The 144,179-nt window shown below is 38.5% G+C and overlaps 2 protein-coding genes across 2 annotated transcripts; one reads left to right on the forward strand and one right to left on the reverse strand.

Moving 5' to 3' along the window:
• Positions 1 to 28,123: 28,123 nt before the first annotated feature.
• On the reverse strand, positions 28,124 to 94,145 carry PDHX (pyruvate dehydrogenase complex component X). Its single transcript, XM_011000580.3, has 11 exons — positions 93,953 to 94,145; positions 78,907 to 78,987; positions 63,170 to 63,270; positions 56,946 to 57,145; positions 54,093 to 54,191; positions 47,782 to 47,956; positions 46,028 to 46,175; positions 38,910 to 38,968; positions 35,580 to 35,738; positions 31,568 to 31,632; positions 28,124 to 29,142 (listed from the first exon to the last, which is right to left on the reverse strand). The coding sequence occupies exons 1-11, from the start codon at positions 94,143 to 94,145 to the stop codon at positions 28,884 to 28,886; spliced, it is 1,539 nt and encodes a 512-aa protein (XP_010998882.2). The 3' UTR covers positions 28,124 to 28,883.
• A 141-nt stretch (positions 94,146 to 94,286) lies between these two features.
• APIP (APAF1 interacting protein) lies at positions 94,287 to 112,515 on the forward strand. Its single transcript, XM_011000579.3, has 7 exons — positions 94,287 to 94,531; positions 101,607 to 101,707; positions 105,940 to 105,988; positions 107,119 to 107,236; positions 108,606 to 108,741; positions 111,443 to 111,610; positions 112,208 to 112,515. The coding sequence occupies exons 1-7, from the start codon at positions 94,475 to 94,477 to the stop codon at positions 112,305 to 112,307; spliced, it is 729 nt and encodes a 242-aa protein (XP_010998881.1). The 5' UTR covers positions 94,287 to 94,474; the 3' UTR covers positions 112,308 to 112,515.
• The last annotated feature ends 31,664 nt before the right edge of the window (positions 112,516 to 144,179 follow it).

Raw genomic sequence — 144,179 nt, forward strand, 5'->3', positions numbered from 1 at the left:
AACATTTGGAAGCTAAACAATATGTTACTAAACAAACAATATGTCACTGAATAAATCAAAAAGGAAATCAAAAAATACCTAGAAACAAATAAAAAATGATAAGACAATGATACAAAACATGTGCGGCACAGCAAAAACTGTTCTAGGAAGGAATTTTATAGCAAAGCAAGCCTACTTCACAAAACAAGAAAAATCTCAAATGAAAGAAATGAGTGGAAGAAGAACAAGAAGCAGGAAAAATAAATAAATGGGAAACAGTGATTTAAAACAAATCATGATCTCGACACTTCTGAGATCAAGTTGCAGGAGGTGCTACCAATACATGGAGGTCAATGAGGCTTTGCACCAGAACATGGATGACTTGGAGCAAAAAGATGAGGAGAATGGTCTAGACTACAGTTGTGCTGACACATAGAATGACCAACTGCAGGGACACTTGACTGTAGAGCATCTAAGGCTATGCTGAGAGGGTTCTGAGTTTCCTTTTTTTTCCCTAAGAAAAAATACTTTTTAGGAAAAAAGTCTTCTGATAACTTCCATCACTGAACTTAAAAAAACTGACATTAAAATTTCAAATGGAAGGAGTAATAAGGATTTCCAGGTTTGGGTAGAGAAGTCATAATGTGAACTCTCCATTATAATAACCGTGAAGAGAATAATACCCAGTGATTTCAGATTGGATGTTACTTGGGATGGGATGGAATGGGAGAGAAGCCATCTGCCCCTAAGACTTCAATTGAATTGGTTGTTATTTTTAAAGTATTTTGTAAAAGAATGATCCTTCATAATTTGTTCAGTGTTTGGAATATTTCATGATAAATTTTTGTTTTTCTTTTTTAAGGATTAATTTTCATGAAATGAGGCACAAAAATCTTAGCTGTCCAGATTGATGAATTTTTATACAAGTGTACTTCAGTGTAATCCACTCAGATCAAAGTATAGAACATTTTCAACTCCAAAAAAAGGGAGAAAAAAATCAACACACAAAAATCAGTTTAATTTCTCTATACTAACAAAGAAGAATTTCAAAGGAAGTTAAAAATAATTCCATTTACAATAGTATCAAAAAGAATAAAATACTTAGGAATAAACTTAACCAAAGAGGCAACAGACTTATACACTGAAAACTACAAAATGTTGTTGGAAGAGATTAAAGACACCAATAAGTGAAAAGTCATTCAGTGTTTATGGATTAGAAGATGTAACATTGCTAAGATGTTAATACTATCCAGAAGGATCTATAGATTCAATGCAATTCCTCTCAAAATACCAATGGTGTATTTTGAGAAATACAGAAACAGAAATATCCATCTTAAAATACATATGGAATCTCAAAGGACCTTAAGAGCCAAAACAATCTTGAAAAAGAAAAACAATGCTGGAAGCCTCACAAATCCTGATTTCAAAACTCAGTAATCAAAACAGTGTGGTTCAGGCATACAGAGAGGCATCTGACCAATGAGACAGACTAGAGAGCTCATAAACACTCATATATAAGGTCAAATAATTTTTGACAAAGGTGCCCAGACCATATAATGGGAGGACAGTGTTTTTGGAATATGGTACTGGGAAAACTGGATTTCCGCATGCAAAAGAATGAAGTTCAGCCTTATCTTACACCATCTACAAAAAAATGACTCAAAATGGATCAAAGACCTAAATATAAGAACAAAAACTATAAAAGTCTTGGAACAAAACACATAGGAAAAGCTTCATGACATGGGATTTGGCAATGATTTCTTGGATATGACACTAAAGAAAAAATTGATAAATTGGACTATATCCAAATTTTAAAATTCTGTGCATCAAAGGACACAATCAACAAACTGAGAAAGTAACCCACAGAAGAGAAGAAAATATTCCCAAGTTATATATACAAAAATGTCTACAATTCAATAATAAAGAAACAAAGGGAAACAACTAAAAGAATAGGCAGAGGACTTGAATAGACATTTCTCCAAAGAAGATACAAAAATGGCCAATAAGCACTAAAAAGATGCTCAAACTCACTAATCATTGGGGAAATGCAAATCAAAACCACAATGAGAGACTACTTCACATCCATTAGGATACTACTATAAGAAACAAGACAAAAGAGAAAATGACAACTGTTGGCAAGAATGTGGAGACATTGCAACCCTATGTGCTGTTGGTGGGAACTTAAAATGGTGCAGCCACTATAGAAAACGATATGGCAGTTCCTCAAAAAGTTAAAAATGCAATTAACATATGATCTAGCCATTTCACTTCTGGATATGTACCTAAAACAATGGAAAGTAGAGACTCAAGGAGATATTTGTACACCCATGTTCATAGCAACATTTATTATCAATCATCAAAAGGTGAAAGCAAAGTGTTTGTGGAAGAATAAATTAATAAGCAAAATGTGGTATATACATATAATGGAATATTATTCAGCCTTAAAAAGGAAGGAAATTCTAACACACATTACAATACAAATAAACCTTGAGGACATTATGCTAAGTGAAGTAAGTCATCATAAAAGGACAAATACTATATGATTCCACTTACATGAGACACATAGAGTAGTCAAAATTCAGAGACACAAAGTAGGATGATAGTTGCAAAGGGCTGGGGGAGGGGAGAATAGGGAGTTGTTTAATTGGTACAGTTTCAGTTTTGCAGGATGAAGAGCTCTGCAGATGGATGGTGGTGATAGCTGCACAACAATGTGAATGTACTTAATACCACTGAACTGTACACTTACAATGGTTGAAATGATAAGTTTTATGTTATGTGTATTTTACCATCATTTGAAAAATTACCCAAGTATGCTCCACAGAAAAATAATTCAAGAAGTGGAGATTAAGCTAAAAGGTAAAAATACAGTATTTATACCCATATGGAAAATATTTTGTTTGTTTTTATTAAAAAGCATTTAATAAAGGATGTCTTTAAAAATTTACAACATGGCACAAGAAATGTCATTGTAGAAAATTCAAAAAATATAGGCAAAAATAAGAAAATACACAAAAAAGTCACCTGTGGTTTGCCATCCAAAGATAACTATGGCTAACTTTTTAGTGTATATCCTTTAAATTTATGTGTGTGTGTGTGTGTATATACATACATATATCATGTACATACATTTATGCATACCACATATGTATGTATATGTATATATATTTATGCATATGTTACACACACACAGATAACAAAAGTTTGATTTACCATAAAAGATACTCATTTACAAAATGAAAAGATACCACAGATTTTTATCTGTCCACAGTGGTCCTGCCACTCTACTTGTAGTCATAGTAACGTGATATTATCTACATTCATACCAATGTCTACACAGATTCAAAGACAATATTACCAATGAGAATTGTAATCTGTGGGCACAGACAGAGCTGAACAGACAAGCGTGGTCCTTTCTACCCTCCTGACCACCATACCCATGAAGGCTGCTTTATTCCCCAGCATTTCATTAGGAACATTTTCAAGCAAACAGTAAAGATGAAATAATTTCATGGTGAACACTGTGTATCCACCATCTAGACTCCACCATTAACATTTTTTATTATGCTTATTTTATCCCATATGTATCTATTCTTCTCTCCATTCATCCATCCATCTTATATTGTAAACTGCAGATATCAATACTTATCACCCTAAATATTTCATTATGCGTATTTTAACTTATTTTGAGATAAAACTTACATACAATGAAATAAACAAATCTTAAGTGTGCATTCATTGAGATTTGACAAATGCATACAGTTGTTTATTGTTTAGCCCAAACCTACCAGGCTGTAGTACATTCCCGTCACCCCAGAAACTTTCCTCATGCCCCCTCCCAATCACCTCTGTCCTCACTCCCTAGAGGCAACAAGTACTGATTTTTTTCCTGCCATCAGGTAGTTTTGCATTTTGTAGAATTTCATGCAAGTGGGATCATGCTTCCAGTCAGCATAACTAACCCTCTTATTCATGAGCTCACATGGAAGAGTTTAGAAACAATTTAATTCCCTCTGGTCTCCGGTGACGGTGTGACACCTGTTTGCTGCAGCTGCCACCCCTGCTGGCCACTTGAGGTAGCAGCTAGTTGTGTGTGGTCTTGCCACAGTCTGTGAAATTAATGATAATGCCAGGAAATTAATGATAATACCAGGCCACTATTCACTGGGGTCAGAGGAAAATGGAAGTCATAGGTTAGGCATTTATGAAGTACGTGCAGGAAATAGACACTGACCAGCCCTCCCGGAGAGTACGTAGGGAGTAGTCAGAATTGTCTTGTGCAGTGGTTTTTGTCACTATCAGATAGTATAAATCTGCAAATATCTTATTGTTTGATAATACTTTTATTTTGCAATAAATCTTCTAAGCAACAATGAGCCAATTAAAAAAAAACCCAAAAATGTACATTTAGTGAAAAATTAAATACTAAGCTTCTGGGTCTCAAGATATTTAATGATAAAGTACAATCTGCAGAAAATATGTTTGGCATTTACTATTAAATTCCTCACTGCTTAAGGTCATCTCCCTATTTATTAAGGGTGTCATAGTGATATCACCACCCACTTGTAAAGCAGAAGGCACAAATCCACAGCTGAAGAAGCATCAGTATTTACTGAATCATAAATGTGTATTTAAAGAAGAATGTGCCTGCAGATAATGACTGCAGCTACACAATGCACGTTTACAAATCACTTTTACAAAGCGTGGCCTTTTCACTTAGATCAATTGAATGTTATCCTAAGTTAATTTTGCTTGTTGTCAGTTTCAGATTTCTTGTGCACATTTGAAAAGTAAAGTATTGGGAAACTGAAAAGTAGAACCATTGGGAACTTTGAAAACAGTTAAATAATTCCCATTTTACTTACCACTTGATACTTCAGATAGAAAATCAGTTTAGTTATTTTCTGCTACTAGATTGCTCTTTAAAATCCAATTTATGGAGTCCAAGGAAAGATGTGGAAGTTCATCCTGTCCAAAGTGAAACACTTGAGCTTTTTTTGAATGTTACTATAAATTCAATTAAAATGCTTAACAATAAGGATAAACTTATTTGCTTTTCATTGATAATATAAAAGTATATTTTGGTGAAGCACAGTCACATTGTCAAACCAATGTTCTTACTGAGTGAAAACAGCCCATGGAGCCAAGTTGTACTTAGAACTGGCTGGGTGCACACATAAGCCATAACTTTGTACAAACAAGCCACAATATTTTACCAATTAAAAAAAAAAGAAGCTATAGTTGTCAAATTTTATGTACATACACAAACACGCACGGCAACTAAACTACCAAATTTTTCTGACAAGGTTAATGTTGAAATTTTTAAAAACTCAAAACATTGGCATAGAAATATGAGCCTCATCTTCTTGCTGCTCATAATCAATCAGATTTAAAATATTCTAAAATCTTTGCATTTTAATTTGCACATCAAACTAAGTGCCCTACAATGTATCGAACTTTTATTTACTTAGAAATGAGAGCTCTAAATTTGACTTATTTTTAATTTAAAAATCAGTTGGAAATCTTTAAAGTATGCAATAAATGGAAAATTCCCAAAGTGCGGCTTCTGAAACTTTTGGAGAACTGCCATGAATAAAAGCAAGCTTGCAAACGAGACGACACTGAAATACAGTCTTATTAAAGCAAAGATGGAACTAGAGAAATAAAATAATGATCAAACAGTATGTAAGACTTGATTTGGAAAGTTGGTAACTGGGTTTGGAATATCTAAACATGTAGGAAGAATAATTTGAATGGGCTTGGTTTTTTTTTTATATAAATAAATTGATATTCTGTGCCAGAATGAAGTAAAAGTAAAAAAAACATGATTTTTCACTATTTACATTTGATGAAACATTAAAAATAATAAATACAGGCAATCTTTATGGTAAATTTTGTCTTTAAAAATATTTGTCAAAAAAGTAACTCTCAATGGAAGCTAAAAGATAGTACCTGAAACATTTAGGCTGAAATATTTGGTTTTTTCAATATAAAAAACACTTTTGAGAATATACTTCATCTACCATAGATTTCCCTGATGTTACCAGATACTTCAGCATCTATAAGTTATTTTCTCAATTAAAAAAATTTTAGTACAAGTAAGGGTCAATTGAATAGGTCAAGGATTTTGAATTTATTAGCCATAAATTACAGTGTGAAGATCTCAGAAATTTTATGAAAAAAAAAATCCACACAAAAGTAGAAATATACCGAAAAAAAAATCTTCAGAAAAATACTAGTGACACAATTTTGGAGTTAAAAATGGTTCAGAATGAATAGGAGGAGCACAGAGGATTTTTAGGGCAGGGAAAATACTCTGCGTGATACGATGACGGTGGATACATGTCATTAGACGTCTGCCCAAACTCACAGAGTGCACAGTACCAAGAATGAAGCCTAATGTAAACTGCAGACTCTGAGTGGTGATGCCGCGTCAACGCAGGCTCATGATTGCAATGAATGCGCCACACTGGTGAGAGAGGTTGATAATGGGGCGTGTGCATGTGTGAGGGCAGGAGGTATATGGGAACTCTCTATGCCTTCTGCTCAATCTTGCTTTGAATGCTCAGCCATAAAAAAAGAATGAAATTTTGCCATCTGCAACAACATACATGGACATGGAAGGTGTTAGGTTAAGTGAAGTCAGACAGAGAAAGACAAATACTCTGTTTTCACTTCTATGTGAAATCTAAAAAAATAAAACGAATGAATGAGTATAACAGAACAGAAACACTCATAGATACAGAGAAGAAACTAGTAGTTACGAGAAGGGAGAGGACTGGTGGGGAGGGGCAAGACAGGAGAAGGGGCTCAAGGGCACAAACTACTAGGTATAAAATAAATGAGATTCAGGGATATAATGTGCAGCACAGGGAACACAACCATATTTCGTAACAATTTTAAATGGAGTGTAATCTAAAAAAAATCAAATCACTACGTTGCACACTTGAAAGTCATATAACATTGTAAATCGACTGTCCTTCAAAAACCAAATATGTATTTCAAAGGATAAAAGTGGCTGAGAAACTGATTAATGAACAAGTACCAAGAATAACTATTCTGATTGTTATTTTTAATGGTCTTACAATCAATAGTTAGACATTTAAAGTTTTTTGCATAAATCAACATGGATATATGTTACTTTCAGTTTATTAGAAATAATTCTTGAATGAAACAGGAGTTTTTATCCCTCTATCAATATAATAAAAACCTTCTCAGTCAATAAATATTTCAAAAATATGTAACAAATTAGTTCAGCATTCCTTTTTCCTCGCCAAAGTGTGCTGTCACCCTACCTTTGAGGGCAGTTCAAAGAATGTTACGTGCTCTGAAAGCAGTTCTAAAAAGGGAGTCACAGCAAAGTTTTCAGCAAAGGCAATGGAATAACCATGGCATTTCTGCAGGAAGACACTTGACGAAGGACAGCACTCAGGTAGAATATCCCGCATAAACAAAGAAAAAGAAAAAGTTCTACTGACTCAAAAGGAAAGAGTTTGTCCTAAAGTAGATCCCACAAGCCAGAATGTGGGAATCACTTGGAACACTTTGAACAAACACTGAACCCAATCTGTGAGTGACAGCCAGGCGGCTGTATTTTCAAAGGCTCCCAGGAGATTCTGATGGGTCATCAGGCTTGATCCTGCTGAACCAGCTGCCTACTACGTCTCTTCTTTGAATGACTTTCTGTGAATCCACATACGTCCGCTCCATAGTGTCTGGAAGAGGCAGGACATCACTGTCATTCAACACTACTGAGCCTCTGCTCTGTGCGACAGAGACATCACACCAACTGCTCTTTGTCCTGCCCTCGTGCTGCTCACGGTACAGTGGTAGGATACTTGCCTGTGGACTCCTGCCCTTGCCTCCTGAAGCTACCACTCATCAAAGCCTTCCTTGGGGAGGAAGATTTGTCTGGACTCTTGCCACTGTGGAAGCTGAGCACAGCCAGAAGTCACTCCTGCCCACTGCAGTGGCCAGTCTCGGAAGTGCATTGTGTTCCTCATTTGCAAAGTGAGCAAGGAAGCTTGAGACATTCCATCACTAGGAATGGTCCAGGGGGAGCATGTAGGTGCATATTCATTGTTTTTTTTCTCTGGACCTTTAAATATTTATTGCATCTTTTTCTCCTTTTAAACTAGTTATACAAGCTTGATACAGAGAAGTTCGAAAATACAGAAAAGCAAAATCAAATAAAAATTATCCAAAATATCACCTTCAAGAGAAAGTTAGTCAGTATGAACATTCTGGCTTGTATATTTTTCTAGTCTTAATTGCACTTATACACGTTTTTTTTTTAAGCCAAAAGTGGAATTATATTGTATATACAGCTTTGATTTCATAAAAATGAGTATCGTGACCATGTACAAAGAATGTTTCTTAAATTACTCTTTCTGTTGCCACCTCCCCTGGAGATTAAATTCTCAAACTAGCTGTTTTAACTTAGCAGAGGGAGAGTTGAGATGTCTCATTAAAACTTGGATGAACTCCCTCTGTCATAGCTTATTTATATAAGTAGCTTTCTTACAATCAACGGCTCCCACTAACAAGACATGCACATTAACGCCCCACAGCCAAATACACTAGGAGATAAATGGCTACTCCTTCTTTATATTCTGCACGTACAACAAACATTGACTGAGACATGTCAGCTGCTCTGAAGGGCAAGATTAGAAAATTAAACTTCATTTATAATTTCCATGAACCCAAAGTCAAATATCAAAGCACAACTATCCGTGTCACATTGAACGTGGAAGGAAGTATAAATAAAATACGACCTGCTTTGAACAAAAGCTGCTGGAATCTGGAAGAATCTTGCCTAGCCAAAGATTGCCTTTGAGGTTCTCTCCAAAAACCAGGCAACTGCTTGGGACAGCTGGCCTCATAATTTTGAGTGTTTAAAGTGGAGCAATCCCAGCTCATGAGCACTAATATAATTTGTGAAAACAAAACACGCACAACTGGCATCATACTCCAAGCTTAACGAGATCTCTTTTCTCCTAGAGTGTATTGCTGGCTAACTGCTCTCAGTCAGTAAGTTGGAAGAGACACGCTGGGAGGATGCTTTGGAGGAGCACGGAGAACCAAGTGATTTCATTATCTCGCACATATCTCTTTTCTTGGTAGTTAATTAGCAAACATTCCTTTCTCCTTCTTATCTCTTTTTGAGGTCATATCAGCAATCATCTGCCCTCCAGTTTATCCAAAACTACTGAATAATTCTTAATGCAGAAGAGCTTATCAGGTTTCTTTCATTTCCATTTGCTCAAGAATGATCAGCAATGAAATATTTCAAACCTACAGAAAAACAGAGAGGTAAATAAAACCGCCCAGATTGAACAGAGGTTAACACTCCACTGTCGATGCTTGATATGTTTTTAATAAAGCCCCTCCGTCATCACTGCCACACTTACAAGAACGTTTGGCCTTTTGCTATAACATGTCTCATGAACACGTCTTTGTGTGGAAATCTCTGACATATTTCTCTGAAGTGGTTGCACTGCTGTCAGCTCCGTGGTCTTGATTGTTTCAGGATGGTCCAGGGAGTGAGGCAGAGTGGTGTGGTGGCTGCAGCATGGCGCTGGGACCATGCAGATCCGAGTTCCAGTCCCTGCCAACTTGCTGAGTGAATGTGGACAAATGTCTGTACCAAGTTCCTCATTCATAAAATAGAAATGGCAATACCTTCCTTGTGGAGATGTTGAGAGGTGATGCAAGAATAGCGTTAGAAGAGTACCCAGCACGTGGTAAGTGGCTGCTACCAGTTTGTGTGTCTGTATGTACCGAGCCCTTATAAAGCTTGGGTCCATCTTCAACTGAAACTGTATTTAACAGGAACCAGCCAACTTCTATCCAGATAATGAACGACTCCTTTCTCGTGGACTAATATATGCTACCTTTGTATGTGAGGCCAGATTTAGTCCAGCGAAATGGCAGTCTTTTTTTAAAACACCTAAAGGTGACTTTTCCCCCATGCTTCTGATTTCAAAAAACACAATGGAAACCTTTATAGTTTCACAGCACTTACCTTTATATAAAGCCAAAGTAGCCCATAAGGGAGCAGTTGGTTATAAAAATAAAGTGCCTTGTGACCATGGACATTGTTTGGCCATCTTTATTTTTGTAAGCATCTCCTTTTTCTGTCTTTAGGTTTATATATTGTCATCAAAGCAAATTGCCTTGAAGGAAACACACTGTTTAACTCGGTAGTTCTCAACTATGACTGAGGCTCAAACTCACCTGGGTTAAAAAAAATAAATCAGTCTATCTAGCTATCTACCCTACTGTCTGTCTATCTAACATCTATCCCAAGGCCCCCATCTAAGACATCCTGGAATCTCTGGGGCTGGGTAGAAAAGGGTGGTAGGGATTAATGATCCACTCAGATGAGGCTGTTATAGACCCAGACTGAGAATTACAATGAGTTAACCACTTGAATTGGTACCTATCTGCAGAGCAGTCTAAGATTTTGGAATTAATCAGCAAGTCCTTTTTTTCTCTCCCTCAATAACTATCCAACCCAGATGCTGCTATTCCAAGTCTTCTGTTGCAAATTATGTCTTCCACGGGAAAGAAGCATACTACGGTCCATCCAAGCACAAGGTAAATCAAGACACAGGTCCGCCTCGCAGCAAAAGCATTCGGACCATGTAACTGGGTTCCACTGAAATGAGTCTGAGCGACACCATGCTGAGGTAATTGTACAGCCCCCATGAAGAAAGCTACATGAAGGGTAACCAAGACACACAAAAAATTGCATTTAACTCCATTTTCTAAAATAATAGTAATAATAATATTAGTGCTATAATGCACACACTGTATCCTTTTGCAAACAAAACCACACCAAATGTCAGAAACGGGCCTAAGAGGACACTGTTTTCCAGAGGTGAATGCACTGCCTAGTCCTGCCAACACTCACCTTCCCTCTCCCCCTTTTTCCATTCCCAGAAGCTGCACGCTGTCTGAGGTAATCGGGCAGAGAAGCGCATCTGAAGATGGAGACCATTAAGAAATCACGCTTCTCTTTATTTATTACAGTTTCCATGGCAAAAGCAAAATAAAAGACAACTGGGTTTCAAAGCAACAACAATAAAGGAAGCAACCCCTCTCTCGGGCAGACAAACCTTAGAGTGAAAGTAAAACAGTGCGCTGTGTGAGATGATGCCGAGGGCCCTTCCCCAAACCGAGGGGCCCGGCTCTTCACGGGGCTGGCTGTGTGCAGACGCCAACTCCAGAGACCCAAAACCCACTCCTTGAAGGAGCTGACTTTCATATTTTCTTTGGGGATCCTGTCGCTAAGTTTCCCTTTCAACTGACTTTAAGATATCAGACAGTGAAATCTCTGGGGCTTTCCAGGCCACCTAATTCAAAGTAAGCAGGAACCCAAGTAGGGTCAGAATGCTGGCTGACCTCTTTTCGACAAACTGGGACCTAGAATTTGGGCTACTCAGCTATTCAGCCAGTTCGGTTCCTCTGGGCAGAGTCAGCAGGTTGAATGACCTAGACAGTTGGGTTTTCTAATGCTTGAGGAGGACAACAGCCAAGATAGACCCCTCTCCGTCTGAGAAGTCAGGGCCACCAGAATTATTCATAACAAATTAGTATACACTCCCTCCCTGCACCTTGTCCTTATTCAATTGCCATGAATCCGACTGCCTTGGTCCACGTCACCTGTAGCAAGTTGCTTTCCCTTTCTATAAAGGCTCCAAGTATCAAAATCATTAGTTTCTCCAGCCATCCAACCCACGTATTCTCCTCGATTAGCTTCCAAGAGCACCCTCTGCCCCAGAAGAGAGTAGAAAATTAGGCTTAGAGAGAATGGGGAGAGCAGTAGCTTCTAATCATTCACTTTCTTCTTTGTTTTTTTAATCCTTTGTATTTAGATCTTTAATGACGTACAACATAATACAAAACAAGGAGACTGATTTCTGTGACTCGGTGTTATCCGTTGTGTCATCCGAGAGCCGGGGACTGGAGGGAGAGGCTCTTCTCCAGGGAGAACTGAGGTGGAGTTAGTGCCCGGTGACTAAATCATGTCTTGTTTCTCCCCGACATTTTTTTTTTTCCTGTTTGTTAAGGGAGGAAATTCCCTTTGTGGATTTACTGAGAGCAAAAATGGTATCTCGGCTTTGGACTTGCCCCTACTTTCACCCATGCTGGTACTTTTAAATTTAGTTTTGATAGTGGGTAGGTTCCCCTCTGCCTAAAAACCCAGGGGAAAAAACCCAGTTCTTTAATTTACTCACATCCTGCTGGGCGTTCTCAGGCTAATCACTGCCATACCAGCTTCATACTCAAATGCAACATCTCAGTTTGAAGGAAATGGGGAGACAGGGCTGCTGGAGTTTATTCCTCGTGCTTCCTCCCAACATCAGGGCTCCCTGGGCTATTTCAAAATATCCAAAACATAAGCAGGCTCAGCGCTTGGAGAAAACACGACAGGTACTTCCCAACCTGCCAGGGCTCAGGGAGGCATAAAGAACACATTAAGTAAATTAACTGACAAAATCTGGTAACTGCCAGCTCCTGAGACCCCAGAAGATAAACAGTAAGAGCTACCATCAACCTGCAGGTAGAGGAAGAGACTATCTTGATGCAACAAAAATAAAGGAACGCCGTGCTCTGCAGATTTGGAGAGGAGCTCTCCTCCTGTCCTGAGGGTGCCTCTGTGGCCCTGGCTCTGGGAAACCACTTGACCAGCAAGGTTGACAGTTGCCCACACACGAAAAAAAGCACAGCCCTTTGTATCACTTGCGACTTGGGCCTGAGGACTAGTTTTACTCTAAGAGTGAATTTTAATTTTTTTTCCTGTCGTGGCAATTCACACTGTGCCTCATCCTGATCTTTATCCTGAGGTTTAATCACACTGAAGTGAACATTAAGGGTGGTTGAGAAGGAGCCACAAATGGGGGAAGGAAGAAGAGGGAGTAAAGAGAGACCATAATGCCTGCTTTCTGGCTGAAAAGAAGAGTCATGATCTTGGAGTGGGGGTGGTGGATGGTGAAGCTTTTGTGTAGATACTGTGTGAGACATGACAGTAAAACAAAGACAACACTTTTACTGCCTGGCTGCTGAATTGAGTATGTATATGAACTAGAGTTCTTTTGTTTGTTTGTTTGTTAAGCCTCGGCAGGCAAATCTACTCCCAGCAACTCCATGCAGCCCCTCCTGGTCACTATGCAGCCATCACTTACCGCCAAAGCAAAGGTGAGTGATCCTCCAGGTCTGGGGGCTCTGGCTGCTGGCTATTTGTAATTTCACCCTTTGAAATCCTTGTGTCTCCTTCTGAGTTCGCACACTCAGACTCTGACATTGTATTCTTAAACTATGAAGTCCCCTAGTTTCTGCCCATTCAGAAGGCCTAACCAAACAAGACTAGTTAATCTGGGAAACAGCGAACTGACTCTATGGAAATCTGATCCCCTCATTGCCCAAGGACCACGGACCACTAAAAAGTTGCCTCAGATGGCAGAGAGCTCAAATGCCAGCCCTCACTCTAGCCCTAGGGGCCGTTTGACTTTGGGAAAAGGCCTGTCTTTTCTCCGGGTTTTAGTTTTCTCCTTTTTAAAAATGAGGAGCTGTCTAGGCCATGAGCCCTACCTCTTTCAGCTATAGATTCCATGTTTTGCAACTGCAAGGTTGAAGATCTGAGAATCTGTGCATGTCAAAGGGCTTACAAATTATAGTACCTCACCCTTAAGTACTTTATGCGTATTAACTCATTTAATCCTCCCTACAGCCCCATGAGACAGGTATCATAATTACGTCCCTGACTTTTCAGATGGGCAACAGTCACAGAGAGAGGCCGAGCTGCTTGGCCTGGGTCACACAGTAGTGGTGGGCCGGGGGAAGGACCGCGAGCAGTCCGGCTCCAAGGTGAGTGCTCGTAACCACCATGGATACAGGGTAACAGGCTGAGCTGAGGATTCAGCTGCCTTCATGGTGAGGGAGCGAGTGTGAGAATCAGTTTCTCTGCCGGTCAACAGATTTACAAAGAACCAAGATCAGAGGTAGACGGGTGTCCTCTCTACCACCTGCTGGATCCCCCTGCATTATTTAGGGCACACATTGCCATAGACGAACACAAGCACTGAGTGGCAGTGGTGTAAATTAGCATGATCTGACAGCAAAGCCTAAAACTGCTAAAAAAAAAAAAAACCCAGAATTAATTGATCAGCTTGGGGCCTCTTTGCCACTTACTGACCTATCAGTGCACTGATACAGTTTGGGGGAAATAGCCAAATGATATTGGATGAGGGAACACAAGAGACCAGGCAAAGAGAGCCAGGCTCAAGATCAGTTTAGAAAAGTAAGCTGTCTCCAGGAGTCTTCCAAACACAGCCACTCGGAGGTCCTGACTGCCCTGTTCTGGACTCACGGCCTCAGCTTCCTTAAAAGCAAATGCCTTTCACTGAGCTCAGCCTTAGTCCAGAAAGATCTTTGCAGAGGAGAAAAGACAACATGCTTGTTCATTTTAAAAATAGGTCCAGTAAGAAGCCCCAAGCCCAACAAGACCCTCTGGCAGCAAAGTTCTTGCCAGTTTACTGCAGAAAGGTAGTGATGAATATTTACAATGCTATCTGGATTTTAAGTTCATAGCACCAGGGCTCAAGATCCTGAATTAAGCCTCTTTTCAATGCTTATTTACTGTAGAAAAGTTGCCTTAAAATGAGTGTTGTTTAGCTCTGTGCCCTTAGGGTTTTTTCCATCATTAATCCTTTTGGAGAAGGGCGGGGCTGCCTGGGAACAACGCAATTTAACTCTGGTTACAGCCGTTCTTATGCAACCCAGCACATCCGCAAGTTAACACCACATTTCAGGGAAAACCAACACAGAGCTGCGCTATGTACAGCTTCGGGCTGCTGGTGGTCACCACCACCAACTTGGAAAAAGTCCTACATACTGATGCTCTTTGACCTTATCAACCAATTGGCCGTGTGGCATACTCACTGTGGTACTGAGTGAGGTAAGTGTCTTCCCCTGAACTAAAAGCACACTGTATTGAGTAGCTGCAGACTCTTCACCTCCAAGTCACTGATTTACCTACTGTACTTAGCTAACCCAGGAGAGCTATGAATCAGCCTTCTCAACTTCCCAGCTAACTAAACACGTTCCTTTTGATACAATCTCTGCTTTATCTAGATTTATTTGTTCTGAATCCTGCTGTATTCTTAGGGCATTATTTCTTACCAAAGACAGTTCTCCCTCAGTGTTTGTTTAATGATAATTTTTGTTTCAAGCTGTTCCTGAGTAGTATGTTTGCCCTTTCTCAAGGCTTTATATTCTGAGGAATACCTGAGTCACATGCTGCCAGACTTCCAGCACGCATCAATCACAGGCAGGGGTCACGCCCATGGGTCACTGCACCATGTCAAATTGCTGATGTCTTTAAGAGCAGAGCTCAGAGACAATCTCTTGTATTTTTTTCTTTCTTTCTTCTCTTTCTATTCATTTACTTTAATTTCCAGGGATTCAGCAGGCCATTTATTCACTCTGCCACCAGTTGAGAAATTACCTTGTGTTGGGCACTTTGGTTGGGTGATGGAGATAAGACTGGAAGAAACATGGTCTGCTTTTAGAAGTTCACAATATGGTGAATGCGAAGGAAGGTCATGACTAGACAAAGCAGGAAGTGCGCTAAGGAAAGAGCCACAAAGCATTTATAGGTGTGCAGAGGGCTGTATGACTCCACCTGGAAGATCCCAGAAGAATACATCCAAAAGCCAAGAAGTGATGTTTGATCTGAACTTTAAAGGGCAAGTAGTGGTCATTTCAGGGGAATCCAAACAACAGATGGACCCATGCGGATGCAGCAGAGGGGCATACACACTTAAGGGAGAGGCTGGAGGGTCGTGGCCAGATCGTGAAGGACTCTGTCCCTTGGGCTAAGAAATCTGAACTTTATCTTAAAGTAGAGAGGAGGAACCAAAGGAAAGAGAAAGCAAAACTGTAATTCAGAATGGTATCATGAAAGGACAAAATCCCTGCTAAGTTCATAAACGTTAGTTAAGATTCTCTGCCACCATTTGCTTCATCTGGCTTTGCTTCTTGGCCCCAGGGACAGCATACAGAGCATGCGGAGACCAGTTCATGGCATCAGTCTACCTCTCCAAGAGACTTACAGCCCTGATCTTCTTCAGGCTCTCATGGAGAGTTATTCTGTACTCTGGTCTGCAGAGGCTTACATCCTGGAGGCCCTCCTGGAACAGGATCTCTTTGCATAAGGTCATGAAATGAGGGATCCAGATGGCAGAGAGCAGTGTAAGTGGCACTTGTAGATGGGAAGACAGTGCGTGCACAGAGGCAGGGACACAAGTCAGCAAGCCCCACGTACGACATGTCAAATGCAGCGGGGAAGGGGAGGAGGTGGGAAATGTGGTGAAGGGGATCAGGAGATCTGTTGGTTCCCTTTGTCCCATAAACACGTTGATGCAGAGAACATTACACATTTCCAAGCTGGCGAAGTTAAGGTAGAAAGAAACAGAGTTAAGTGGTCTGAGCACAAATACGAGGCACTAGCAATTTAGTAAAACAAGTCACATGGTTTGCTGGTTTCTGTTCCCAATCTCTGTTTTCCAAGAGCAGCCTGCCTGTCATATCAAGTTAGACATTCTCCCTTCGAAATTATGCATTCCCAGAGCTTAAGGAAGCTTTCAGATAGATAGAAATATCATTACTTAAAAAAAAAAACCCAAGTAATGCCCTAACCATCTTCTATTTTTTATTATATCTGTAGCATAGCTCATGCACACTAACGTACTTAAGTCCCATCAGAGGACTTAGAAACTGCTCAGGAAAACAATTTGACTCCTAATGATTCCTGAACTATTTTTAGTTATTTATTTTCTCTGCACATCCCTTTTTAAATTTTCCATGAGAAATTCTGGGTAAAGCTCATTAATAAGTAACAGAATTTTATGAGCGCATGCAACTTTAGGTGTATCTGATTTCATGCACGCTGGCCTCCCTGCTCCACAACCCATAACTTTTTCCCTCATTCACATGTTTTATAATGGATTGTTTCAGGGATTAAAAAAAAAAAAAGTTTAAAGCTTTCACTCAAGCTAAGGTTCCTTAATTTTTGTTGGGAATTTTCATTGGTCAGGATGTGTTACAGGGACAAAAGCAATTTCAACATTGCTGGCTCAGTCACGTTGCCTGCACGTGGCTCTCAGCCTGGCAGAGAAGAAGGAAACAGCTTTGGTGTTGTGACTGTCTCCAAAGATACACTTATGCTAGTATGTAATTCCCCGATTCCCGCCCCCCGCAATTAGGTCATATTTCCTATTTCACAGCAGCTATAAGAAGATAGGTTCTGGATACTGTACAATGAATATAGATTCAGTATGTTTAATGCCATAGGTGTATTTCTACAAACATATATATCAATGAAGATTTTGTAGCACCATTTACAACTATCTTAAGGGTGTTTTCTGGGTAACCGTCTATGGATCTTCTCATAAAGCAAAAGTCCTTTTGAAAAAAATGACACTATCCCCTACTTTGTGTGTTCTAACTTCAGGTTTTCTTGAATTCATTTCAAAAAAGTGATGGAGCCCACCATCCTTTTGCATTAGCTGAGCAAGCTCCACACCAACACAAGAGCCAATCATGCTTTGTCGTTAAGCTTTACTAAACAAAGACATGAAAATGTGGGCTACTGAGACAGACAGAACTTCCCCATGAGTCAGTAGCCAACCCCAGCCAAAGAGCTCATGGTTCTAACTAACTGGCCCACAGCCTTTCACATCCAGTTCTGCTTTTTCAGTCTTTTCTAAGAGTACAATTCTTGGTTAGGAACTGAGAAAGTGGGGTAGTTTCTACTTCCGGAGGATACATCGTGGTGCTACCGTGTTAACAGTGGTAGAAAAAGTGGCTGAGTCCTAGGGCCCCAAACACGAGAACTCCTTCTATTCAGCCCCTGTTCTACTCTCACCCTCATGAGGTTTCAAAAGGACACAATATATGAGCAGAGAACAAGGCCAGACAAAGAGAGACATACTGTTAATGGGTCTCTTGCCTCAAACTCTGATGTAATGGATCCTGGTGAGTTGGCCTGAACTGTAAGCACTCCTGCTGGAGGAATAGTCTTAAATATGGTCGCACATCACCATCATCTGCAGACGTCTGGTCTTGTTCTGAACTGTAGTTTCAGGTCTCATCTCAGACATATCTCCAGGGGCGAGGCCCTGGATTCTGCATTTAAAAAAGCATGGCACATTGGCATGTCTCCTCCTGTCCCTGCCACCACTAGCTTTAGGGAACCGCTGATCTGAGCTGGAAGCTGACAGGCCAGTGGTGTGCTGCAGCTGGGTTGTACCAGCTCACAAGAGCAATTGTTGAATTTTCAGGAATTTTGCAAACCCTCATCAAAAGTTAGATTATATAAGCTTACTATGAAATAAATCCTATCAAAAAAAATTAATACCCAAAGCGCATCACATCCTAACTTACTACATTTTATTATTATCTACATTCTTGAGGTTTTTACATCTGTTGTACATGCAGTGGTGGGAAATGCTGTATGACGGTGCATCTCTTCCCAACTCCGCACTCCGTGACATCGCCTTGGTAGCTTGAGATCAGAAGATTTATACCATGGAAATCAGCAAACAGTAAAAACTGAGGTTTGATTTATTGTTGTCTCTAGACTTAAGAAAATGATGGGAAAATGTAAATAATGCAGATTCAACTTAGGAATATGTCACGCCTATAGCTGCAATACTGTAAATAGCACCAAACTTGAGAAAACGTTCCTTCGGTATTTGAAAATTGTCCGACTTTAGAAAAGATGTTACTCTCTTCGTTGACAAACAAGCGAAATTGTAAAACGTCTTTGTTAACTATCATTTTACTCTTTCATGTAAAGAAAAACAACCAACATTTATCAACTGCAACCATAGCTTGGCTACAGACACAAAGGTTTCATATAATCATTGAAAGCATTCTTTGAGAATCAATGAGCTGTATATAATTTATAATATAGGGTATTGTAGGTCCTATTGTTTGTGAATTGTATATTTTATTGAATTCTTTCTATATTTGATAGTATTGTATATTCTATTAAATTTGGGAATTATATATTTTTTTGTATATCAATAAAACTTCTAATAGACTTAAATTTGATTATAAACGCATATACATGTTTTTTACAGAGAGCTGTTGTTAAAACATTTACCAGTACATCACAGCCCAAGCTAAGAATAAAACAGGTTGAACAGCTTCTTTGCCTTCTAGCCTATAGGTCCCCACCCTTATCTCAGCTCTTTAGTTCACCATTCTCCTGTCAAGAAAAACACAAAGACTTGTACAAGAACACAAAAGAAAAAGAGATTTTCCTGAAGATGCAAAGCAGATAACTGAATTTGCCTAATCCAGCCCTTCCTAAGGAGGCTGTCTTCCAAGTAGAGACAGCTTTAGGCTGATCTGACCATACCTGCCGTGTGGAAAAGATAAGAGGGTATCCTAACAGATGTCAGCCTTGGTACCATAGCCTAATAAATGTCCTTCCCCTTGAACCTACACCAGATGGCTCCTTGGGAGCAGAGGAGAGTAAGTAGAGGCATCAAAGCAGCAAACAAGGAGCCTGAATCTTCTTGTCATGGAACATGTCGGGTACCTGAGAGCCAGTGAGCATCTCCAGCTCTTACCAGGCAGAATGCACATGAAAATCATGGTTTCTTACACATTTTAATACTGTCATTGCTTGTGATTTAAAAGTATCTTTCTAAAGGTGAAATAAAACACAATTACCAAGCCAAGATGTATGGAAATTTTAAAAATTCTGTTCCTTGGTAGTCTTGTGGTTTGGTAACTTTAGGCCACTACCAATAGTCAACACTAACCATCAAGGAGTTTCCTTCAGTGCTAGGGGAAAAAAAAAAATTGAGATGAAAATTTAAAGTTTTCTTTTAACTAAATTGTGAAACCTGTCTCTAATCAAATCGGAGTTCTGGCTGTCCACGTTACTCGTATGTCCTAGTGCATGAATCTATTCAATACTACAGCCTTAACCCCCCACCCCAAACCTCCTTAACAATTCTTCTCTTAAAACACAAAAGAAGCAAAAGTCCACTAAATATGTTATTTTTATCTGAGTACCATGAGGCAGATGCCTCTGCTAAAGAATCATTCTCCAATTAAAGTGTAATTTTTCAGTTATGAAAAAACACAATTGATGCAGATAAGGAGTCTTCTGGTAAGATGTTTCTGAATATTTGCTTATGGTATTGAAAATATAAATGCACAAAAAACCTCCTCTGGCCTCCTAATAAGAGATGAGTCAGTGTTACCATGATAAAATGTTCACATATCTACCCACCATAAAAGGGAAACTGGCCTCAGAACATCTTAGAGAAAACATAATGTTATGGGTTAGTCTTGACAAATGGTAACACTTCAACTTAATTGCTTCATTCCTGAACCCTAGACACAGAACTGCTCCAACAGGATTCCCTAGGTCCTTAAAAAAGGAATGTGTGTGGTGAAGGTCAGACTGACACATTTAGAGGCTGAGAGGGAGGAAGAGTGGGAGAAACCCAATCAGTCTGGTATCTTACAAGGTATGAACCTTGTGTTATATTTTATGAATTAATAATCTCATTGGTGATAGTAAGGAGGAGGGGTGACGAGTGATATACTTCAAAGAAAAACATGTCCAAGAAACTTGCAAAACAATCTGGGAAAAACCAAAGAGATATTTCTACTTACCAAGCTCTGGCATCTGCATAGAAAGAACATGTACTTTCAATCATAAAGACATTTATTAAGCTGAACAAAATTATTAGCCATTTCTTTTTCCATAGCTTGCTATCTCAGAGCAAAACTAAAGAACTCTTTGCTCCATCAACTAATAACTTGCCCTCTAAATAGAACACTGAGGTGTTTTCCTGTTGGACCCTTAATTATTAATCCACACCAGTCACCACCCTGTTATGAATCACAAGGTTAAAGGAATATAGCATTCATTTAGAAATGAGACAATCTACAGGACACCAAGATTACTGCGGTTTTAACCAGGCTTATTTCTGTTACATTCTTATTTCTAAAGTCCTGTAGCAGGTGCTACCAAGAAGTTCAACAAAGCTGTCTTCACTACATCAACAGAGAGGCATTTCCCCAACTTGTAAGTCTTTTCAATGTGCTAAACTCCAGGATTTCCTACTAAAGTGATGTTTTTTAAAGAGGAATCTCTTGTGAGGCTCTGGGGCCAGCCTGCCTGTCTTGAATCCTGTCATTGCCAACTGTCGACTGTGTAATCTTACACAAGTGGCAAAAGACTTCACGTTTCTTTTGTAAAATACTGATAATACTAACACCTATCTTACAGGGTTGTGATGAAGACTTAGGAGTTAATAGTACATATAAAACATTCAGAACAATGCCTAAAACACAGTAAGTTAGCCATTACTATTGTATCATTATAGTTTCATGATCAGCATATGTATAGTTCGAAGAAAAGGTTTGTATCTACTCAACAGGAAAGAAGTACAACGTAACTAGAAAAATTATATTGAAATATCTACCTAGAAAATAAAAGTACCTAGAAAGTAAAAGTAAAGTATCAAATGATACTTCAAAGAACTAATTTATTTATTTTTACCAGTTTTTCCATTTTTAAGAGGAAGCCATTTTAGGAGGAAGCTATTCCTCCTAATAATGTCAAAAGTTGTGATGACTCATTCAGGAAATTGAAAAACATACAAAAGCCCTGTATCCCACTGAATGGTGAGTTTCCAGTTTTGCCCGATTCACAGGCTCATGAACTCCCATTCTTCTAAAACTGCATCAAAGCACAGATATAAAGAGGTTATCTGGAAACTGATCATGATCTTCTGATTAGTATTTAATTAACAGGTTGAGATAAAATACATTCTTATTTATCAATAATTAATAGATGATTTGGTGTCCAAATGAAAAGCCCACAAACGGCGTATCATATTCAGTGAAGTAATGAAGTCTGGTTAACCGGGGGCTCACTGGGGCTGTGTAGCGCGGGAAGAGCTGCATGGGGAGTAAAGTTGGCCTCAGCATTGCTCACATTCGTTCTGAACTAATACATTTAAACAACAAACTAATTTGCTATTTAGCGTTAAAAATACTGAACGGCAAAAATAAAACTTGATTTTCACCCGCTCCTATTGTGTTGCGCAGTCAGCTGGAGAACTCAAAGATGACCATGATGCTCTGAAAATAAACCTGACAGATGGTCCCTTGAGAAGCAAGACAATGTGGTGTGAAGATACCTAAAGAAGTAGCTGTGCGTCCGGGGTGGGGGGGGGGGTGTAGCTCAAGTGGGAGCGTGCATGCTTGACATGCGCGAGGTCCCAGGTTCAATCCCCAGCCATCTCCTCCAAACAGAAACAAATGAATAAACCTAATTACCACCCCCCTCATAAAAACAACCACCACCACAACAACAAACAAAACAAGCCAAACGTGTGCTTTGATTTAAAAAAAAAAAGCTCTCCTGGCAGATGGCCTACTCCATTAGCAATGCATTTGCACAAAAAAGACATCTTCAAAAAAGCAGAGGCTGGAGTAGAGGTAAGAGAGTGGAGGTATTAAAATGCATTTCTATTACACAAGAGCATCAGTGTTTCTTCTACATCAGCCTTTCTTCAGGCACGATGAGCTGGCAAAGAACACTTTCTTTGCGAGCAGTAGGGTGCAAAGCTCTCCACCCATGCAACTCGCCACTCAACTCGCCACTGGGTAGCTTTCCCTCCGACTAAGTTTCTAAGCTTTGTTGGGATTAAAGTTATTAGAGTGAACGGGTACAGGTACTGAGTCAAGGTCATGGAGAATGAACTGCTGAGCGTGTATAACAGGTGCTAAATATTTGGCTTCTAAAATTAGAGCAACCGGAAGCCAAAAGGAGCTGGTTATGCCCAGTAGTGTGAAAACCTCGTTCAAATGTTACCTCCTCTGTGAAGCTGTCCTCTCAATCCAGGCCCTATGCACGGACGCTGATTACAGAACTCCCTGAAGTGCATTTTATTTATCTGTAGTTGAAGCTGACCGAGGGTAAGGAAGGGCCATTAGCATGAATCTTGTGCCAACACACAGTAGATGCTCACCGTTGTTGAATGAATCATATTTCAGCATTTTGTTTCACATTTTAATAAATGTCTCACCTGACAAATAGGGGAATTTACTTGAAATAAAGGGATCATCTTCAATATTACTCCTAGCCTAGACAGATTTCACAAAGTATGTCCAATATAGACTGCTCTACCTTACTATGATGTCTTATCATTTGCCATTATTCCAAATTATGAGGTCACATTGCACTTCCCAGCCTGTCTGGTTGGGCTGCTGTGCCGGTCACTAATTTATCATTTCTCAGGTTCAGCTGCATTCTTCAATGCCTGCTCTGCACTATTGCACTTCCTATACATTTCTTAAAAAAAAAAAAAAAAAAAGACTCTTTAAAGCACTTCTCCTTTACAGCGAGCACAATGTAACATTCTCAGTAGAGGGTGCCTAGGAGACACTGCTCGTCGCAGCTGCTGCAGGGCTCTCAGCCTGGGCAGAACACCCAGAGATGGATGCTCTGTCCCTGCCATGTGCCCAGAATGGCAGTCCCAGCTCGGCCTGGTGACCACCTTCCCTACGGCTCTCCCAACACAGACACACACCCTCCAGGCCTCCCACCCGCAGTGGTACCAGGACCCCTTCAGTGCACCAGCCCAGCAGCTGAGGCTGACCTGACCCTGGAGGTTAGCTTCATTATTTCCTGGACGGCAGCAGACAGATCTGGCCTGAGCAACATAATGAACTTCTCTGCCACCCAGCGGGCTGCAAACCTTTGGATGCTGACTGATTCGGTGGTCAGTGCAGAAGACTGGACCCTGACCGATACAGTTGTCAATATATAAGAAGCCTAGAGCTTCCAAAATAAAAACTGAAGGGACTACCTTTGGTTCTGAACTTGGACCAAAGATGTTTATTTAAAGTAAGGTGTTCTATATCATGTTTTTACCCTTAGAGGAACGAAGTCCCTAATTTGAAGCTCATGTTTCTCTAAGCCTTCCATTCAGACGTAGACGTTCTAACACTTAATTAACTTTAGCATTTTAGGTTAGTAATAGTTGTCCATAATGAAATTAAAAATCCCTCAGCACTTTCTACATACAATCACCAGAAAGGCACAAAGACAAATTCTACAGAGAAAATATAAATTGATTTAAGAGTGGTCATGTGGTAGACACATCAGTGTTATTACTGAAGAGCAGGACCTTCAATTATTGCCAGTGGAACACGCTGTTAACACAGTAGCACCTCAGCAGCAATGACCCAGCCCAGAGAGCTGCACACTGCCCGCGGGAGCTAGCATTCTGGCACTGCAGAGGCCTAGTTCAAATCCCAGCCGTGTCACTTCTGAGCTGTGTCCCTCTGGCCAAATAACACACCCCTGAGTCTGTTTCCTGCCTTGCGATGACGGCTGTAAAGTAGGGTATACCTACCTCACAGAATTGAGAGGACTAAACTAAACAAGCAACCACCACTGTGATTAATTTTCCCTCCTGTTACTTCATTTTCTAGGTCAGAGAATACTGAGGCACAGAAGTAAGGTTTTTACCAAGAGCGTAGTAACTTACAGATGAAGTTGAAACTAGGCTTAAAATACCCTCGACTTAAGTATGCAAACTTGGGAAACAAAGTATGTGCTAAAGACCGGTGGCCCCACTGAGAGGGACAGTCATTTGTTAAGGACCATCCTACAGCTGCCTGATAAATGCCGTTCCTTCTCGGACGGCTGATGAGCCGCTGATAAGAAGCGTAGAACAAGGGCGATTTATGTGATTAAAACTTGAACATCTTACATTTACGTAATACTTTATGCTTTACAAAGTGCTATGACTAATTTAATTTGATCACAACAGCATTATCTTTGAAAGACCTATTTTTTTTTTTAGTGATAGGAGTAATAATTTTGTAAACTAAGAAATTTCAGAAAAAATAAATTATTTAAGGTGTGAATAAAGAGAAATCATGAATAATTAATGATTTTGCTAACAATTTCTCAATTTTTAATAAAAGCCCATGTTTCTCTTAACTGTATAGATAGATCATAGACAGAAGAGGTTAAATTTGATGTTTAAAAGTAGCCACTTTGCTAGGAAGAAAAAGGCTGCTTGGATTTGTTGCAAAAAATGTACGTAAGTAATAAAATGTGAAAGTAAACTTTATACGATCAAAGAAATAAAAGACTGCCACTAACAGAGACTAATAATTTTTCAAAATACATCTTTATACCTTATAATTTCAATTAAATGGTGTCTTCAATATTACAAGTCTAGACAAATCATACCTTCTGCCTCAGTCTTGCCTGTTTCCATCTCTTGAAATCAATAGAAACCAAATTTTAAAAATAAATTTTATTTTCCACACTAGAAAATAAATTTTAAAATACACAAAAGTATTTAACATGGTTTTATTAGAACACTGCTGCATTTTCCATTTATAAAAAGTTTAAGTGTCTTCTGAAATATACCATTTGCTGCCAATAACTTATTAGAACCTTAACCCTTTGTACACTGGTGATGGGGACTATGGGGGGCTATGTTTTGGACTGGGAAACTGCATCATTGTCACTGCACCACCTGACAGCACACCTACCCCACGTATTCATAACCTACAGCAGCAGATGGACATGTTGAATAGTCTTAATTTTTTTCCCTTTTTTAAAGCCACTTGACCTGGCACAGAATCTAATCAACTCAAGCTTTCACTATAGCAAAAGCTTCCAGCTGGCTCCTGCTGACTGCTGTCCTTTCCCTGTTTTGACTGACCTTGCATATTGTGGCCAGATCTAACCTTAAAAGTAACTCTGCACTATTACTTCCTTTTTCAAAAGTCAACAGAAATTTCCCATTAATAATATCACATTTAAAATAATGGTTAATTCTGACCTGCAATACCCTTGTTTCTTTCATTTCTTCACTTCACTTGAGACAAAGTCTACCAGGATGCAATGTGTAATGAGAATAAATTTTCCTTGGAAACAGAATTACCATTTTAACTTTTCTGCCACACTCTAGCTACAATATATTAAGTCACAGCACCACCTACCTTTCAATAAAACGTTAGGAAACTAGTTTGACTTTTAAAGAGCATAATGCCCAAATGGCTGGCCTGTACAACTTAATGTGAAATTTAGTCCAAAATACACACAAATACATACACACCACAAAATCTAAAAATAGAAGTTGCATTTGACACTGTCGAATACTTACACCAGTATATATAAATTTCTCAGTAATGTTTCAAACAAAGCAGTTTGTCTAGCAGTATAACGATTTTAATCTGCCACAAAATAGTGAACAAGCTGTGTCTGAAAATGTTATCTAGAAGCTACAGTCAGGGAGAAGCAGGACTGCTGTGACTTATAAATTCTAACATTCACTGATATTTTCATGCCCAAGTGTGAACTGGAACGAGTGCTGCCTTTTCCTTAGAAGTCTTCCCAACATTTTGGTCATTTTGGTTAAATGAGAAAAAAAAAAAAAAAAAAAAAACAGGTGTAAAATTTCATTTCATAGCCTCTCAGTACTACAAAGTAGATTTATACACACCATGTGGAAGCGAGCCTGCTCATACAGCACACACCCATTCTCCGTGACAATCCCCACCAAGGATACCAAACCCCTTTCTCAAATCTCTGACCTCAGGCTGCAAGAGAATTATTTTTAGGAATGACAATTTCCTTACATAAACCTAAGCAATACAGAAATACTAGAAAAAATACTTTCAGACAGAATGAATGGGCATTTATACCAACAGCTGAGAAGTCAAACTATGAAAGGTCAAACCAGGAGAAGCAACTGATTATATGAAAAGCCTGGTTGTGACGTTCATGAAGAATTAAAACGTCTTGAATTATAGAGCATTTCTCCCGTGCCGTTCACAACCGCTCCCTGAGGCAGGCGGGGGTGGGTATCACTGCCATTCCACCTCCAGGGAAACAGATGCATCACAGTTTACGTGTGTCAGTCCCTGGAAAAACAGAACTCCAAAAAGGGCGATTTATGGCTGTCTCACACTATTCCTCAGATACAAAAATGAGGGGAAAAAACAAGTAATTTCAGTTGAAACTGATTGAAAATGATATAACTCATGACAGTTGCTTTGAAAATAGCATTTGGTTACAATTTTCAGTATAATTGCTAATCAGACAAAAGTTTTGAAGATTATTCTTTTAAAATGGCTTGTTAAAACCGAGTGATTGGATCAAGCATCTTCTTAGCAATTGATGTACTGGGGCGCTAATTATTTCAGAAAGCTCTTTTGTTAGAGCATAAGTAGCTCATCATGTCATAGCATATGACTTGCACCCCAGCCTTCTGGTGATTCATGTCAGCAGATGCTGACACGAGTCTGTGACTGGTTAAGTAAATCACCGCCCAATTCCTGTAAAGTTACCTCGTCAGTTGTAGCAGCTGCTAAGAGAGAAATAAACTCTTCTGACCTTTACTACAGTTAGCCAAATTTTCATATTATCAATGGAATAAAAAGAACAGTTCTTACCTGTTTCACAGGCCTCCTCTTCTACCCTCTTTCCAAAGTTTTACATTCCATATCCATTATTTTCCTGATGTCATATTACAGCTGACCCTTGAACAACATGCATCTGAACTGTGCATGTCCACTTATACACGGAGTTTTTTCAATAAATACATACCACAGTACTACTCGATCCCCAGCTGGTTGAATCCCCGGATGTGGAACCATGGATATGAGAGTCAACCCTACACGTCTGTCAACTGCATGGGGTCAGCGCCCCCAAACCCCGAGTTGTTCAAGGGTCAACTGTAATTTTAAATTCCTTCTTTCCTCCCGTAGAGTCCATTTTAAGCTGTTCCAGGGAAACTACTAACCTACTTCAAGGTACTAAACTTCTGTGTCCTAACATTTAAAATACAATTGAAATGTTTATATTTTCTGACATTTTATTGCACAATATAAAAACTTGACTAAAATGCATTAAGAAACAACATCCTGATTCTTACTCATGTTTCTCTTCATATTTGTATGAAGTTTTCTCTTCTTACTAAAGAAACAACATTTTGTGTTTAACTCAACGCTAACTTAAAATGTTTGATAGGAAATAGCATAATTTATTTTAATATGTTCCAACTCAGTATGAAGGTGAGCAGTTTATTTCTGAAGGCTTAGATATTTTAACTATAGTTTATTATTGAAACAAACACTTTTTTTGGTCTCTTTCTTCACTTTTAATTTTTTTTTTAAATTATTCTTCTTTAGTTCACAGTGTCATGGAAGTGTAAAATAAGACTGATAGAAACTACTCTAAAACATATGGCTTTATATACATAAAAAAATTCAATAATGTTGCCACAACCCCTAGTACAGCGTGATTCTTATTTATTTACTACTATCCAGAATAAACGTCTGTACATATTAAATGGTTCAAGTATATCTAGAGCAGTGCTTGTAAAAGTGAGGTCCCACTGCTATGTTAACGGGCATCTCTCTGAAGACCACTTCTAATTTCAACACAATTAAGGTAGAGTTCTAACAACTTTTTGATTTTACAATTTATCATACATTCTCCAATATTGTAAAATGCTCCAATGAGCCAAACACACAATTTAATTTACATCTACTTTAACATCCCTTTTGTACAGCACCAGTGGTTAAATTAAAAATGGATCTGACTAACCAGATGTCCTCTTCTGTTAGTTACAGTTTGTTATTTATTTCTTTAACATTAAAACCAAGTTGAAAACGACGACAACTTGGGTCAAACTCTTTCACCTAAAATAAATAAACACTTCATCCACTTCACACTTAAATACCTAACTGTTTTCCTATAGTGTATGTTTCTCAGTAACAACTATACAATTCACTAAGCCAAAGACCAACTTCTTCTCTTTGACGAACTAGGCAAGTCGAATAGGATTCTCTAGGTTTGCTTTAAAACTTTCAAGAAACCTGGTAGCCAGCTCATCATCCACCACGCGGCTGTCACTCGACATCGTGACGGTGATGAGCTGGCGCTGCTGCAGCCTGTTGTTCCCCTCGTCATCCTGAGTGAGCTTCAGCACAGGTCGGAATCTCCCAACAGCCAAAATGCAGGCCTGAGGTGGGTTGATCACTGCGGTAAACTCATCGATGCCAAACATCCCCAAGTTGGAAATACTAGGGGAAAACAAAAAGCTCTGAAGGTGGCATTATCCTTAATCAAAGAAACTTTTCCCTGACTTATACATTTTTACTTTATTAAAAAATGTCACAGAACCTTACGCCAAGCTATTCAAAGACCAAAGACACAGACAAACAACACTATTTATAACAGTATTGAAAAAACAAGTACCAACACACATACAAATATTACATGTAACATAAACATTTATTCATCATTGAATTGGAAATCCCAGGCAGAGGAATATGGCAAGAAAAAGAAATATAAGGTATAAGAATTGGAAAAAAGAAAATAAAACTTTATTATTCACAGATGAATTGATTGTATACAAAGGAAATCAAAGCCTCCACAGATGAACTAGTAAGATTAGTAAATAACTTTAGCTAAGTTACTAGATAATAAATCAATATAAAACCTTACCTTATATCTCTATGTAAGTTGCTTTAACTAGGAAGTAAAATTTAACGTACCATTTACAGTAGTATAATCTAGAAATAAATCTAATGAAATTAGATAAGACCTCTAAACAAAAAATTACAAAACACAACTGAAAGAAATCACAGAACTAGGTAAACACTGTTTTATACTATGCTCATTCACGGGAAGACTCAATGCTCTAAAGATGTCAATTCTCCTTAAACTGATCAAACAATTCAATGCAATCCAAATCAAAATCCCAGCAAGGTTTGTATATCTGTGTGTGTATGGATGAAAAATGACAAATTGATTCTAAAGTTTATTTGGAAATACAAAGCCAAGAAAACAATCTTGATGGAGGACAAAATTGGAAGACTTTCATCATCAGATATCAGAAGTTATAGTTTGCTGGTAACTAAGCAATGGAAGAAGAAACAGGCCAACTGAAAAAGAGAGAGCGAACACAGAAAAAGACCAAGCACACACGGTCATCTTCTCAATGCTACAGAGAAGTAATCTTTTTTCAATAATTGAGACTGAATCAATTAATTATCCATATGGGGAAAAAAGAGAATCTTGACCTTTACCTCCATATCATAGATAAAATCTAATTTCAGATGGATTGCAATCTACATGAGAAGTTATAAAGCTTCCAGAGGATAACATAGAAAAATAACTTCATGACTCTGGTATAGACAATAATTCCTAGCAGAAAACAAAGAATACTAACTATAAAGAAAAATACTGATAAATAGGACTTTATTAAAATTCAGAACTTCTGTTCATTAAAAAACACCATCAAGAGAGTTTCAAAGGCAAGGTACAAAATGGGAAAAGGTATTTGAAATAATATATATGCTACAAAAGTCTGTGTATCTGGGGAAAAAAAACTCCTATAAATCATTTTTTTAAATATTATAAATCATTTTTTAAAATAGACATAAGACTTCAACAGGCATTTAGCCTGATGAGTTACCAGATATCCAATGGCTGACAGATAACTGAAAACAGTATTCAAGATCATTAATTTGTATTTCCCTGACCAGAAAAAGTACCACTACATACCCCATGACTCAAAATTTAAAACCTAACAATACCAAGAGTTAACAAGAATGTGGAGCAATGGGGATTCCCATCCTATGTATGGGAATTATTTCACTCAACTTGATGGAAGTAAAAAATGGTATAACCATTTAGGAAAGCTATCAGGCAGGGTCTAGCAAAGCTATAAACCCAGCAATTCTACTTTCAGGGCTATACAACAACAGTATGTACATACGTTCACCAAAGACAGAAGAAGAATGTTCATGGTACCACTATTTGTAATAGCACCAAAGTGTAGACAACACAAATGCCCAGCAACAGTGAAGTGGATATCGGCATATTTATAGCGCATATTACACAATATTATAACTGCAATAATAAATAAGTGACTGCGTCACACAGTAACATGGTTAATCTCACAGACATTAACACTGAGTGAAAGAAGTCAGACACTGAGAAATACATATTTATATAAAGATCAAAGCCAGCAAAACAAATCTTTGGTGTTAATTTTCACAACAGTGGTTACCCTGAGGGGGTGAGAATTAGGAAAGGTGAAGGGAGGCTTATGGGATGTATGCAAGTTACATTTAAACAAAAATAGAGCTGATAATAACTCGAGTCTAAGTGTTAATATTCTTCCCCAAAGTACCTTAAAATAAATCACAAGTAGAAAAAATATACAGTTGAGGTTTGTAAATCTACTGTATTTCAGACCCTGACTGTCATTCTGTGAACATCTGAATGGGTTAACTTAGCTAACCCTAATGGATTCCCACTAGCGTTGATACGAAAGCCTAACTAATCTGGGGACTATTTTCATGTATTCTATTGTCTAGATAAAAGTATGATATTTAGCTTACATTTTAAAAAATGTTTCAGAAAATAAACAGGCTGACAAGGATTTTGTAAGTCTTACATCTGTTTGATGCTACCAATAATTAAGAGATTAAATTTTACCTAAAAGAGCCTCCTTGGTATTCTTCAGGTAACAGTTTTCCATCTCTGGCTTTCTTTGATAGAGCCTAGGAAAGGACAAACAGAGAATGACCACCAGCACTACATTATACCTTTGATTTTTGTCACTTGAAATATTTGTACAGGACACACTCTCATCTCTGATATGCCTTGATTTGACTTTAAAAGAGACTTCATATATAGGTATATAATTTTCTCTAACACACTTTAAAAAATGAGTAAATTAGTGCACTGACAATCCAAGAAGCTAAACATGTAAATCAAAACTTTAGAAAAATAATTTCCCTTTAAAAAATTCTTCAAATATTGGAATTATCTTGTACAAGATGAAGACTGTTTCAGTGTTTTTATGTAAACAATGCAATTTTCTAATTTGCCTATAAAATTTTTCTTGTAAGACAGAGTATTATAAAAGTCATTCTTGTCAATCTAGTAGCTTTTATATAAATTATTCAGTGGTAACCATTTCACAACAAATATATTATTTTTTTATTTCAGTGTTTGCTTCTTTTTTACCCATACATATATATAACTTCAGAGAGTTGTAAAAAAGAAAAAAAAAACATAGAATTTTATATTTACTTCTCCATAGTATAAGCATCTTCCATGTTGTTAGTCTTTGTAAGATTTTTTTAACATCTGTTTAATATTTTAAAACTGCATCTGCCATAATTCAGTCATTTCCCTGGTGGTGTAATTTGGATCATTTGTTTCTTTTGAATTATTTCATATAAATTCTCAGAAGAGGACTTAAAAAGCCCTAGAAAAGGAACATTTTTTTCCCCTTAGTTCTTGATACTATAGTGAAAGCATTTCTGAATGAGCTAGTCTAATTTACCCTGCCACAAGGAACATTAAGAATGTAATTATTTCATACCACTCTTAAAACTGATGTCTAAAAATTTACAGTAGGAAAGACAGATAACACTCTGAGAGTGAAATGAGGAAAAGCAGTTGAATTTTCTCTACATGTACATGCAATTAACTACATTTATCTTCACTTTTATTTTTCAGTGCTTCAAAAGCAAGAGGACAGAGATAGAGTCATTACAGGTGAAAAACTAATCAAGAATTACTCTATAAGGGGAAGAGCAGAGAAGAGCAAAGCTTTTGTCTTTTGGGTAGATGATCTATATCTGGGGATTACTTAATATTCTGTATTATATAACTAACATAGATACAACTATAATCACTATTGATAACTATTTAATTTTAAACTACAGATGATTTAATTTTTGAAAAATAAAACATTCTTTAAAAACCTAAAAATGATCTCAACCTATCACTGTGACTTACTGCCAAATGATTTATATTATTTGGATATAGTTACTTATAAAAATATTTGGATCCAAAATGAAAAATTAAGAGATGAATTTCGACTTATATAGTCCTCAGAGTATCACAAGTAGACAGAACAATCTACAAATGCATTTTCCCTGCCTTAAGCAATGTAACTTCACGTGATTTGAACAGGCACATACCACATGAATTTTGAAAGGCATTTCTCTAAAAGCAGATGATCTCAACACAGCCTGATGAGTTACCAGGCTAAAACAAAAAACATATTGCAAGCACACATAATACACTTTAAAAAAAAAATCTATACGGACCCCAAAAACATCAGCAGGATATTCTTGTCAATGAACTCTGAACAGCTTGGAATAAGAATAGATTCTGATGAGGATTACTGGTTCTGAAAATAACTTAATTCTCACTGGTATTTCCTGGTAATGCGAACTTAAAAGTCAAAGCAAGTGTTCCCCGACACCCAGCTGACAGGACATAATAAAAGCTGACTAGTAAATATTTCTAAAATATACCACATGCCTTATTAATTCATTCAAAAAGTTTACTGGATACTAATGAGGTAAACTTTGCCTCTGCCTCTTGTGATTGTTATAATTAATTAAGAACAGCATGGGATCTAAGGCTTGTTACTATATTACTTTATTCAGGGAATACAAACCTGAACTTGGCTGAGGCATGCCTTTGGCCCCACATATTGACATCCTTGGGATTACTGAGGGTCAGGAAGTACTTAGAGCAGGTGTTCTTAACCTGGGGTCCATGGATAGATATTCAGGGACCCACAAAGTCCTTGAAAAATAATTTCAATAGAACAGTTTTTATTGAAAGTTTTCTTTTAAATAAATCCACTGAGCAACTACTATCTTCCAAACACCTTCTAGAATTAGATATATGGCAATGAACATAACAATCAGGAACATAAAAGGGTTGACAAATAAACAGACAAGGTAAATTCAAAGACTGATAAGCCATACGAAGACAAAAAACAGGGTGATGTAGGAAGTCACTCTAGCTATGGGAGCCACAGAAGGCCTAAGACAGGGGCACTTGAACTGATAAATGACTGCATTTAAACAAATCCTCACTTCCACTGCTTTCTAGATGCAGCACCATAGACGAATTTCTTAAAGGTGCTAAAACTCAAGTTTCCAACCGTAATACTGGGCTATTGGATTAAATGAAGTGCTTAGTGGAGTGCTGACCACAGATCGCAGAGCAAGAGAGAGAAGCAGGTGGAGTGGGAAGCTCAGATGAGCAGCCAGAGCACACACACAGCAAGCCTACGAGTCATCAGGAATTACAGAGAGTGCTCAAGGGCTACCAGTGGGACACTCCGAAGGGTTAGGATCGCCCTTCCCACTGCTGAGAGGCTGCTGACACTGCTTCCTTACCACCTCAACTTAGGTTCTTTTAAGATGCAAGGAACAGAGAATGCTAACACAGCTACTTTAAAAACTATGGATTGCAGGTAAATTGGGTAGAATCAAAGAAACCTTCTTATGATGGTTAATTTTTAACTCTACAGTTAAAGGAAATTCTAACACTACAGTTAAATCTAATCTCATTTGAACTTCACAAAAACACTGAAATATATGCATTCTTACTGCTGTTGAAAACCCTTTATGAAAAAAAGGCATGTAATATCCTAATAAACTAATCTCTTTAACTTTTGAATTTGCCAAATTATTACCACCTCTCAATTAAGAAAAACAGTTGCATTTTTATCTATAAAAACATTCTGCAAATCTTTCTAAAGAGGAGTGAAGAGAGACTTAAATATGTCAATTCCACTAAGATCACCTTTAAGATCCAACTAGATTCTAAACTAGATTAACTTGCATTCATTTATTTATTTGGGGCAAGTGAGTCTACACATTTATATACTGTCAGTTCCCCAAAGGAGTCTTATCTTCTACTTTTTATCCCCCTGGTAACTTTTTCTACCACTCAGCATATCAGAGGTCCTTGACAAATGGAAAACAAAAAAATCACTTATCTAAATGAATCTAAAATTTTCAATGCTAACACTTCAAGATCTGTGATACTTCTGCCAAAAACAAAAAAACAAAAAACAAAAAACCCTTGGAAATTCATGAGGCTCTCAAAGCTGACCTATTGCTTGTGTTCCTGCTTATTCAATGTGATACTTTTAGTGAAATCTGATTCTTCCGTACTGGAGCTACAAAACTGCTTTTAAAGGAGCCCAGGAAAAATGAAGTAATTTTGCTTCTGGAATACTAAGTACTTTTTGATGGTCTCAATTCTAGGGAGGAAATGAATAAAATAAACCTTTAAGAATAAAATGCTGTGAAAAGTGAGGTCTATCCATTACCACTTTCATAGAAATAGAGTTTCAGCTTTAACTTTAAATTCTATCAAAATATCATCTTCAGAGTTGAATTTGAGACTTTGGGATATAAAGCATTCATCTAAAACTTGATGCTGTGGGCCCTAACTTATCTGCATGTTATTTCTAAATATTTGAATGTTAAATGTTCTTAAAATGGGTTGTACCCAGATTAAAACTGAAAAACCTATATACATAATTGATAATCACTTAGAAATAACAAAAATATATATTACCACACACACGTATATCTCCCTCACAGTGTGACCATATCATACCAAGACTTTATCAGAAAGTAATTTCTAACATTCTGAAAGTACAGTATTTGTTAAGACCTACCTTTACAGAGACAGCAATTTCCTGTAGACCCTTAGCAGCAGCATCTTTTATAATTGGTGTAATTAGACCTTTATCTGTTGCCACAGCCACTGAAATGTCAATAAAGGGCAGTTGCTTTGGGCCCTCTCCATCCCAGCTTACATTAACACTCGGCATTTGCTAGAAAACAGCAATAGAAAAAACATGTTACTAAAGACCAAGGATGGTACAGAAAAATACCTAATATCACTATGCAGTTTTGAAAGTGAATATAGCTAGACTGAAGGAAAAAAAAAATTCAATTTGAAAAAACTGGCTTGGATCACTATATTAAATATTCTATGTTTGGGAAGAATAATTAAACATATCACCTGCTCTGAAGCAAGCTTGAGGAGATTCTGATGATGTACATGTTTTAATCTCTTTATAACATGGTTAAAAAAAAGGGCTCCCTTTGCTAAACCTGATATCTAGGAAGCATTTAATGACTGTTAACCTTCCTGCCTCATATGATGACCAACATGACCTTGAGGAGAAGAGAGGAGGGCAGAGGAGTAGTGACATTCCACCATATTATTCCTGTGGCATGAGGAAGCCTGGTTTTCTAGCATAGCCTTGGAAGATACTAGAAAGCTCTTAATAAATGACTTCTCTATTAAAGAGAGATTTCCTAGGCTTCATAAACACATGTTATATACTATATATGAGCATGTATATATTTAATATACATACAACTACACTGAGGACGGAAAAAACCAGACGGAATGACTAAATGCTTGGAAACAGTGTGTATGGATAATGTTGCCAAATATTCTTAGGAGACAATGATGCTGAAAAACAGAAATTACAAGCTAATTTTTCTTCTCAAAAGTTCACTGCTTTCTACAGAATAAGATCCAGGCCTCCCAGCGTGTCTTTCAAACACAGCAACCCATTTGATTTCACCCAGTCTATCTAATGTTACTCCTGACCACTCCCCTAAGGTGAACTGTCACCCTACTCAGACTTCTCACTGCTGCTGTCCTACACCCACTTCCATTTCATCACTGCTCAACTGCTCTTTTCACTTCTCCACATTTCAAGGCGCAGCTCATTCATTAAACAATGCTACTATGTCAAAGAAATAAACAATTATGTCCCAACCCCTCAGAAGATTTTAAATTCTTCATAGACAACACTGAAATAAGAGGGGGGGGGAACCTCATAATTGAAGACTATTTGACAAATCAATTAGAAAGTTGTATAACAAAAACCTCTGGGATAAAGCCTAAGTTGTATTCAAAGGAAAATTCATCTTAAACTTTCTTATTAATAAAAAATAATTATAATGAATTACACATTCATGTTTTCTAACAAAATATTTCTAGTGAGAATACAAATATGCAATAATACGCAATATGCAAAATATGCAATAAAAGTAACACAGAGTTCAGAATAAACCCAGGCACTGAGGACATTAAAATAATTGTAAGAAGCAAATTCAAATGACTCTGGGCTAATAAGTTTGGAAATCCATGAAATAAATGATTTTCTTGGAATATATAAATTTCTAAAATTGATTCAAAAATAGCTTGCTAATCGTGTGGTAAAAAAAAATGAGAAAGTTGCCAGAGCCTCCTCCTCAAAATAGAACTAGCCTCCCATATTTTCACTGGTAAACTCTATAAAACTTTGAGAAATAAAAATCTTTATAATATTGAAATAAGCACAGAAAAAGGAAAGGGAAAAATGTATCCAAATTCATTTTATGAAGGCAATGATTTAAAAAAAAAAAAGCCTGAAAAAAGCTAGCATAGAATTTACATAATTACTTATGGCTTCTGATGCAAAATCATAAAATGAAATATTAACAAACAGCTAATGATCCTGAGGGATTCACCTGAAGAAGGCAAGAATGACTCATAATCAGAAAAACCATTAATATAATTCAAAATATCATTTGGTCAAAAAAGAAAAACCATATGAACATTTAGATACCAAATGGCTGAAAAGGCATGCCTTTAAAATTCTTTATTATTGCACTGTCCAAGATGTAAAAGTGAATTCCTTATAAATGTGTTTGAAATACAGCACTTAATAAACAGTGATCCAGAAAATAGCCTAGAAAGAAGAAAGAAGGCATCACAGCAAACGGTGCTGAGTGGGACGTCAGAAGCCTGGGTCCAGAGTTTACATCTGGAGCCAGACACTGCTGAGCTGCAGGCTCGCAAGTTCGCTTGCCTTCCTGCCACCCCCCGCTGGAATGCCACTAGGTTTCCTGAACTCAATTTGTCCAAAACTCTAGATTTCTTGCCTCATACCCGCTCCTCTCCCATTTTCCCAATCTTAGGACAGGGAAAATTCCACTCCTTCCACTGGTTGGGGCAAAATCCTTGTCCCTTCTCTCACCCTCCACATCCGATCCATCAGCAAATCCTGCTGGCTCTGCTTCTGGAACATAACCGGCTGTCTCCATGTGACCCAGCTCTGCCCAAGCCGCGGTCATCCCCCAGCCTTCCAGGAGAGAGCACTGCCTCTGCCTGGCTTCCTGAGGCCATGCTCCGCACAACCCCCGCAGCAGACTCTCCTTCTTCTTTTTAAAGTTTAAGTCAGATAGTGTTAGTCCTTTGCTCAAAGCGCTCCAAAGACATCCTTCTCATTCATAATTGAATCCCTACTCCTTACCACGGCCACTAAGGACTCATGTACTTCGGGGCTCCCTCAACTCCATCTTTTTTCATGTTGAATCTCACCTCCTACCTCCCCACTCTGGCTAACTCCACTCTAGGCTCCCTTCATCCCCAGAGCCACGACGCTGAGTGACACGATCAGCTCCTCACAGCCTCTGTGTCTGCTGTCCCCTCTGCCCAGAGCACTCCTCCCCCGAGACCTACGTGGCTCTCTCCCTCTCTGCCGGCCTTGTCTCCGTTATCACCCTGCCAGAGAGGCCTTCCTTGCTGAATTTTTGAAAATAACCCCCTTCCCCTGCTTTCTTTTTCTCCTCAGCACTTTCACTACCTGATATATGTATGTTTGTCTCTCCCTACTAGACTGTAAGCCCCACGAGAGCAGAAAATATATAGGCTTTTGTTCACTGCTATACTGCTAAGGCCTAATATTTAGTACAAGCTAGGGGATCAATTAGTATTTGTGGAATAAATGGTCTTTATTCTGCTATAATTCATTGTAAGCCTTTTTGATTCTCAATTACTTCATCTGTAAAACTGAGAGTAAGATTAAACAATAGAATATTTTTAGCATTAAAATTATAAAATTGTTGTGACTTAAAAATAAGAGTTCTATTTATGATATAAAATCTCAAAACACGAGACCACTTTAGCAGCTAAAATTATTTGGGGGTTTGCTACTTACTTTAAGGGTAACAGCCGCTGCCTTGATGATGAAATCATTCACTGATACTTTAATGTCATCTGAAAGAAAAACAAGCATATTAAAATTAGCATTCATCATACAACTTTAAAATTAACCATTATGATTGCAAACTTCTAAATTATGTACTGACAAACGAAAAATTTTACAGGTTTTTGTTTGTTTGCTTAGTTATAAGGTTCTCTCGAGTAGAAAAAGTTTCATTATATGAGGTCCCAGATAAATAATACTAACCATAAATGTAAAAGTTTACTCCTGGGCCTGATTACAATTCTTTTATATTGTTCAGATATCATATGTAAGAACTTGAAGGATACACATTATAACCATAATCAGAAAGAAAAGAACCAACTCCTGGGTCTCTAAAAAGACAAATGGTCTCTCTCAGAGGCCTGTATAGCCAGGAAGTTTACAAGATGATTCATTTTTTTCCACATCCTTCTCAAATGTTTGTATCTTGTTCATGCTTTATAATAGACTGATTATATCAGAACAGTGGTGCATGTAGTCACTTTAAAGAAACAAATACATACGTAGAAAGAGAGAAAGGGAATGCTCAGAAATTTTTTTACTAATGAGCTGTATGATGAAAAAATTTAAGACCATTACATTAAATAAGGGTTGCTTTTTAACAAAACAGGATATAGCAAATGCCAAAGATGAAGCAATGCTGGCATGGATCCTAACGTAATGAATAACATGAGGTTCTCTGTCTACTTCTATGGTGAATTCATTTAAATCAATTTCCTTCCACTATACATAATGATTTTAAGATAAAGCTGGGATCCCTCCCTTCCCAAAGAGCTGATCATAACTAAAGCATTTGATTTATACCTTTGCTTTTCCCAGTGAGTATGAAACTATTAGAAAATGTAAACTACCATTTGATTCTTTATTGCAAGAACTTCAAGAAAAAGACTTGAAGATCAAAATCTAGTCGATGGAATGTGGCAGAATACACACATCCTGTTACTGCAGTATCACGGAATTTTACGTGAACAATAGCTCATTTCAAAGGCATGCTAAGATTTCAGAAAGCGATGAGATGTAGTACTACAAACCTAATACTGTCAAGCTGTCATGGTAACTGCCAGCTGCTCTTCCAATACACAGCTCTTATAATTCAGATTTCCAGAAACACAAACATTTTTGTTTATTTAAAATCCCTTTGGGAGCAGAAATAGAAACGCATTTCCAGTGCTTAGACTTTTAATGATAACCACAAACAAAAGATCTGGTCTGCATAAATTTTGATATGCAGACATCGTATTTTATGAACTCATTATGCTTACCTCTCCTGCCTCTCTCTGCCTCCTCACTTTATCTACTGTCCACCGGTATCCAGAGTGAAGACTTCTCAAAACACCTGCCAGCTGATGATTTCCAAATCTACTGCCCAAGTCCACAGTCCTCACCTAAAATTCCCTGCCCCCATCATACTCCTACATTTGATCACTTTCTTCAGCTTGAAACACTTTCTCTCTCCGACTGTGTCAGTAGACTCTCCTGGTTTTATTCCACTCTCTCTTCACTCATGTTCAAGTCCCTTCCTCTCATGCTAACGACCTGCCTGGTGAGAACTTCAGTTCCATGGTTCTGAGACCATCTATATGACAGTGATTCCTCCTGTCCCCAGTCCTGATGTATACGGAGTTTCAGACTCATATCCACTTTCTCACATGACGTTTCCACTTACATGTCTAATAGGCATCTCAAATCTAACATGTGCAAAGGAGATTTTGTTCCCAAGATCCTTTATTTTTTAAATGAAATTTAAAACACACTGAAAAAAATTTTTTATTACGGAAATTTTCAAACATGCTGGAAGGAGACCATTGGTGACATTAAGAAGACAGTATGAAACATTACGAATATAAAATATTCTTATTTGTATATTGTTACAAAATAAAGTGTGAAATACGCATACAGAATGCTATATACTATAATCTTACATAAGAAAGAAGAGTGGAGATACTTGGATAATGTGGGCTCTTTGAAGACTTGCCAGAAAATTCCTAATTGAAAGGACATACCAAAACTGGATCATGCAAAGATACTACTGTAATCCACACCCCCACTGAAATAGCACTGTTTCTGGCCTCATGAACGAAAGGAACCAGGAAAATTATTCCCATAATAATTTCTATGTCATACCTAAGCAAGTGTCATTTGAGACTAAAAGGGCAGTTTCCAGGGTTTACTTCTTGAATATTTTATTGACCATTCTCTCTGAAATAGCTTTTCATTTGGTTCCTTGAACTTTTAAAAGCTGTCAAGTTGGAAAGCCTGTACCTAAGCTGATTTATCAGTTCTGCTTTCACTTAGCATGTAAAGAAAAAACCACAAGAGAAAGCTGTGCCCATCCTAATAGGGTGGGAGGAAAAGCAAGATAGGAAGAAAGTTTTATAGTATTCTGGATAGATTAAACCAGCCATAGCATTCCCTGAAGCCAAAGCCCAATCCAGAGCAAGGCCTTAACTCTCTATAATTCTGTGAAGGCTGAGAGAGGAGAGGAAGCTACAGAAGAGAAGTGTGAAGCTAGCAGTGGTTGGTTCATGAGGTTTAAGGAAAGAAGCCATCTCCATAACATAAATGTGTAAGGAAACAGCAAGCGCTGTAGATGAAACAACCTTCTATTGAAAACAGATGCCATCTAGGACTTCCATAGCTGGAGAGGAGAAGTCAATGCCTGGCTTCAAAGGACAGGCTGACTCTCTTGTTAGACAGCTGGTGATGTTAGGTTGAAGCCAATGCTCATTTACCATTCTGAAAATCCTAGGGCCCTTAAGAACGATGCTAAATCTACTTTGCCTGTGCTCTATAAATGGAACAACAAAGCCTGGATGATAGCGTATCTCTTTAAAACATGGTATCCTGAACATTTTAAGCCCACTGTGGAGACCTACTGTTCATAAAAAAGATTTCTTTCAAAATATTATTGCTCACTGACAATGCACTTGGTCACCCAGGAGCTCTGATGGAAATCAGACAAGATTAATGTTGTTTTCATGCCTGCTAAAAATCCATCATGTAGCCCATGGATCAAGGAATAATTTCAACTTTCAAGTCTTATTAAAGAAGTACATTTCATAAGGCTATATATAGCTGCCATAGACAATGATTCCTTTGATGGATCTGGGCAAAGTCAATTGAAAAACCTTCTGGAGAGGATTCACCGTCTAGATGTCATTAAGGACATTCATAATTCATGGAAAGAGGTAGAAATATCAACATTAACAGGGGTTTGGAAGTTGATTCCAATCCTCATGGATGACTTGGAGGGGTTCAAGACTTCAATGGAGGGAGTAACTGCAGGTATGGTACAAGTAACAAGAGAATCAGAATTAGAAGTGGAGTCTGAAGATACAACTAAACTGCTATAATCTCATGATAAAACTTGAATGGATGAGGACTTGCTTCTTATGGATGAGCAAAGAAAGAGGTTTCCTGAGCTGTAATTTACTCCTGGTGAGGATGCTGTGAAGACTGTTGAAATGACAACGAAGGATTTAGAACATGACATAAACTTAGCTGACAAGGCAGCAGCAGGGTTTGAGTAGACTGACTCCACTTCTGAAAGAAGCTCTACGGTGGGTAAAATGTTACAAAGCAGCACTGCCGCTACAGAGAACCATTTGTGAAAGGAGAGTCAATTAGTGCAGCAAAATTCATCGTTGTCTTATTTTTAAAAATTGCCACAGCCACCCCAACCTTTAGCAACCACCGCCTTGATCAGTCAGCAGACATCAATATTGAGGGAAGACTCTCCACCTGCAAAAAGACTGACTCACTGAAGGCTCAGATGATGGTTAGCATTTTTAGCAATAAAGTATTTTTAGACATAATGCCATTGCACACTTAACAGACCGTAGTGTAGTGCAATGTAACTTTTATATGTACTTGGAAACAAACAAACAAAATGTGTGGCTCGCTCTATTGAAGTATTTGCTTTATTGTGGTGGTCTAGAGCCGAATCTGTGTTATGTGTGAGATATAAAGATACAGCTACATTAAGAATGAAGAAGACATAACTTGAAAACACTAATGCCCACATACACATCAGACAAAGAAGGTTTGAGGATAATGAATATTATACCAGCAACAGATAGGATATTGTATGATGAGTCTATTCATCAAGAAAATACAAAAATCCTAAATGTGTAAGTGCCTATTAACAGACCTTCAAAATACATGAAGAAAAACAGACAAAACTAAGAGGGGAAACAGACAAATCTACAGTTATAATTAAATATTTTAATGTTCTTCTTTCAAGAATTAATAAGACAAAAAAATAGGAAGTCAGTAAGGGTATACGAGACAAGAATAATTCTATCAACCAACTTCACCTAACTGACATTTATAGAATGCTCCTCAAAAGTAAACCATACATTCTTTTCAAGTACACATGAAATAAGATAGACCCTATTATAGTAACAGAGAAGAACAAACCTGACTCCACATTGGACCTATTCCTTTATCTCTAACCTTTGTGCTGTTGCCTGTGCTTAGTCATTCGTGTTGGCTCAGCACTTTTGTAAAAGAATGATGTCTATGGCATGACATATAGATAACAGCCCTTTCTCAATGCTCTACTTCCCAGGCTTGACATTTAAAAGTATAACACTTTTCCATTTATCAGGAGATAAAAGGTTGCAGAACAGAAAATAACAACTGTCTTGTTGGGAGTTTATAGGAACACTGTGATCAGACCCACACAGACACTGTAAGAACAAAGGATTCCAGCACTAAGAAGTCTGCAACACCCAGTCACATACCAACCCTTTTAGTATAAAAGAAGCCTGAATTCTAACCCAAGTAAAATGGTTCTTTGGGACACTAGTCTGCCATCTTTTTGGTCTGCTGGCTTTCTGAATAAAATCATTCTTACTTGCCCCAACACCTCATCTCTTGATTTACTGGCTGTCCTGCAATGCTAAGTATGAGCTTGGTAACATTATGACTATAAAATTAATTAGTAACATTATGACTATAAATCTCAACAAATTTATAAAGATTTAAATCATACAAAGCATGTTCTCTAAACACAACTGAGTTAAACTAGAAATCATAAAAGAAAGATAACTGAAAAGCCCCTGAGTATTTGGAAATTAAACTTATGCTTCTAAATGATGAATCAAAACAGAAATCACAAGGGAAATAAGAAAACGCCTAGAATCGAATGGGAAGGAAAATGAAACATGTCAAAAATTATGGGATACAGCTAGCATTGCTTAAAGAGAACTTAAAAGCATATGCTTATACTAGAAATAAAATTTATTATGTTATATTGATATCAATTTTCACCTTAAGAAACTAGGGTGGGGGAAAGCAAATTAAACCCAGAGCAAATAGAAAAAAGGAAACAATAAAGGTGAGAGCAGTAATCAATAAAAACAAAATTATAGAAATAGAAAGTTAATAACATTAAATACTGGTTCTTTGAAGAGATCAATAAAATTGATAAACCTCTAGCCAGACTGATCAAGAAAGTTAGAAGACAAATTATTAATATATAAAATGATGACCTCACTTCAGATTGCAGTCATCTTTTGGTGTCCAGGGGAAACTAGTTTCAAGATATCCCTCAGATACCAAAATCCGAGATGCTCAAGTCCGTTACAGGAAATGGTGCAGTACTTGCATATAACCTACACACATTCTCCTGTGTACTTTAAATCATCTCTAGAATACTTATAATACCTAATACAACGTAAATACTATGCAAACAGTTGCCAGTGTGTGGCAAATTCAAGTTTTGCTTTTTCGAACTTCATATAAAAAAATACAATTTCCACCTATGGTTGGTTTAATCCATTGATGCAAAAGCTGTGGATATGAAGGAATGTATATAGTGATGTTAGAAGTACAGTAAGGTAATATTATGATCAACTTTATGCCAATAAATTTGATTAGATGACAAACAAATTCCATGAAAAACACAAAACTATCAAATTTCATTCAAGAAGAAATAAATAACTCTTATCTATTTTAAAAACTGAATTTGCAGTTAAAAATCTCCCCATAAAGAAAACAGTAGGCCTAAATAGCTTCACTGGTAAATTCCACCAAATAATTAAAAAAGAAACAAAACCAATTCTACTCAAAACTTTTCCAGAAAACAAAGGAGTAAGAAATACAGCCCAACTCATTCTGCAATCTGATAACAAACCCCAAAAATTCTCAATAAAGGAAAAACCACAGGCCAGTATTTCTCATGTGCATAGCTGTAAAAATTCTTGGCAAAAATTTAGAAAGTGGGATCAAGCAATATATGAAAAAATTAATGATTAAGTAAGCTTTCATCACTCATTAATGAGGAATCACTTAGGTAAACAAAGTTGATTCAACATCTGGAAATCAACCTAATTCACCATATTAACAGGGAAAGGAAAGATTATCTCAAGAGATGCACAAAAAGTATTTGACAAAATTCAGCATCCATTCATGCTTAAAATTCTCAGCAAATTAGGAAAATAAATTTCCTCAACATGAAGAAAGTTACCTTCCCTAAAACCAACAGTTAACATTAAAGACAAATGTTTTCCCCTAAGATCCAGAACAAGGCAAGAATGTTTGATTTCACCACTTATATTTATCCCTGTAACAGAGGTCCTAGACAGTGCAATAAGGCAAGAAAATGAAATAAAAGCCAAAAACTGCAAAGAAAAAATAAAACATCAGTTCATACTAAAAATTTATGTCTCTCAGCAACCTTAGTTTAACTGATTTACAGGAGGAACACTACAAATTTAAAAATATAAAAGTACATTTTGAAAAGAAACTGAAAATTAAAATTATAAAGACAAGTGATATCTAAGACATATTTATAATCTAAAACATTCTTAAATCAGTTTCAGATTATATACTTTCTGAGATGTTAAGAACTGCTTATTCACTCATCATATCAAAAAGTATAATTAATTCAATACTCTGGAACCAATCTATTTCTTATAAGAAAAGAGAATCAATTTTTTTGTAGCACTAAAACATAGCTAATGATAAAATTGAAAAAAAAAGCTACACAACGTACATTTTATAAATAAAGGCTTTCATAATAGTTTAGCATGTGTATCACATAAAATAAATTCAGCTTTACTAACCTCTGATGAGATTTTGTCTAGCTTTTAAAACAGCTCCAAGGTCACAGTCAGCAGTTGCATACGCATGAGGTATAGTACTTTTAGATTCAGTTAGCCTCTTAGCAATAACTCTTCTAATATTGCTAGCAGGGATTTCAGTGAATGTGCCCTGTAAAAAATAACATGTCCATTAAACCACAAATGGAATTGGAAAAAACAAGTAAACAAACTGTATAACTGAAATCCAGTCTCAGTTACCTAACTTATGAAAATAAAGATTAATATAGTAAAAGTATTATTAAAAATTCTTACTATAAGAAGATATCTTAGGAGTTTTAGCTTTATAGTAAATGACTATAGAAAAAAGTAGAAAAATTCGTGTTTCAGTTGTGCATGGAACATCTTTATGTTGCTATGTTTAAGATGATCAAAAAGACATCTACCAAATCATGAATAATACCCCCATGGCTGTGTGTACTGATACCACCTGTAAGCCTGTAGGTAGCTTTTGTTACAAACATCACTTTTTAATAAAACTCAAAGCAATCAATCAATCAATAAAACAATTAGAAGAAATGGCATACAGTAGAAAAAAAAACCCAACATACTAATCTGCCAAAATATCTTTATTTTTGTTTTGTAATTAAAAATTTTTTAAATCACATTAGCATCTTATTTCAAAAAAACTCATAATATAAAGTATGAATAAGATAATAAAAATTTCCTGTAACTTGAATGTAGCTTTTCCACTCTGTCCTTTGAAACACTAACAAAAACATGATGGACCTTAAATTACATCTAATTCCTTTCTTGTCCTTTACTCCATTCTGGGACTGGATCACAATCACTTAGGATAGTACAAAACAGCCAAAATAGAGCTGACTTTTTTTTTTTTTTTTTAACAAATGCTCTCTCAGGGAATTAAACAATTTATGTTAGCAAGATATTTGATCAAGTAAAATAAATGCTGTCTACATACTGTAAGAATTTGAAAGCAAGGTTTATCTTCCTAATTTGAATAACTTACTTTTTAAAGAAATGAAGTTTGATTACTCATAAACTTTTGTGTATGTGGTCATGAATCATTAATGTACACTTAAAAAGTATGTTGCTCATGAAACTTATACTGTCTTAATTCTTTTAAAATATTATATTGGAATATACTTCTCCATCAGAAAAAGCTGTGTAGGTTTATTTGTTTGGTGGTGTTTTTTTTTTTACAGTGTCTATTTAATTTTAAATAAAATTATTATCCTGCATTTCTTCTCATGGGCAGCAAATGACATAAAAGGTACTAAGAAAGGGAGACAGAGGTAAAATGGAGTAATCTGAAAATAAACAAGGCTGTTATACTGCATGTATCCAAGAAGGAAAGAATGATTAGCTATATAATCTCTATAGTTCTTCACAGTAAAACTATCAATTCCCTTGGCCAAAAAATAGAAGAAATCCACAAAAGGGATGTTGTGTCAGTTACCAATTACTAGTATCACCCCCCCAAAAAAAGACATGAAAAGTATCATAATTATAGAGCATATACACAGTACTCAAGTTGTGGAACTTGTAGTAAATTTAAATTGAACCATAATTCTATTTGGAAAGTGGCACTGTACAAACAAATTTGGTTCATGGAAATGTGCAAAACAAAACATGTAGAGTATTTTTGTCTTTATCACTTTGAGCTACTACTAAAACAGACTGGTAAAAGTACTTGTAATGGTTCTTATTTTCTCTTTCACTTAAATCTGAAAAATAAAAGTCTACTCAGATATTACCGCTACATTAGGTTGTCCAGGAGTTGATACTGGTGGAATCATTGGCCGAGGATAAGATGGCACGGCAGTGGCCTGGGGGGGCAAAGGTGTTGTGGGAGTGGCTGGAATGGTTGGGGTGGGTCTGGCTTCAGGACTCTTGCCCATCTGTTTCAACTGGACCAGTTTGAGAGCATCCCTGGAGATAAGAAGGGAATTAAGATAACCATGATTAGCAACCAGGAATATAAGAGAACTTTCAGAAAATGAAGGCCAGATGTGAAGGGAAGATAAAGAAATATACGGATGTCAAGGCTATAATGCAAAATGAATTATTTGAGCAACCCAAGAAAATCTTGATTCTTATCTGTTCTACTGATTCATATTTGTTCAATGGCTACAAATTTGCGTATTTTAAAAACCAAACAACAAATACAATTTTATCAGAGTATTTGGTGTAGACAGTTATTTTCAAAAGGCAAATCAGTCCTTTTTTCTGGGAGGGAAGGTGTCTTTTGGTAGATGAGCAATTCATAAATTAAACCATACCTTCATTCTTTGTACTTGTGAAATAATTTTCACATTGCATTCAGAAAGCGTCAAGTTTATTGTACCTATGATTTTCATTAGGATACTTACTAAAACATTGTTTATTCTAGTGTAAATCAGCTTGTTTATGGCCAGGAAATCATATCATTTAAAATTCTGCTCAAATGCTATGAACACAATCTAATGTAATAAATCTAACCCACAGCATCATTTAGTAACTCAGTAACATCATTAATGAGTAACTGACTTGCCTTTGCATTACTCTGCAAAACAAAGGTGTCTTTGTTTATTAAAAGGATATAATTAGACTAGTCTGTCAAGCTCTCAATCCATTCTAGGTTACAGTGGGTATAAAGTGATATATTTTTTCAAACAAAACAGCTTTTTCGAAAAATTTAATCTGACAGTTCAAAAGCACTTTGAAAAATGTTTTACATTAAAAATGTCTCAAACCTAAAATTTTTTAAATAAAAAAGTTTTATATAATCTAAAAACAACTTCAGGGTGACACAAATCTAAAGGCAAATTATATTTTTAAAATTTCTTAAACCTAGATAATGATTTGGTATGATCACATGGTAGGCAGAATTCTGAGATGGCCCCAGTATTCCTGTTCCTGTGTATATAACCAATATAATCCCTCTTGAGTGTGGGTGGGCCTGTGACTATGATGGATGTCATTTCCATGATTAGGTTACATTACATGACAAAGGTGATGGATTTTGTAGACATAATTATGGCCCAAAATCAATTAATATTGAGTTAATCAAAAGGCAAACTATGCTGAAAGGGTCAGACACAGCAGATAAGCTCTTTAAAAGGAACAGGGAATTCCTGAAAGAAATATGAATGGAGAAAGATTCTCTTGCTTGCACTGGAGAAGCAAAAGGCATTTATGAACTGCCTACGGAGATGACCACACAGCAAAGACCTGAAGGAGGCCTCTGGGAGGTGAGACCAATCCTATACATTAATCAAGTCAACAAATGAATAGATGGCGATGTGCTATGAAGAAAATAAAGCAGAGTAATGAGACTGAGAATCATGGGTGAGAGGAGGTGTTATTTTAAAACAGGATGGTCAGGGAAGGCCTGAAGAAGTAGTATTTCTGTGGAATGACATGAAGGAACAAGTCTCAAGAACAGCTGGGAAAACCATGTTTTTAGGGAGAGAATTAGGGGTTCTAAGAACAGAAGGAAAGCCAGAGTGTGGAAGAAGTGAGAAGTGCAGTGAACAAGATGGAGAAGGTTAAAAGATGAAGTCCCAGGGCTGGGACCAAAGCCAGGTATGGCCAACTCTAAAGCCAGTGTATTTCCTGCTATCTTTCTAATAATACCTATGTACAAAGTATGTAAATTAAATATAAACTAAGACAGTCAGGATAACTTTTTCTCATAAGAACAGGCCAGAACAGAATTAAGTAAGTATATCTCAGATTAACAGCAATTCTGGGATTGAATGAAGAAATGTTATCTACTTAATCTAATGTAGCTAAAAATAGGACCTCCTGACAAAGGCCCTTCACCCATCACACAAAAAGTGACAGGAACTTAATGGAGGTGTTGCTGGTTCTCCCAGGATGAGCCACAACATGGCAATGATGACAGAAAGACCGAGCATCCCAGGGAATGAGCTTAAGTACTGTGAAGGATTCTGACAATAAGCTTACCTCCATTGGAAGTTAATTTTTAATTTACTTATGATATTTATAACCCAAAGCACCATTTCCAGCTAACTGTGATGACACTTACATGTGAAGTAAATGACTGCAATATAATCCCTGGGAATTTACGTCATGAACCAAAGCCCTGGCCACACAGATAAAAGTGTGAGCACTGATATAAAATAAGGCCTTTTAGTGATTCAGAAAAATGCCTTCAAGAAAAGAGATTTAGCTTTTAAGAGCTCTTACCAGTCACACCCTAAAAAGACTAGTCCCTCTTCATTATGTAAGGTAATTAAATACCTCTTTCTAACAAAATCTATTATTAATCTGGGTTTTAAATTAACATTTAGCATCAGAATGGCATATCCAAAACACATTGATTTCCTTATATAGAGGTCACTAGTGTACCCTCAGTAATCAGCTAAAAACAAACAATGAACACTTGAGGAGACTAAAATATCTAAAATGATGCCTGAATATGTCTACTTAAATAAAAAGGTTGGTCACACTAAATAAAGACATTTTAATTTTACTATCAGCATAACTATTACTATTTTATCAAGAAAAAGGCACTTTGGGTTCAACCGTTAAAGTAAGGAGGAGTCATTAATCATAAATGAGTAAGAAGAAAATAAATTCTGGCCAGTCACAGTAAGCTTTCATTGCTGATTTTACACTTACATACCTCCATAAAGTAAAAATATTAATTATTGTTTAATAACAGCCAACAATTTAGTTTCTGTAATGCAGAGAGTGACTTTAATGATTACTGTCCATTAAATAATTAAGCAGCCTAAGCTTGAAGAATTAGGTGGACATCAAAAGCTATAAAGATTAAAAGAAAAACTGATCCACCATACCCTTCTGCAGAATGGCAGAGGATGCTTTGATCATTCACTTACTGTAGAACCTACTCTACCAGGTCTCGTAATTCATTTGGATGTGCTATGGGTTAGTTATAAAAAGAAGTATCACTGACAACATACTAGATATGACTACGGTAACGCCTACTACATTTGTGATGCTGTGATATGAACACAAACATTAGCCACAATTATGATTTAAGATGTTAAGTATACCAAAGAAATTAGGCTGCAGGCAAAGAATCTAAGCGTGTTCTGCCTCCAACGGTGTCCCCAGCACGTTTTCTTAAAATAGTTACATGTACAGGGAAAGTAAAGTCTGTATACTTTTGCATAATGTATATCCTGAGTGATATGTTTGCTTTAATGCAACATTAAAATAGCAACCGTGACACTTGCAATTTCCTTCATAAATACAATGGGTGAGTGGCACCTCTTCAGCAGCTGTAATTGACTTTTCTATCATACCTGCACTTTCAGTATTTCAAGAATGTGTGTGAAGGTATTTGAGGAGTTTATGCCAAAGCCTGCAATTTGTCAGTCTTAGCAGATTACATTTTTATAGATGACATCAGGACAACATTTTTCCCAAAGCTCATCTCAGTGTTTAACTTAAAACATAGGCATTTTCAGTAGTATACAAAGCAAAAATTCTCAATAACACATGCTTTAAGAATCCATTTTTCTCATAAAATCTTTTGCAATATGTCATATTTTGAAGACCAAAGGTTGACTCTCTCATGGTAGGGAGCTAAAGAATAAGGACAGGGAAAGGACTTGGTAACAGAAAAAAGATGGCAAAAATATTAAACACGTAACTCTTTAATAGTGCTTCCCTAGGGTATCCAACGAGATAACACTCCTTAGGAAATGTCAGATTACTATGATAACGTTCAACCCCGGTTTAAAAAGACATTTGTTCATCACATATGTATTAAGCACATATGGAAAGAGAAAGCAGACAGGAAGAAAACTCTACTTCTGTATCCCACTGCTGTCACACCACTGAACTGCCCTCCAAAAGGTCACTAGTCATCAACTTCAAGAGCCTTTTCTCAGACCCTTCTTCCTTGACTTCTATCCATCTCCGAGATATCCAGGAAGTTTTGCCTTCTAAAAAGTTTACCTATTTATGATCCCAATTATAACTATCACTTTATTATCTATCAAACCTACCTCTCTAGTCCCAAACTATCTCCCGAGATGCATCTTCACCTCACTGAGGCTGGTATCTGGAATCCAGCTCGTCAGCACTAACAATAAATTTCAGACCAAACACACTGGTTATTCCACTGAGACAAATGCTTTCCCATATCCCTCATTTCTATTTATGGTGCCAAAATGTCATCCCCTGGACCAGAATCCCACGTTCATTCCTTGACTTGTTGCTCTCCTGGTCCACGCTCCACATTCTATCCTTTACAGGCTTCTGGACTCTATCTTTATAATGCTGTCTCCATCAGTAATCTCCCTTTCACATTCCCACCCACACTCAAGGATTCATTATCTCTTACTGGGATTACTTTATGAGCCTATTAATTTCTCTATTTACTCAAGTCTTATTTCTCCTCCAATTTATCTTTCACAAATTTACAAAATTGATCTTTCTAAGGTACATCTATGATTATTTTACATTTCACCAAATTTTTAACGATTAATGAACTAAGCATAGACTCTTTATCTTATCCCTTAGATATATAGGTTAAGTCTACCATGTTATGAAGAAAGTTGTTTCATTCCATTTTTACAGACACTTTTACTACAGTAGAGACTGGTGGAAGATTAACAAAATAAAGGTACAAGTAGCAGATACTAAATAAGGATTAATGTGGGGAGAAAACTAGACTTAACTGCCTATCAGGATTCTTCATTTTAATTTCTTATGGTTAAGTGAAACTTTTAAGTCCTTAAACAAAAAATACATTCTCTATGATGCTGCTCTTCAGCTAGGGGACAGACAGCTGATTTCCAACATGTAACCATGGCACAAACTTCACAGTATGTGTTTAAGAAAACCACACACACGTGGTTGATTAACAAATCAGTAAGGCTGTAATACAGATAAATGAGAATATTTAAGAATTAAAGCTGTATTGCTTTTGTTATAAGAAATGGCCAACAATAATTCAATGGCCTCAGTGAAGTGTTAAATAGCCCAGTAAAAAGAAAGAAGAGTCATCTAGTCTAGCACTGCCATTTAATAATTTCACAACCTTTGCTCTACCTCAACTTGCAAAAATTTTAGCCAAAATTACTGATCACTTCTTATCAATATTAAACAGTGAATAAGGATATTGCTTTAAAACGTTAATTTCATGTGAAAACGTAGTATTACTCTAATAGAAATGTGGCACGCACCACCTGAGCAATTTCATGTTAGTTCACAGGCCTGTTTGATTAATCTTTGTCTTCCCCACTAGATTAAGTTTCAATATAGCAGGGGCCATCTGTTTTAATATATTCTTGCAAGCCACAAAATTTAAACAAATGGAAAGACAGTGTTCTTGAATAGGAAGATTCAACATCATAAAGATGTCAGTTCTCCCTAAGTTAATTTAAAATGTAATACAATCCCAATAAAAATACCATAGTTCTCCTACCCAACCCTGACCGTGGGGCTAGGCAAATTGTTTAAAATTCATTTGGAAGAATAATAAAATAAGAATAAACCAAGAAAACTGGTTTACCGAAAAAGAAGAGCAAGGATAGCTCTATCAGATTTTAAAGCTCACTATAAAGTATTTCTAATTAGGAGTATGGTACTAAAAAAGTGAGATACTTACTCATGGATAGACTGATCAACGGAATAGAAAAGAAAATCTAAAATGAGACCCAACTGCATATGGAAATTGCTTTGATCATATACGTGAACAAAATCCAAATGGACAATAATGAAATTTCTTCTTAAAGTATATGCACATGTTTCAGGAATTTAAATGTGATTGCATGATTATCTCATACGAACTTAAAATATAAAGCTTCACCATTTCGCACTCTAATTTTCCCCATTTATCACCATTTCTAAGGTTCTGGCTTAGTCATCAAATTAGAACTGTTTTTCAGTAACGCTATAATTATTCAGAAAACAACTCTTGCATAAAATACAATTTTATACTGACAAAACCAATTAAAAGTACAAAAGAACAGTGCACTTTCTTTTAAATCCTAACACTGAATAAACCCTTCTTTAAATGCTTTCAGAAAAAGATGACCATGATAAATAACGGAATCGGTTATTACAAAAAGCACACACATACTCCTTAGTGAATATCCCTCGAGGGCCAGTGGCTGCGCCCTGGTTAGCATCCAGTGCGTGTTTTTCCAGAATATTACGGGCAGCTGGACTTAAACGGAACCTAAGAAGAAAACGTGAAGATTAAAGGAACCAATTAATACTTATATTTGATTCAAACAGATCTAAATGTCAACAGTTTTGCTGATAATTAGAATAAAAACTTATAATAAACCTGCAATGACGCCCATAGACAGTCACAGTCAAGATAATCTGTACTAATCTGGTTTATTTTACCATCAAAGAATTTTCATACAAATTTAACTAGTTACTATTTCAAAATATTCTTTTAAAAAGAACACATATTCACAGGGAGAGAGCTATTTTGACTCATTATCACATTCACCAATAAAAAAACTATATTGTCCCTTCATGTATTTCCTACTACAGTAAAATATATGTAAAATTTACCATCTTAAGCATTTTTAGGTATTATAACTGAGTGGCAGTAAGTACAATTACAATGTTGTGCAACCATCACCACCACCCATCTCCAGAACTTTGTCATTCTCTCAGAATGAAACTCTGTACCAATTAAACAATAACTCCCCATTCCTCCCTCCCACCAGCCCCTGGCAACCATCATTCCTCTCTGTCCTTACCAACCTGACTACTCTAGGTAACTCATATATGTGAAATCATACATTATTTGTCCTTTTGTGATTGTCTTATTCTACCTAGCGTATCATTAAGGTTCATCCATGCTATAATGTGTGTCAGCATTTCTTTCCTTTTTAAAACTGAGTAACATTCCATTGTGTATATATATAGCATATTTTGGACATGTGGGATGTTTCCATCTATTGGCAATTGTGAATAATGCTGCTATGAACATGGGTATACTAAGTGAAGAAATATTCAAATCCTTGCTTTCAATTCTTTTGAGTATATATCCAGAAGAGGAATTGCTAGCTCATATGGTAATTCTATTTTTAATATTTTGAGGGGCTGCAATACTATTTTCCAGGGTGACTGCACCATTTTACACTCCCTCCAACAGTGCACACAAGTCTAATTTCCCTCTATCCTTATCAACACTTGTTATTTTGTTTTTTTGGGGGGGGGTTTCTGTTTTTTGATAGCCATTCTAGTTAGTGTGAAGTAATATCTCATTCTGGTTTTTCAGCCCCCTAATGATTATTAATGTTGAACATCTTTCTGTGTACTTATTGACCATGTGCACATCTTCTTTGGAAGAAATGAACATTTGAGTCCTCTGCCCATTTAAATTGGGTTCTTTGTTTTGTTCTTGATTAATTATATCCTTCATATATTTTCTGAAGTCCTTAGTATCTACATGAAAGCACTTTTACTTTATATATACTCCAGAAGAGAGTTATGCTGATAGTATAGACAAGGAAACTGAGGCACACCAAAGGTCACATGACTAGTGTCTATGCGTCAATTAAGACCTTTAGGCCAAGCAGCAAACACAAACAACTACACAGTCAGATAAAGAAAATGAGTAAAATGGACTGGATCCAGAAGTTCATAAGTCAGAAATGGAGAGGAACAAATGTGGCACTTGCGTTTCAGGGAAACGACTCTAGCTAATATGCACTCAGTGGTACCAAATCTTCAGATTTCTCAAGAGAAACTTAACGTTTTAGATTTTTACGTAAAATTAGCTAGTAACCAACCAATTGAAAAAAATATTTTTAAATCACTGTATGGGCCAACACTGTGCAGGTTCACAGGTCAGCTGGTTTTTAAGCTGCACCGTGGGGCCTCAGACCTATGTAAGTTTCTAATGATGGAGCTTAGCAGAGTGACAAGAGTGCACACCATTACCTCTACAAAGGGGAAAAGAGAGTAAGTACAAAACACCCGTGAGCCTACCCTGTGATTTTCATGGTAAATGAAAAAAAAAAAAAAAAGAAAGAAAAGAAATAGGAGTCAAGCCAATGGAGTCAGAAACCCTGTGTGTGGTAATGGAAATTTATTTATTTATTTATTTATTTTAATGGTAATACTGGAGATTGAACCCAGGACCTCACGCATGCACTCTACCACTGAGCTATACCCTCTCTCCTGGTAATGGAAAGTTAAAAGTCAGTACTTCAAACACACTGGGAATTTTTTCTGAGAACTGACAATGGTGAATGAAAGGAAAAAATAAAAAAGCGAAAGGGTCTGCATTTCACAAGCATTCTTAATAGGACCTTTTTTCTACAAAGAACTTCCTTTTACAAAAAAAAAAGTAATTTCATGCATAATTATAAAGAGTATTAAATAAATAAAACTTCTTAGCATTTTCAGAGCCCACCAATTAAAGCTATGGAAAGCTAAAGTAAAATGACATTTACTAAACATCTGTGTTGTTACAGAACAACTGGATAAAACTGAGCTCCAACCTGTGTCAGAAACTCAAATGCAGGGTAGTTAGAAAAGGAATGCATGTTAAAATGCTAATTCCATTTTATATCAGCTATACATTTGAACTTGGAATTCACCTCACAGTAATCAGGACATCATGAATGGGAACACAATATGAAGTTTAGTGCACTGAATTCCACTTTGGCATCCTAAAACCTCATTCAAGCTCAATGTGGACACAGACTGTTTGCTTTGCTCTCTACTGGGTGTACAGGGTCTTCATAGTACCTGGAACACAGTAGGTATTCAATACTATTTGTCTGCGGAATAAACAACAGTGGTAAAATAATCACTCCTTGACCTGAGTTTCCTAAGAGCAAAAGGGGGAGATCAGTAACTTCCTACTTAATGGACAAAGATTTTTTTTAAATATAGGATAATGATTAAAATACCCTAAACTGGCTGCAACTTTTTTTCACATCATTCAAATAAGCATACTCACTGCAGTTTCCCCGGTGTGTGTTCCTTTTGGACAGGGGTAGAAACCTGTGGTTCTGGTGAGGGGCGAGGCACTGATGGTTCTGAAGCTGGTGACGGAGGACCTATGTCTTTGGGAATTTCAACATGTTTCCAATCTTCTCCTTCTTCAACTAGCAAACCAATTAGTGAACCTAGCCGTATATTTTTAGATCCTTCTTCAACCTATATTTTAAAAAGAAAATAATTGCGGGGATAGAAAGGCTCATGATTTCATGAAGTAGTTTATACCCTGGCTAATTCTGTACTGATTAGAAATATCTCTTAATGTGAGCTAAAATCTACCAGGCCAGCCTGCTTGCTCCTTCCATGTTCCTTATCTACCTTCCCCAACTTACCTCTTCCTTCACAACTCTCCCCCTCCCTGTTACTAATGCTACCCTCTGAAATTTAAAAAAAAAAATTTAGAATCTCTCCTTTTCTGACAGGCTTCAAATATGTAAGAGCTACCATTACCATCTTCCTTTGGATGTCAATCAATACAGATCCAACAAAGGAGACTGCAGTTACGTATCTTAATTTTCTGTCTTCCCCAGACAGTTGCCACGCAATGACTTAGAAATTCCAAGACCTCATAAGGGATTAACTCCTCCAAATTAGTCATATTTACTAAAATTAATTTAAAGGAAAATCTTTTCAGTACATTTAGTCTTTGGAAAAAAAGAATATTCCATTGTATGGATAGAACTGGATAACTATTCTGGTTAATAATGTTAAGTGTACTTTCTGTGTTTCTCTATATTTAATTTTTCCCTTATGTATAGCTGCAAAACCTTGAGTATAAAATAAAACCTCATGAATTTTCTATAAGTACATCAGAAACATGATGGTGTCTCAGCTAACTACTTTTTCATAGATAATGCCAATTAAAAGCATAAATAAAATTGAAGATGATTTTTTTAAACTCAAGATATATTTTAAGCATTTCAGCAGAATTAATTTATAAAGAAAGGTCTGACTCTTATTTACTTATTAAAAGAAGTCCCTAGGGAAGTTTCAGGTGACAATATACGTTCAGTACTGGAAGAAAACGTCATTCCTTTAAAATTTTCTATTATTTCCTTTCAATTAGTTTAAATATGGTTCGTTAGAGATATAATTTAATGAATAACAGAATGAGACTGCAGACTCTAATACAGTAATTATAAGTAAACAAGTGTAACTCCTAAAATGGGCTTGACATTTCTGAGTAACACTAATTTTGATGCTCAGTATGTGCACTATTCTTTAAATAATATAGCATAAGTTCTGAGAGTTAGGAAGCTTTCTAGGTTTACTAATTACTGATGGAGAACAGGAACAATGCTCCGAGAAAGCAAAATACACGTAAGAAATGAGTATATAAAGCCAAATAAGGATGTTTAATGAATTGCAAGCTGTGGAAAAATGCTAAACAACCCAAAACCAATTTGTTTAGTTGTGTGTCACATCCTAAAAAGGTTTTACTTCTGTGGACTTGTCATTTTTCTTTACTATGTCAAAAAGGTGAGTCAAGATTATCAATAGGTTAACAGTTTTTCTTCTTATAAAAACACCTAATTACCTGCTTATGAACTGCTAACTAAAAATCACAAAAATGACCAGTTTTCTTAAAAAAAAGAAAAAATTATGAAATGATACGAAGTCTATCTGATGTTAATTCCTATCAAAACTGAACTAGAAATAGTATCAATATCCAAGTGCAAAGAACATCACTAAAATAAAAAGCATTCTCTTAAAAAAAAGGAAGTTTTATTTTAAACATATCAATAGGTTTCTGAAATCTGCATCAGATACTATACTGAATCTGAAATTGATACCTCACCCTCTGTTTCATTTACTACAATACATCACATCAATGATACCACATACACCCTACCTACTGACACCTGCACAAGTGGGCAATAATGAGCATTTAGTATCATTTCAATTTTTACTATATCTAAATATCAAATAACTGTTATCTTTACTCTCATTTTTTCCATAAAACAGGATACCATGAACCATGAAACCCAAATACGATGAACAATAATATACTACCACACAACTTCAACATATTAACAGAAGTTAAAAGAAAATAATGACTCGTTTAGTTCCATTTAAAGCCTTTAAAACCACCATATGAATTTAAGATCATTCTCTGTTTCTATTCCCTTAATACAATAAGAGATCTTTTAGAGGTGTGCTAGTTTCCTGTAGACATTTGCCTATGTTGTGGTCAAAAATATTTAAAATTGGTGTAGATTTAGTAACAGAAGAACAAATAATGCTCTTTTCAAAACTGTGTTTAGGGACCCAGTGAGCTGTCCCGCTCCCTCTGAGTGAGCAGTGCGGGCGCTCTGCTCCACGCCTTCACCTGGAGCGTGATGACACCTTGAAGGCCCAGGTCTTCCCAGGGACTTGACTTACTTGATCAAAACTCTCCTACTCTTATGCCACTGATTTCTCAAATATTAACTGCAGGGGTTTTACAGTTAGCTCTGCTAAAACAGCTCATTAATGCTCAAATATTGGTTCTGGAGTATGTCATTTTATACTCTGGTTTCTCTTTAAACTGAGTAAGTCTTTCTCCTTTAAAGCACCAGCCTTCCCTCCCGGTGTTCTATAGATCCCCTGGCTTTCAGGGCTGGCTCTGCTACTTACTAGTTATGTGACCTGAGTGAGGTTTCTCTATCTCACCATGCCTATTTCTTCATCTGTAAAATAGAAACAGTAATAGTGGCTACTTCACAGAGTTGTTATAAGGAATAAATGAGTTATATATGTTACTTAGAACAATACCAGACATCCAGTAACTACTACATAAGTGGGGAAGGTAGTATTAGGATTATTATGATCGTGGTGGTGTTTTCCTCCAAGTTATTTTTAAAACGAAAAATATACTCAATGTGGATGAAGGCTGAACTACAGAGAAGTGTCCTCCGTTGGCTGGAAAGTCATACCTAAAGGCCCAGCGTGAGGCTGGCAGCACTAGAACATGGGAGTCACTGAGGTGGTAAGACCTGTGACAAACTATTCCTCAATAAGACACATATAGAGTCTAAATTCTGTCCGGAGGCCCTCACCCTAGTATAAGGTCTCTTTACCCAAGGCAACCCATAAGCTGGAATGAGTCACCTGCAGATGTGCTAACTAAAGCCCCCAGTGAGTTCATCAGTGTACCCAAGGGTATGAGATGCTGATGTGAAGACACAAAATATCTACAGCAGTATTTCCCAACAGAGAAATTATGTGAAGGGGTCCACTCCATTAGAGGTGCTGGCAAATACTGTATTCATTCTAACATTTAAACATAATCAATAAGTTGAACAATTATTTAACTATTTTTCTTCTTTAAAACAGAACAGTTTGAGAGCTGCTAAGCGAGCGCTGAAGGAGCATGCACAATGGTTAGTGGAGACTGACTTGGTTGGTTTGAAAACTTAGGAAAGATTTTTCATCATGGTTTGAATCATTTTACAGTTTTAAATTATTTTTATTCTCTAATATATATTTAACTTATACACACAATGAATTCTGATTTAAAATGAAGACACATGAGAAACAATGAATCAGAAAACAAATCAATGACAAGCTAAAATGCAGAGGGGAGAAGAAACATTCATTAAGTCCTTGAATACCAGCTTGTCTGGCATTCAAGTGCCAGGCACTGTTCAAGCACAGTATTAACTCATTTAATTCTCTTAATAATCTTACGAAGTAAGTGCTATTACTATTTTCATTTACAGATAAAGAAACTGAGGCACAGAAAGGTTAAATAGCTTGCTCAAGATCACAAGGCTAGTAAAGCCAGGATTCAAATGCAGTTTTACACTAGAGACAGCATTCCATATGATCAGTACCAAATCTGTAAATTACATTCACATGATCAAAATTACCATATAGCAACTCAAAATAGTGCTACTGTTTTTTAAAAGAAGCTTAAAAAAGATAATAGAGAAGATTACAAATGAGTTAGCTTTTATTTCACAGGGAACCTAGACTCATTTACTATCTCAGTATGTCATTTACCCATTTCAATATGAAAAAATTAGAATTGAGAATGTCTCCCATTTAGTGGAATACTTCAAATTTCAACCATTAACTTTTAAATGATAAAATGCAACTTTGAAGGAGATTACAGGCAATTTAATTTTTTAAAAAATGGGGGGAGTAGAATCCTACAATAAAATAAAACCATATTGAAAAAAATCCATTCTTTAGAAAACACCAGTGCCACAGTATTGGAGTGAGATATAGCTAAGAAATTGGTTGAATAATAGGAATAATGCCAAGAAGAATTATGGTCTGTTGTTTCTGTAATATTTAGATAATAAATAAAAGGTTTTTTAAAAATCTGTTTTAATATTAATGGATGTTAGGTTTCAGAAGATTTCTACTTTTGAAAATTGTTTTGAAGAGTAATGGCTTACCAATAAAATAAATATCTATTAATGAAAGTATTGCCAGTCAATAAACTAAAATTTAAAAAATTATAAATAATCACAGGATCCTACACCCTTTTATCCTGAAAAGAATCCTGACTTGCATGACAAATCATATAGTAACCTTAAATATGTCTGATGCCAAACTAGACAATTTCTAATAAATTCAAAAATGTCATCCTAATATTCAATTTTATTACTTTATCATTTAAAACACCTGCTGTTCAATTTGATGAATAAGTTTAAGACTAAACTTATGAACTGATATATACATAATAATTTAAGGTTTCTGCAGGACAATTTACTAGTGATTAAATGAGAATTTAATAATGCTCCCATTAACTGAACTAAACTGGAAATAAATCATAAAATTATCTACACTGACAGCAATTATTCTTTATTAACATTATTAAGAGCTTCTTAGCTTTTTTCTGGTTCTAATTTAAATGTAATAATAATTATTATTTTATATTTAAAATGGAATTCAGATGTAAAAATTATGAGTGAGTACAAAGAAGGGTATAAAATTGTGGAGGGGGCAGAATACTAAAACTTCTCAAAGACTATGGAAATAAATCCCTTTGGAGTGAAGTAGATTATAATCCAATCTTTCAAAAATGTGGGCAACTAAAAGCTAGAGTTTTATATCATCATTTGCCCATGAATAAGCTCAATTATTCAACTCCTTGATTTGAAAGTAAGAATCTCCTATATGTATTCCTATAAAAATCATTTCCTTATATGTGCTAATTTGAGAATTATTCCACAATGAAAGACAAAGCATAGTTTGCTAGTGGGGCGGTTAGGAATGGAGTGTAGTGAAAGGCTAAAAACAAAAAAAAGAAAAAACCCCACCAGTAATACAACCGTAATTTTTTCCTCCATAATTTTCCCCCATAAAATTGCACACATTGTAACATGCACATACTCCCATTCCTATTATCCAAAACACATGTGAAGCAATAATAAAGCGACAAAGCTCTAGACTACACACACACACACACACACACAGTCTGGCAAGGAAACAGCTATTTGTGCTGCTAAAGCCGCTATCATCAACCCCCCGCAACACGTTTTCAGAGCTTTTGGGGCCAGATGAATAGGCACTACTGACCTATGACATCGTTAGTAATTTGAAACGCATTACTAAGCTGCTGAGTGGAAAAGGCGATCAATTCCGGAAGACTTTCATAGCCAAACAATCCAGAACTAGGGCCAAAAACACAGTTTGCCAAAAGCACACACAATAAAATGTAGCTGAGTTTGTTACATATGGTAATTCAAACAATCTTTTTCAAAATGCTGCATAAATTAGTGAAAGAAATTATTTTTGGTATGAATATTTATATTTTCCCAGTTAATAAAGGTACAGAAATTTTAGCCTCCCATTCATATTTCCTCCAAAGAAGTATTTTCAACAATGTGTTTTAACATGGCTATTAATATCATAAAGCTCTAAGCCTTAAACTATTAACTTCTTTGTCTTTGAATTCCACCTCAAATAGCCTTCTCTCATCCCTCAGGCCAGAATGCTTCTCATTTTCCATTAGGGAACCCAAAATACCGAGTACTTTCATCATGGTTGAAATAGTTCTATGTTGTTTGATCATCACTGGCTACTACTGGACCTTAACACTAAAATATTTTAAACATCCGAATTTGAAACGTATTATGTAGAGATAATACAACGCTATAAACAAAAAGGCAAAAATAAAAAAGGAACTTGATTTTAAGGAACTTTACATTTAAGAAATCTCCATCCTGTTGAAGACAATCAAAAACTTACCACTATTTTGGCCAAGATGCCATCATCACTTGCATCTAAGGTAACCACAGCTTTGTCGGTCTCTATTTCACATAAGGCATCTCCAGCACTCACTGCTTCACCTATAAAACAAGACTGGGTTTGTTTTGTTTTTTTAAGTTAAGAACATTAGTTACGTGAGTTGGCATGTGTAAAGTGTGTAAAAGATGAATAATAAATACCAAACTATTCAGTAGCTATTTCTGGGCTGTGGAATTACAAGTAATTCTCCTATTGTGTGTGTGTTACTATGTGTGTATATATGTATGCTTTGTTGTATTTTCCAAAAGCTCTATAATGGAAATAAATTGTTACAACAAAAAGTGATTACAAAGATTACCGAGCAAGTATCAAAAATGAAATCATATTTTATAAACAATAGCAAGGAATGTATATCTTCTTCTGAACAAATCAATTCCAGAGCCCACATTCCTTCCTTTTTAATACATTTTGACAATTATTCCTTAAGAAAATAGTTTTACAATTAATAGTACTTTTGGGTTAACACTGGAGGTGAGTTCAGAAACCCTGTCGGTACCACAGAGCATAAATGAATAAAGCATATTAAGCATAAAGAGAGAAAAAAAATCAAAGACACAGCTAAGGTCAAATAAGAAACATATCTGTGCAACAGAAACAGTACGGATACTCAAATATGCTGAGTAGGATCTGACTTGCTTGTTTCTGGATCTAAAAGCAGGGTGTGGGGAGCAAGGGTGAATCAGTGGTTTCCTCTGGAGTAAAGGGAACTAAAAGTGGTGTGCTGAAGCAGGGGACTCAAATCAGATTCTCTGCTTAAAGCCAGGGCTGCACCAGGGTTTCTCTACCCATAATAGTAGGCTGATAAAACAGGCAATGAAAACCTTTGACTAGAACTATGGCTTTGAATCAGAACAGCGGGTCTAAGAAGGTAGAGAACAAAACACTACCTCAGTACCAGGAACAGAGCCAAGCCACCCTCTAGTTTCATTACTACATCTGCCAATATCCCCCATACCAATAGCAAAATCCCTAGATTGGCGGGGTAGGGGAAAGGGTGACTCAGAAGACAGGTGGAAAGACATCGAAACTAAAACATAAACATTCTACTCAAAAGTAAATTGCAAAACAAAGTTCCAAAACATGAAGAAATTTAATGCTAAGAAAGGAAACAACAAAAATCAGTAATTGGCACAGAAATTCATTTCAGATGCAATCTATTTAGTGCAATCCACCAAAGATTTTAAAATAAGTATCTCAAAGGATGTTCAGAAATAGAAATGAAGGTGTAAGATCCATCACAAGAACAAGAGATTAAAAAAATAATGTACAGAAATAAAACACTATCAAGTAGAAAAGGAAAAAACTAATTAGAAACCTTGGAAATGAAAAATACAGTGAATGAAATAAAAAGAAACAATCAATAGGATATACCTACACTGGCCATAGTGAAAAAATGATTTAGTAAGTAAAGGTAGCATCAGTGAACTAACTGGAACTTAACATAGGCAGACAAAAAGATAAAAAATAGCAAGAGCAGTGAAGGAACATAGATTGAGGCTCAGTGTTTGTCCAATGAAATTCCAAGGGAAAAGAGAGGAGAGAAAGGTGAAGAAACAATACATAAAGAGATAACTGCTGAGAATTTCCCAGAACTGAAAAGAGATATGTATCTTCAAAATGAAAGACTACTGAATGTGTTTAGAACGTGGCTATCCATAGTGTACTGACTAGGAGGGTGCACATGGAGTCTTCTAACTTGCTAGAATATTCTGTGTCTTGACTAGGTGGTTTAACCTGGATATATGTGTATGTGACATTAACTAAGCTTGCACTCTGTGCAGGTACTACCTCAATTAAAAAAATTAAACAGAAAAAAAGAGTAATAAGACTGTATAAATATGACTCCACATTATTGACACAGTGTACAGAAATTGCAAACTATCAACAACAGAAACACAATCTTAAAAGCTAGCAGAGGGAAAAAAAATAGATTACCTCAATGGAATGACAGACTGAGAGCACACTTCTCAGCAGCTGCAATAGAGGTCAGAAGACAACGGAGTAATATCTTCAAAAAGCTGAGGAAAAATAACTGTCTAGAATTTTATATGCAGCCAAACCATCATTCAAGAATGAAGGAAAAGTATTCTTTAGACATACAAAGGCTAAGAAAATGCACAACTTATTGATGAGCTATTACAAAATGCAGTTCATCAAAAAGAAAAGTAGACACAGAGGGGACCCATGGGCTACAAAAACAAGTTACCACAGAAATTGATAAAGGTGTTAACTATTAATCGTTTAAAAGGCAATTTTGAGGGGTTAAAAAAAGTTTACAATTCAAATGCAAAACAAAAAATAAGATGGATAAGGGAATTTTTGGGTGATAAAACATGCTAAGAACTTTGATACAAACAGGAGGAAAAAAATACTGGATAATTCTAGACTATTGGCAAAATATAATTAAATATGTATCCTAAAAACTTAATGGCGTACACCAAAAAATATAAAAATGGAAATATGACCTACAGCATTCATAAAAGCAGAGAAAACATAGAAAATAACAAAAACTATTGTCCAATTGAGGGAAAACACATTGAAAGAAAAAAGCAAAGGATTAAAAACAGAAAGTAACAAAAATGATGAAGTAAGTCCAAACATATCAGTAATTGCAATAAATATAAATGGATTAAAGTCATCTACTAAAAGCAAGAAATTATCAAAATGAATTTTTTAAAAAATCTGGGTAAATGTTGCTTACAAGAGACAGACCTAAAACAAAAAGAGAATAAAAAATAAGAGAAAAATGAGACACACAAACACACCAAAAATAGCTCGTATAGCAATAACAGGTGCGTTCAATAAAAGAACATGAAGGAAAATCTAAAACACTAAGAAAACAAATATGCTCTGACAGTTACCTGTACTGAAACTACTTCACCGTATACCAAGATTCTCACATAGATGGTTATACTCTATCTGTTTAAACAGTTCACAACCACGAATGTAAACTATTTTAATGAAATAAACTTATCTTTAGATATTTATCAAATACACAGAAGGTGCTTGGTCTAACCCCAAAGGGATTTTCCTTCTCAACCAGTATGTATTGAAATGTATTAGGACACTGAGGATTCAGCAGCAGGAGAAAAAAACAGTTAAGATTTCTGACCTCAAGAGGTTTCTTTACTATCTAGTGACAAATCAATTAGAAATTTGGGATTAGGTGAGGTCAGGATGCTATGGGAACACTCAGGAGGGGTATCTAATATCTAATCTAGTTTTTGGAAAGTGAGAGAAGGCTTTCTTAAAAAAAAAAAAATGACATCTAATCTGAGCCTGAAAAGATGAAGAGGAGACAATCAAGGAAAGGGGGTAACTGATCCAGGCAGAAGGCACAACATACCCAAAGCCCTGGAGGCAAGAGAACAGGAAACTTCGGAGGATCCTGCTAATACTATCTGAGAGAAGTGATGAGGGATTAGGCTGGTAAAGTAAGCCAGATTCAGACCCAAAAAGGAAACTGATCTGTCATACAGAGAAAGCTACAGTGCCAGATTATATAATCTTACATATTTCTTTGTATGACAGGTGTTTTAGAAGTAATTAAGACAGATTGTATTTCAAAAGGAAAGGAATCACACCCTAATATGTTTCTGCTGTAACCATGGAAAAAAACAACTGAACAAGTCAACCTTGCAATTAAATACTTTTTCTAGACAGCTAGAAAAGAAATTCTGGCCATAGGAAAACAATAAAATGATTTTTTTTTACCACTTGGTGCTTGCCTATTTCAAATTCCAAACACCTTTTAAGAACCATTCGCAAATTCTACCTCAGCCACAGATGAACCTAGATGATTTTGTTCCTATTCCTGAATTCCTAAAGTAGCTGCGATTAATTCAAAATGAATCACAAATTACACTATGAAATGTTAGGTTACCACTATTACTTGCTTAAAAAAAATTGGTTTCCCTCTATTTATTGGACTATGAGCTTCTTCCCAGTAGGAATAAGACATGCCTTAAATGTTTTACATTCTATCTCATTCCCCAGGACCCCAGCTAGTACCTTATACACGAGTTTGAGATTAAAACACTTCAGAAAGAAATTGGAATTTCACAACTCTTCATCTCCTCACAAGGTATACATCAAACTGCCTTTTATGTTTCTTTCAATTCTAACATTTCATTTGTAGCATGTTTCTAACATTTAAAACTCAGGTATCCTGTTCCTTTTTTATTTTAATTATATGTATACATATTCACATGACATAGACATATATATTAGCTGTATGAGAATGCTGAGAGATAAACGGTAAAGAAACATAGAGAAAAACATCTATTGTGTGGTGAACTTTCCCCAGGAATTACAGCAAGGTTTAAAACATCGAATTACTATGTAAGGCACGTTACCCCTAATATCACAAAACCAAGGGTCTATCTATCAATAATCAAACATAATATGAAGGCCAAAGAAAAACTTGGAGATAAATAATAAGCCATGGAGATTCCAAACATACTGTTTCAGCCTTGGTCAACAATTTAGTGTTAGAATTTGGAAAAGCTACAAGGCAGAGTAGTTTTAAGAAGCTATGCCAACTCAGAAACAAGTTTATTCCAAGCTCTGACACTTAGTAGTTGTCTTGACCAACTTACTTAATCTCTCTGACTCTAAGGGAAGTTTTAAATGTCTACCTACTATAAAAAATCATGGAACTGTTCACTCTTCACACATCTCTTCAAATAACACTTCATAACACCTTTAGATTGAAAATGAGACACGTTATTAATAACCATTAAGAACCAAGGCTCATTCTAGCTCCCCACGCCATACTCTGTCATTTCAAACAGATCACTGAACAAACAGTATACAAGGCATTTATAAGTAAGCACTGGGTATAAACACAACAGTAAGACACGGTTCTGTCCACGAGTTCGGAGTCGGGGGGGAGGGGGAAGACTGAGAAACTAGGGTAGAGCACCATGGCTGGCGTGAGGTGACAGACGGTCCCGCTGCCACGTTGATGGCTGACTGGTTGGAGAAGGAGATGGCAGCCTTGTCGTGTTCCTGCGCGTGCCTGCGCCATCTCCTCGTGGTGCGTGTCAGCAGCCGAGGTGGAGCGGGCCCGGAGCGAGAGTGCGGGCCCCAGGAGGGGCCAGAGCAGAGGCCCGCCCGGGGGCCGCTCCCCAGCACCGAAGCCAGCAGCATCATCATCCTGTTCCTTTGTCCAGATGGGCAGCTGCCAGCTGAGGACTGGAGCACACAGAGGCTTCCCTTTCTCTCTTAAAGTCTGGGCACGAAGTGTAGTCTTGATCAAACATAGTTAATGGTGATGTTCATTAACTAAACACATTCTATGACTTTCACAAAATAATTTGGTTCTGCCAAAATTAAGAATAAAAGTCTTCGTTTAAAAGGTGGTGGTAGTGGCGGGGAAGAGCTAGTTCTCTGTAAGACCAAGGAAGTCACACCTACATGAGTATTACAGAAAAACCTCTTCTTAGTGCTAAGTTGAACCATAATGACAACCATGATTAGAGACAAAAATAATTCAGTTGTTTCCTCAATAAATATTTACTAGCTGCCCCTATGTGAATGCCACTGTGCAAGACCCTATGGCAAAAATAATAACAGAATAAGACAGACCTGCTCCAAGAAGTTCCTAGTCTGACAGAGGAAGAGTACAAACGAGCAGGCAATGTGGATCCCATCCAGTCATGCCCACGGCAAAGGGGAAGACAGAGAAGGGGCCCCTACGTGGTGTCTGCCAACTCTTCACCATCACACACCAAAAGATATTTCTCATATGGTCTAAGACTGCAGGCAACCTGGTTCCCAGGCCATCTGAAGTCCTGCCCTGAGGGCCGAAGGCAAGAGTAGTGGTTTGAGAAGGAAACTGCAAGGCAACGTTAACCTCTCTTACAGCCTTCTGGCTCTTACATTTTACTGCACTGCCCATTTCCAGTACTCAACACACACGTGGCTAGTGGTTACCATGCTGGACAGTGCAGACACAGAACATTTCCACCACCAAAGAAAGTTCTACTGAATGATACTGTAATCTGTAATTCTACTCACCAATTCTACAGTTCTGACATAATAGAAATATTAACAATAAATGTAAAAAAGCATAATGATGGAATGCTATTCAACAATAAAAGGAATGAACTGCTGGTACATGCTGCAACATGGATAAACTCCAAAATCAAAGAAGCCAGGCACAAAAGACTTCATGTTACATGATTCTATCTACATGGAATGCCCAGAAAAGGAAAATTTTAGAGATGGAAAACAGATCAGGGTAGGGATAGGAGAAGGAAGTGACTACACTTAAGCACTAGGGGTCTTTTTGGGGTGATAGAAATGTTCTAAAGTTGGATTTTGGTGATAACTGCATTAACTCTATATATTTATTAAAAATCACTGAATTGTGCACCAAAATAGGTGAATGTTACACTGTGTAGATTATACCTCAGTAAAGCTGTTAAAAGAGTGAAAAACACTGATGTCATTTGTGAAATGCACATTTCAAAAGTTTTCCATTTTAGCCCCACAAACCTATACAAACCCCCAGAAATAACAGAAATGAAAGTTCCATCTAGAGTAGAAGCCAGAGACCCATTTAACTCTAGTGGCACCTAGCGATGACAATTCAAGTAGTGCTAAATTCCTTCAAGACAGTTTTATTTCTGAATTTTACCCTCTGTATTAGATTAGTCAGACACAGTCTAAGATTTACACACAAACTGAGATATTCAGAATTCCCAGTCACACGACAGAAGGAAAGCCCACATGAAAAGACAGGCTCTGCGGGAGCAGCAGGTGAGGCAAGTTCTACGTGTGCTCCAGACAGGATGTGGCCAAGACCTCATGTAACTATCTCAGGCTAGTTTTGTTCCAGTGTTTCAGGATACGCTCTCAAATATCTCAAGAAAGAACACAATGTTTTTCATACCCTCAAATATTCTCTCACAAAAGGGAGGAACAAGAACATTTTCTTCCTTCTTGTTATTTTAACAGATTTGACCTTACAACTGATGAAAAAATAAACTATATCCACTTTAAACTAAAAATATCCGAAGCACACTGCACTCCCGCCCCTAAATAACAAATGTGTACTAAATGTGTGGAATTACAGCTCAATTTACCTTTCAAGAGATTTGGGAATTGTACGTGTTATCTAGCACTTTTGTTTTCTCTACTAACTTAATGATGCATATTCTTTACTTAATCCTCAGACTGAAATCAAGTATTCAAATATTCATTATAAAACTACTTTTCCAACATTCATTAGATCAACAAAGGAATCATTTATATGCTGTATTATTGCATGTTTCTGTGTGATGAGGGAGGGACATGACCACTAGCTAACTCGTGGGCTGGACAAGGGCCACTGGAGGTCCTTCAGCCCCTCTTTTCCTTGGATGTGCATTCTGCCTGCCTTCCCAGGGTGAGAAGTGGCCCATGGACACAGCCTTGGGATTAGTTCCGCGGTGCTGAGACCATCTGGCCAGTGTACATGCCTGAGTCCAGTTCTGGCAGGCAGTGTGGAGATCTACTTGTCTTCTGACGGCCTAAGGCAAGCCTCACACGAAACTGCCCTTTTTAGTAAAGCTGCCACCTACCAATCTGGAGCGGCCTGCCTCTTTCTTCCATCTCCCCCTACCCTCCATGTATGAGGCTGATCTCAGATCGCACCCGGGAGCTCCTGAGGAGGTTGTGAATCAACATCATGACTTCAAAAAAGAAAATGAAATTGAGTTAGCATTGAGTTCTAAAGCCAAGGATATATCTTAGATCTCATCTAGTTCAACTCACTCCCAGATATTTCACGACAGAGAGGGAACCCCAAAGGACAAACGTAGGCCAGAGTTCTTTCCATTGCACCCTTATCGATCGCCTTGGCTTACAACACATGCACACACACACACACACATGCATACAACATTAGTAACAGTTGTGAATTACAGAGTCTCAGATTTTCAAGAAATCTTAAAAGTTTGTAAAAACAAACTATCTACTAAAGGTTATCAGATTATTAGCTTTAGCATAAAAATAGGTTCTTATAGATACAATACTATTTTTCATAAAAAATTTCAATCCTCAACGACTGAAGGTCTAAACTCATTGTTTCAAATAAGTGACCCTACAATAAAGATCTCAAGATAAAATTTTTTAAAACACAGTTAATAAGAAAAAAAGATACATAAAATTTTTCTTGCAGAATATAAAAGTTTTTAGTACATAATGACTGAACCAAGTTACTATAAATATATCAAGCACCAAACATACTTAAAGATATATAGTCACACCCATGTGTACAGTACATTGATGTTAAAGAAAAGTAAATTATGCTCCAAAAGAATCACAATTAAATCACAAAAGTGATGAACTTAAAAAAGAAGCCAATGAATTATGGAGAACCAAGGATTAAGACTGCTCTCAATTATTTATGTGTCCTGGTAAACAAACATTTCTCCTCAGTTGGCGGAACACAGAATTTTAAGAGCAACCTTCAGGGAGACACGCTCCAGGGGCGTGAAGTACGCCCTGGCTTGTTCTATATGAAAATAGCACATGTAATCAAAAGGAAAAAGAACAGAATGATGAAACCATTTATCTCCTGGCTCTTCATCATACTCTCCACCTTCTACTGGGTGTGAGTAACTTAGCTGACTGCCAGTGAACTAGAGGTCTGAGAGATAAATGTGGTCCAAAGAATCCTTATCTACTTGTCTATCAGGTCTCAAAGTGTGAAGAAATTTAATCTTTTTATAATAACCCTAAAAGGCTGTTCTGTGTCTGAATCATTATTTAATGACACCAACACTCCGTCATACTGAATATGGAAATAGCCAAAGCTCTGTGATTCATCACATTAGGAAAAAGAAACTCAAAAATAGATTCCAATTGACTGCATTATTTATAAAGGTGAAACTTTCTTAGACACTGATAATTATTTTGAAAGATGGCAGCAGCCATGCAGAGCCGATTGTTCAAAATGCCTCCTAATGAAGCACTGGCTCCTTCACTTACATGACATGACTTTCTCAACTTCTAGAAAATTCTCTGCCATTTCTTTCTTTCAATACTACCTCTTGCTCATTCTCTTTTTTTCTCTTTCTGGAATTCCTCCTATTGGGTTAGTGGATGATTGATTCTCATTTTATTCTTCATATCTCAACTTTTCTTTTATATTTCCTACTGCTTTATCTCTGCTGCATTCAAGCTAATTTTTTCAGGCTGGACTGCAGTTTACGAATTCTTTGGTCACGTCTAATCATACTTTAACCCAACCTTGAATTTTTTCGTTTTCTAATTTTAGAGATTGTTTTTCATCCTAGAAGTTCTATTTGTCCTTTTAAAATCTGCCTGGACTTTAGTGTTTGCCTTTTTCCATATTTTCAATTCCTTCTCTTACATGTTTCGTCATTTCAAACATTCATTTGTATGTATCTAGCAATTCCAATTAACTGAAATTCTTGGAGGCCTAATCCTGCTGCTTGTTACGCCTCGTGACTTTTGCTCCTAAAAGACAGCTTCCATGTGCATTATTAAATTTGGAATTGTGAATTCGTGGTAACTGGGACTTTATCTGGGAATCTTGTGTGGCTTGGATTAGATTGGCTGTTTATTATTATTTCCAGAATAATGGCTTCTGCCAAGTAACCCAGGAAAATTATCAGCCCAGGACTGTTTTACCTCTATCTGTGGGGTCCCAGAAAATGCAAATACTATAAATTTGAACCCCAAATCCTCATGAGGAGAGTCCTATGGGAACATTTTCAAGGGAGTAGGCATTTTTATTCCAAGTCAAACAAATACATTTGTCTGTTAGCATACGGTATTAAATGCCATTCATATGCTTGCTGATGACTCTCAAATTTCTACCTCAGACTTCACTCCTGAACTTCAATTCAACCGTCTACTGAACACCTTCCCTTGAATATCTAATAAGCGTCTCAAACTTTACCATATCCAAACCTGAACCTAATTCTTGCTTTCCCCACCTCCTCCCCCAAAAAAACCTGTTTCTCAGTTTTAGTTATTCTATCTTTCCAGCTCAGGTCCAGTGGGGCATGTGGTCAACTCCCACTCACCACTCTGGGTACTGCTGACATTTGGTGATTCCTCTTTCTTATGTTAAATGCAGAAGCTCAACTTACATCTAAAAGATCTGTCTTACAATTTTCTATCCAGAAGTGAGCAGAATCCTGACCACATCTGTTTAGATGGTCATACTGAGTAGAAGTCCTCAGGGTTGGTTTTTCAAATGTGAGCAGGTGAAGGCAGCTAACTAAACTGCCTATAGTTAGCTCTTGATACTGCAGTGCTCTTAGGGCCTGTTCCATTCACTGCAAACCTCAAGAAAGCACATAAAACCCACTCCCTATACCAGGAATGTGGATATTTCTTGGCTTTAGGATAAGGACACTCACACACTGATAAACTGCACCTTGATATTCGAGATCCTTCCTGTAACCTACCTAATCCCACACCCACTATGCCCTTAATGCAGTCAGAATTACCTGCGGCTGCCAAAATATATGTCACGACATCTCACTTCCAAGATTTTAGCAAATTGTTTACATTTCCTGGAATGTCCTTCTTTCTCTCTCTCTCTCTTTTTTAAAGCCCATGTATTCTATAAGGACCAGCTCAAACAGTACCTCATCTGCAAATCCTGACACATTTCCTGTTCTTGGTTTATCCTCCCCTCTATTGATCTATTTACTGATCAACTACTTACAGTGCTGCCCGGTCTTTTCCAACTACTATGCCAGTCATAAGCAGAAAAGGAAACATATCAAAACTCAGACATGTTCCCAAGGAACAGAATTGAGTAACGCTTCCAATCAGACGTGGTATCCAGCACATTAAGGACCAGTCATGGTCATCTGGATGGCCTCAATGAGCCATACCTTCCACCCTATATATTGGTCCAATCCGTAGTCCCAAGCTCCTGCTGTTAGGCCCATACTGTATCTGTCTTGTTGCCTTTCCTGGTGCCCTAGTCCCCATCAAAGAACCAGGGCCTTCTACTGAACTCCCAAGCACATTTGTCTAGGGATCTGCCCAATCCCCACACTTGTCCTCATGGCCACGAATGGCTCCATCTCCTGGAATCACAGAATAACTCTGTCAGACTCTGAACTCCTGCCCACCACCCAAACTCTCCACATGCAATTTTATAAGCACTAGATTGGCCCACTCATCATCTGCCTAGATGACATCTGTGCCCAATGAATCACATATAGAGACTCCAGATGTCCTTGCCAGGGCTAGTTTTTGGAATCAGTTGAGTCCTTCCAGGACAGGTCCTTTATTCTCAACTCACTTTTCCCTCCTCTCTTTCCTTTTTAAGCACTTGGTTTACCATTTCTCAAGCTAAAGCACAATAATGGCTATGGGGAAGTCATCTAGTCAATTTCTCTACTTATGTCTAACAAGCCCTAACAAGGACTGGAGATTCTTCTTTCCTCCACAGAAGTTTAACAAACTGCAGAGTAAAGCATAAGATAGATACACAGAGTGCTAAAAGAAGCCATCCCACAGTCAACACTTTGTGGGGGAGCCACATGGGAGAGTTACTCTACCAATACATGTGGCAATGACCAGAGGAAGAAAAGAGGGAAAGAAAGCAGCTGTCAGAAAAGTAAAAAGTCTCCTTCTCTAACTTTCTTCACATTAATTTTTCCTCTGTCCTTCTGTACCGTGAGTACTGTAGTATCCTTATCTCCTTGGCCCTCATATTCTTAACCTTATTTTTTAAGTACCATACTAAGTACTTAAAATATGGCAAAATAATTATTTACAATAGCCAAGATATGGAAACAATCTAACTGCCTATCAATGGATGAATGGATAGGAGATGTGAGCTACGATGGAATACTACTCAGTCATAAAAAATGAAATTTTGCCATCTGCAACAACATGGATGGAACTCGAGGGCACTATGCTAAGTGAAATAATGTCAGACAGAGAAAGACAAATACTGTATGATTTCACTCATATGTAGACTATAACAAACAAAACAAAAAACCAAAATAAATGAACACACCAAACAAAAACAAACATGTAGATACAGAGAACAGAGCAGTGGTTACCAGAGAGGGGCATGGCGGAGGGCAAAATGGGTAAAGACGGTCAACTGTATGATGACAGATGGAAATTAAGTTTTTGGTGGTGAGCAATGAGTAGTATACACAGAAGTTAAAATATAAGGCTGTACACATGAAATTCACAGTATTATAAACCAATATTACCTCAATAAAAAATAAATTTTAAAAAATCAGGCAAAACAGTTGCTATAAATAATAGATTAATACAGTTTCATAGGTAATACTGAGCAAGTATTCTCTTAGTAACAGCAAGATTCAAATTCACCTGGAGCTTATAAAAAGCTGAGGAAACAGTTTCTCACTCCAAGTCATAGCCCAACGGCTATTGATTGTACAACTTCAAAAAATATATATTAGTACAAAAATTTCAAACATATACAAAAGTTGAGCAGAGTTAATGAAGCCACATGTACCTTTTACCCAACTTACACAATTGTCAATTGACTCATGAACAGTTACGCTCTTATTCTCCCACCAGTGTTACTTTGAAGTTAGTGCCAGACATGCTATCGTTTCATACATAAGTATTTCAACTCATATCTCTTATAGATAAGATTTTTAAAATTATGACCACAGTATGATTAAGCCTCTGAAATGATTAATCCCTTAATCTCATTAAATATATAATTTTCAAAAGCCCCCAAATGTTTTTTCACTTGAATCATAAACAAAACAAGGTTCATACATTGGAACTGGTCTCAAGTCTCCTTTAAGCTATAGGTTCCCCTACCTCCTTCCTTTCCCCATCTTCCCACCCCTTGAAATTTATTTAAGAAACTGACCTGCAGAATTCCCCAGTCCGGTTTATGCTGATATACTTCTCATGGTGTGATTGAATGCATCCCTCTTCCTCCTATACTTCCTGGAAAATGGTAGTTAAAGCTACAGGCTTGATCATGTTTGGCTCAATTTTCTGGCAAGACAACCTCATAGCTGCTGGGGTGTACTATCTGGTTTCCTCTCTTTTTGTGATATTATTAACCACTGATGGTCACTGGTTACATTCCTTAATTCATTAGAGTCCAAAATTATGATACAGTGACATTCTATTATTTCTCCATCTTTTAAGAGTTGGGATCTGCCAATAATTAGAAACTTCTCACCAACTACTTGATTACTCTGAGCTACAGTTCATATAGGAAAGGCAGGGAAAAATACTTAAGTCTTTCCACTTATTACAGTTTTCAAAATGAGTTAATTTACTAGCATCCGCCAAAGAGACCAACTATTAGTATTTTTCTTTAGTATTACTGTGAGCTTTGAATTCAAATATATTTAATGTGTTTCACACAACAGTTATTATTCTTACTGATCCTCAGATTGTCCCATTTTTGGCTCCTGAGTCTTTTAAGATACCCTCAGGGGTTTTTGATAACTGCTTTGCTTTCTAAATTGACAAGATGTTCCAAGCGCATCTTGCACATTTCCTGCCCCAGAACTGGAAGTAGCTCTTTTCCAAGGAGCTAGTTTACTTTATTGGGAACTGACATTTAGAGACTATAATCTCATTGTTAAGGTTGCTCATTGATAGTGGGTTTATGGTTGTCCCAGGCCCCGCCATGGAAAAAAGCTAGAAAATCTACCATCTTAGTATCCTGCCTTAATCTTAGCTATCTTTCATGTTTTTCCTTTAAACCACACCAAAAGGCTGGCTAACCAATAATACCATCTGAATCACTCACTTGCTTTATTCCATAAAATATATACAAAAACCTTAGAATAGCAATACCAACATAACCACTATAATATGATTACTCTGAACAGTTTAGGATATTTTTAGGGATGTCTTTGTCCTTCAGTTACTATCTATTAAGGATGTATCATCAAGTTTACTGACATTTGAAATAGCCCCTCTCTGTATGGTCATATCAACAACTCGATATATAATTAGGTTCTTCTGTTTCATTTGGTTTCATTTCTCAGGAATCTCTTAAAATCAAATTTTAAAATTATGCAAAATATGTATATGGTTCCAAAGTTAAAGAGAAACAACAAGATATATTCAGAGACATCTAGCTTCTACACCTCTCTCCACCCACAACACTGTTCCCTCCATCACTCTTTGGGTAACCATTTTTTGTTGTTAAATTTTTGTCTTATCCTTTCTTTTTAATGTGTCAAATATTAGTATTCCCATACCTTTCTTTAATTAACGACATGTTCATACTGTATCTAACAGTCTCCACCCTGCTTTTGGACCCTGAAGATCACTCTACAGTAGTATAAAGAGATACCCTTCATTCCTTTTTATAGTTATGGATGGAGTAGAAGTTGTCCACCACATTCAGACCTGACCAACACCTGGATTGTCTCCACCTTTGCTATTAGAAACACTGCTGCAACAAATAGCCTCATGCATGTGTCTTTTCTTATTTCTGCCTTGAGATAGGATCCCTAGAAATAGAACTGTCTGGCCAAAGGGAAAATATAAATGTAATTTTCTAGGTATTGATAAATTCCCTTCCGTAGGGCCTACACCATTTTGCATTTCTTCCAGCAATGTACGAGAATGCCCACTTCTCCCCACTCCCCCCACAGCCTCATTACAGAATAGCTTGTCAAACTTTTAAATTTCTGTCAGTATGAATGGTAAGAAGCGATATCTCAGTGTAGTATTAGTTTGTGTATCTCTTATTAGTAAAGATGAAGAATCTTTTCATATGTTTAAAGGCCATTTGCAATTCTTTTTCTGTAAACCATCTATTCTTATATCTTGGCCACTTTCCTACTGAGTTGGATAATTTTCTTACTATTTTTGTGATGAAAACTGCAAATACTCTTCTGCAATCTGTCATGTTTTTCACTCTATTTATTGTGTTTTCAGCTAAAGTTATTATTTTTATCATCAAATTTATCAATATTTCCCTTATTGCACCTGGCTTTTAAGCTGCAGTTAGGGTATTTATTCCACTTCTGGGGTCAGAGGAATTTAACAGTTTTTTTTTCCTAGTATTTACATGGTTTCATTTCTGTACATTAAATATCTGGTTCATTTGTAATTTATCATTGGCATAGTACAGAGAATAAATCCAATGTCATCTTCCTTCATTATTGAGACAATAAATACTTACGTGCAACTATGTCTATTTCGTCATTTTCTATTTGGTTCTAGTAGTCTGTCTTTTTAAGTGTCAACACCCCAGTTTTAGTTACAGAGGCTGAATAACATGTTTCAGCATCTAGTAGGGCTGCAACCCTCCTCCACTGCTCTTCTTTTGCGAGTTTTCCTTATTGTTCTTACTTATTTGTTATTTCCAATAGAACTAATAATCAGCTTGCCTAACTACAGAAAACACACATACAGAATCATTATAAAGTTATAAATTAACTTACAGGAATTGACGAATGTATGATGTTGAAAATAAAAGCTAAGGATAGGAATGAAAACTTGGAAAAAAGCCTTAAAATAGTTTACCATTCTCTGATTCTGAAAAGATACAGGCTGAACCTGGAAAACCTTTGCTGCATTACCATGAGAAATTTATTTAAACAATTAAGATTAATGAGCAAAGAACCAATTACTTCATTTATATCATGCATTGTGTAAATCAACTGATTAAGAAAAAACCAAAATGAGCAAATAACACAGGTATTAATAACGCAACTGCTCACCTTCCTTTTTCAGCCATTTCACAATGTTCCCTTCTTCCATTGTAGGAGACAGTGATGGCATTAATATCTTAATAGGACCAGCTGAAATTGAAAAAAAGGAAAGATTAAACACAAAAAATTATGTACCTCATGAGGCAACAATAAGAAGTTCAAGTAAATTCATGTCAAATTCAATTTGAGAAAGAAACTATTCCACAGCCGGAAAGACATCCAAATGGTCAAACCAAGTGTCCAGTAAACAGCAAGGAAACAAAAAATTCTCAACGTTTAAAAAATAAAACTCCTTTCTGAAATACTCAACTCCTTTTTTTTATAATTCCCCAAGTTCTCTATGAACATTTTCAAGCCAGGTGCTTACAAGATTTAAAAAAAGAAAAGTCGATTTATATTTCATCTTCTCCTTCCCTCTTTGTCACTGCAAAAAACATTTACAAGTAAAATGACCAAAGGAAAAGACAAAAAAGAAAAAAAGAGGATTCTGATAACCTACAACAAAATAACAATGGTTACACTTACAACAGAATAATCAAAATTAAACTTTAAGAAATTGGTTGTTTTTACTTCCATGTAATGTTATACGATTCAAAAATCAAAGGTTCTTGTTGCCAAGTATATTAAAGGAGAGGTGTGCCTCATCAAGGATGATCAGGCAAGTGAACCTAAGTAATTAAATTAATCTCAGATTATGCTCCATACCACAATTTAACTGGGGATCCAAAGAGATAGCTGCAAACCAGGGTGATCTCTCAATAAAGCATAGATTCTTTTCCCTTAGATACCAAAAAAGGAGACACTTTATATGTTTGGCCAGATGGCCTTCATGACAGTTCCACTGTCCAGGACCATACTCAAAGAGCACACAGCTGTTAGGTTACAATTTATATAAAATTTATACTAATAACAGAGTTAACAGCATGCTCCAACACTTGGCAGTAGCCATAGTAACAAATTACAGTCCCTGAAATCTTCAACAAAACCTATTCTCACCTCAGATTATTCAACTCTTTGACCCAAAAAAGCAAAACAACATACCACATCTAACGTATTTCAAATGTGGAAAAAGGCAGAATGGGGCTTGTTTTTTTCCATTGATGTTTTAGGGTTCAAATAAGAGAACTGAATACTAATGTTACATGAAGTTAAATGTTTCCTTTGAGAAACTGAATTAATTTTACTGTAATTTCAAATGGAGAGTTCCTATGGCTTTATGGTGAAGGAGTTCCATCTCTGAAGCACGTGGAGGGAAATTTCTATCTCCCTCCACTTTTCTTTCACTTCCCTCTAGATGACTGACTGGCAAAGGACCCAAGCACACACACCTGCCTCAGCCTTCTCTTCATTTTAAGACCTGCCTGTCTATAGAGAACCTGCATTTTCCTTTTGGTTCTTCGATGCACTGGGCATAAATGGACCTGCCTTTCAAAGGCAGATAGCAAGCCCACCTCCCTCTGTTCCTGCCAGTAGGGCCTCATGGGTACTGGGAAGCAATTTAGGACACGTGTTTGCTTTTAGACACAAACTCTCCCTCTCAAACAAAAGCCCCAGGTCTAAATATGGTGTTGTACTGAGAAGTCCAACTGCAGAAGGCCACAGATTTAAGACACATTTTCCAATCTGACAAAACCATCAGCATTAAAACTGTTACTCTGATCTCTGTCTGACTTTTTTGCCTCTTTCTCAATTGGTACCAAGCTATAAGAAGGATAAAGAAGTAGAATTATTACTCTTAATAACCCAACAATGAAAGAGTCCAAACCAAACTCTAAGTCAACGCATCCATTTCATCAATGAGAAAACTATAATCCATTAATTAAGGGATATGAACTCTGCCTAACTCTCAAGACTGTACTCTCCTACACCGTACTACCACTCATCATTGATAATCCTTACCAATATGGATCATTGATTAATCAACCGTTGGTTATTTACAGCCTATTTACTCAGCAATTCAAACATCAAACTAGACATATTAAGTCCATGTGAGCATTCTTCATGTGTCCAATCAAACAGGCTGACAATCCCTTTCTATCAAAAAGTTCAGGCCTGGCATTATGAGACAGAACATTTCATAATCATAGACACATTAAATTTATACATCAGATAGAGTTCTACTACAAAGAAGCAAAATAAATGAACTTCAACAATTCCCCATCCAGATCCCAATTTATGACAAACACCAGCTCAATTCTCTCAAAACAAAGTCTCTCTTCAATATTTTTATACTGTGGTTCTAGTTGCCATGATAGAGTCATACAATAAATATTAACTGTATCTCCTATTACCATTTCTCACCTATGAGACCTTCACATTTCCATTAGTCCTGACATTAAGTACTATAATAAAACTTTTGCATTTATTATTTTAAATTTATCACATCAAGAAACTTAAAATTTTTCATATATTAAAAATAAAAAGAACATAATCATTCCTCATACAGCCACTCTTCATGGATGAATTGAAACTGCTTCTCTGAAGAATGACAATAAAATATAAAAATTCTGTAATAGATCACTATCCTTTCTCTGAAATGAAGGTGACAAAAACCAAAGACAGACATTTTGGACATCTTCATTATTCAATACTATCTCTTGATTGATTATACTGGCTTATTATAGAGAATAAAATGTGCAATGCATTTTCTGATTAATCTAACCTAATCTAGCCTCAGAATCTCATGCTAGAAAATCATTTCAAAATATATGCATTAATTTATTAATAATAATACATATTTCATTCTAGTATATCCTCTTTCAGATGGAACATTATACATATCTTTTCCAAATATATTTTTCCCCGTGGGAAAGTAATTATACAATCATAATATCACTTTTGAATGACAGGGCTGCTTATAACTAATATCTGGCCTTTACGGCGGCCATCAATTCTATTGAGACAGTGAGGGCTTTTCCGAACTCCTTGGAATTTTAACCTATACCTAATATTGTTTAATTTCATTACAAATTATATATAGCTTCCTTTTTCATTCCCAAGCAGTACATTCTACCTTTCTCCTGTCAAATTGAGGAGGCCTTGAAATGGGCACCAATTATATTTCCTGCTACTAACTGGGCACAACTATGGTAAGAATAAAGGAAATGTGGTATTTTTGCTCCACTGGTCATACAGGTTATTTCAATTAACACTCAGAAAATACCCCAAATTTGTTAGAATTTAACCCTTTTGTAGTCATTTTTTGTATTCTATTCCTTTTCATTAAGCTAACAAAGTATATCTAATGGCTTGTAAAGTCTGCCCTTCTACAGCAGTTAAAAACCATATATAAAAATTTTTAGAATAACTATAGTAATGTACATTTCCAGTTTATATTTAAACATACTGATTTTAAAAGTACAGTCTCACAAATCCATCACAATTGTCTTAATATCTTTTTTTTTTTTTTTGCCTCAATGATACAGAAAGTTAAAATGTTTTGCTCAGTATATTGCTGCCTTACTTTCCATGTCGAGCACGTGGGCAATCTATTCATCACTGAATCTTAACAGCAGTTTCTCCAAGCAATTCCTACAGTTCTTCAAATCTGCTTTCCAGATCTTTCTACAGCATAATTCTGTCTTCAACTTCAAATATGGTACATTGATCTAATTCTAATTTCTTGTTCTGTAAAGTATTTCTTTTCTACCAAGAGTAAAACACTCATAATTCAGCAAAACCTATCAAAGCTTTAAACAGATCTGTACATCAATTTTAAAAGATCTCCAGATTAAAAAAAAAAAAAAGATTAACATAAGCAAACTCTTAAAATGCAAATGAAGAACAAATAGCTTTGTGGCTAATATAAAGCAGATTTAAGCTCCATTACTCTGACTAAAGTAATTCAGGAAATTCAGCAATTTACATATGGTACCATAGAGTGTCATGCTCTAATCCATTTATACAACTATAATCCAAACACGAAAACCATGAAATGAAGATAGACCAAATGAAGAAATAAACTACCCAGCACTTTCTTAGTGCAGCTCTGCTCCTTTTACATTAATTTGCTTTTCTAATAGACAGAGACGCTGCTCATTTAATTACCTCTCTGTCCAATGCAAGAACTCATTAAATAAAATGAACCTTAAAACTTCTGCTCAAATAAAACAATTCTGCCATCTGCAGGCTGAATGAAATAAAGCCATATGAAATACAGGTGATTTAAAAATCATCACCAGGGCACAGAATAACATTAACACTACAGTTCTGAATAAAGGCAGGTAAAGCAATTTTTTTTAATGAGTGCTTATCATATGAGTCTTCTTTGTACAAGTGCTTATCTTGGTGTCGTATTGGTATAAGAATAGGTTGAAAATGTCAATGAACAGAGAATGTATGTATAATAGTTTGTGTGAAAATAGCACTCAGAGGTAATGAACGATGCCCACAAAGAGTGTATACGGCATAATCCAACCTACCTACGCAGCTTGCATCCACACACAGACTAAAAGGACATGCTCCAAAATGGCAGCAGTACTTAGCTCCGGTTGGTGATACTGTTGTAAGTGCCTGCTATTTCTTTGGTTTCATATAATCTACATTTAAGCAATGTCCTACAACAAATATATCCAATTTCACTCCCTCCCCAAAACTCAGAATCTAACACTAAGTTAAAAATGTGCTTTTGTTTTTTGTTACTTTTAGACATAAATCCACAAGAACAGGGAGAACAGAAGGAACAACAGAATATAATTTTGGAAGCAGAAAAGTAAATCAGATAGATAGCAATAACTAACTAAAGAGACTTGAGAAGGCCAAATGCTAAACCAGAAATAAGGAAAGCTGAGATAATAAACGTGGCTTGTACCAGAATTTCCCAAAGGCCCAAGAACTGACAACACTGAGGACCTGTGGAAATGCTGGGGGAGGTGGGGAATTTGGGTGAATGCTATTGAAGTGCTGGGTAACACCCCCCTCATTCAACAGAAGCCTGGAGACATAGAAGAGAGGACCTTTGCAACAGAGGTTTAACCTGCACACCCCAAGGTGACTGAGAGATTAGCTGATGTGACTGACAGTACAGAAACCGTGCTGAGCTATTAGACGGTGTGGGATGAATCAGCAGTAGTTACAGGGAAAACTAAAGAAAAAACTTAAAAGGCAACAGCTTGAGGAAAAGCAAAAAGTAAGAAAGGTAACAACGATTATAATATCGGACGATATATGACAATTCTCACTTGAGCATATCTGTTTGATGTAAACACTGAATATTATTAAGAATTGCCAAATAATGACATTGGGAGAATGAGGGAGGGAAGACAAGGGATGACACTGATCAGAAGTCATCCACAAATGATGTATAAAATCAAACAGGGAGGTGAGCAAATGCCAAAAGAAAGTTAAGAGACAAAACCTGTTGCTTCTAAGGAGGAAGGTGACTAGGGAAGAAGGGAAATGATGGGTCAGAGACCCACTGTATCATTATAAGCCTTTTAGTACTATTAAACTATTTAAACTATATGCATGTACTACTGTTAAAATACTTTAATATTTAATAAAATGATAAATATTTTTAAAAAACGTAATAAGCAGCAGCATACCACTGTGGTTTAGAGGACAGGCGCTGCAGCCAAACTGCCTAGGCTCAGATTACTAACCCACCACCTACAAGTTACCTATCACGGTGCCTCAGTTGTCTCATCTCGTAAGGACTAAATAAGGCTACATGTGCAAAGCCATTACAATGGGGCCCGGCAAAAAGTAAGCCTCAAAAATGTTAGCAGTTTAATATAAAAAGCAGCACAGAAAAGGTTAACAGAGTGGATTCTGAGGGAGTCCAGACAGTTAGCTAGATGTATCACAATATCCTACTTTACAGTTTCCTCCTCCAGTAATGAGAGATGAATTCACAGGCTCCTTTCACCTTCCCAATCTAAACTTGAAGATTTCCTTTCTACTCTTTCCTCTATCTAATCCAGCCTTGGTCTCGCTGCTCAAGCACACTAACTCGTGATCTCTACTTTAACCGTATTGCACATTTGAAAACAAACTCTTGTGAATTTCACTGGCAAATGTTTTGCGTTCTGGGGTGCTGTCATAATACTGGCTACCAAAGCTAAAGGGCAAATTTAGGCATTCAACAAATGTTTACTGAGCTCTTGCTAGCCTAGCCCCAGACCCATTTAAGACCAGAAAACCTTGACCTCCAAGGATTATAGTTTAAATGGAAAGTCAAGACAAATACACAAGTAGCAGATGGCAGGAGATAACGCGCCCTGAGATGCCAAAGAGCTATGAGAGCCGAGACTCTAGCAGATCGAGAAAGGAAAAATAAAAAGAATCTGTGCTAGTACCACTGCCTACTCATTAGAATGACTATTACCTAGAAACCAGAAAACAAGTATTGGCAAGATATGGAGATAAATTAGAGCTCTTGTGCACTGTTGGTGGAAAAGTGAAACAGTGCAGCTGCTGGGGGAAAACAACATGATGGTTCCTCAAAAAATTAAATAGAATTACCATTTACTTGATCAAGCAATCTCACTTCTGGGAATATACCCAAGAGAACTGAAAGCAGGAACCCGAACAGGTATTTGCACACCCATGTTCACAGCAGCATTATTCACAATGGCCAAAAGCTGCAAGCAATCCAAGTGCCCACTAACAAGTGAATGGAACAAAACATGGTGTATACATACAATAAAACCTTAAAAAGGACTGAAATAACTGCAACAACATGGATGAAACCTGAAGACATTATGCCAAGTGAAATAAGCCAGCCATAAAAAGACAAATATTTTATGATTCTGCTTTTATGAAGTACCTAGATTAGGCAAATTCACAGACGAAGAAAGGAGAACAATGGTTGTCAGGGGCTGGGGAGATAACCCTCCAAAAAGAAAATGTTTCTTCCTATAGAAAGTGCCCAAAGAGCCTACATAGACGTGATTCCTATTCAGTTATTCAAATGCAGACATAAAAATCCCATTAAAAATCAGGTCAGTTATAAAGAGCCTGTGCTTACGCCTGTGCAAAGCACTGGCCTAGGGACATAACAGACAGAAACTACATTTGATTTCTCCAAGGATAGAAACTCAACTTGCTCTCTGCCCCTCTTTTAGCATGAGACCCACCATACACATACACACAAGCCAGTACCTGATTGTTTCAGTGCTAAAACTGAGGTCTAAAGGGTAATGACTGATGGGTGTGAGTCAGGTGGATCTGGGGGTATCTCCCATCTGCCCTTCCAGATCTACCCCTCAGCCCTCCCCCGCACTACTGTAACAGGCTACATCAACAGGCTTCCTTGTGCTCTGGCCTCCAGTTGTTCAGCCAACAGGCAGCATGAGCAAGAGTCTGAAAGGAGAGGGAGAAAGAGGTCAAGATACTTATTTCCCAAGCTCCCTCTTTGTGGGGTCACCTGGGCCTGGCTGGATCCTTTAACTGAAGGGCACAACTCCATCAGAGGTCCTACCTACGAGCTCCCTCCTTCCCAGTTCTGTGAAGTGCTCCCTTCCCATGCCTCTGCAAGACTAGAGGTGGTCACAAGCACCTTACTCAAAACAGCTCCCTAGTACAGCACCATCTCTACACCCTCAATTTACAAAAATGGTCACTTACTAAACTCTCCTCAAATTACCCATTTTTTGATTGTCATCTATTCCCTGCCAGGACCCTATAAAAAGACTTAGGAGGGTGGCACTTAAGTAGTAAGAAAAATTTCAAACCACAAGGAAGTTCACTCCATTTGAAGAAACAGTATGAGCAAAAGGAAAATGAAATACAGATGTTTAGGTGAAGGTGAATGCTCTGATTGAGCCTAAATGCACAGGTAAACTTAACCAAAACCCAGATCTGAATCAAGATTTCCAAATTACTACCTTTGTTGTAGTCACCTATGTAAATGCAACCATGAGTCATTTGTTTATAGTTGAAACTCCTATATTAAAACACATCTTTCTTGTTCTCAGATATAATAAATACCCTCACAAAGCAGCACAATTATTTTCTATAGGAAATGACCAACATGTTTATGGTAATAGATTGGAGATTAGTGGTTATTTATAGATAAATTACAGGGAGATCTGCAAGTTCCCTGCAATCACATACAAACTTCTTTATGTATGCACTTTTCTGAAGAAGTGATACAGCTTTTTTAAAATCAGTTTTCCAATAGATTTATGCACCTCTAAAAATCAGTGATAGTACATTCCCAAATAAACTCTCCTGAATTATAAATTTACCAATTTTTATTCTTCCCTAGAAATGTTTCATTAATATAAGAAAGTCCTGATTGCAGAAAAGTGTCGAGTAGATCAGGAGCTACACTACATGTACTGCTTACCAAGTACAAAAAGTCACCATACACTTCATTTTGTTTACAGAATCTGCTGATTCCTTCATACACTTAGTATTCAATGACACACTTGTAAAGAGGCTGGCTGGAATTGTTAAGGTATGTCAGTATAGCTGCAGAATTATTTCCTCTGAATGAAACAAAATAAACATTTCAGAAGAGGTTTCAGCTTGCAATATCGGCCTTCTTGGTATTAAACTATAAAATTAAAATTCTACATGAATCTCAGATTATCTTGTAATCTTGGAACAAGGGAAAAAAGAAATCACCACTTAAAAGTGTGGCGAAAGAAATCGACACACGCATAGCAGTCTGGGGATTTACACATTTTGTTGTAAAGGCAAATGAAGCTCAAGGCAACAATAAGTCATACTTAAAGAGTCTATCATCTTAGAAATTTACAGGGAGGAGCACATTAACATACACTTTAACTCTGAAATGGTCCTACCATCCTTTATACACAGTGTAGAATTTTAGTATCTTAAATTACTTAAAGATACCACAACTGTTGCTGAAACACTATTTCACAATATAGATGTTACTAACACTTTAAAAGAGTCTCACTTCTTTAAAAAAAAAAAAAAAGAGGGCAGGTGTTCACTCAGAACACACATGGTACAAAACTGCAGCATACTGACACTGTTCTGCTGATGTCTGCAGCTGAGCCATCACTTGGCACGGAGGTAGACTGTGGTTAAGGAAGGCAACAGGCTTTGGTATCAGGTAGCCCTGGGTTGAAACTGGATTTCTATCACCAGAGCACAGCATTAGCTGTTGTGAGTACTGAATGAATTCATGTCAAGTGCTGAGAAGGGGGCATGGTACACTGAAAGCGCTCAATAAATGCTACTGATTATTCCCAAACCCACTCTTCCAACTTCTTTCTTGCTGGTAGAGACCCAGTTTTGTTTGCTTGTATCTCTTGTGAATGTGTGCCTGGAGTTAGTGACCCCACTGATCAGTGTCCTAGTCTGTTCAGACTGCTATAACAAAATATCTGAGACTGGTGGCTTATAAACAACATTTATTTCTCACAGTTCTGGAGGCTGGGGAGTCCAAGATCATGATGCTGGCAGACACAGTGTAGTGGCTGATGAGGACCCACTCCCTGGTTCATAGACAGCATCTTTTTGCTGTATCTTATGTGGTGGAAGGGGTGAGGGAGCTGTGCGTGGTCTCTTTTGTAAGGGCACTAAATCCCATTCATGAGGGCTCCCTTCATGACCTAAGTACCTGCCAAAGGCCCCCACCTTCTAATTCCCTCGCAGTGGGCACTGGGTTTCAACATATAAATGGAGCAGGGAGATGGAGGACACAAATATCCAGTCTATAGTACCCAACCCCTTGGTTAGTCAAAGTCAGTCCATTCCAAGATATCCAACAAAAAAGGACTCCTTTTCTCCCCCTGCATATTATCATGTACATAGTTCCAAAATGGTCATTTACTTACTAACTTTGGGCAAACAGCTAAACCTCATGGAGTCTCTATTTCTTCACCAATAAAGCACAACTAACTTTTGCAGGGTTCTTATGATTAGGAGTGACAGAAGTAAAGAATCTAAAATGAAACCCATGAAATGCTCAATACGTGATGCCTCCTTTGAACGGCCCACTTCCATATCCTGAATGAAATGTTTTAAGGCAAGGCAAATATGTACTAAGTACTTCCTGATAATCCAAACCTTATCAGTTTCTCCTGCTGCTGCTTCTACTAAGATCTCGTTTATCCCCTTCCTGTTTTCCCTAGATGATCACACATCTCACCTACTGAGTAGCCTAGATCTGCTTTGCTTAAGCAGTCACCTATTTTCTCTAGTCAATACTTACCCCATAACAGTTAAAATGAAGGACTTCACTACTCTCCTACTTTAATCAGACTGTCCAAATAGCAGACATCAGATTCCCAAATCACACTCCCTTTTTAAAGAAAATGTCCTAACTGCAGTCTTTGATGGGATCAATCCTGTGCACTCTATAGCACAGCTGACCTACAACTGGGTCAACAGCTTCTCTGCCCAAGGAATCTGGAATTAAATCACAGAAATGATGGTGTGCACTTGAACTGAACTAAAAGAGCATGGAGCATAAGGGCCTGAATCAACATGAAGGCAAAGCAAGCTGACATTACAGAGAAAGAAAAGCTATGAGGAAGCAGACTGGCAAGTCTGTGGAGAAAAACAAACTAAATCAGAGAAAAAAACAATGGGAGCCTAGAAGGGTATGGAATCAACACGGATCCCCCATGGCCCCAGCCGCAACTTCATAAATCTGGTGTCGTATCCTTCTAAGAAATCCTATTTTACTTCAGCTAATCTATGAGTTTCTGTGACCACAGTCAAAGAACTCAAAGAACAGTAACAGTCTCATCAGTATTAGTGTAGAAGGACTGAATTAGAGCCAGGCCTAAAACAGTATTTGTTTTGGCAAAAAATACTTGTTTAAAAATACTGGGGAGACCCAAAGGGGAAGCTCTCACGCCCTTGATGACAGCAGAGCCCAGCAGGAAGACTGACTCCTCTTCTTTCCTGGTAAGGACTCAGTCAATGAAAAGCTATGGATTCTGTTTGCTATAGCACTCCCCACCTCCGCTGCCCCTCTCCTTCCTGCGCTGGGTGGGATTTGCACCTGGCTCCCCATGGTTGCAGACCCCAAATTACAATTCTCTGCTGATCCCAAATATACCCATCTTTGCTCGAGAAATGTCTGGCAGTCTACTTGTTTTAGGTCAACACACCACACCATCAACTCTTATCAAAGAAGTTGCCTCCCTGTTATAGAACCGCTGTCAAAAACTCAGATGCCTATAGGGAAAAGGCAGGTCAAAGAAGTGGCCCAGCAGCATCTGGAAGTTTTTTCTTCAGATCCAGACATGCTATATTTTCATAGTAAATCTAAAAGAAGCTTCTTCATATGTATACACACACACACACACACACACACACACACACACACACACACATACCAACTGCTCTCTCCCATTTTTCCTAAATACCTCTTGTTGTCTGCTGTCCATAGAGATAAGAGTACAAGAAAAGAATGACAACTAGAGGTGATGACAAATACCACAGGACTAAGGGGTAAAAGAGAGAGGAGAGTAGGAAACTAGAAAGTGGCAATTTCCTACCTAAAGAGAACAATCATTATTCATCTGTCACCACACACGCCCTAATTTTAAATTTTCAAGAAAAGCCAAAAATCTAGACTTTTACCTAAAGTTGCTAGTTTTTGAATATTGTCAATAAATTTAATTTTCTTCTAAAATCACGTAGGTTGGTTCACTGGCTGCCAACTTGCAATCCTACTGTAGACGTCGGTCTTTGTCCTTTTGTAACTTCCTAGACTTTTAGCTTCCCTAGATATGTGTATTTAACATCTGCATATGCAAGGCCTGTGCTTGTATTTTGGACAAAGCACTACAAAGTTTGAACCTTTATTTTTCTACTCACATGTCATTTTAAATTCAACATGTTATTCCCCAGAGACAACTTAAAAGCAGTATTATTAAAATCTTATTAATTATTAATTAATTCAAACCATGTCATTTTCTCTGAAAGGACAGCAGTGGAAACTCTTCAAAGTTAATTGCATAGGGTAGGTTGAAAACCTGTTCACACATCCTTTGCCACTTAGGTAAATATCACATCTGGCCTCTGGGCCTTTATATATGCTACTCTTTCAGCCTGGAAGGGCTGCCACCTCCAAGATGCTTTCCTAAGTTCTCCTTCATCATCCTGAACTTGCCTCTTCAGAGCTTACTGCACATACTCCTGAAATCATGCCTTTGTTGTTTACCTCCCTTACCTTAAGGATAAAGCCTATACAGAATTTAGGATTGCATCTCCAGAAGCTAAACATGACTAAATGGGCCATGTGCCAGAATACAGAGACTCTGTTCCTTCAGGAGGCTGGCTACTTTCCAGCAGGCACCAGCAATCTCACATCATCCTTTCCACTCAGTAGTAGCACAACAGTGAATAACGGTCTCTGCCCTCTCAATAAACGTACCAGTTGAAAGAATGAAACTAGTTAAGGTTTTGTTAAACATAGGTTAAAAATATGTATACACATATACGTATGTGTTTACGTGTGTGTGTGTGTCTGTGTGTCTGTATCCTTTTCAGTTCATTAATGTTATAGCTGTGTGGCTTTAGAAGTCCCACTTAATTTCTCTGAGCCTTAGTATTTTTGTCCAATACAAATGCAGATAATGTCAATTTTACTAGGTTTTTGTGAGGAGAAAATAAGGAATTCTCCAAGAACTAAGGACATGGCATATGCTGTAGTTCATAAAACTGCTGCCAACAAGCACCTTTTAAGGAAACCAAAACTCCAAGTGACTTCCCAACTGACAGATTTTTAGATCCTGGATAGATACATAAAAGAGGAAATAATTCAATAATTGCACCTAGTTTACATAGTCTATAGGTTACCAAATAGTTGCTTAGTTTTATGAAACTACAGTTTCTACCAAGCTCAGAGAAAAACAAACAAGTCATGTAATCCACACTCTGTAAAGCAAATAGTTCAAGAACTGCCACAGGAATTCATCACGGCAAAACAAAAACCTGTATGTGAAAAGTTAGGACACAAATTTTGGCTCAGTATTTGAAAAAAAATCTCAATATTTTAAAAAAAAAACCTCCCTCACCACCCCCAAAATGCACCACACCCTAACCCCAAAACCTATTAACTATGTTATGTTACAATGGCAAGGAAGAATTAAGGTTGAAAAAGGAATTAAGACTGCTAAACAGCTGACCTTGAAATGGGGAAAGACTCCTGGATCATCCAGGTGGGCTCAATATAACCACTGGGGTCCTGTACATACACCAAAGAAGGAGGCACTAGGAAACTAATACAGCTTCCTTGGAATGTTCCTTACACATGATGTTCAAGCAGAGTTAGACAAGTTGTTCATGGTGTGTTGGGGGAGGGGTGGGTAGGTAAAATGTGAGGATGCATCAGATAATGACTGCCTGAGAGAGTTTCCAAAGGCAGAGGTCCTTAAATCTGGTCTAAGAAAAAACCTTGAAACTGCATGCACATTTTGTGTGTAACCACACTTGTCCCTTCCTCTGCAGAGAGGGTCTAAAATGTTCAAAGATTCTCAAAAGGAACTGTTTCACAAACAAGCTTAACAACACTCTTTGTAAATTATTTTGAAAACTGAGATTTTACCATTCCATCATTTTCTATGAGAGTGACTCGCAGTGTAGCCCATTCAAGCACCAACATAAAACATCAAAACCCACCAAAGGTTGGTTGTAAAAATGCAGATTGCTGAGCTCTACCCCAGACAGAATCTCTGCGAGTTGTAGGAAAGTTCAATATTTAAAAAACTCAGAGAAGGGAGGACAGGGAACTCTAAACACAGTTTAAAGAAACCACCGCTCCGAGAGGTATTTTATGAAACATTAAGCTAAAGAAACTGAAATAAACTGTTCTCATCACTGGATCTTAAAATCTCAGCGCACTCATCTTACCATGTAACTTCGAGTAACTTTTTTTTTTCTTCTGAGCCTTGGATAGCTTAGAATGTGTAGGCCACGCCTATTGCATCTAATTTTTTTTAATTACAATTCATCCTGTGGAGTGACAATAATTGGCAGGTGATACATCACACTCAAACATCCACCCATCCCCATCCGCATGTAAAGAAAAAGAATGCCGGGTATATTACATTACATACTATTAAATATTGGAAGAATTGTGTTAATTGTGTCTACATCATTATTTAATGACAACTGCTTGTAATAAACTTTGTGAACAAAGAAGAATTTCAATGACTACCCAGTTCTACAAGGGTTAAGTCATAACCCACTGCAGTTGCACAGCTACAGTGCAGCTTTCAGGATGAAAAACAGAATGAAGCACTCTGTGCTTTGGATAAACAGGCCCTTAAGATAGTAGAAAGCATATCTCAGGAAGAATTTTCAATGACCGTGAATTCTTACATTTTCCCATATATAGAAAAGTACCAAAACCACCAACTTGAAATATCTGCTCTTTGTGATATAGCAGTAATCTTTTACCAAGATGTATGCTTGACGGCACGAATTTCCTAGCCAAAAATTTTAAATATAACCTGGCTTCTCCCCTACATCTGCAGAGCAAGCAGTTCCTCAGAGCTGAGCGGCTGTCTCCAGGGCTATAATCCTCAGAAAGACCCTGAATAAAACTTAAATTCACAACTATTATGTCGTAGATTTTTAAATCGACACTTTCTTCGTAAGACTCCCCTCCTAAATTTTCACTCTTTCAAGTTCATGTTGTGCTTAAAACATTCTTCTGGACCTATATCTGTGAGGCCTGGACTTTAACAAATTGGGTCCTTTACCAGTCGTCCCGTAGGGAAACCCCAGTGGCCGGGAAGATATCCTAATAAAGACGGGTCAGGAGAATGAATAAAAAATGGCTAACGGTGACATCTGAATCTGAGCAAACTTGGGCAGCTTGACAACCATAAGGAAACCTAAGAAGAGGCCTTAAAAAGGACTCCGCGCCTCACAACCCAAATTCCAAGGCAAGGTCACAGAGAAGCCATACCAACCAGGCGGCCAGGGACGGAGTCAAATTCTCCTAGCTTCGCGGCAAGCACTAGGCCAAATCAGCAGATCCCTCCCTGAGAAAAGGCCAAGGGAACAGGGGGCCCCAAGACGTCCACACCCAGATGCAGGCCCTCAATCAAAAAGCCCCTGCCCCAGGCCCATTGCTCAGATACACAGAGAAGCTAAGCAAGCCCCAACCACTCACCCCGCAGCCACTGCGTGTTGTGAAACCATCTCCAACTAGCTCCGCGGCCCAAAGGCCACCCAGAAGCCCCCTTAACCAGCCCTGGGCTTCGGCGGCCGCCGAAGTCCAGGAGGCAACGCAGCAGCCGCGGGTCACAGCGCAGCCTCCAGGAGGCCGCCATCTTCCCGGCCTTCTCTCGGGCTGCCCTCAGCATAGCCTGATCGCCCAGTCATCAGGGCCCTCCCAGGCCCCGCCCCACACCCAGTTGGACACGCCCCCTGGGCGCCTACGGCCTCTGTCTCTGAGTCAAAGAGCCCGTCTAGTCCCGCCTCCAAGGTCGGTGGCCCTACCTGCCGGCCAGGCGGCTGCGCGGTTGGGTCAGCGAGGCCCTCCCAGACCCGCCCTCCGCCTTGTCCGCCCCGCCCCCGGGGCTGCCCTCAGCGACGCCTGATTGCAGTCTGGCCTCGCCGCCTTAGCCCAGGCGGAGCTCCGGGAGCAAAACCGTGGGAAGATTGGAGGGCGTGGGGACCCCTGGTCCGGGCCATGGCCGGCTGTCACGCTCCGGAGGGAGACTGTTGCTCACGGCAATGCGGCGCGCAGGTAGGGGCGGGGCCGCCGGTGCCCTCTATTCCGAGGAGGATGGGCGTCGGTGGGGCGCGGCGCGGGCCGGGAGGGGCTTCGGGCCAGACACGGCCCCTGCGCGCAGCCGCATCGGCTCCTCGTGCAGCTGTCTCTGCTTCCCGGGCTGGGGTTCTCCGCCGGCGGGAGCTGGGCACCAAACGCTGAAAAACGAAGAATAACGGAGAAGAGCGTTGGGCATCCTAAGTGTGTGTTTCAAAACAGCTTATCCTGAAGACAGGCCGAATAGGGGAACGTGAATCCCTGGAGTGGAACTGGAGCTCAAACTGTGCCCTCCAGCTAATCTTCTGCGTCCTGGCGACCAGCACGACGTTTCGTGCGCAGTAGGCACTTGGGAAACTTTCACCGAACTATATCTGTGCCTCAGTAGCGGGCATTTTTCCGCTGCACAGATGCTCTTTGCCTTCCTGGGTTTAGATTGATCATAGGATGATCATAAGAAGGATTCTTATGCAGAAGTCAAAGGACAGTCCACCCTCGGGGTGTGCTTAATTTTTGACTCAGTTCTGCATATCGACAATTTTATGGAAAACCTGCTTGTTAAAAGTGATTAAGACAAATGACCTGGGGTCTAGAGGAGAGCTGGATGAATAAACAGTTATAATGTCTGGAGCACTGCTTAAGAGGCAGGGAAAGGGCACTAAAATCGCTCCCTTATTCCTTATGCTTTCTGTTATTTCTTGGCGGTAAAGGTCACAATTAAAAAGTAGTAAGTAGGATTTGTGCCTGCTAATCCCAAACTCCTAATTTATCCCCTCTCAGAATTATACTTCAATTTTTTAAAAATGTAATAACGTGGGAGATTTTATTGGTAAGTACTTGTCAGCCACTAGCTTGTGTAAATAAGTGACTTTACACAGATGAGCAAAGTCCCTTGTTAGTTTCATTTCTCCTACTTATTATAATTTATTTCTTTATTCCTGTTTTCACTGCCAACCAAAGGTGGTCGCTTGCCTGCCTCTACAAGGTTTAGTTCACTAGCTACTGCAGCTACTGACCTCCAAGACACCCTGAAAGGAACTCAGGGAGGAGATCAGGAGTGAGGCACTCCTTGCTCTGGGAGAAACTGGCAGAGCAGGCCTTCGGACAGATTGTTTCAGGAGAGGATTTTTATGAGCCCAAATTCTTGCATCTTCTCATATCTGGAAAAGTACTAAAATCATTCATGGAGACATCTGCTCCTCGTGGCTAGCAGCAAGCCTCTGGTAAAATGTGTTTGATTGCCCATATCTCCCTTCACTAAAAATCACAAATATACCGACCTCCCACCCTACCTCTCCTGAGCAGTTCCTTGGAGTTGAAATGCTGTCTTCCAGGCTGTAGTCCTCATTTTGCCCCAAATAGAATATAACTCAACTCTCAGGTTATGCATTTTTTTTCAGTTGATGTCACTTTTTAAAAATTATCTCCAAGAGTATTAATTCCTTTAGTTCAGGGATGTTGTCTTGTTCATGGCTGAATTCCCAGAAGTGATTGCTGCATAGTAGGCACTCAAGGAATATTTATGACTAGCTGTCGTAGTTAACTTCTGTCAGTTAACTTCCAGTTAACTTCTGTCCAGTTATCTTCTCAGCCAGTAGAAAACTTGGAATTCTTTGAAGCCTTCATTTTCTTCTGTTTTCTCACCCAAAGCCCATCCTTTCTTTTTAGCTTCTTAATTATCTTCCAAATCCATCTCCACCATCACTCCCTTACCATTTCATTTTGGAGCTATTTCCACAGCCTCCTTACTGGTCTGGTCTTTTGCTTCCTTGGTCATCACTGTTCAGCCTCTTCTCTCTACTGCCACTGTAGATATGTTTCACAAACAAAATCAGAGGTTCTGTTTAAAACTGCTCAGTGATTATCAGCCATCTATAGCATAAAGTCCAAATCGCTGTGCATGTCATGAAAGATCCTTAGAGTCTTTTTCCCTCCCTACTCCATCCCACAGAACCTAATTCCAGTTCCAACTACTCAAGAGTTCTCTCTGACTGAAATGCCCTTTCTCCTCTTCACCTACCTGCATACTCCACCATCCATTAAAACTTAGCTCAGCATCCCTTCCTCTGTACAGCCTTTCCCAACTCCTCCCTCCCACCAGTTGCTTCTGCTTCCATAATGCCTGGACCATCTTGTTTGCTTTGTCATTTCACAAATGTTAACTCCTTTGCTAGATTTTGAGCCCTCAAGTGTAAGGGTTTTATTTTACTTGTATTTATTTCTTCAGGGCCTTCAGTAAAAGTTTGTTTAGTGAATGGATAAGACAGCCATACAATAACCCCCCCCCAAAAAAAGATATATAGAGCAGTGCTGAGACACAGAGTTTGAGGAAGGAATGATCACTTCCTGCGGAGATGATGAGAAAAGGAATCATAAGTGGAGAGGGTAGGAAGCCTGGCGGAAGGGCTGACAAGCAGGAGTTTGACAGCTAGAGTTGGGATAATTGTAGATCCAGCATGAGCAATAACAGTGCAAAGAGAAAAAGATGTTGTCTTGTGTCGACTTAAAAAAAAAAAAAAGCACAACCTGCAAGCTGAGAATTATGTTTTATTTGGCAGAATTTCTGAGGACTTCAAGCCAGGTAGCTCTGAGGAACTGCTCTGAAGAGGTGAGGGAGGAGTATAGGAGTTTTGCAACACAAACCAGGTAGTTGCAACAGCAAAAGATTACTGCAAGAGAAAATCATATACCTTAAGGAATTAAGTGCTTTTCTAAATATGGGAAGCAGCAGGAGTCTGGGCTCACTGAAATCATCCCTTTGATATGCACCTAGCTATCTAGGGCCAGTGTCCCATGCTTTCCCATCCGGAGTCCCCTTGGGGGTGGCTGCAGTGGCTGAGGGCTTGATGGCAGGCATCCTATTTCCATCCTGAGTTCCCTGAGGGCTCACTGCTGGGGCAGCTGCAAGGTGGTGATGGTTGCAACATCCTTTGTTTACTGATACTGTTAGCGGATAGAGGGACCCCTAAAGTAGGAAGCCCACCAAAGTGTGGCTCCTTGCTCACGGATCCTCAACAGAGGCAGAGGAACGAAGTAAACAGCCACTTTATTGCTCAGAAGGGGAAATCACAGGAAAGTGCTTGAGCAGAGAGAAGGAAAGAAAGGTGCTCCAGCAGGGAAAGGAAGCACTGAATGGGGAGCCGGCAGCCAAGGTGGCCCATAGAGACAGCTCAGCCTGGGATTGACTCAGGGGTCTTTTGTTAGAAGGCTCTGCCACTGTTACCTTCATTTTGGTGGTGGTGTTCATTATTTTCTGCTAGAGGCTCCTTCCTCCCTCAGAGCTCAGCCCTGAAACAAAAAGCAATTATAGAGAAACTTCGGTAGGAATGAAGGAAGAGATACTGGGGTATGTCCTTGGATTTTAACGAGCCCGCTGTGGGATAAGAGAAATGTCCTGCTTTTTCATCAGCTAAGGACTTCGTTTCCTTTGTTGTTAATTAGCTAAGGTCAGTAAACCTGCCTAACCTCCTCTGTCAGATCCAGCACCGCCCCCCCAAAACAGAATCTCCAAAGATTCTGTTCAGCCATGAAAGTTTTAAAGGAAAATGGGGGAGTAATCTCAGTTAACCGCTGAGATAGGAGGTCAGAGTCCTTGCCACCCCCCAGTGCCTGCAGGCCTGTCCTAATGTACTGCTTGAGCCTGCTCTTCTGCGACTCAGGGAGGCCTGGGAGACTTCAGCTTTCCTATAAACAAGGGGCAGGGGTGGGGGCACAGGGTCCTGTTCCCTTTCAATGTGGCAGGAAACATTTTTCATTCACACTTGGCTGGCACTCAGCTAGTAGGGGTCAAAGCTAAAGCCAGGTTCCATGTTTTCTGGTTTCTTCTAGTCAGTGCTAAAGTGGTAAGAAGAGCATTTAGGTGTGGGGAAGGTGGGAGGGAGAAAAAGGGCTCTGAGAGGAGGTGGAGTTACATAGAAAACCAGTATGTACGAGAGAAAAAGGAAACAGATGTGCAGAAAGAAACAAAGACTAGAGACAGAGCAAATGCTGACAACTTGGCTGTGCCTGCATCTAGTGTCAGGAAGAATTTTGAAAGCCTGAACGTTGTCTTTGGGCTATCTTTGAGCTATTTTACAGGCCTGTAAATTCTTGTAGAATACTGACAGTGATGCAGATGATAATAATCATAGAAATGCAAGTCGTGTTATGGAGTTCAACTTACTGCTGCCCAGTGGATCTTGTTCAGTTTTTTATTTGTAAATCCAGGATTCCTAATTATTTTTATGTGTGTGTGTATTTTGAATTCCCTTTGGACATAGTCATATCATCTTTTTGGCTCCCTCATTAATTGACAGGTTAAATAATACCTTGGACACATGTTTATTTTATGTTTGTATGAGAGCCCCCAGGAAAACCTCCATCTGAGCCATACATGCCTCTGTGCTGCTTAAATTGAAAGACAAAGTAGGGGAGGGGTTTAGAACACTTGTTGACCATGAACATGTATCTCAGTGACATCCAAGGCTGATTTCCTGAAAATAACTGGATTGAAAAGTTGGAAAAATATTGATTCAAAAATTTTTTAGGCTTTAATGTCCGCTCTCCCAATGGAGGCACTGGGGATTGAACCCAGGACCCTGTGCACGCCAGTCACATGCTCGACCACTGAGCTATACCCCTCACCCCCTAGGCCTCAGTGTCTTTAATATACACAAAATACTGTTGTGTTTCTCCTTTACTATATGGAACCTCTGCTCTAAGCTGTTGACAGTAATCCATCTTTAGATATGTCTTTCAGAATTCTTATTCTAAGTGAAAACCTGACCTGACAATAACAGAGAAGTAGTATCATTGACATTCAGGGGAGAACTAAATACGAAATAAATGTTTTCTTTCTAGTCCATTCTCATTAAAATATATATTCTGATTTTTACTTTCTTCCCACTCTGGATAATTTAAATGACTACTTTTTTACTCAGCACATCTCTGTTGGTTCCTGCTGCTAAGTGATTATTTTTCTTGAAATTGTAATTTTGTGGGTTTGAACGACTGAATGAAACTTTATTACAGCAGCTGCCTTATTGTTATTCGTGTAGCATGAAGCTGGCTAATTGCTGTAATACCTCAGTACTGAAAAGACAAAAGGAAGAGGGGAGACCTGTAATAACACACTGTTTTCTTTAATGTTTGTAACCTGCTGTGCAGATTGATGGTTAAGGATTGGAAAACTGCAGGAGTCTTCTCATTAGCTGTACTTTAATATGTAATTAAAATATTTCATTTATATCCCTAAAAAAGGAAATAGCAAATTATACAGGGCATAGGTAATTTTGGCTAGATTTCATAAGGATGGATGCAAGAAAAACCAACATAGCCTTATTATTAATTTTAATTCAGGAATTTTTAACTCCTTAAAATGAGAGGGAAACAAATATTGACTATGTCACCCATTATACTACATGTTTTATATCTATTATATCTCCTTTCAGTCCTCATAATGTTCCCATTTTATGGGTAAGTAAACTGAGGCCAAAAGTCAGGTAAGCAATAAATGGTGTTATATGGATTTGACTTTATGTCCCTTAACTCCTAAGCCTAATCAGAACTTTTTTTTAAAGTTCCCATGTTCTTAATTTCAAGCCTACTCCATCAAATTATCATTCATAATACTAAAAAATATGTATGTAAAATATTACGTGAATTTAGAAAAAGATCGTAATTCCAGAAATCCAATCAAGTAGCTGAAATTTCAGTTTTCAATAATAATCCCTCTTTGAACTCAAAGATGTGTTTTCCCCTTTACCCAGTGCCAAGATTTATACAGGCAGATCTGCTTGCTCTGCTTTTCTGCACAGTGCATCTATTTCCTGTTCCCTTTTACCTGGCGGGTGTGGTCCCTTGGGGTTTCATGTGTCTGTAGGGATTTTTCTATTAGATGCTCCATTTTGAGCACACTTTAGATTTTATCTTGTGTTTCTAATGACTTGCATAGCTATCAAAATTGAAGCTCAAGGTCACCAGCAGTTTGCAAATACCTTCAGGGAAACTATGGCTTTGGAGCTCACTTCCCTCCCAGGTAGAACTCACTCTCATTTCTTTTATGGCCCCTGTGAAACCGTATTTTCTTGCCAGCTCAGCAATTTCTCTTGAAATATTTTTAAAATAATTTATTCAGCATTTTTGGTTGTTTTCGAGGTAAGGGTTGTCTATCATACGGCCAAAAAAGGAATTCATTGTATTTCTTAGTGTTTTTGTTTTCATTCATGTTAGCTTTAAAAAAGAAGAAGAAAGGCTTTGTTTCATTTTTTTTTCCCAAAGAAGTAATCATTAGACTTACATAAAAGTAAGGCTCTTAATTGCTACTAGATTTATTGTTCTAAACATTTCGCCAGCTATACAAACACGGAATCACGTTGTAAATCTGTAACTAATGTTATATGTCAATTATACATTGGTATGTATAAATAAATAGGGCTCAATGTTACCCCAACATAGATCTTTATAGAATTGGGCCTAGAAAAATTAATTACGGTTGTTTCTGAGTGCTTTTTAATGTTATTTTCTTGACTTTATATTCTATACTGAGTATATATTGCTTTCATAATAAGAGAAAACAATACAATTACTATGGGAAAAGGCAGTATTTTTAGAATAGAAATAAAATTGAACCAACACACAGAAAATAAACAAATAACTATCACTGTATATCATGCATATCGTATGTTAATTGAATAAGATTTCTCATGTAAAGAAATTTTCTGGACAGAATGAAGCATGTTCCCTTTAGCACCAGATTCCATTTTATTTCAGCCATTTCAGTGGACATTTTGTAATATAATCTGGGCATTTCTCCACCTTGTTCTTGCAACCTGTTCCATAGTATTGGGCTGTATGGCCTTTACCTGAGTAATTCCATGTTGCCAAATAATACAGTAGATCCACTTTCCAAACATTAAAAACAAAGTATATTTGGCAATAATTTTCTCCCTCTTGGTACATCCCTTCTATGGTATATTTTCTTGAACATCCTTAAATTAGTTTTTTAATAGAGATGTCAACTAGAATAGTCAGATGATAAAATGTCCATTTTAGAAATCATTTTCTTCTTTTTAAGGACAAGGAGCATCCAAGATACCTGATTCCAGAGCTTTGCAAACAGTTTTACCACTTGGGCTGGGTCACTGGGACTGGAGGAGGAATTAGCCTGAAGCATGGGTAAGTTTCTGGCTGATTTCATTTTGGGGAATTCTCCATATAAGTAGGCCACAGAGAGGCCATGTGTACTAAGTCCAAAGAACAACTGATCAGTTTTATGACACTGAAGGTATTTAGTTTCTAAATCCAGAAATAGATATTTGCATAACGGAATAGAGTAAGGATACAGATATTGCAGATATAATAAATATATAAGGATTTAAGAACCACAATTTCTAATCAGAATTATTTGGTCCTCAGTCCTTGGGGTACCAAAATTAAAAAACATGCTGCCAGGTATGTTCACATGTCTGGAATCATGAAAGGCCCCCTCTGGGTAGACAGGACTCATTTCAAAGGATCAGATACATATGTTAAAGTCACCTAGGTACAGATTACAAACCATCCAAAATCCTAAAAATTACATTTTATTGAATCAAGAAAAAGGCAATATTATGCCTTTCTAAATGCGTATACCATTGTTAATGGACATAGCCCCGGCTGGCCCATGTTGCTCACAGGACAAAACCAGAGATGTTAGACTTGAAACAGAAGGAATGAACAGTATTTAATTAGTTGTTAGACTTATTCAGTGTCTGTCCTTTAAGAGGATGAAGAAATAAGTAACCTACTAACAATGAAAATAGAGGTTGTGGCATCTCATTCTCTCAAGTGTTTCTGGAACAAGATTAATATTTTTCCTCCTCACATTTTTTAGAGATGTTATTGTCTGGAGGCTGAATGTTAAACTGAGTAACTCGATTTATTTCTTTATCCTAATTCACTTTCTTTAACAAAATTGGATTACTGCAATATTTATGTAATATTGAATATACAAAGTAATGCCCCCAAGGAGGTTGCGTTGTGTAGAAAGGAATGGAGTGTAAAATATAATCAGAACATCTTGAACAAAAAGGATTTTATGGCACACCGCAAGATGATGCCATTGAAATTTCATCTGCTTCAAATTATTGAGGAACTCATGAATATTGATTAAACTGTGGGAAGCAACAGGAGGGGCCTCAGTCAACAAATGTCAGTTACATGTGTAGGGAGGCACTCAGTCTGGAAAGTTCCACGTGGTACATCACACATACATCCATCACATGCGTCCTCTGTTACCATCAACCCAGTGCTCATGTGTCAGCATTTTGCAGGTTTTCAGATTATTTTCCCAAAGCGTTCAAATTGATGTGTTCACAGCAAAAGTCCTGTGATAACATTTGTTGTTGCTGTTTCATTTATTCATTTAGGAGTTGAGTCCTAGTAATTTGGTTTCTCTGCTGTATTTATGATAAACCATATTCTAAACATTGCCTTTAGTTAACTGCTTTTTATTTGCATATGCAGAAATAGTTTGTATTTGTACAAAACAGAGCCTAGATAACCTAAATGGCTCTTTAAAGAAACAGCTAAGAAAAATAGAATGCAGGTAAGGAGCCACTGCAGATCTCAAGAGGGAATTTTTTTGATCATAAAGACACAAAAGACTATGTTCCTTATAGAACTAAAATTTATTGTAGAATTAACATGTTGAACGATGCACTAAAATTGTGTGTGATCACCCTAAAACACTCATTGGCACATTTTAAAATTAAATGGCTTTATTGCACGACAATCAGTTTGCAGGGAAGTTATGCATCATATTTGTAAAATGTTTTTTCCTTAGATTCTTAATTGGTGAGGAGCTCCTCCTGGAGGTCACAGGTGAAAACAGCCACAATCTTATGGCACTGCATTTGGAATATTACTAAATCTGTGCTTTACAGAGTAAAATGGGTAATGTGTAATAAAATGTTGAACTTTCTCCCTAATATTTAAATGACTTCATAGACCCATATCAATAACTTTAGCAGCAATAATTATTCTCATGTTAGTGAAAGTTTGGTTTTCTTTATCTGACACTTAGAGCAAATAAGTTTGGAATCAAGTACAAACCCAATAGATGATGTTTCCAGGATAATACTGACAATAAGCTCTTCGGGGAATATGAAATTATTTACCAGTGCCGAGGCTTGGCTGATACCAGTTCAGCTTATGCTATTGGTTTATGGTGCCTAAAGATGTATACAATAAAAGACAGCTTAAGACACATATGAAAGGTAAATCAAAAGGAAGCAGTGGAGGACCAAGAAAATAACAGTGATCAAGGCAATTCCAGGATTCTCAGCAGCCATTGTGTTTAAGTTGGTTTCCTACCATTCACATTTAGCATTTCCTGTTTTCACAGTGTAATATTGTTACGGGTCAGAGACACTAGTCCTGATTATGCTGTTAGAATTAAAATTAATAAATCCATATTGTATACAATACATGAGGTATAGTAAGATTTAAAGGATTTTGTTAAGTACAAATGTAAATAAAAATAGAAGCAACTGTATGTAGACGTATTATGAACCCTTGGGTTTTGCCCCTCTGCTTACCACATAGTGAAAGAGCAGGGATTGCAGAGAAAATAAATTCCAAAACTTAATGCCTTGAAATTCAAAATGCTTTTTGTTTATGGCTTACAGCGCCAAGTAAATACTTCACCTTAGTCTTTGGCGTGTTTCCCTCCTAAAATAAAAGCTCTGTCATCTTTCTGTTTTTATCCAGGTATCTCTTTTTTTGTACGTGTGAATATATTTTTTCCAAAACCCATTTAGCTAATCTTCTAATTACTCAAGTTTGATCAAAGTCTAAACTGATTTCCATTATTACTGCCATTACAAAGGCAGTAATAAAAACAGATTTAGCATACCAAATCACTTGAACAAACAGAACAGAAACCCTGCATTTTCCCACTTTGACGATGGAGTTTATTTACCAGCAGACTGTTTTGAACTTTATTTGGGTCTGTTCCCAGGACTGCATAAATTTCTCCGCACATGAGAAGACCTGCGCATCCACTTACCAGTGGAGGTGATTGGACTCCACACCACACATAATTCTGGAACCTCTTTCCTGTTAAGCAAGGACTAAAGATCTGGATGCCTAGTATCCAAATCTGTGAGGGGCCCTTTTTAACGGCGTGACCCCTAAGCATCCCCACGAGTTCCAGAGGAAGGCCACTTTATGGTTTTCTTATGCTCTAAAGCAGTAGCTACTTTGTGAAAACGAATGCTTGAACCTGGCTCACTCTGCTTTGGATTTCACTGTATTATTATCAGATATCTATTTCCTAGACCTTAATTTACGAGTTAACCCTTAAAGGAACTTTCTTATGTTTTTGTCAGTTCCAAGTCCGTAGGTTCATTATTAACCCCAGCTTGGACAGCTGGATGCAGTGCAGGCAGTCATCCTCATTTTTACCAGGAAGCGGTTAATATTTACTCAGTGTCCCCACGTCCATGCCTCAGTGGCAGAAGCTGGATCGTGCAGGGGCTGGTGTTTCCTTCATTGGCATTATGTGGCAGCTCTTCAACACCCTCTGGCAGCAACTGAAACTGAGGAGTGAGCCATACGACCTTTGTTGAGGGTGGAGAGAATTTAGAGAAGATTTTGAAATTATTTTCCAAATCAAACTCGAAAGCACCTTGTGGTAAATGGTGTTGCTAGAGCATGTGTCTCCCTTAGCGCAACATGCTGTGTAACGGAGAGGTCTCCAGTTGTAGCCACGCATCTTATATTTTTATCTTCTTGCCGTTGTTTTAGCTTTGTTATCACATATTTTCACAAGAAAAAAGTGTTCTTCAATTAGGAAGCATGCTCTTACACCCAAAAAGTAGCCCAGTGTTAATGCTGTAATTTAACAAACTGTCCAGCAGAGGTCTCTGAACTTCATGTTTTACAATAGGCATTTCCAAACAGTAAAATTAAACCTGATTCCTTATGAGACAGAGATCTACTACTCCTGGTGAGCATATTTTCCCCTGACTGGATTTTAGAATAAGTGTGTTCCATGTACAGTAGGATAAACCACTTATTCATGCTTAAAGATGCTAAAGACATGTGTTTTCAGATTTTGATTTCCCCTAACCAGACAAAAGCCTGGTTACCACTGATTTTGCACCATAAAAAGAAATAAAGAAGTATATATAAAAATACAGAAGACAAAAGCAGCTATCAGCATTAAACTGTGTCACCAGCATTATAAAGACATTAATTTGGTAATCTTCCTATGCAGCTATACCGTTAATGAAATAAAGCAGCTCTTTGTGTGACTTGATTAAATAAGATCATTGATGATTGGACTGCAGGGATACACTTTTCATTGTGCAAAAGCAGAACATTAGAGTTAAATGTATACCAATTTCTGTATTTTGTGTTACCAGCAATGAAATCTACATTGCTCCTTCAGGAGTGCAAAAGGAACGGATTCAGGTATGGTAAAGGGGTCCTGCTACAACTCAGACATCTCTTCTTCTCTACTTGATTACTGTTGTTTTGAAATAGAATTAACATTAAAAGAAATGTTAGTTTTGAAGGGGGGTCACATTGTGATAATTTTAATAACTAATCAATACACATTTAAGTAAATTATTTTAAGGTGGTAAGGATCCTACATGCAACTAGTTGTTTTGAATTCTCATTCAGCCTCTAGAGGGCAAAAGTGAACAGAGCAATCTTAAATCATAATAAAAAATGATTATAACTTTGCAGCATTGTAACACCATATTTATTAGGCTAATAGGGTAATCAGATTGGTGGTCTCAAATGGGCCAAATGGATTCACATTAATAGTAGTGAAGCTCTTTCAATTTAAAATTGTAAAACTTCATTTCAGAATTTTGAGGAGACCCATTCTGTATTAATGCTAGAATAATATCCAGAATCTAGTTAAAATAATCACGTAATACTTACAAGGTGTAGTATTTCATTAATAAAACATTTATATTGTAGTTTGTAATAAAACCGTAGCAAATGAAAGGTGCAAGTCAGAAATGTGTGTGTATCGCTAGGAAAAACTCTGTGGCTCTGCATAATTCCTTAGAACTTTAAAAATCATGTACCTTATCGAGATTAACATTTCTGAATACCAGTTAAGTTTCTTGAGGGATAAGAAAATTTTACTCTATATTTTTCTTCTTATATTATGAAATGTGAAAAAAATTATAACACTCATCTTAGAATGATGATTATATAGTGTCTCTGAAATACAGTTGTGAAATTCGAGGGCAAAGTTGAGAAGCTAAATTGATGACGTATCAGCATCATTACATGAATATTAAATTTTCCATATCAATTTTTTCTTCAAATTCTAAAGGTCAGTTTTTTTTAACTCCTGATAATATTTTTATTAGTAGAAAATATTTTTTATTTCTAAAAAAAGGCTAAAATTTTTGAGAGAGAAACTATAATTATATGAATATTTAAAATGTGTGTTAAACATGTATATATATTTTAGCATTGCATATGTGTATATACTATGTGTATATCTGTATACAAGAAAGGGGACATTTCTCATGGATACTGTATAAGCCTTCTTTTTTTCTTTTTCTCCCTCTAAATAGCCTGAAGACATGTTTGTTTGTGATATCAATGAACAGGACATAAGTGGACCCCCGCCATGTAAGAATCTAAAAAAAAGCCAGTGTACTCCTCTTTTCATGAACGCATACACAATGAGAGGTAGGCAGAAAACGTAGTCAGCATAAAGAATATTTGCAGAGTAGGCTCCCCTAAATCGCATCAATTATTATTGTAGTTAACACTTCTTGAATACCTACTGTGTGCAAGAGCTTTAAATACGTTAACTCATTTAGTCCTCACGTCAGCCTGTGGGGAAGGCCCATTATTACTTCATTTAATATATGAGAGGACAGAGGCTCTGGGAGGATCTTCCCAAAATAAACAGTTAGTGAGTACTGGGGCCAGAGTTCCAACCTAGATCAGTATGACTCCACCAGATTGTTGAATTAACTGATTGTTACATTACAATCCAATTGCTGCTCTTAGTTTAGAGCTACACCTCTGGGAACCTGTACTAGAAGTTAATCAAAATACAAATGAGGGAGAATCATGGCCTTTTCTTCACTTCAGTGGGAGTGGTCCTCTCTTTTTTAGAAAAATTTACTGTACAATAACAATTAGGACTCATTTAATTCCCAGAAATTGCGGTAGAAAACCAGCCCGGAAAGGCTGAATGTTGAGGACAATGTAAAAATAGGAAAGTATGACGGACGCACTGGCTGACCCACAGCACTGAGGTCATTCAGACCGTGCTTTAATGTAGCCCGGGAATAGGATCAATTGAGTAAATAAATAATCCCGCTGTGTTCTGTTCTTGGACCTTATCAGCTACTCCTGAAAGGATCAAACTTCAGCAACAGACTCTAACAGCATGGACAATCTCTCCTAGCAAAAAGCTAAATAAACTTCCAGTTGCAAAAATGGCCATTACTGAGTTTTATAGCATACAGATTCTTTTTTAGGTAAATCCATTGCCTCTGTGTCTTAAAATCGCTACCATTCCTTATGCTACCGAGGTGTGGCCTATGCTATGAAGCCTCCCTTGGTGATAAAGGGTCAGACTGAACTGGGTTCAAATCCAAGTTCTGCAGCACTGTCTGTGAACCATGGACAAGTTACTTAAACATCTCTGAGCTTCCATGTCCTTGAGCATTAAATGGGGGAGATGGTTGTTGTGATGATACGAAGAGGTAACATCCATAAAGGGCATTTGCCCAGTGCCTGGCACATAGGGGTCCCTAATTCAGTGGTAATAGTATTATGAATATGATCTCCATGATTGTTATAGCTGTACTTCAGACCATCTAAATGCTATTTCTCAAGAATGTATAACATATTGTGCATTGCCCCGATACTGGATAAAGTGTGTGTGTGTGTGTTGTTTTTTTATTATTTCATGCCAAGAAAAACAAATCTATAACCATATACAAGTATGTGTGTGTGTGTATGTGTGTATATATAGGTTTTTTTTTTTGAAAGGTGTAATTTAGTTTTCACTGAGCATGTGACTTTACTCTTCCTCCTTCAGGAGCAGGTGCTGTGATTCATACCCACTCTAAGGCTGCGGTCATGGCCACCCTTCTTTTCCCAGGAAGGGAGTTTAAAATTACACATCAAGAGATGATAAAAGGAATAAAGAAATGTACCTCAGGAGGGTACTACAGGTATTTTCCCCTATTTTTTGGTTAAATAATTTGGAAAGTATTTTTCCTTCTTTTGATAAATAGGATACTGATCTTTTCATGTCTTTCATGAGACATTGTGGGTCTGTGTTAAATAGCACCCTACGTAATGTTACACTTCCAGAAATATTCTCAGTGACACGAATCAGATGCCCACCCTCCTTCCCTCCATCCCCACCCCAGCCTTGGTAAATTATTGCCAACGTGAATAATGAAATGTTCGTCCGAGTAAAATGAAAAACCCTTAGCTGAGATTTCCGTAGAGATGGGAAGATTGTGTTCCTATATTGAAGAACCCCAGGAGCAACGTCTCCTCGCCTTCACTTTGTCTTCAGGAAGTTTCAGTTCTGACTAAAGTTTATACTTCGTGCTGATTTAATGTAGTATTGCTGGAATATTTTCATTTTTTAAAAAATTTTTAATTATTTTAACTAAGTAGATCTCTATACTTGTATAATTTTTCAGTGTAGAAAGTGGCGCAGATAGGATAGAACAGGGGCCTTCTAGATAAAAATCAGCTAAGTCCGCCAGCCGGCGCAAAACGCAGCCAGTATTCATCAATCTAAAATACAGTGACATGAAGAAACACGTTCCTGGTGACCAGGTACAAGCTCAGCATTGCGTTTGAATATACTGGCATTCTTGTTCACCCCCAATTTCCGAAAGGGCCTGAATCTGCTTTGCCTTGATTAGAGGAAAAGGGTGCCAGTTTTTCTCAAGTGTCCTTAGGTTACTGTTACTGCATGTAATAGAATGTACGTGTCTACACTAGTGTGCTGGGAAGTTAATTTGATTTGATTTTAGTTAATATTTATTGAGTGCCTAAAGCATTCCTCCACGCCAGGAAACACCTGTTTACAAAAGTTAAATATTTAAATTATGGAAGTGTACACGCTAAAGAAGGCAGGGCTGCATACTGCCTTTTCCATACCTGGGTCTTTGAAGCAGAGGCATTATGTGTGCTGTCAATTTCATCAGCATTTGATTGCTTTGGTGAAGAAACAAATATGAGTTCAAAGAACATATGGAAAGATGGGGAGAGGAAGAGAACATAATAGAAAGCCTTCAGAATTTTGTAGAAAAAAAGAATAACGCAGTGAATGAAAACGAAAAGATGCCATTTGTTATGCATAATATACATATTATATATTAATTTGAATATTTCAGAATTTAAAGGGTACATAGTTTTTCAAGTTGTTTTTGCAATTCTTTTTGAGCCTGGCTGGGAAATCAGTAACAGGGTCATTTTCACAGCTCAGAGGCAGCAATATTTCACCAGTATTTGGGGAGTAATCCTAAGATCCAGTCAAAAGAAGGGGCAATAAAAGCTGGATGAAGTAAGAGAGGATGGACTTTTTTACATTTTCTTCTCCACTTTAAAAATTTTTAAGTCCATGTTACAAAAAAAAAACTTTGAAATGCCTAGTTCTTATCAGAGGAGGTTACCGTAGTTAAATACGTATCCTACCTTTTGGAAGCAACATGCCTGTGGGAGAGTGAAAAGAACGCTGTTTGATGGTCAGAGGACTAGCCTGGCTCTGTTCCTGTAAAATGGGTAGATTGGGTTGGATTAGCTTTCAGGTCTTACTTTGCTATGGCTTTATTTTGCACCTGGAGATATTTCAGGCTGTTTGGTATATGTATAAGTTTGTGGTTCTCCTGGCCAGTATTAGGAAAGATTTGGGACTAGCAGTTTATTCCTTCCATATTTAAGGATATTGTATAATTACCTCTGTTGTACTTCAGTGAGATAATGGGCAACCTCACACTGTTACTGATAATGGTTGGCCAAGTTATTTATCACATGAAAGCTCCCTAGCCTATACTTGCCCTAAAGTAGTCATTTCTGACAATATACAGCTAGAACTTTTTTTGGTTAAGTTTAGCCATTACAGAGGTAGTGAAAAAACAAATGTTAACTTTAACAAGGCAAGGGAAATTCATGTAAAAAGGAAAACATATCTGAGTTTTGGTTGATTATAAATGACCTCAGAAATAGACTTAATTTTACCAGTAACTAAGTTATTTGCTTAAATATTGTTCCATAAACAAAATGGAAAATGCATATATTCTGATTTCATCACATGTAACTTACTAAAAATGAGGTAAAAGAAGTTCTAATGTCACAGATTTAAGAACATTCTGAAAATATTATCATACTTTTAATAGTTAGTGCCAGGAGTTTTTTGTTATCCCAGGGCCACAAACTGCACCTTAATTTATTTATTTGCTTATCCAAGACACTTTCAGATCCTGCAGAGATAGAATGAAATGATTTTGTATCATTGGGAAGTTCCTGCTTTAATAAGTAGTTCAATTGTTAATCCTTCCTACACTTCTGAGATTTATCATTTCTCATCTCCTGTTGGAAATACCATGATTCTCTGTGCTTCAAGGAAATACTTGTATGATCTTGATAATTCCTTTGTCAGATTTTGGTATCCTGTACAAATTTCTGCCACTTAGGATTAGAACGAGTCCTGCCAAATTCGCAGTGTCTTTTGATACAGATGTTTATGCAAGATATACAGAACAACATGCGTCATCCTGTTCATAACTCGGAGTAGCCTTTCAGATATAAAGAGACTGTCTAACCGGTTACTTGAAAAAAATATACATTTTTATATATGAATACCTTTGTTTGATTTAAAAAGGAAAACAAACAGCTTGGTCTGTCTTACAGATACGATGATACATTAGTAGTACCCATTATTGAGAATACACCTGAGGAGAAAGACCTCAAAGAGCGAATGGCTCGGGCAATGAATGAATACCCAGACTCCTGTGCGGTGCTGGTCAGACGGCATGGAGTCTACGTCTGGGGAGAGACTTGGGAGAAGGCTAAAACCATGTAAGTGGGAACCAGAGAGCATCGGGGACAAGTCACCACACTCTAAATGTAGAAGAGAACCAAGAATGTTTTATGATTTAAAATGAAGTATGATATTTTGTGTGTGTTACTGGTCAAATTGGTTTAAGTTCAGCTTATCATTATTATTTCTAGGTTTTTATTTGTATTATGTATTCTTCTGTTAAATGTTTTTTGGATGAGCTGTTTTTGGCAAGGCACTGTGCTCCTTGATACAAAGGAGATACAGATCTCGTTCTCCAAGTTGAAGGCTTGAATAAAGCTGACCCAAGTTCTATAATGATTTGCTACGTTTATTTTAAAAAGTGACACATAGTAAAAAATTTAAATTTATGTAAGTAGTGTATTTTAAACTCCCTTTTATTTCCTGAGAAGTATATAATATGGTGGCATGATTCAATATGATTCCATGTTTTAATAATGTTGAAGACAATATAAGAAAAACTTTGCCTAGAATTGAGAAAAATAAAAAATCTACTAGGAACAGGGCTAACCTGATACAGAAGAAAAATGTGATTATTACGATTAGAGAACTCTGTTCCACTAAACTCTTAGTTCTCTTTGCTTTTTCTTTTCCAGGTGTGAATGTTATGACTACTTGTTTGATGTCGCTGTGTCAATGAAGAAAATAGGGCTGGATCCTTCACAGCTTCCAGTTGGAGAAAATGGAATTGTATAAGCCAAGTAGAAGTTTGATTATATACAGAGACAAAGCTTATCTTAATTATTACTTAAATGGCATGACTATTTTTTTTAATGAATTGAAAATTTCCATGCAGTTTTTTATTTGTCATTAAATACTGCAGGTCTTCTGATACTGGATGGTATTGGCTTATATTCTTATCCTTTCAAATGACAATGTAAGAGTATAAAAATTTTATAATGAATTTTTAGTCTTATTTCTGAATCCCTTAATAGCAAAATATTCTTCTTTAATTTTTTTGTATATACTCCCAGAGAATTCCTCTTTCTCTTTCAAGTTGTTGAAAATAGTAGAATTCCCTGGAAAGTTTCCACTTAATTACAGAATGAGCATTTTCTTGTCTTAATGTTGGTGTCATAAATTGACATGAAAAGTGAAGGCCCAACGTATCCCTTAATGCCGATGCCACAACAGTTTTATAGATCTCCCCTATATGCTGCAGTGCTTCCCTGTATTGTAACATAGCATACTCATGTTATATTGGGGTCAGTTGTGAATTCAAATTAGGTACCATTAACTCAAACTCTCCTAAGTCAAATAAACCCTGACCAAACCAGTGATATAATCAGAAAGTGCTTTTTTTTTTTTTTTAATGTAGCCAAAAGCAACATCCTCTTCATCCTAAGGTTTTATTTGGCTAATGCTTTTATTTAATTGGGAGAGAAAATAATGCACAATCTCCAAAATCAATCTCATATACCCCTCCTCCTCTCAGTTTGTCGTCCTCCATGATTTGAGTTCATCTACCCCAGGTCTTCCACTCCACCAGCGACTCCTTAACCTCATCCAGACTCCAGTCCCTCGATCTTACCATCTGTCATTGCCCGTGACTCCTTTCATGTCCTTGCTTCCTTCCTTATGAAGCATCAATGATGGCCCAGTATTTGCACCACTTTATTGCAAACATCCTGAGCCCCTTGTATCTTGCCCCCTCCATCATACTCACCTGGAAAAACTCTCATTCCTTGTGAGCCACTTGGCACCTGCACCCAGGCAGCAAGGCCTGATGGGGAAGATGACAACTATGTAGACGGATCTCCCTTCAGATTCATGACCACACATTTCAGGTGGGCACTCGATGCTGTCAAACAAACCTACTAGTAAGTTCATTTCCCCAACCTGGTGACCATTCCTTCTCACAGCTTTACTTCCGACATCAAATACCCAACATTCTTCCCCCCACCCACCACTTTTCAGATGATGACCTCCTCACACACTTTTAGAGAGAAATAGATCCGTTCCAAAGAGAACTAAGTAATCTTCCCATTTCACATTTCTGCCAACCTTCCTGCCTCCAGCCTTTGCCACTTTCCTTCTACCAAGTTCTAAGTTCAGTTCTTCCACTTACACCTTGGAGCCCATGTCCTCTGGCCTTCTCAACGACTTTGCTTCTGCAAATAATACTGAGTAGGACCTTGCTGGGACCCCCCCCACCCCAACCCTTGCCTCTTGTTTATAGCCCCATGTTACCGAGGCTGTTGCCTCCAGGATCCTACCCCTGCCCCTCCCTTGAATAGAAACCAGTTATCTTATTTAAGTTTCAGGAGGAAAAGAGAAGAAACAAGAACTGGTGAGAACCAACTAAGCCCAAAATAATGGAGGATTTGACTTCCAGTAGACCTTGAGCCTCATTACACGTTCATTATCATGTATTAGCACGCTAAATGACACACCCACCAGTGCCATGACAGACGACGATTGCCATGACAACAATCAGAACAGCCCATACAAGGCCTGATTGGCTTTAGGACCAACTGGCTGTAACACACCCAGAAGGAGGACACATGGCAGAAGTGTCCCACAGAAGTCCACGTGGCCCGACCCGGGGCTGGAGCTGTCTTGAATGGCCATCCTGGCTGACAGCTCCCTGCTCGAGTGCTTTTCTTTCCTTTCCCTCTTTTGAAAAACAAAGCAGCTTTTTCACTTTGTCCCTCTGCCTCTGCTTTGAGTTCTTTCACAGCCAGTGGCAAGGCCTCACACTTTGGTGGGCCTTCCACTATCTGCTAACGCAAAGATTCCCACATTTATCCCGTTTCTTTCTTGCATTGTCAATTTTTTACCCTCTTCCATTGGTATAAAAACACGCTATACTATCTTCTATCTTAAAATACACAAACTTTGCCTTCAACCAACCTTCAGCTAACTTCAGCACCTTCAGACAAAAATTTTTGAGAGTTGTCCATTTTTCCATCAACTTCTGTTCTCTCACTTGCTCCTTGACCCACTCCAGTCCAACCGCACCACACCACTGAAACTGCTTTACCAAAAATAAGAAATTCTCCCATTCTCAACCTTTTTTTAAAAAAGTAGCCTTATGTTTTATTTATTATTTAATTATTTTATTTTGGTTGGGGGAGGTAACTAGGTTTATTTTTAGAGGAGGTACTGGGGATTGAACCCAGGACCTCATGCATGCTAAGCAAGCACTCTACCAGTTGAGCTTTACCCTCCCTCCACTCTCAAGCTTTTGAATGCATCCTTTTCTTTCTTTGCTCTGAGAGAAACCTGTCTCTCCCCAGGGGACACGGTTTCCCCTGAAGCCCCCATTGATGGCTGCTCTTACTTCCTATCTTACCCCTGGGGTTGGAGTGAGTGAATTCCTGGAGCACTAAATGTCTCTCCCCTCCTCCTGTTCCACTGTCCTCAGCAAACCTTCAATCACAGTTAATTCCAGCTCTCTTCTTACTACTAACCTGAACCTGTGAGTCTTAATAAGTCTGAAGGAAAACACAATCACATCAAGGTCAAGTGAGTCTTTAATGCTGCCTATGAATTTTACTTTATTTTCCTGGTCTATTCATTCCCCTACTCTCCTTGACACCTGTTTCTCTCTTTCAACTTCAAACTCCTCCCTGCATATACACTCTTGGCTGATGACCTTGACTGCTATTTTGCTGCAAAAATAGAAGCTACCAAGAGAGAACTTGTGCAGACTTCCCACCTGCCTGCATGTACTCTCGTGTTAAAATGCTCATGCCTCCCACTAAGGCCAGCCTCTTCCCTTAGGCAGTAGCTCTCCTCCCAATTCCAAAATTAATTCCCAATTTCCTGGAGTCTTCCACTACTCAATGGTAACTCCATTCTAACAGTTGCTCAGGCAGATAATTTTGGTGCCATGCTTGGCAGTTTCTTTCACAGGCTACATCTGGCTAATCAGCAAATCCTATCAGCTTTTCATTGTGAATAGAGCCTCTCAACTTTTCACTGCATTCGCTGTTACCACCTGGCCCAAGGCCCACCATTTCTCACCTAATTATAGCAATCGCCTCTTAACCAGTTTCCCTTCTTCGGCCTTTGCTCCCAACCAAACCCCCCCCCCCCCGGTCCACCTACCCCAACCCAATAGTCTCTTTTCAACATAGCCACCTGGGTGACCCTGTTAACATAGAAGTCAGCCTGTGGCACTCCTCTGCTCAAAATCCTGGCTTCCAGTCCCACAATGAAGGCTCTATGTGGTGTCCCCATCTCCCCCTTTGCCTAGTTCAGTTCTCCTCCTCCTCACTTACCCTGCCCCGGCCACTCTGGCACCCTCGGTCTGGCGTCCTCGGGAGCCTTTCAACATCCCAGGCACTTTCATATGTGTTCTTTCCTCTTTAAATGCCCTTCCTCCAGACACCTGCATAGCACATTCCCTCTGCTCATTCAAGACTTTACAGTCACCCCTGTGCTGCCTTCCCCGATTACTCTTATTTTAAATCTCAACCCCACCCTCCATACCCAGAATGCACCCCTTCCCTGCTTCAGTTTTCTGTAAAGTGCTTAGAATCAGCTAGCATACTATGATGGAATGGATTCTCTTTTCCCCCTCACTATGTGAATGTGAATCCCATGAAGGATTCCCCTCTGTTTCGTTCACACATGTCCCTGGCCCCTTGAGTAGTATCAGTACATAACTGATACTCAGGACATATTTGTTGAATGAAAGACCATCTTTTCGCCAAAACCACAGATCAGTTCTCTGTATTTTACGTGACTTTAAGGTAGCATCACTAGTGATTCCTCCCTCCTCGAAACATTTCTCTCTAGGCTTCCATGACCCCAGACTCATGTGATGTTCTACTTACCTCATGGGTCACTCCTGTGGTTCTGGAAGATTTCTCCTCTATCTGACTTCTAAGTGCTGGAGGCCCTCAGGGCTTTCTGCCCATGACTGTATTCTCCACCTATACTTTTTCCTAGGGCGTCTCATTCAATGCCATAGCTTTAAATATTATCTATGTGCTGATGACTAGCAGTGTTGTCTAACAGGCACATGAAACCTACCATGGCCCAAAACAGTGCCACTGAATTTTCTTCCATATGAGCCATTTCCCTCGCCTCACCCCCAAGCGTTTTCGGGATGCTTACGCCAAAAGCTCTTTGTGACAGACCTCTGTCTTATTCACAACAACCAAGGAAAATGCCTGACACGTTGTAAGGGCTCCATAAATATTTGTTTTTCTGGGTTCTTGGTGGAGGTTCTTCCACAGGGGAAAAAGAGTTTCGGTCACTTCTGCTCAACCTCATTTTCCTCATTCTTGAAATGGAGCTAATGAATGAGAGTAAGTATGTGAAGGAAAAAACCACAGTACTTGACCTACAGCAGGTATGCTATAAATATTAATGACCCTCCTTTCTATAGGTATCATTTCATTCTCATGAGAGGGTTTCGAGGTACGTATTATCCCTTTTTTTAGATAAGGAAATTGAGTTAGGTAGGAATAATAAATATGCAGAACTTAAGAGAAAGGTTGTAAATTTCTTGCCACAGTGCCTGTCATATACTAGGAATGCACTCAAGCTATAAACTTCTTTTCCTAAACGCCCTTCATTTAGCTACCCTGGAGGTAACTGTGATGCAGGTGAGCCATCTGAGCTGTGCTACATGTAGCTCTGCATGTCTCCACTGGATGTTTTCGTCACCCCTGGACATGCAGGGAAGATGTGCAAAACCTGACTTAGAGTTGCGGGTAGCTGGTGGAAGCCTGTGTCTCCTAGTTAGCTGTTGCTGTTGCTTTTAAAGAAAAATCTGATCCCTACAATGTGATTGCTTGGAGCTGAGGTCCACAGGCACAGCTCAGGGAGGGCTTGTTCTCCGTGTCTAGCACATGGGTGTTCAGTGGATATTTGTGTAAGGGAGCAGCAGGCATCCTTCACATGTCCTGGTGACTGTTGTTCCCTCAATCATCCCTACTTTAAATAAGGAGGTGAAAGGTTAAACTGGTAAGAGATTCAAATCAAACACTTTTATTTCATTAAGTGCAGGACGTTCCATTCACCTCCCGGACTGAATAAGGGATTAACATTTTAGTCAAGAGTATGTCAGTTTATGTTTCAAATGGTTTTATAAGCTTCTGGTCCCACCCAGCTCTCTTTTGTGAGAGGCACCTCAGAATAATAATAATATGGTTCCCCAGAGAATGTCCCAAATAATTAGAAAGGTCAAATCATAACCTTAAGGAGAGTTTCATCTTACATTTCAATTGGCTCAAATACTTCTCTTTTGATAAAGAAAACTGCCGTGTCTTGTCAGCAGTTCCACTCAAGGTGGTCAGATATGGGGCTCATAACACGGACATCACTTTTCAAAAAGCAGCCAGAATCCTCTCACCAAATTTCTTTAAAACATCTATAATCACCGGAGCATTGTGTTTTGGATGATAATCACTGAATTAAGCATTCTTCTTTGGTTATAAGTTGTAAGCAGTGTTCATCTCTTTCTCACAGTTGTCTCTCACTGTGTAATTTTACTGTTCGAAAGTAGATTTTCTGAAAATTAAATAAATCCGACTGAAGGAAAAATATAGTTTCCCTCCATTTACTTCTTCCTTCTTGAAAATTCTACAAGTTTTTTTCATTATTGGACTTTCAAAAGCCAGAGAATAACCAAGGCAATTCAATATTGTATGCATCTCCTCTATGATTGTCCTTGAAACTTTCTGATTTAGAAGTAGTTAAAGATTACGAGGGTAAAATGAATTTCTTCAAGTCATTACATGGCGCCCAGCACAAGCCAGGTGTAATTGTAATCATCGTAGCAGTCTCTATTTTTTGAAGCACTATGGTAAAGATCTTTAAATACATTATATCCAATTCTTATAACAACCCTTGAAGGTATTATTACCCCCACTTTATAGATGAGGAAAAGGACATTCAGAGGTTAAATGACCCAAGTAAAAAATTAACCAAGATCACCAAGCAAGCCTTCTGCACTTTCCCACATCAACTCAATTTTATCTTATCAATGTAATATACCAATTGGTATACTAAGGGTGTAAAACTAATTTTCCTCTTAAAGTACATGTGGCTTCTGAGATAAGCATCAGGGACTTAAGAAAAGAAGCATCTTTGGCTTCACTGAGCAAATAGTTCACCAGATTTCTTTGGAGACCATTTATTAATCATGTATTGGATTTCAATTTATTATTCAACTATACGATTAATTTTTAGCCTTTTAGATATAAAATACTCACTTATTTCTGTTATTTCACTTATAATTTTATTCTCCTTCTTAATATTATTTTTTATTGCAATAAGGGCCACATCTCTGCACATGAAACCAAGGAATCAGTTTTATGACATTCAATAGAGCTGCATTCTAAATCTGAAATTTAATGAGTAAAGTGAAACTCTCCAATAGGCAAAATTACTTTAAAACATCCTTTAAATCACCCACAAAATATAGTCCTATGTATATATGACTTGTGAATTTAACCTCATTTCTTTCAGTCTTTCAATAGTAAATGTTTACCTAGGGCCCTCAAGCATACTTTTTTCCTTTCTTAAGGATACTGATCAATCCATCACCAACCGTTCATCTACTGCTTGAACAGTGTGCTTTAAAATTACTCGCAGGGGTTTCCACTGGCTTCACAAATGCTTGTTGTTGGTTTCAGGTTTCACTGCAGCCACCACTTTTAATGTAAGGAAGGAACCGGGAGGACTGCCCTGCTGTATGACCCCTGTAAATCAACTTTAACATGATTCAATGTCACTGTGATTGAAACTCATGCCTAGCTAAGATGCCTTCTCTTTCCTTATGCATGGTTAAACTTTCCAGTTAATAAAGCTTTCTTTCCCATGCTCTAAATATAAAAATTTTATGCTCACTTAGATTTGTATTATTTTATAAAAACTGGGTGAAAAACAAAATAACCTATCCCAAGGAAATACAATGTATCCGTGTAGCAAGTGCTCTCTTGAAGCAGGCAGTTGTGTTGGTGTCAGATGTAAGGTTCCCAGTTGAAATACGGGTGACCATCTGTAAGCTTATCAGTCTGATATAAATGATCTAAAAGACACCACAGGAAGGATATCATAGGCAAGGGAAAGGAGTAGCCATCCCCAGGGCACTGAGAGTTCCTGCCCAAATGGGAAATCTTTACCCCTCAGATAATATTGTGGCAAACCTAGGATAGTAAGTAGATGTCAAGAGATGCTGAATGAATGACTCTGGGCCCCCCAGCAATATTAAAGCAAATGGGATTTAGGAGTAAGATGAAATGTCTGCCATACCTCCTTCTCCCAATTCTGCAGGGAGAGAATTGAGCCTGGGAAGAATAAATGTCATGTCAGCTTTTATATTATGGGCATAATTGTTCATGGTGGTTAATGGAGTAGGACTGGGGGAAGTCTTAAATCCCTGTTTGGGACAGAACTAAAAGGGGGAGTTATAAATTTAAAAAATCTGTATTGTATTACATCGCAAAGGAAGGGGTTGGGAAGAACAGGATTACAAAATCTTGTGGAGGCAGTCAACCGTATCTAATATCTCTTTAATGAAGGTCTTTAATTTAATGAGTCTTCCCACTAGCTAACTATAAATCATTCATTAATAACAATTGCATAAAATCTTACAGTTTAGCAAACACTTTCACTCTCCTAGTCATCCTGTGGTTGCAGTGTTATCACCATCTGCCAAAGGGTAGAGGTTTCTGGCAAACCACAGCCATGTCCTGTGGATTCCCATATCCCTGTGCCCACATGTAGGAGACAATCAAAGATGTTTGTTGCTTGAGTAATCCCCCCTGTTACAAATGAAAACATTGGTTCCAAAAGATTAACTGTCTAAGACCTGTGAATAGTAGAGGTGGGAATTTGCCCTGGCCCTTGGTTCTAAATTCTGTGACATTTGCCCAAAGTGGATGAGCAGCTCTCTCTCAGAAAAGGCAGATACATTCATTTTATTCCTAAATTTTTAAATCATTCCACATAATGTACATAGGGACATTTTCAGGTTGATTTATCTGTTTTCATTCTTTATATAAACTGCAGGTATATTCTTTCTGACATTTTAGTAAAACTGCATGCATATTTAAATAATATTCATAGAGGTGATTAACGTCACAATGCTAGACTACTAGGATATCATTAAGGAAGCAATTATTTCGCTTTCTCCCTCTACGGTTCTTAAGAACGAACTTACACAACTTGATGAGCCCGCATATTTCCGCCCTTTCCACTTTCTTCAGTAGTTCTTCACGGACGTAAGGATCCTGATAACCTCTGTGTCATGTAACTTAGAAGTGTGTTCATTCTGTTTTAAATTCCAACCTCTAAGGCTTTGCACCTAGGCGACGCTTTCCAATGGCACTTTCAAAGCCATTCATTTTATAGGATGTCAGGTAGAATTCTGCCCTTTCAATTCCCTTGCATGTGTGGGTTTTTTTTGCTTTTTGTTTTTTTAAGCAATTATTGCAGTGAATTTAATTGCATGGCATCTCTAACGAGTGAGTGATCTTATCACACAGTGGGATGAATGAATTTATTTCAGACTACATTCACCAATGTCATATCAGCAATCAACACCTGCTTTTTATAGAAAGTCTCTGAAAAAGACTTCTTTCCTCCAATTTTCCTAAATTTCAGAACCTATTGTGATTCTCTCCTTTGCCTCATTTTATCCAAAAAGCAAAACTGAATTCTTACTTCAAGTGCTTCCCTTCCTAGCAAAGAATGCCTGCTAAAAATCTTGCTGTGTCTTGTGAAGGATATTACTTTTTGCCCCAGGTGGCTTCATAAGCATTACCATTTAGCATTTACAATGATTCTGACTCACCAAGCTTACAAATAAGTGCGATTTTAACCCAGGCTTTAACTACCGCTAGCTGTTAATCTTCAATCATGCAATGCCATTCGCATATTCTTCTCTGTCATTTTTCCTATTTACTTAAGAAACAAATCACCATCTATAGTTCCAGTATGAAATAAAAACTGTACCTTAAACCAAATCCATGATATATTAAGGTATCTAATATCACTCGTAATCTTTCTTAATGCTTTCACACTCTGGAGCTGAGGTTTTCCTTTCCTTCAATTCCTCCTGCCCATCCTTCTTAATTACGGAGATTTTATTCATTGCTTTATTACTTTTTTTTTTCCTTTTTCCCTTTTCTCATTTCTCTTCCTTTTTATTCTTTAAACATATATCTTTTATTTTGTTCTTTTAATCTGCTGTCCTAACTTACACTTTCTCTCCTGACACCTATGTTCTCAGCATATGTGTTAATATTTTTAATATGTTTACATTGACCTTGAGAAGAATCACTAAACTTTCTTCCATATTTTGGCTGACATTTCCTAAGGATCTTTTAACTCCTAATTTCAGCTATTCTTTTTTTTTTTTTTTTTGATTGAAGTATAGTGAGTCACAATGTGTCAATTTCTGGTGCACAGCACAATGTCCCAGCCATACATATATATATATGTCTACATACTCACACACATACATACATACACACATACGTTTGTTTTCATATTCCCTTTTTTAATTTATTTTTAATTTTTTTTATTTTTTTGAAGTGCAGTCAATTACAATGTGTCAATTTCTGGTGTACAGCAAGGTTCCTACAAGATATTGAATGTAGTTCCCTATGCTATACAGAAGAAATTTGTTTTTCATCTTTTTTTAATATACAGTAGTTTATTTGCAAATCTCAAACTCCCAAATTTATCCCTTCCCACTCCCTTTCCCCTATTAACCATAAGATTGTTTACTATGTCTGCAAGTCTGTTTCAGTTTTGTAGATGTGTTCGTCAGTGTCTTCTCTTTTTTTCAGATTCCACATATGAGTGATACCATATGGTACTTTTCTTTCTCTTTCTGGCTTACTTCGCTTAGAATGATGATCTCAGCTATTCTTTTATACTCAGTACTTGTTTAGTACTAGGGTATTGGTACTCACCTAGTAGTAAACTGTTGTTGCTCAAACTGTCTACCCAGTTTCTCTCATTCATTGCATGCACTTCCACACCCCCATCATCCCATGAAGTCCTGGAATGACTGTCACTCACCAGGTCCTCCCTGCCCTCTGGCTGCAGGCTTAAGCACATGGCCCAGGCCTGGCCAATCATGCAGTACCATTTCCCTGCCCACCGGCTTGGTTCCAAGTATGAGGTTCCTGACTCAAGGAGGGTCCGTCCTCCTTACCACATGGAAGAAACCCATCTCTGGTTGAAGAGAATGAAACCAACACACAGAGAGAAACAGTAAAAGCAGATATAAAAAGAAAGTTCTAATGGAGAACCGTCTACTGAAGTAGTGAGTTTCAGTACCTGATTTCAGCAATGCCTCTGGATTCATCTCAGCCTTTTGAGTCAGAAGGGATGAACAAATTGGTGTTTGTGTGTGTCTGTTTTAACTTATTTTGACATGAGTTCTTTCATAACAGAGTCTTAACTGATACAATACATAATAGAAGGATGCCATGAAATTGTATGAAGTAAAAGCCTAATTCACATTAATGTGAATGGGATCCGAGTTTTTTATGCACATGACTTTCTACAGAATTAGTGACTAGAGAAATAATGTTGGTATATTGGTATAACAAGGAAGCTGTGTTAGCCTATACACAGTTTTTCTCAGCGCCCTGTTTAAGGCAATCAGGACCAATTAATGAGAAAGCTTTAGAATTATATAAAAACTTTGGGAGGAAAGCTGAAAATGAACGCAAGTTCATTCTTCATTGCAAAAAAAAAAACAAAAAAAAGGCTGATTTAGTAGCTTCACAAGCCTTCAGTATTTTTACCTGTTAAGCTATATTTCCTACAATGTAAAAAAATGGGTTAATGGAGAAGGTTTCAGACTGGATCAGATTTCTAAATTGGATAAAAATCAAGTCTTTCAGAAGCAAATGTTCTCTGAGACCCAAGTCTTAAAAGAAGAAGAGCAACCCCGTGGAGTTATAAAGAAGTAAATGATTAACTAACAGTGATGCTTGGGGCAAATACTGGAAGAGTGCTAACTGCCCGCATTTTTATTAGCGGTATTATTGTTTTTACTGGTGCTCTGGTTACATAGTCCCATAAATTTTTAGTGGTCTGCCTCAGCCTTGTTGATCCCATAAGCCTTATTATTTTTAACACAGTATGGAAGATAAATACGGTGTCAGAGCATTTATATTTCATGTATATATAGCCACACTCCTTCTGAAAAGGACTGAGGACCATACAAAAGTTTACCTAATAAGATGATTTGGGGGAAATAGGGAGGGAAAGGAAGAAATAGAAACACAGGCATTAATGCTGAAAAGCAATGTTAAGGCTACAATAAAATGAATGTTGTGGATAAGCTGTTTGGATTTTGTGTAAAATCAGGTGACATTTCCGTAACAAACCAGCTTATTAATATTACCATTCATCTCATGTTACCCAAATGACTATATTGGTTTGGATTGAAAAATAAGAACATGAACTTGGTAGAATTTAAATATTTGTACCCATTTGGTTAACAAGGGATATGGTAGATCTTCAGATCCGCAAAAACAAGGATTTTGTCTATATCTCACTTTTGGATCTGCAGGATCCTGGCATGTAATAGGTATTCCATAAATATCTGTCAAGGGAAAATATCTTAACAATAAAATGCTTGATTTCCTTAGTTTCTGAATTGTTTCTCAATTAATTTTTATTTATTTACTGAGTAGATATTTCAACTGAAGTGCACGTTTACAATGTACATATACATTTAACATGATAGAAAAATTCAGACTATACAAAGGACTATCTCCCTAGAGTATTTCCTCCTCCCACTGTTCTCCGGGTCACCTACATCCTCTCTTTGGAGGCAGCTCTTGGTACCAGTATCCTGTGCATTCCTCCACAGATGGTCTGTGCAAATATAAGAAGAGAGCTACACACATCTGTATTAGACACAGGGATGCAAAACCCAGATCCCTTTTCATGGAAGGATTTGTTGCCCCAACTCCTAGAAGTGCTGTCAGTAGATAACCTTTAGCTGTCAGCCCCATTCAGAGATTGTCTCAGCTGCAGAGCTGTTCACCCAAGGCCATGCCCTTTCCAGGGCAGCCCACATCCAGTGTCTGAAATAACAGGTGTAGAAAGGCCTGGTCATTTCAACGTGATGTCGGACATGTCTGAAGGGCCAATTTAATTCTGGAATTCTTTCTCGATGGGGTCAGCTGAGGCCATCAGGTTTGCCTGGCAGGTTGGCTTCCCCCTTTTTTTTAACCCTGCTCCCACCCCTTCTCTACCACGTGTAGGGTTACCAAGAGTCCCAGTTTTCTGAGGATTGAGGGAATTCTCAGGATATTGGATTTTCAGTGCAAAACCAAAAATGTCCCAGGAAAACCAGGATGAACTGGTCGCCCTATTCACATGTGTTGATCAAGGACACCATCTAATAAACACCCTGGACACTAAACGCAGTCTCAGAGCATTCTTCCCAGTGTTCTCAGCCTGTGACAGCAGCAAGAGCAATCTGAGGGAGCTGGCATAAGATAAGAGTTTTGGAGCTGAATCTCTTACCGCCAGGTTGGCATTGAAGACCCCATCCAGCGACAAGTGGAGCATATAGCCCCTGACACAAGGAGCTTTTGTTAACTTTCACCGATGGTAAAGCAGGATAGTACACCAAGGAAGGGAAAACACTAGCACACACAGTGTATCAGGCATTTGAAATTTATGGAGGAAATAGTCACCATAATGACAATGGATTGGATGGCTACTGTGATTTTTGCTCGGGTGAAAGATAACAAAAGGCTGACAGTGATTAAGAGGCAACTGAAAGCCAACAGTGAAAGCCAGAGGGTCTCCTTGGTAGCCAGGAGACTCTCATCTCCTGCAGTAGTAAAGCAAAGAAAGCTGAAGAACAGGCCTGGGTTTTAATTATCGGAGTATCTGAGATTCAAAGAATGGTCAACTCCCAGCCAAGGCCAGTCTGCCATCACAAGGTCAAGGCTCTTGTTAGGAAAGAATGGGACCTTGACACACTCGATGGAGAAATCGGCCTTGATGTCCCTGAAAATCTTCAATTCCCAGATTCCCTGTACTTTCTGAGGCTGCAGAAATGAACTCCCCTCCCTGGTAGGAGCTGGCACTCCTCCCTTGCCACCCCCTGCCAAGACAGCATCCCTCAGGGTCTGTTCCTAACTCCCCTGCTGGTCACGAGGTGCATAAGCAGCATTAAGTCACAGAAGAACCCAGCCAGGGTTTGTGCCAGGTCTAGTAAGAGAGGAAAGGGGCCCCCGAGGAGCTGCAGCTCCTGCTACAGGTACTAGCAGGAGCCAGGAGAGTTTCGTGGGAATGAATTCCAAGGGCGCTTGATATAGAAAGCTAGAGCATCAGACTGGTTATGGGAGAGTCAGTTTATTTCTCTTAGGGAAGGGGGGAAACACCCAATCACTCAACCACTGTTGGACACAGGGCCTGAGGTGGTAGCTGGAGACCCAAAGTATCATCATGGCCTCCCTGGTGGGCCCAGAAGCAGCCAGGCTACAAATGGACCACTGACCAGGTTCTGGCTGACTGTGTGCCCATAGTATATTCCAGATGCATAACTGGAGCAGATAGAGTTGGGAGATGATGCAGCCCCCACACAGGATTTTTGGCCTGAGGGGTAAAAGCCATCTATCCTAGTTGAGGAGACCAAGTAGAAGCCTTTGAAACTGCTACCTCCCTACCCCTATCCTGCTCCCAGCCAAGATATTAAATAAAAACAAATTCATATTCCTGGAGGGATGACAGAAATTAACGCCACCCTTAAGTATCTAAAGGAGGTGGTAGAGATCCTCATTTCATATCCACTTAATTCACCAATTTGGGCCCCTGCAGAAATCAATTAGATCTCCTAGGGATGACAATTGACTATCATAAACCCAACTGCAGCTGCCAAGCCAGATACAGCATCTTTGCTAGAGGAGATTAATGTGGCTTCAGATATATGTTAGGAAGCCATCAATTTCTCCATCAGAAAGAGTTTGCCTTCATGTGACATACGCAATAGAGTTTTTCCCCAGGGCTGTGTTAGTGCTCACTCTCAAAGTATGGGCCAAAGAGATTTGGACTTTCTGTATATCTCACAGAACAATATATTGACCCACAGCATTGATGACTTTCTGCTAAACATTATGCTATCAGTGATGAGCAAGAATTAGCTGGCATCTGCTCCAGTGGATGCGAGATAAATCTTAGGAAGATTCAGGAGCTTGACACATGAGGAAAGACGCTAAAGGTCCAATGGTCACGGGCATGTTAACATATTCCACCCAAAGTGAAAGACAAACCTGTACATCTTACACTTCCCACTAGGACGAAGGAAACACAAGGCCTTCTTGATATCTTACGGGTCTGGAGACAACATATTCCTCACTTGGGAATACGACTCCAGCACATACACTGGTTTTCTTGGAAGGCCACCAGCTTTGAGTGACACCCAGAGCAGGAACAAATTCTGCAGCAGCTCCACCTTGTGGCGGAAGCAGCCCTGCTCCTTGGGCCATAGGACCCACAAAACCTTACGGTATTTGAAGATCTGTGGTGGATAAAAGGTGTCATGTGTAATTTATGGCAAGTCCCAGTCCCAGGCTTCTGCAATAGAGAATTACTTGCCTTTTGAAAAACCAGTGTGCTCCTGGGCCCTGGTAGAACTGACCTATGAGACACCAAGGATGATGGTTAATTTTATGTCAACTTGATTAAGTTAGGTTGCCCAGATGTCTGTTCAAACACCAGTCTAAATGTTGCTCTAAAGGTATTTTTTAGGTGTGATTAACACTTAAATTAGTAGACTCTGAGTGAAGCAGATTACTCTCCAAATAAGGGTGGGCTTCATCCAATCAATTGAAAGCTTTAAGGGAAAAGATTGAAGTACTTTAAAGAGAAATTCTGCCTCCAGACAGACTCAAGACTGCAACATCAAATTTTCCTGCTGTCTCCAGCCTACTGGTCTACCCTGCAGATTTTGGACTTGCCAGCCCCACGATCATGTGAGCCAATTCCTTAAAATAAATCTTTCTCCCCATCTCCATATGTGTGTGTACATATATGTTTATATGTGTATATGTGTGTGTGTGTGTGTGTGTGCATATATTTGTGTGCATCTATATACATTCTATTGGTTCTTTTTCTCCATCGAACCTTGACCAATACACCAAATGATCATGCATTTAGAACACCTATCACCATCATGAGCTGGGTCAGACCCACCAAGTGACAGCTCAGACAGGCCAGACACAATTCGTAAGATAGCAGTGGTACCCCTGGAGTCAAGCAGGAACTGGGCCAGAGGTCACAAAAAAGTTGCAATGCAGGGAGAGCTCAGGCTTCTATGCCATTCATTACTGTTGCACAAGCACTTCTCCCTTATTGCACATCTATGGTCACATGGTGGGTTCCTTAACCTGTTGACAGAGGAGAAAAGCCTGGGCTTGATTTATGGATGGTTAACTTAGCATGTGCATGCAAGCCAAGAACAGCCATAAGCCGCACTCTATCCCCACCCAGGGGTGATCTAGAAAAATAGCGATGAAGCAAAAATTCTTCCAGTAGGGAGAGTATTGGGTAATGACTCTGGTCACCCACTTTGTATGGACAAGAGGAGTGGCTCAAGGTTAAAATATATAATATATACAGACTCACAGGCAGTGACAAATGTCTGGCTGATCAGGAATCTGGAAGCAGAAAGACTGGAAAATTGGGATCAAATTGGTCCAAGGCAGAGGTGTGAGGACAGCAACATGAAGTGTAAAGATCTCTGACTCACATGTTGATGCCCACCAGGGGGCTCACACTGCAGAACAGGTATGAGACGATTCAGTGGACAGGAGAACCCATCCGTGGGTGTCATCCAGCCTCCAAGTCTCTCTCTGAGAGTACCACCCACAAATCATTTGATTAATTATTTCAGACTAAACAAAGAGATCACACCCCTAATAACTAAGGACAGCAACCAACTTTGGCACTCACAGCCAAGTTTTATGGGAAATTTAAGGACTCACAGCAGGAGGGGGCAACCAACAGTCAGATCAGGAGGCCCTGATAGAATCACGACTCTTCATGGCTACGAGCTCATTATTCTTCCATGCCTGGACTTGACCTGGATTTAAGTCTCTCTGGGCACTCAACATAAAGATGCATTTTCCCAGTGACTGTGGTGATATTGTCACCCTTAAATGAGCTACCAGTAGCTTCATAAACACCAAAACTTCTCCATCCACATGTACTTAACAAGGACTCTACCCAGTAGCTGCATGGGGTCCTTCCCAAAGGAACCCAAACCCACAATATTGGAAGAAACCAAGCTTCTATCTCCCCCTGTAGAAAGTCTATAACCCACTTTGGTAATATAGCTGCCTCCGATGGAAAATCATGAGAGTCCCCCAACTGGTATGACTGCTCCAGAAAATTGTTTAAACCCTCAATGGTTCCACCAACACTTACCACCATTTCATAGCAATGGCAGGGCACTATAGTGAAAATATCCAGTAGGTAGCTGGAAAGATGGGTCTACACATTGGGAAAAAGCGTATCTGAGAATTTTCATCGGATTGGTGATACTTCCATCCATCCATCCATCCATTCACGCATTCAATAGAATTTATTGAACACCGACTGTGTCAGCATTCAATAGAATTTATTGAACACCGACTGTGTCACAAGCACTCTGCAGGAGGCTCAAGATTTTCCAGTGAGTCAGATAGATCTGGTCTCTGTTACCCTGATGGGATCATGGAAGTGTTAACTGAAGCCGCTAGTATAAATGAACTTTCCAAGGGTGTGGAGAAACACTAAAGTTTGGGGCACACTCTACAGCGTAGAAGAGAGAAGAGAAACCTACAATGGAAACAGAAGAAGAGGAAGTAGGTGGAAAACCAGAAAAGCATCGCATTTTGTTTAAGATGTGACCGTTTCAAAGGAAGAGAAGTAAAATAACTGAGGCTAAACAATCAAGAGTAAGACTGAAGGAAAAAGTTGTAGATAGTTTTGTTAAAAACATGGGCTCTAGCCTCAGAAAAACATAACTGTGGGTCCTACCCCAACCATGTACTGGTGATGTGATTTTGGTGGGGATGATAATGCCTCCTTTAAGGGCTGCATAAACGAGATCATGCATGCAGAGTGGCAAGTGTCAGTTGTCCTGCTTAATAAAGAGTAGTGTGGTTTTTATTTTGCTTTGTTTTGCGGGGGTGGGGGCATCTCTGAATTTGGCAGAAAGGAGAATCGGTGCATTCCAGGAAATTGCGTAAAGTCCTTAAACTTCAAGATCCAGTATGCTCTTCCTCATACACCCTTCCAGCATCTATGTACCTCAGACTGACCGTCTCCCACTGTGCACCTGTCTGGTAAGATGTAGGAAGAAGGGCAATCAAGGGGACGCTTGTAATAACAATTTAGAGCCCCCATTCGGTATCCAGATGCTGCAACCTTTTAACTTTGGGGATGTGCTCAGTCACACAGCTGGAAATTTAAGCAAGGTACACCTCACAACTCAGAACCTGGGACTGAATTGGACTCTGTCTCCCACATCTGGTGTAGCATACGAATACATCAAGCATTAGACTCACCTCAATTTAGAAGGCTACAAAACATTTTTCTCTTGCCCTCACTTGGACATTGGAGGCAGGGGTAGTAGCAGGAAATCATTAAGAGAAAGAGCAGGGGCCAGGATAGAAAGTACCCACAGATCTAGGTCTAAAATGAGAGATGGCCGAGCTTGGAGAAGACTGAAAAATAGAAGGCAGACATCAGAGGGTCAAGAAGACCTTGAGAAGCTTGCACAAACCACTAATCGGAAAGGTGTATCATTTTCATCCTAGCTCAGGGTGTCATTTAGTGACCAGAATTGAGAAGGATGTGCCCAATGACCATCAGTCAGGTAGGTTTCTGGCTATCATTGCAAAAGTGGAATAAATTTATAAATTTGGTTAAGAAGAAAAAGAAGGAAGAGGAGGAGGTGGGGGGAGGAGGTGGAAGCTAGAAAAGACCGGGACAGAGAATTCTGGCTATGCCACTGTCAAGTTCAAGCTTAAACTAAGTCTTGTTTGACGAGTTGGCTTCTCAAGCAAGCAATCTGTCTCTGTTTCCCAGGGCTTGGCTTTCTCATGTTCCAGAAGAAGAGAGGATCATAATCCCTGCTGAGATGTCAGTGGAAAGACTGTTTTCTCGGACGCCCAGACTGCGGATAATGATCTTGACTAGATGACAAGGCAGTTAGGAGCAGCTGAGGTGCCAGGTCACCCTGTTCTTATTCCAGCTAGGGAGAGATCATCCTTTCTAGACCGCAGTTTGGGCAAATAAAACAATTGCTGGAAGTTCCATTCTTTGCAGGGACAGCGGTTTTCATGTCAGGTCCCTGTGAAGGGGGCTGGCACGGCAGCACTAGGTCATCTGTGTGGATCTAGCCTCCTAAATCACTGGCAGGCTATGGATTAACTCTAAGATCAGATCATTTTCTGAAAGAAGGGCTAGTCACTAGTGGGGGATGAAGAATGTAGTTTGGCTCAAATTCTTAAGCCCTCCCTCTCATCCCAAATTATTCCAGAGCATTTTCCACTGTGTCCCAATTAGTCCTAACTCTGACCCTAATGAACTAGGGGAGACTGGACTTCCAATTCTGCTCCAACCCGTGCCCTTATTTGCTGGAGTGGCTCTCCCAGCCCATGTCTATGTGGCTGGATTTGCCACAGAGTCTGCCTTTGATCTACTGTGTGTGCACATGTGCCAGCCTGGGTGGTGAGGGGGTTTGCCAGAATGTTCTCCCCAGTCATCAGAAGGCATGATGACCAAATGGTTATGGTGACAGCTGGCTGATGGGTTTTAAAGCCCCCTGAAGCTTGACATTCAAATTTTAAGTTAATCTACATACTAGTCTTTTGGCCATACAAAGAAACTCCAAGGGGACTCCTTTCCAGGGCTGCTTTCTGAGTACACTGATACCTGGTAAAGGTCATTGGCTGGCATGGGACAAGTGAGCCTCTCAAAGTGGTAAGATGGGATCTTCCCACAGATTTCCACCATTGGATTTAAACTTAAATAAAATATTCTAATATTAGGTTGCTGGATGGTGAGGATTGGAATAAAAGCATTATGTTTTCATTTTTGCTTATTCATTCATTCATTCAATGTGTATTAGTTGAGCACCTACTATGTGCTTGGACACTGTGCTAAGTGTTGGAGGTGCAGTGTGAGCAAAACCAGTCAGGTTCCTACACTCATGGATCTGGAAGAAATTAGTTAAATCATCTTACAAGTAAATTCATAAGTATAATGCCACAAAAGAGAGCTATGGTGCTATGCGAATGTGTGATAAAGAAGTTTAACCTGGTTTTGATGGTCATGATGGTGGAGTGAAGGAACATCTTACAGTTTAATTGCCAAGAGCACAGAGGCCATTAATAGCCCACTACACTTGTCAGCCTTGGAAAGTCTTAGCCATGCTGTCCCTCCTCTATTTTTCTTGAGTTATTCAATGGTTCCTTCTGGATAGACAGCAAAAACTAGAAATTATCCCCACAGGGTTAGGGGATGCATTTGGACCAAGAAATAATTCAATAAGGGAACATGATTCTTTAATGTACTAAATTCAAAGCAGACTATGCTGGTTGCTACTTCCTAAATGAAAAACCATCAAGTAGAATCTTAAGAAGTTGGTTAAATTCAATCTTTTTGAATCAATAAAAGCAGCAAATTCATATGGTTTGGGCTAACTATAAAGAGACTTCAGATAAGGAACTTTAAAGTGCAATTCCGATGAACTTACTGACCCTACACCACACAACGAGGAACCATGCCCACACAGTATTTTTGCAGGACAAAGGTCAGGAAAACTCTGTGGAAACAAAAAGGTGTAAAAGAAAGACCCCTAGGCTGGGGGTCAGGAGACTTTGGCTTTAATCCCAGCAAGGCCACTAACATTTCCTCTGTGACTTTGCGTAAGTTAGTTTTCTGTCTCTGAAGCAATAGTTTCTCATCTGTGAAATTGTGGGGTTTGACCTGTGATATTGAAGGTTCCATTCCTTCAAGATTCTTCTTGCTTCTTGCTGCTGTTAAGACAGCAAGACTTAGAGTAACAAATTTCTATAATCCCCAGCTCAGAATGCAATTGTCTCCCATTTCCGATTCCTCTCTGTCTGGACAGGTGCAGACAAATAGCCATGCAGCCAGGATCTCTGTCCATAGCATGGCTGGGTTCCCATGGACCAAGGCAGGAATAGATTCACCTTTCTTGGTCAGATGATTTATGAGTTAAGAGCTCAGATCTGGATTTTACCATTTACTACCAGCGTGACCTGGGTACCTTATTTTAACTCTCTGAGACTTTTTTCGCCCATCTTAAAATGAGGATGGCAATCATCACCTTGACTCAGGGTTGTCATGTGCCTGGCATATAATAAATGGAGGTAGGCCACTTTGTGGTTGTGTATTAAAATGCTAGACTCAGACTCCTGGGTTCGAATCCCATGTCCACCATTTACCAGCTCTGTATTCTTGGTCAGGTTATTTCACTTTCCCTGTATTTCAGTTTCCAATCTGTAAAATGGACATGATTAATATAGTGGTTCGCATCAAATGCAGTAATCCACATCCACACCTGGAACAGTACTGACCCTCAGTTAGAACTCAATAAAGATCAGCTATTATTATTAATAAATGGCAGCTACTACTTTTTGTATTAGAGTGCATACTATACATAAAAAATGCAAACATGCAGCAGGAAATGATTATTGAGAGCATCACCCAAAGAATCAAAAAAAAAAAAAACTGACTTAACTACAAATGCTAATTACTGAGCATTTTGTTTTTACCCTTGATGGAAACAGAGTTAGCAGTGTTCAGTCCTTAGAAGCTGAATCTGAAGGAATCGGAAGGGAAATGCTTTCTGAAAGCCAGCTGGGCTGCCAGCACACACCGTCTCCGCCCTGCTGACCGGCGTGACCAGGAGCCAGCCACCAAAGCCTGGCATCTCTCAGCAGAAGGGCAAGTGGTAACCACACAGGATTTAGGTCTGTCGAGAGTGAGGTTGTGATTCAGGGGTTCTGACAAAGACACACTGTTTTCCCTGACAGTACAGAATCATATTACTGCACACACAAGAGTCTCACACCTGGGAAAGATGAAATTACACTGAGCTTAATCCTCTGAAACCAGATCAACAAGAAGTCGCTGAAACATTTAGGAGAGGAGTTGTCTCCTGGCAAAGAAAACATGGCAAGGCGACCGGGCAGTTTTCACTAATTAGAAGGGCCTGGCCTTGTCAGTCAAAATCATCTTTGATCCTTTCTTCTCTTTATGAATGATACCTTGAGACGTCTAAACGTAGTCTCTTCCAAACGGGTACTCGGGTCTTCTGCCCTCATTTGCTGAGGAAATCAGGCCTTCGGTGGTAAGGCTACATACGCACACGAAAGCAAAGCAGATTGACACCAGATACTTCGCTAAAAATAGGTATCTAAATCCATCCCTTTCAGCTTTGCTCCAATTAGGGTCAGTGAGGATTACGTCCAGGCCAGAAGGTATCAGCCGACGCATACCCAGGGCTGGAACCAAAACTGAGGCCAGACGGGAGTTTCACAACCTTTATCTCCAGGTACAAGTAACCAGAAAGCCCGGGTTTGGAAAGGTCTTTAAACCAAAGACTCCCAACAAACTGTGGTGCACACCTTCCCCCAGACACACGATCTCTCCCCTTGGCAGGACCAGCAGGGAGGCCGAGGATCTGGCCTCACACCAGGAGGTGGACAGGAGCAGCCGCCTCCCTGCCCTCCCACCACCTTCAACCTGCGGCTCCTGGTCATCATGGCCAAGGCTGTCGCTATTCCCCTCCTGCGACGAGATCACTTACTTTGGAGTTTTATGGAAAATGAAAGCACAAAACAGATCTCAGGTGATCGTCCCACCAAATGCAAAACAATGTAATGGTGAAAGGAGGAGTGAGTCTGTCAACCAGTATTTTAAAACTTAACCATTAAAAATCATATATGGGAAAAAAACCCCTAAAAATAGGAAATATGACAGAAAATGCAAACGATACCAAAATTATACCACAAAAGTAGATCGTCATAATCCCCCCCTCCCTAGCTACCTGGTTTCCTTGGGTGTTATCATTTTCTTTCGATTCTTCTAGAAGTGTTTAGTGCCTACACAAGTCTACATGCATACAGAGTTCCTTCAACACCCATGCACATCCAAATGGTAACAAACCTAACCCCCTGCTCTGGCCCTTGCTTTTTTTCACTATATGTTGGAGATCCTGCCACATTGATACTTATAGGACAGACCTGCTCTTTTTAAAGACATCAGAGAATTCTGTGGTGTGGATGTGTTATAATGGGCTTAAGTCAGTTCCTGAGTGAAGGACAGGTACGTTTTTTCTCCCAACCTTTTGCTATTGCAAACAATGTTGTAAGAGATGTCTTTGTGTGTACAACGTCACATTCGTGTGTGAATATAATTTCCTAGGAGGGGAATTGTCAGATTAAATACTACGCGCATGTGTTATTTTGATAGACACTGCCCAGTTACCCTCACCAAGGTTGTGCCGGTTTACCCTCCTGGCGGCAATGTATGAGAGAGGCTATTTCCCAAACCATGGAGAGGCCAGTGTGTTACCAAACCTTTTGATTTTTGCCAAACCAGCAATGACAATGATATCTTGCTCTTGACTTCATTTGCTTGTCTCATACTATTAAGTCGGCAAAACACCTTTACAAATGTTTAGATACCTTTTCTTTCAACTGTTTGTGTTCTTTGTCTCTTGATGTGTTGGTCTTTTTCCCCCCTTATTTTTCGTTTTTATTGAGGTATAATTGACACATAATATTATACTAGCTTCAGGTATACAACATAATGACTCGATATTTGTATATGTTGTGAAATGATCACCACAATGCGTCTAGTTAACATCCATCAGCACATCTAGTTCTCTTATTGATTTGTAAACACACTTAATACATTGAGAAAAATTGTGCTGTGCAGTGCAAATATTTTATCCTAGTTTGTTGTTTGATTTTTGACTTTGTGTCATTTTTTTCCATGCACGTTAAAAAAAATTTCTTTTGCATAATCGGATTTATAACGTTTTTCTTTTGTGGTTTGAAATGGGTGGGAGCGGGGAGAGGTCATCAACACTGAACTGACCAAAAGCCAAACTCCTCGACACAACCAACATGTTTATGTTTTCCTTGCTTCCTTTTCAAGCCTCATCTCTGTAAATCCTCCCCAAGCACATTCAATTCCGGTCAAATAAACTATTTACATTTCCCAAAATAAGCCTTCATATCTGTTTGGATTTTTTATGCATATAGGTGATGGATAGGCTATTCTTTCTACTTGGAAAGCAGTTCACAATCCTGTAAGCCAAATGTATCTGTTGGGCAAATTCCTCTTTGATACAAAGCAATTCAAATATCATCCCCTTTGTGAAGAATTCCCTGCCTAATTCACCTTTCCTGTGCATAGTTAGTTACGTAGCATTTTCTACAAACCCCTCTGGTACCAAACCTATGGTTCAGTTTATATCCTGGACACCAGTAGCGAGGGCTCTGGAACCGGGCAGCCTGGGTTCAGATCCTGGCTCTGCTACTTATTTGCTGAGCAACTGACCTTGAACAAGTTACTTGACTTTTCAGCGTCTTCCTCTGTGAAATGGGGACAACAAGAATGCCACATAGGACTGCTTTAAGAATTGAATAGGTTAATATTTGCAAAAATGTTAAACAGCACCTGTGTTGAGAACAGTATCTGACACACAGAAAATGTTTATTATATAAATAAAAACACAGTGAACCCAGTCCCAGTCTTAGCGTCAGAGTAGCAACTGTGCTATAATTTACCTGCTTTCCCAGCTTCTTTCCTAGACTGTGAGCGTCTTGAAAAAAGGGGCCACATACTCTGACTTACTCAGCTTTGTTTTCCAAGCACCCAACACACAGTGGCTTCACTGAATAAGCAAATGGAAGAACAAATGCTTTCCTTTCCAAGGCTCTCACTTTAGTTGAACTAGAGCATCAATACATAAAATAGATTTAAGAAAGCCCTCAAAATACAAATAAATGTAAGTTGTCTGGAACACCAGCAAATACAAAATCCTTCTATCTGTGACTGTTATAGAAATAGCCCAGGAGACCAGTGCAGCAGAACAAACAAAAGATCTTGAGGGAATTCCTTTAAAGATTTAAATCAGGGACAGACCAAGGATTGTAGAGACAATGAAAGAATATCCCAGGCAGGGGAAATGGCCCCCACACGGGGTCACCTGAGGATCCCCTCAAGTCCCAGGCAGCTCCACACGTCATAGCAAACACTCAAAGAGACTCACATCTACCATAACCTGGGAGGAAAAAATTTGAAAGGCATCTCCTAATTTGGCTTTCGAAATTATTTTCTATGAGTGACTCCTTTAGTTCACACTTGGTTATGATTCCTCAGCCATTATGGGGTACCCACGAGAAATTTTAAGTCATAAAATCTCATCCACAAATTACCTGTAATGAGATGCTTACAAATATTGAATTTAATCATGGAAGTCAACATATGCCATAATGAGCAGCAATGTCCCTAAATATTTGAAAATTCTGATTTCACAATTTCCATATTTTGGAAGCAAAACATTTCTTTTCTTTTCTTTTCTTTTCTTTTTTTTTTTCCAGATCTCAGGTATTTTAATCATCTCATGAAATGTTCTTGGGCCCCTGCCTAAACACTGTGCCCATGGTGCCTAATGGGCAAGACAGCCCTGCTTTGTTCAAAGGCCTCGAGGCAAGTGCAATCAAGTTTTAAGCTGAATATGACAAATTTATTTTCTCTGTGGGAGCCAAGTATTTATGCGGAGGATTAGTAGGATGCGTACTTCCTAAGGGAACCAGCTGTTTTGGTAAGTAAAGACCTGTTGCAAAAAGCATGAAAAACTTACTTCGGTTGGGTGGAGGGGGTGAGGGGGACACACTGCTTTTCTCATCATCTGCCAGGAACACCGTGTCCTCCTTGCACGTCAGAGTCTTAACGCTCTGTACCAGACACAAGATCTGGCATCTAAAATACTGTTTTCTATCACAAAGCCAATTCTCATACCTTTTCCAGAACAAATTCTCATATCTTTTCCAGGTTCTTTGGAACAACTTAGAATCTTTTCTCTTTTTCACCCCCCAATCTCTCTTGTGCCTGACGTTGGGTATCACATCCCTTGGTACTGGATGAAAGGTCGCATCTTTGAATGAAGCACAGAAAAAGGTAAAAATAGACTGACCCAGGCAGTGGGAAAAGAATACTGGGATGGAATAACCGGCATCATTTTTGCAGACGGTTGTAGGAATGGCTCCATTATCAAGGAATCAGGGTTCACGTTTTGTGCAGCTCTAGAGGGCGACATTCACATAAGGTCACAGTGCCCCCTGCAGTTGGGCAACCTTGTGGGTCTGAAAGCAATGGTCATATGGCTTTTATTTCCCGGGAAACGAGGAGCAAAATGGTGCAGAAGAGAGACTATCCCACCAAGCTGCATGTGTGCTACAAACATCGCAGAACTACACTTGATTTCATGCCCAACTCTTGCTACACCTAAGATTTGCATACAGTCCTGGGGAGGTTTGGGGGGAAACCCAGGATTCCACCCCTGAACCCAAGCCAAGCCTTCACTGACTGGAACCTGGGAAAACTGCTCTTTTCAATTTTAATCTAGCTTCTCTTTCCCAATAACATTTAAAGGACAAACGTGTTCTGTTCTGCAGCCCTGGAATTCCCTATTCATGGTTAAGTCATTACCGGTGAGGACTTGATAAGAGTTATTGGAAGTTTAGCTTTACAGTAAATGTAGTATAATTTACACAATAAAATGCAGCCCCTTGCTTAATTACTTACGTCACCTATTGGGAGCTTTTCTCATTTCTCTGGTCAAGGTTTTTACTTGGGGCCATAACTACAGAGTTGACAATGGCTATGAAACCCTTTTGAACCCCCCAGTATAAGGCTTCTTGACAACACCTAAGAGCAACTCGCCAAAAACAATGAACAGTGTTTCACAATCTGAGTGGGCGTACTTCGTCTAACTAATATGTAAATAAAGGAGTGGTGAGTTAGCAGCTCCGCACTGGAGGGACCGCTCAAGAAAGCTCAGCTGCTAGAAATCAAGGGCAGCTTCACTCAAATCCTGCGACACTGTGGAATTTAGGCTCAGCAAGGTCATTGGGCCCAGACCAAGTGGAGGACAAAGGGCTCCTTTCTCTCCCTGGAGCTCACCCATGTCCAGGGAGAGGGGACACAGGCAGGTGGGACTCCAGAGCTGACTCTCAGTCCTCCCACATGCTTTCTATTCCTTGGACTTTTTTTTTTTTTTTTTCCTGTTTAAAGTCACCAGAGCATTACAGATAGTCCCAGAGACTGTCAACGATGGGCTGTTTTTCTTGCCCTCTGGCTCACATCAGGGGGAAAGCCCTCTAGGCCAGTGTGACCTGAGGGAGTCGAACCCCCCAGGCCCAGCCAGCAGAAGGAGAACAGGGACCGTGGAAGAGGAAAAATAATATTTGGAGGCACTAGTGGAGTCACTGTAACAATACCAGTTCAAACGTCAGTAGCTAACACTTGCCCACGCTTACTTAAACATGGGACCTCAGACCCTAGCAAATTCTGCCCGCCGTCCAAGCTTCTCTGATGTTCTGTAGGCATTTGCATGCAGGTCTGTGGCTTTCCATCCAGCCTCTGTGTTGCTGATGTCCAGTTCCAGAGATTCCCTCCACGGACTCCATGACAGTCCTGGTGTCTGGGCCAAGGCTGTGTCTCCTGGTGCTGCCAGGGCTGCTAACCTGAAAGAGGCCGATTTGTTAGCATCTTTTTACCTGGGCATCAAAGCAACCCAGGTGTGGCCGAGCCCCTGTGAAAGCAGCTCCTTCTTGCCTCTCTCTGGGAGGATTCAGACAGGATTCCCAAGGGGTCAGACTGGTCCATGTGGGAAATGATGTCCGAGAAAAATATGATTTTTTTTCTTTCCACCTCCTCCCTTTCCCTACCCTTTATTCTCCCCCGCCCTCCCCAACTCATTCAGTTTCAGTGTATCAGAGTGAATCCCAATAATCTACATTTTAATGAGTCCCCATGGAGGCCAGTTACCTCCTTCAGAGAAGCAACACTGTGTTCATTGAAAGGCTGTGTAGCCTGGTGGTTGAAGCCATGAGTCACACCTAGATCCGAATACAGGATCTACCACTTACTACATCTTTAAGCGAGAGACTTAATGTCTCCGTGGCCCAGTCTCCTCAGTCACTAAATAGAGATAATAATAGGACTTAGCTCATACGGTTGTGGTTAGAATTCCATGAGATCATTCATTTAAATCTTCCTTGTATAAATACCTTTATTGCAGGCCTATAATGTTTCAAGCACTGTTCTAGGCCTTAGAGATATAGCACAGAACAAAATTCTAGCACAGCTTAAATTCTAGTAGGGGAAATAAACAACAAGCAGAAAAATAATATAATGTTAGGTGGTGACAAACCCTATAAAGCTTAAAGCCTGATTAAGATACGGAGAGTCACAGGGAGACTATTGGATATAGGATAGTCAGGGAAGACTTCTTGGAGGAGGTGGCATGTAAGCAAAGACTTGATTGTAAAATATTTAGCACAATTCAGGCACAGACTGTTCCATAAATGGAGCCATTAATAATATTACTTTCCAGGTTCTCATTTTCAAGATGCTCACAGGTTATATGCCTGAAAATATGGTAGGTGTTATATTTTATTTTTTTAAAAGACATCTTTAAACAACATTTAAAAAAAAATCAACTCATTTCACAAACACAACCATTCTCATTTTAATTATTGTATCTCATTAATTCTTAGTCTCCCACCCCTGCCCACCTTTCTACTGGGTACCAGAGCAAAGTCCAGAACTGGGTGTTTTGACCACTGGTCCATTACCCCACAAAAGTCTATCAGTACTTGAGAGGGAGAGCAATATACTTTCTCAAGTGGAGCCACTGTTTGCTTCTGTGGAATCTGGACTATCGATGGGGAAGGAAGAAATGGAAGGGGAGTGGAACACATTCAGTAGACAACACTGTATGTCACTCAGGGGCATAACTCCATTGGTGGTGGGTAAGTCAGCACAGATGGTCTCATCGCAGAATTCTCTCAAACTACTTGGGAAACTTTGAGATCTGGTATGGCCCTACAGCAGACTTTTCCAAAGTGTGCTTCTGGAAACATCTGTTCTGTGGTGTTCCATGCTCGAAGTCTTTTGGAAACACTGCAAACTAAATTTCTCTCCTGGAGAGTCACAAGACATATTAGCAGATTAGGTTAAAGGACTTGAGAAGTTCTGCAGTAAAGAAATCTTATTATCCTTTATTGACCCCAAGTTCTTTGATCACAGAAACTCTTTCTCTCTTAACAGATATTAATCTGTACTTTTTGAAATGCTACTATAAGTACACTAAATTTTAATCAACTCATGACAACTTAGATTTCTAGAATTTGAGAAATAGCACAAGAGTAAACAGTTGGTAAATATGGGGTCAGTGACTCCATATAGGAGTCACAGTAGATGAACTGCTATCAAATACACGTTCAACTTATAGTCAGATTTTTACATACAAAGGAGTGCTCTTACTTCAAGTTATCAGAGAGGCACTGGCATAGAAAGGTTTTGGAACTCTGTTTTTTAGGACTCACTTTCAGAATCTGCAAGTTTGGAGGTGGAGCGTAATCTTAAAGAGCGTTTTTAATCACCAGTTCTGAACCGTGTTGTCAAGACGTTGTGAAATGTGTTAAAAAAATTTTTTTAAAGCACATTAAAGTGCTATAGATTGTGAATAATGTCTTTAAAAATGAATTAGAACAATGTCAAGGTGACCCCTACCGCATTCTCCCACATTTACCCCACTGCAGTCCAGTATCGATTCCTGAGTGGGAGGGAAGGATGGAGTTACAGCCGGCCTGCCGGGAACTGCTCACAACCCATAACCTGCAGCTTTGCTCCTGCCTGCTGAGAGGCTCACCCTTGGGAGTGTGTCGTGCGTGTAAATCTTCTCTGTCGTGTCTGCTATCTGATGAAATACGGTGAAGAAATGCTGAAACAACACAAATTCTATATTTTATAAATGAGAACATGGAAGCCTAAAGGGGCCAAATAACATACCTGGATCATTCAGCCAGAAGAAAACTCACTAGAACTAAGACCCAGGTGTTCTGCCTTCTGGTTCAGAACAGCTTGACTTCTTCTCAAGCACGTGTCTCAGGTCAGGTTCCCTGGAAGCAGAGCCTGGGATAGGAATTTTAGGATAAGAGATTTATTGGAGGAGTGTTCTAGACCCCACTCAATCTAGGATCTTTCTGTGTCACCCAGTAAACAGACTCATTTTCTGGTGTGGAATATGCTTTCTCCTAAACCCAGAGAGGACCATTCCTAGTTGCATAAGGTACAAAGGGCAAAACCTTGACCTGTGTTTTAGACAGGCCAGCCCCGCAGGCCCAGAGCACTGGGCCTCTAAAAACACCGCCATTGTGGCAAGTCGCTGAATCTTTGCAGTGTTTATCTCCTGTTCCTTGAAGCACAGGGGTGTTGCCAAGGCATCCAGAGAATCTGCTACCTCTCATCAGGTTTGATTAACATGATGTCATCCATATGGTGGACCAAAGTGACGTTCTGCATAATTGTAAGTTGGTTTAGGTCCCTTTAGACTGTGACAGAGAGGAGGGACATGGACATAGCCCTGAGGCAAAACTGTGAACGTGTATTACTGTCCAATGCATAAACAGTGTCAGCTGCTTCTGATCCTTCTTTCTGATGGGTTTTTAAAACCACTTATTTCCCAGGTAGTAACTGAATACCGTATACACGAGGATGTGTTAATCTGCTCTCGTGAGAAATACTTGCAATTGGGGGTCTTACTTGGTTAAGTTTGCAGCAGTACACAGTCTTCCCCCATGACCCAGTTTTTCAGGAACCAGACTGATAAACTAAATGAACATATAATGGAGACCACCACTCCTACATCTTTTATGTCTTCAAGGATGGCACCAATCTGCCATGCCCCCTAGGGAATACACAGTGTTTTGATATATTGTCCTGACCAAAGGCTGCAGTGTGGAGGACTTACTCATGGCTTTTTATACTATAACTGCTTTTACTCTACAGGTCAAAGATCCAATGTAATTATTCTGCAAATTAAGAACGTCTGTTCCGTGTATATATTTAGGCGCTGGGGAAATGACCACTGGGTGGATCCATGAACTCAGTTTACCTAATTGTGAGAAAAACCTGGGTCAGGACTCAACTTAATACCTGACTTACATACGCCCCTATTTAAAAGAGGTCGGGGTAGCACTTTGGATTCTCAGTACCAAGCTTACCTCTGACTGAAAGAACGGGGTGTTTCCCTTTTCCCAGTGTATAGTTACCTGGCTAAATAGCCGTAGGTCCCTCAGGAGGACTGGGTGAATTACTAAGGTACATACTTGTCATGATGCTGCAGTATCTTCTCACATGGGAACTCAACCCCAGCCAAGGAGTTCTGGATCAGAGAATTCACTCAGGTCTGGAAACTGGGCTAGAAATCCTGATTTTCTACTGGGATGATGGACCTCGCCCTTCTTTTCATCCATTCTTGATCTCTTCTGACTTGAGCTGTTAGGCAAATATTCTAACTGACTACCATCTAGCTGGGCCCTGGGAACAGCATGATCTATTAGTCAGCTTCACAGGTAGCTTCAGGTCAGACCTCCCTGAGCGACGTTGCAATACTGCTGCCCATTACAGTAGTACATCCACTCTGCTTCTGATGGCTGAGTCACCCCCTGGCCTTGGCTCTTCTGGGACCCTGTTATTCTCATCAACACTAGGGAGCCTGGTTCTGGAATAGCATTTTCCACTGTCAGCCCAGCCTAATTGAGCTTCTCGGTGGTTCTGGTACAGCCCCTCCCAGCGGGGGCAGGTAATTGGAGAAACCAGGTCAGCTCTCGGCTTTCTAGTCTTTTGTATTTGACCCATTCTAACAAGCTCGGTTCTCTGAGACTGTTAATCCCTTCCCCACAGTCTCCTGGGTAGTCTGGCATCTCTATCTCCTTAATTCAATCTATCACTTTTTCTAAGGCACTAACAACTACCACAGCAGTATATTAAACGTGTCTCCTGAGGCCCCTCCCTTGATATTGACAAAGGTTCCCTTAACCTCCCACCTTCAGCCAGCATCCTCACGATCCACTCCTAAGCATACTCACCCAGTTCCTGCTGGTACCTATTAACCAGCTTCTGTACCTTCTTTGACATATAATTCCTCCCCTCCTTTGGCGGGCCTGGCACTTCCTCTGTGGTGGTATTCTGAAATTTGATCCTAATCATAGGTAAGGTGACCTGGAGGGAGAAGATGAGAGCTGATCCCAAGAAGGGCAAGCATTATCTTCTAAGGCACCAGCCTCATTTGAGATTCAGTATTATCTTCAAGAAGAGGGAGGGGAACTCTATCTCCTAACAGAGGGGAGTGGGCCATTTATGCAAGTCAAAGGGGTTCAGGGAAATCTGAAATCCAGGGGTTCGAGGTTCTCAGATGCATCTCCCAGGTATCTATCTTCAAGGGTTAGGTTTCCTTTCCTATCAGGGTCCCATCTTTGGCAGAAAATGTTTGCCTAAATTGAGAATTCAGCC

The sequence above is a fragment of the Camelus dromedarius genome, chromosome 12 (assembly GCF_036321535.1).
Source record: "Camelus dromedarius isolate mCamDro1 chromosome 12, mCamDro1.pat, whole genome shotgun sequence".
NCBI classification, from domain to species: Eukaryota; Metazoa; Chordata; class Mammalia; order Artiodactyla; family Camelidae; genus Camelus; species Camelus dromedarius.

What these genes read in the sequence shown, in the direction of transcription:
- APIP (XM_011000579.3), top strand. Translation starts at nt 94,475, where the DNA reads ATGGCCGGCTGTCACGCTCCGGAGGGAGACTGTTGCTCACGGCAATGC. An exon ending in GAACGCATACACAATGAGAG is followed by an intron (nt 107,237 to 108,605) that starts GTAGGCAGAAAA and finishes TTCCTCCTTCAG; the next exon opens with GAGCAGGTGCTGTGATTCAT. An exon ending in TGGGAGAAGGCTAAAACCAT is followed by an intron (nt 111,611 to 112,207) that starts GTAAGTGGGAAC and finishes TTTCTTTTCCAG; the next exon opens with GTGTGAATGTTATGACTACT.
- PDHX (XM_011000580.3), bottom strand. Translation starts at nt 94,145, where the DNA reads ATGCTGAGGGCAGCCCGAGAGAAGGCCGGGAAGATGGCGGCCTCCTGG. An exon ending in CACACACCGGGGAAACTGCA is followed by an intron (nt 54,192 to 56,945) that starts GTGAGTATGCTT and finishes TTTTCTTCTTAG; the next exon opens with GTTCCGTTTAAGTCCAGCTG. An exon ending in TAGACAAAATCTCATCAGAG is followed by an intron (nt 38,969 to 46,027) that starts GTTAGTAAAGCT and finishes TTTTTCTTTCAG; the next exon opens with ATGACATTAAAGTATCAGTG.